This window comes from Crinia signifera, chromosome 5 (genome assembly GCF_055691185.1).
Source record: "Crinia signifera chromosome 5, ASM5569118v1, whole genome shotgun sequence".
NCBI lineage: Eukaryota > Metazoa > Chordata > Amphibia > Anura > Myobatrachidae > Crinia > Crinia signifera.
The window spans coordinates 47193133-47337311 of record NC_139221.1 but is presented as its reverse complement, the minus strand read 5'-3'; the positions used below and the strand labels follow the sequence as shown (position 1 = coordinate 47337311).

General features: G+C 44.6%; 1 protein-coding gene and 1 long non-coding RNA gene across 3 annotated transcripts; one reads left to right on the top strand and one right to left on the bottom strand.

Annotated features, from left to right (window-relative positions):
• Nucleotides 1-24893: 24893 nt before the first annotated feature.
• Nucleotides 24894-39199, bottom strand: LOC146080185 (uncharacterized). The gene is made up of 3 exons (XR_014474833.1): nt 39153-39199; nt 25563-25668; nt 24894-25436 (listed from the first exon to the last, which is right to left on the bottom strand). It is a non-coding gene; the product is annotated as an uncharacterized LOC146080185 (long non-coding RNA).
• CA8 (carbonic anhydrase 8 (inactive)) lies at nt 33035-142037 on the top strand. 2 transcript variants are annotated; one of them, XM_083187148.1, is made up of 9 exons: nt 33035-33432; nt 63144-63335; nt 102017-102141; nt 120538-120633; nt 124115-124177; nt 126535-126583; nt 129914-130026; nt 140075-140227; nt 140925-142037. In XM_083187148.1, exons 1-8 carry the CDS (start codon nt 33357-33359, stop codon nt 140207-140209), a joined length of 849 nt encoding a protein of 282 aa, XP_083043274.1. In that variant the 5' UTR covers nt 33035-33356; the 3' UTR covers nt 140210-140227; nt 140925-142037. The 2 variants fall into 2 exon arrangements, with proteins under 2 accessions (XP_083043274.1, XP_083043273.1); XM_083187147.1 differs by lacking the exon at nt 33035-33432 and adding an exon at nt 56866-56986.
• The last annotated feature ends 2142 nt before the right edge of the window (nt 142038-144179 follow it).

Below are 144179 nucleotides of genomic sequence, written 5' to 3'. Positions count from 1 at the left end.
TTATCCCGCTCTCTAAAGGGTACATTTACTAAGATGGGAAATCTATTGAAGATGGGATGTTGCTATGGGCCAATCAGAATCTACTTATTTATTTAGCACCTAGAAGATAATAGATAGAATCTAATTGGTTGCCCATAGCAACATCCCATCTTCAATAGATCTCCCATCTTAATAAATAAACTCCTAAGAGGCCTGGGTACAAGCAGTGTGCTGAGACATGAGTCCCTGACTGAAGAAGGCCATCCTCATATCTATATAGCGCAGGGATGGGGAACCTTCTGCCCTCCAGCTGTTGTTGAACTACACATCCCAGCATGCCCTGCAACAGTTTTAATATGGGCAAATAGCAAAACTGTAGCAGGGCATGCTGGGATGTGCAGTTCAACAACAGCTGTAGGGCCGAAGGTTCCCCATCCCTGCTATAGAGTAACTGGCCCCACAGCAGTCTACTAACATGATCTGTCTTAGCTGGGCCGCATACCATTTTACTCTTCTATTTAGTACCATGAGACCAATAATACGCATACAAGGAAGAAATGAGTATTTACCTGTCATAGAATTCAGCGGGTGTTATTACAGGTACGGAAGTGCTGCAAAAGCAAAACACCAGATGTGCAGGCCTTTATTCAAATTGAATAAGAAGCCAGCATTATGGACATCCTTATCTGAGATTGGTGGCTGGAAATGCTCTGCAAACAAGTAAATGATTCAACACATTTAGGATTGGATTCAGATAAAGCTAAAGTTGCAATTGTATTTATGACTGCAGCTACTATACTGCACAGCTTTAGCAAGCAGGAGGAGGAGATTGCAGGTGCACACTAAATATAAATGCTAGACCTTTTAATATCTTTGCTATATTGCATTGGAGGTTCTTAGCATAATGATGGCCATTATTATGGGCTTGTCCACCGCGTCCAGGTTACCTCAATAAGACAAGTCCCTAACACTACTCTGAGACAGGTCCAGGGCATCACATTAATGAGTAGTGTTAGGGACTTGTCCTATTGAGGTAACCTGGATGCGGTGGACAAGCCCATAATAATGGCCATCATTATGCTAATAACCACCAATGCAATATAGCAAAGATATTAAAAGGTCTAGCATTTATATTTAGTGTGCACCTGCAAACTCCTCCTCCTCCTGCTTGCTGCACTACAGGTCTCAACAGGTAGCACCTCATATGTCCAGGGTGTGCAGTTTAGGGCCCCTCCCCCTATGTACTATAGGGGGAGGGGCACCCCACCTACCTGTCCCAGATTGATTTTAAATAGGTTGGAGTCCCAACATTCAAGACTGCACACCTCAGCTTGGCACTATGAGGGTAAGTCCTACTATACATATATGCTGAGTGTTAGTCTGTGGGACTGTGTTTGGGGTGCTGGGCTCTTTGGGCTGCTGTTGCTGGGCTGCTCCATGGCATCATATCGTACACTTTCCATCACCCCTTCAGTTTGTTTAATATATATGTAGCACCCTCCACATTTATTATTACCTCTTACCTAGGTAAGTCTTATCACATATAATTTCCCCTATCCCTTTTACTTTCACTTCAATTTCACACTAATGTGATGCCATGGGGTGGCTCTACTGGGCTGGCCTGGAGGGTCCTGTGCCCTGGACCTGTCTCAGAGTAGTGTTAGGGACTTGTCCTATTGAGGTAACCTGGACGCGGTGGACAAGCCCATAATAATGGCCATCATTATGCTAATAACCTCCAATGCAATATAGCAAAGATATTAAAAGGTCTAGCATTTATATTTAGTGTGCACCTGCAAACTCCTCCTCCTCCTGCTTGCTGCACTACAGGTCTCAGCAGGTAGCACCTCATATGTCCAGGGTGTGCAGTTTAGGGCCCCTCCCCCTTATGTACTGCACATCTTTAGTTTAACATTATATCTTTTTAGCAGCAAACATTTAGGCACATTTTGGTTTCTTTTGCTTTTTAAGTGATTGCTTTTCGCAGGCTTGCACGGGGAGAGATTCCACTAAGATTGGACAGCGACTATCTAAATGCAGGGTGATCTCAGGGTGCTGCTAAATCGCAATGCAGCGATCAGGTTTCTGAATAACCCCCCTTGTGTCTTTTCCTACAGTTGTGCCTTTGACTTTATGCTGTTCCATTGAAATGCCCTTCCCTATTGTCATGGGCGGATTGGGAAACTAAAGTGGCCCTGGAATCATTTCCAAAAATTGCACCCCTGACCCTCTAACACACCCATACCAACATGCCATATTCTACACCCCTAAAACACCCACACCACCAGTCTGTCACCCTCTACCCTTTCCTGGCCCCTGTTGGCTTTATTACCAATGTGCACATGTGTGGACATGAGTTCATCCTTTTGGCTCCATCTACTAAATGGGATATTGTTCAAATGGACAGAACAATTTCAGACCGCTGGAGGTAAGATGATATTCCTGGGCACTGAAGATTAATGAGTTGAATCAGTACAGGCAGAGAAGCACTGGATCAGTATGGTTTGCAGCCGGAGGACTGGTCTTCTAATAGCAGAATGATATCACTAGGATAACAAGGACTATCTGATCCCAAGGCCAGCGTTGTCTGGCTTCCAGCTCCCTTAAAGTGGACAGACACAAGTGATTAAAACACCTTTTACTGTAACACATCTCTAAATTACTGCTGCACAACAAAGTATGGAGTTTTATGCACTCTAGTCTCATTCATTTGGCAGCATGTACGGTGTACTGGTTAGCATTACTGCCTCACAGAGCTGAGGTCATGGCTTTGTATATTCTCCCTGTGTTTGCGTGGGTTTCCTCCGGGTACTCCGGTTTCCTGCCACAATCCAAAAATATACCGGTCGGCTAATTGTTTCCCAACAAAATTAACCCTAAAATTAATGTGTGCGCGTGTACTTGTGGTAGGGAATATAGATTGTAAGTTCCACTTGGGAACGGATTGATGTGAATGTTCAAATATTCTGTGAAGCGCTGCAGAATATGTGTGCGCTATATAAGAAACTGTTAATAAATAAATTAACAAATAAATAATTACTATGAATTAGTTCTTAGAAACTGATGCCTTAAATGCTTGGATGATATCTATTATGATTATATAAGTTCACCCCAGTTGCCCAGAGGCAAGATAAATAGTGATGCCCCCCACTCCACACAAACACACCACCTTATATAAATATATGTATGCATGTGTTACCATATATAATTTTGTTTGCATAGAAATTGAATATTATTTTGATACTATAAAGTAATGTAGCTATAAATTGAATATGTATATCATTTAAATGTTTACAGAATGTAGCAATATTTGTATTTAGGTAGTCTGTGCTGTAAGGAGTAAGCAATGTATACACTATGGGCCAGACCCCAGCCATCTGGAGAATGTAGCTGCTAGTACATCATCCAAGTTACTTTGCAGGACAGACAGGACACTATTGTGTATTTTGACAACAAGAGTGTAAAATAGATTGATGCACAGGGAGAGACCAGAACAGGAGATCTCGCAAAGGAGATTACCACTAGAGTCCAGACAAGCAGGAGACCCTGTCACCATTAGCATCCATAAATTCAATAACGTCATGAGAACAGGGAACTTCAATTCATGTATTTGGGATATAAGGAGAGAGATAGAGTAGACATTCACTCTCACACACACAGACACTCACAGACACACGGACAGTCAGCAAGAAACCCATTCAGAGAGTCAGGAGGAGAGATGTGAGAGAGAAGCAAGAGAAAGAATGGAATAAATAAGCAATGGGCAGGAGGTGAGGTGAATCATAGGTAGCTATACCCATGTAACTTGTAAGTATGTCATTTTATGTTAGTTTTGTAGCAATCTAAGTTTGTCAATTGTTTAATGTAATATAAGCAAGGAGGCGTATATATAAATATATATATAATAGCATATACATCAATTACTGTGTTAAATGTATTCTGTATGGTTTGTTTTGCCTATAAATAAAATCCTCCAATTGGAGCTAAAATTACAAGTCTCGAACTCTCATATTTGGGGAATCAAATTATGACAAGTACTCTGCATATTGTATTGTAAGGTCTATTAGAATATAATTGCAGATGTTAAATATATGTGTTATATCAATACAAGATATAATAAATATATTTTATATGATATTTTAATCTCAATAACCATTATTGGGATAAGAGAGATATATGATCCCTAAAATAAAACTCTACAATGGCGACCGCAGCAGGACTTGTACATTTTGGTATCTGATTGTATGATTATAATATTTATAAGGAGTAGCAGATGCGTGAAGCTGGCTACCTAACCTACAGAATCACAGTGAGGATGTATCTAGGAAAACGTAATACTATTGTGTATTTTTATCTTGCATTGTTTGTAGACCTAGAATAACGTATTGGTGAAACAGAACTGATATTCCATTGTTACCATTATCTGGGAGTGCACGCTTAGATATTGATAATATGGCATTATTCAGAAACATTTTTAACTAATACTACATTTACTAGGCTCAGCACAAGGGCTGGTTAGCCTGCTGACACATTGCAAGATCACAGTGGGGTATGTTACTAAATAGGCACTTCATAATTGTAAAGGCCTAGAATAAATAAACAGTGGAAATAAGCATTTCCAAATAAATGATAATTAGTACCAGATATTAGAGTTAACTTTGAGAATCCGGACACTCTCATTGGGAGGATATCTTGTGTACAAAATATAAATAAAGCATTGTAAAATAAGTGCAATGTTGAAAATGCAAAGAGTTGCTGTAACATTTAGGAAAATGCACAGAGCAGCGACTTTAGAAGTTAAGCAGGAATGTATAGAGAAATCAGGTTCACGTCTTAAGAGGGCATGCCTGAAAATGAATGCAAAGGTGCATTCCTTCTTAAAATCCCTAAAGGTTAAGAAGTGTACTCAGAAGAATTCTGAGACAAAAGTAAATTTTCTGGTAGATTGTGAACAAACTGCCCAGATCTCTCATGAAGGGATCACAGAAGCACCCAGCAAAGGTGTTAGGAGCAGGGATGAGACCACAGAGGGGCTCATTCACAAACAGACTACAAAGTCTGAAATGGTCACAGATGCTAATCAGGGCTCTGTAATAGAGAGAGAACGTAATATTACTACAAATAAGGCAGGAGCAATGAGAGATGTCCCCTGCACTGTTTTGATTAAGGGGGGAGATCAGTACAATAAGGAGAGTGATTCTGCAAAATCCACACTCATAGTCCCTATTGTGACAAAAGAAATTGTGTTGCCCTCAGGGAAAAGGGAACTGACAATAACCTTGTATACACACACTCCAATTGTAGGTAAAGTTGTCACAGAATTAAATGAGCAAATGTATTCAGCCACAAATATGTCTGAGCTGAGCAATGGCATGAATTTGAGCATGCATGATCACACAAAAGGTTCCACCATCTCTGTAACCCCCACACAGCAGTTAGAGACATCTAGTGGTGGAGCAAATGTCCACAGTCTCTTAGAGAGACCACATGCAGAGTGTCAATCTGTGAACACCACACAGAAGTACAGGAATGCTAAAAAGCATCACCAGGATGAGAATGTTTATATGTCCTGGAGTCCTAACCATTTTATTTTAGGTTTGGTCAAACATGAAGCTCCGAGTCATACCAAGCATATTTGGCACAGCCTAATCAGTTTTTCCCCCCAAAAAGTATATTTTTCAGAAGCTCCAAGTTTACAGACTGAAGAAACTCGCAGGACCACCAAAAGCAAATCAAGATAGGATGCATCCTGGCAATGACAACAGGGAGTATTGTTCATTTACTTTATAGATTAAATCTAGTTATTGGGTGGTGTAAGGAACTGCCACATGTTTAAATGGATACAAGATCCAGATTAAATGTAACCTGCATCATACCTGCAGCAAAGTTTATGTTGTCAGTGACATATACTATTACATAGAGGAGAGAAATGGTACAAACCAGAAAACATGGCCAGCAATGTTGGACCAGTAGATAGCACAAAAGATATAGCAGCAATGCCACAAAAGTATGGAAATCGCAATAATAGTAATTGTATTTCTTTTTGTTTCAATTTTAGGTTACAAGTTCTGCACAAGCAGCTTCAATACTAATGGATGCAAAATCCCAAACAAAGCTCCAATTTACACCAAAGTTCTACTAACCCTTTTATTGCTGCAATTATGCAAACAGCCAGTCTCCTTCACAGTCAGTATCTGTGGCCTAAGGAGAATCCAAAAACTGTCACATGGACAAAAAAGGACTTTTTTTTTAATTATTTTATTTTTCTTTCTTCAGTCCTTCAGAGAAGGAAAAGGTTTAAATACAGCAACTACTATTTGTTTTCTGGACACATGGACAAAATCCCCTTTTCTCTTCTTCAGGAGAAGTTCATTAACCCCCTCACTACAGCAATCATTGTGTGTTTGTTTGTCAGGACACTGTGACACATGCACATTCCATTTACAGTGTGTATCATTCTCACCACCAAGTATGCAGAATCCTTTTGTACATACATTTTTAATCGCCGATCAATTCACACATATGATCTTCATTCTTATGTCACTGTATATACCTTGTAAATATTTTATTTTTTCTTCATATTCTTCTTATGAGTATATGCTGATTTATATATACGCTTCCTACTTAAAAAGCTTCAAACTAATTTAAATATCAGACAAAGAATGGTATGCCTTACATCAAATTGTAAAAGAGAAACGTTTTGTTAGTTGTTGAGATGGACCAATCTCTTAATACAGACTTAACCAAGTCTAAGAGAATGAATAATAGCATAGATGGAATATTGTAATTATTGTATATGCACATGGCTGCATATCACACAACACTGGATGGAATCAGATATATAGCCAAACCCATTCTTAACAGATATCTAATATTTGTTTGAAGCAAAATCATGGTAATTTATCGTATTGATAGGACGTTGTCATAGAAATATTATTGTTAGTTATAGGATTTAGCTGGTGTATGGTTATTTTAGTTTAAGATAGCATATAGGAAGGTAGGTAAGAGATCAGAGACTGAATGGTAAATTATTATTCAGTGAGGAAATTTAGTATAGACGGAGTGGATCCTTTAGAATCTACCCCAGACATTTACCTGCCAATGCCTGAAGATAAATGTTCTTATCAACAAGTAAAGCAAAAATACTTGGTTAAAGTTTCAACTGCTGTTTTCAACGTCACAAACTGTTTTGTTCAACACAACGAGGTTGGGGTTAAAGAGAGACATGGACACTTATCATGATTGCAGCGCGATAATCTTAAAGGACGCACAAGGACACTTGTCACGATCACAGCGATAATCGTAAAGGACATACAAAGCAAACTCGCTAAGGACTGCATTAATGAGGCTTATCGAAGGCCCCGTGTTTTGCAAAACTGTGGTGAAGAAATTTATCAAGACCACAGCACTCCAAGGGCCACACACATTCCCTCTATACATGTAAAGCAACATGTCAAGCAAGTCAACAGCCTCGAAGAAGAATTCTACTTCTACGTTCACCATACTGCAAATGTAAAGTGTCTCCAAGAACTGCAACCCACACAGGTGACAGCCCTCAGCCAGGAAATCACTGTGAGCAACAGTTCAAGGAAAGTGTCCTCACTCATCGACCAAACAAGATCTACAAGGCAAGCTGTGGCGTGGCATATAACTGTCTGTAGCAATGAAAATATTTTCCTCATGAATACTGAATATAAATAACCTCTGTCCCTGGTCAAATTTAGTTATTATAGGGTAAAATAGGTTAATTAAATGAAGGATATTTCATACCAATGGTTAATTTATGTTTAGGATAGTTTGAAAAAGAAAGTTTGGAAATATATATGAAGCAATTATGGTAATTTACTGTGTGACCAATCAAAATAATTTCTCATGGTCACAAGCGGGGGACTGTTACCATATATAATTTTGTTTGCATAGAAATTGAATATTATTTTGATACTATAAAGTAATGTAGCTATAAATTGAATATGTATATCATTTAAATGTTTACAGAATGTAGCAATATTTGTATTTAGGTAGTCTGTGCTGTAAGGAGTAAGCAATGTATACACTATGGGCCAGACCCCAGCCATCTGGAGAATGTAGCTGCTAGTACATCATCCAAGTTACTTTGCAGGACAGACAGGACACTATTGTGTATTTTGACAACAAGAGTGTAAAATAGATTGATGCACAGGGAGAGACCAGAACAGGAGATCTCGCAAAGGAGATTACCACTAGAGTCCAGACAAGCAGGAGACCCTGTCACCATTAGCATCCATAAATTCAATAACGTCATGAGAACAGGGAACTTCAATTCATGTATTTGGGATATAAGGAGAGAGATAGAGTAGACATTCACTCTCACACACACAGACACTCACAGACACACGGACAGTCAGCAAGAAACCCATTCAGAGAGTCAGGAGGAGAGATGTGAGAGAGAAGCAAGAGAAAGAATGGAATAAATAAGCAATGGGCAGGAGGTGAGGTGAATCATAGGTAGCTATACCCATGTAACTTGTAAGTATGTCATTTTATGTTAGTTTTGTAGCAATCTAAGTTTGTCAATTGTTTAATGTAATATAAGCAAGGAGGCGTATATATAAATATATATATAATAGCATATACATCAATTACTGTGTTAAATGTATTCTGTATGGTTTGTTTTGCCTATAAATAAAATCCTCCAATTGGAGCTAAAATTACAAGTCTCGAACTCTCATATTTGGGGAATCAAATTATGACAAGTACTCTGCATATTGTATTGTAAGGTCTATTAGAATATAATTGCAGATGTTAAATATATGTGTTATATCAATACAAGATATAATAAATATATTTTATATGATATTTTAATCTCAATAACCATTATTGGGATAAGAGAGATATATGATCCCTAAAATAAAACTCTACACATGTGTGTATGTATGTAGGTATGTATGTTATGTATATTATGTTAAAATAAAGAAAGCGTATCATCTATGGTCCTGCTAGGAGGGTGTGTCAGGCACAGAAACGATATTAATGGCTTTCAATTAACTGATTCAAACATGCAGAGGAGAAGAGGTGCACCCTTGGGAGCAGGAGCCCGGCAGCAGATGACACCATTGCCTCCCAGAGTTCCGCCTCTGCATTACACTACCAAGGACTAAACTTCCAGCCTTAACTCATGTCAGAACATTCCATGTCCCTGTAATCAGACCTGCAACATACTTGCCTACCTGACCCTCTCCATGAGGCAGAAAATGCTCTGTTCCTGGACTTCCCTGGTAATGTAGGATGGCCATCACCTGTGGTTTGAAGAAACTCAGGGAGCCCGAGGTGTGCTCCCACCACCAGTGCTGTGCCTAAACACGTGCAAAGGGGGCCGTGCGATCGAATGGGCTTATCTCCCGAAGACGGGCCCCGTTTTTCCCCTAACCCCTCTCAACCATAAGGCCGAAGAGGGGAAAATAGGGAACGGTGGGTCCTCTTTGCCGAAGCTTAGAGAGACCCTCTTTCCTCAACCACCGGAAGGGTTAGGACGGTGGGTCCTCTGCACCCGAAGGTTTGGAGAGACCCTCAGTGGACTTCCCTCCGCATTGCGGCTCGGGGTCGTCCTCGGGGGGACCGCAGCTCTCTCCAAAAGGCGAGAGCTTTGGCACATTGGGGAAATGGAAGGCCCGTAAGGGTCGACCACACTACCCAAAAAAACGTGACAAACTACACAAAAACAGAAAACGTGAAAGTGAAGAACGTGAGAAGGAAAATAAATAAATAATAAAGAAGACCCTAGCCAGAAGGCCGGGGTGGGGGGGTAAAAAATTGTCCTACCCCATCCAAAAGGACAAGGTAAGGATGTGAAGCGCTAACCTAGAGGGAAGTGCGCAGTGCTAGTGCTTACTAGTGCATGGTGATTTTGGGATCACCTGTGCATGTTCGGCACCCCCGAGTTTCCCCGGGGGCACAGTGCAGCCTCGGACTCCAAGCAGCCGACCGATCAGCGTCCGACCAAGTGTTTCTCTGCTCCCATCATAGGGCACTTTCCAGCCCCTGGCATGGGAATGGGTACTCCACTGGGCTTTTTTAAAGACTCCCTTAGGGGCTGCAACCCCCTCGGAAGAGCAATCTACTCAGTCTCAGTGTTTCTCTGATCCCAAGGTTAAGGTACTAAGCTGGGCCTTTCGCGGTCTCCCCATCAGAGGCTACGAACCTCTAGAACAGGAGCCATCTACTCAGTCCCAGCCTTTCTCCGCTCCTTGGGAATGGATACTAGACTGAGCCTTTCGCTGTCTCATCCTTCGGGGGCTACGAACCCCGTCAAGAGAGTCAAACTACTAGGCCCAGTGTCCCCCCCCCTCTCACCAGTGGGTTTACGGAACAGGCAGAGGTGAAGGTACTCAGCCAGACTTTTCACCACTCTCAGGCAAAAAAGAGGGGTCCCACACCCTCCGACCATCAGAGCAGCTACTCAGTCCAGCCTTTCTCTATTCTCTGCCAGAGGCCAGTCCATACCCACTGATAAGAACAGATACTACACTTGATCTTAGCCAAAAGACCTGTGGTGAGCTAGTTAATTGGTAAGAAAGGTGTTTCACCACAGGTGATGGCAATCACACATTACCAGGGAAGTCCAGGAACAGAGCATTTTCTCCCTCATGGAGAGGGTCAGGTAGGCTAGTATGACCTGCATGGATATAAGTAATAATACTGCATGTGATCTTTAAGAAATCAGCCACACCGAGCAGTATTAGAATGGCTCCTTGTCGTGTCTCCTTATCCTTATAGATCCTGCCAACCATTTCATCCCTGGCCAATCATACAAACTTAATTATTCAAAAGTTTCACTTCTGACTTGTGCACTATTCACTGTGAAATCCTGAACCCATGATACTTTACAGAGATAAAGAACAGCTGCATTCCCTCTTAACAAGGTTCTTTGTTCCTCTTGCTATTGCATCCATCCTGTTATTCAGTAAAGGCAGGGTGGGGTGCATATTGTAGCTGACCTAATATTAACCCTAAAGACAGTGTACCTACCAGCGCACATAGATAAACATTGTAACACATATGACAATGACATTCAGTTTTTTGATGGTTGAAAAGAAAAACTTCACAATAAAATGTAATGTTTGATAATCTTATAAAATACATATGGACAGCATAATACAAAACATCTTATTTACAAATGGCAAAAAATCAAAAGAACAAAAGTCCAGAGCGCTTATTTTTTTGTACATATGCATTTACTGTAATTGTGTTCTGGGGTACTGTAAGTTAATATTTTATTGGCACTTTTGCCACCTTCAGTTGTACATACCTCCCAACTGTCCCGCTTTTTGCAGGAACGTCCCGTTTTTTTTGGGACGTTCCCGCATCCCACCCCAGGCCGGCAGTATCCCACAGCAGGGGGGGGGGCGCAGTCGAGAGTCCCCCCCTGTCACCCAGGAATAGACACTGTGGGCATGCCCACAGCATCTATTCCTGCAGCCAGAGGGTTTTAGGGCATAGCCAGCAGCTCACAGAGCTGCTGGGCATGCCCCCACAGCGGTGAAAATGGGGCATGGCCTTACGGCAGTACTGCAAGTACAGGCCACACCCTCTTCCCACTAGGCCATGCCCCCAAAATTTCATAGGCCTTCCAGGCATGAAATGTTGGGAGGTATGGTTGTATAATCATGAAGTATTGCCAGGGAGGACTGCAAACAGAAGGCCAAATTCATGTTTTAGCAAGTGAAATTTTCTAGGCTACGGAATTGTTAATGTTAGCAAGTGACACTGCTGTCCTGAAAGTAAAAGAGATGGCCACTGGAACAATCACAAACACATTCGCAACAGTACATTCATCTGCAGCCTAAGGGCAAGAGAGGAGCATCGACGTAGACTGGCTATAACCGTAGTGACACTGGTGCCATGTCTCTCTACGCACATGACAGCATCTGAAGGCAGATACATGCCCCAAAAATGACCATTACATGTCTGCATTATTATTTTGCCACCACTCTCACTTTCTGTCAATCACTCTACGATGAAATCCTTCGAGTGAACGTGATTGCGGTAGTACCTTGGAACTTGCGCAATGTGTTAGCAGCAAATACGCCGTCTGCAGATATTTGGGTGAACATAAGCAAATGTATGCAAACATAAATAAGGCCCAGACATGGAAATCTGATAAATATAAAGACGGATGTACCCAGGGGTGGATTGGGCCACTGGAAAAGTAGCAAAGTTCTTGGTGTGCTGATCCCAAGCCCCACTCTGCCAGGGAAGCCCACACTGTCTGACACCCCTTGCCGAATCAGACATCCACTGTTAAGCACAAAACAGAGGCTGTCATCTGTTCCCGCTAGTGGACAGCTAGTGGGTGTTATAAGTTGGGCAGGAGCAACCCACCAGAATAAACCTAGTTCTGTCCCCAGAGACATAAACTGCCCATCCTACCCCCTGAATATACATTCCCATACCTCCCAACATGACCCTCTCCAGGAGGGACACCATGCTCTGCTCCTGGACTTTCTACTTAATGCAGGATTACCTTCATCTGTGTTGAACAGGTTAACTGATGAGAAAGGTGCTTCAACACAGGTGAGGGCAATGATGCATTAAGAGGGACGTACAGGAGCAGAGAAATGTGTCCCTCCTGGAGAGGATCATGTTGGGAGGTATACATTCCAGTCCCTCAATCCCAGGAAAATACTGTACACTTCCCACCTTCAGTTTTCACCCTCTGGCACAATAGACCTAAACTACCCCTGGGATCTGGGACATACAATCTCCCACATCACCATTCCAACCCCCTAGCTACAGTTGCTCTCAAGCCTAGGGACATACAGTGCTTTCCCTACCTCCCTTCTCTGCTCATGCATGTATGTATGTATGTATGTATGTATGTATGTTTTATTTTTTTCTGTGGGGTGTTCTACTTTTATTTCCTGTGGGGTCCAATGTGTTTTATTTGTTTTCCTATTTGGGACTATTGTGTTTTTTATTTTTTCAAATTAAAAAAAAATGTGATTTTTTCTCAAGTGGGCCAAAGTGTTTTATTGTTTTCTGTAAGGGTCTTTGTATTGTTTTGGTACTTGTGTATTATCACGACGCCCATCGCATCGCAGACCATAAGGCATGCGATGGTATGCGATGCGATGCGACGAGATTTCCCCCAATGTCATACAATGTTAAAATTGTATAGCATTGTATATGGCATACAATGCCTAATGGGGGCTTACAATGTTTAATGCAACTCCCACTATGAACTTGAACCCGAAGCGTGGCGAGCGGCGGCGGTACGCGTACTCCGACCTTTTCATAGCCCCACTATCCACGTTGGCGTGGAGTCGATTTCATATAGTGTGGCGAGCAAAGTGAGCCACCGAGCCCGAAGCGTGGCGAGCGGACGCGGAATACATGTAAAGCAATACGCGTCCGTTCGCCACGCTTCGGGCTCAGTGGCTCGCTGCGCTCGCCACACTATATAAAATCAACTCCACGCCAACGTGGATAGTGGGGGTATGAAAAGGTCGGAGGACGCGTACCGCTGCCCCTCGCGGGCTCGCTGCGCTCGCCACGCTTCGGGTTGGCGTTCATACTGGGGGTGGCATGGGGGTGCATTTAACATTGCAAGCACCCATTAGGGTGCTTATACAATTTAAAATCTTATAGGGGGCTTATACAATTTTAAATCGCATCGGTGTGCATCCGGTGTATGGCATGTGATGCGATTAAAAGTCGTGCAACTTAATATCGGGGGCGCCGTGATAATACACAAGTACCATTGTTTTATATTCTGTGGGGGATAATGTGTTTGATTTTTCCTGTTGGGGGACAGGGTTTTCTTTTTTTTCTTATTAAGGCTGTCAGGAATCACAGTATTCGCAGTAATCGCACTGTCCATGTGGGTCACTTACCGGCCTGCTGGGTGTGCTCTGCGCCGCAGAGTGGCTGCATGAGTAGTTTGCCAAGATGTCCCTGTGTCTGTTCCTCATGTGGTGGCATATTGCCCGGCATTGTTTACAAACCATACTGGACATGGGTGCCGCCACGACACCTCCGATCAGCTGACCACTGCTCACCTACCCAGTAGTCCCAGGTGTGATCACATGACACAGGTAGGACCAGGTGAACTCTTTTCCTGGTTCTGCTCTAATTGCTGCTGCAGCCAGCAGCCAATCAGCAACCCCTCTGGGCCTCTGTTTCCTCTCCAGTACATGCATCATTATATCAAGCCTCACCAGTTCAGTTATCCATCACAGTGGGGGAGGGGGGGGGGGTATGCCTCAGGGTTGCACAAAGCATGTGTTCTGACTATGGGCCTGATTCAGACCCATTTGCTCTGCTGTGAATTCGCATTATGAGCAATTATCGGACGACTATGCTGTACGCATGTGCAAGGCATCCGTATGAAGACAGCAAGTGAAGACTAGCCTTCGCCGGCTGCTTGCAGGGTGACTGACACCCTGTGGCCATTTGGGGGCGGTAACCAATCATTTTCTGGGCAATTGTGTATTTTGGCGGCGCCCATCGCATCGCATACCATAACGCATGCGATGGTATGCGACGCGATTTCCTTGGATAGTGTGCGTTGGCAGACAATTTTCAAATTGTATGCCATTGTACATGGCATAAAATGCCATACGATGCGATGCAATGCGATTAAACATTGTATAAGCACCCTAATGGGTGCTTACAATGTTAAATGCACCCCCACGCCACCCCCCCACTATAAACGTGAACCCGAAGCGTGGCGAGCGCAGCGAGCCCGCGAGGGGCAGCAGTACGCGTCCACGACCTTTTCATACCCCCACTATCCACGTCGGCGTGGAGTTGAGAATAGAATAGTGTGGCGAGCGCAGCGAGCCACCGAGCCCGAAGCGTGGCGAGCGCAGCGAGCCCCGCGGGTGGACGCGGATACCTGTGAAGCCCGCGAAGGGACGCGTTTACCTGTGAAGTTATCCGCGTCCCCTCGCCACGCTTCGGGCTCGGTGGCTCGCTGCGCTCACCACACTATTCTATTCTCAACTCCACGCCGACGTGAATAGTGGGGGTATGAAAAGGTCGTAGGAGGCGTACCGCCGCCCCTCGTGGGCTCGCTGCGCTCGCCACGCTTCGGGTTCACGTTTATAGTGGGGGGGTGGCGTGGGGGTGCATTTAACATTGTAAGCACCCATTAGGGTGCTCAAAAGCACCGTTTAGGGTGCTTATACGATTTTTCATTGCATAGGGGGTCAAAATCACGTCGCATCGCATGCCATCCGGTACATGGCATGCGATGCGATGCGACGCGTTCATCGTGCGATGTACATCGGGGGCGCCGCTATAATACACAAGTACCATTTTCTGAGAGTGACCCAGAAAACGCAGGCGTTCCCGGGCCGTTGGGAGGGAGGGCCACTGATGTCTCCCCCTATCTGCAGCCTTCACATCGGAAAACCATATGATGGTGAGGGATTCCGAATTGTTTTCCCCTCATGTGCACCGCTGCAAACATATTTGCAGCCATACACATGGGCGGGATTTCACTTGGGTCGGCCTATGTGGGGCGGCCTCAACCTGCTTGCTGGGCTCCGAAAACTCTCATCCCAGTGAGCAGGTCTCGCTGGGCTGAGAGTTGCAGCGCAGCTTCAGAGCTGCAGCACAGCTTCAGATGCACACACCAAGAAGTATATTAGAAATGTGTTGGGTAGTTACAGGGTGTTGGCTAAACAAATGCATTTGTGACATACTGTAATATAGGTGTGTTGCTAAAAGTGGTTGCATACAGAGACGCTGAATTTCTTACATTGGAGGCCATTCTCAGAAGAATGATATGCATTGTTCAATTAAAAATGAACAAATAATTGATATCTGTACAAAATAGTGCTGGTAAAAATTTTTGGGAAAAAAGTTCTAAGAATGTATATAAACTATTTATCATATTAGGAAACACTTGCAGACATCTGTATTCAAGCATTCAACATGACCGCTCTTCTTTCTTTCGTCCTACGGTACAATTGTGTTCAAATTCTTCACAGGGAGACTACAATTATAATTCCTGTTGATCTATTAAAGACCATACAGTAGGTTCATTATTATCAGATTACAGCCTTTGGGTGTTCCTTGGTCATAAAACATCATGGGTAAATATCATTGGTCGCTGTGAGAAATGCACGGAATCTACTACAGGTTAAGTACCCCTTATCCAAAATGCTCGGGACCAGAAGAATTTTGGATAAAGGATTATTCCGTATTTCAGAATATTTTTATAATAAAAAATAAGGTTTGAAAACATGAAACAATGTTAGTGTCCTATCTCAGTGCTGAATTTAAATGCCAAGCAATCATTTTCTTGCAAATATTTAGTGCCATTTACATATCATGTTCTCGGTAGTGCTGTTACAGAAGTCCCAGTGGTGCTTTTAGCGCGAAAAAAAAAATCACTTTCTGGAATGTATGTTTTTTGGAATAATTTGGATAAGGGATACTCAACCAGGGCCGGTGTAAGGCTTCTCAGCACCCTAGGCAAAACTTCAACCCACTGCCGCCCCCCCCCCCATACTGCCACCAATAACCATTTAACAACCCCTTAATACATACTTGCCTAAAATTCTGGAATGGCAGGGAGCCTCCCAAAAATTGAGTGGTCCACCCAGCCCCCCAGGAAGGTGAGCAAGACCCTTGCTTTCCCTAGAGGCCCCCAGCACTCTCCCCTTTGCCACTCATAACAGAGTACAGGAAGGGAGGGCAGCAACGTAAGGAAGTATGCCTCAAGAGAAAGTACGGAGGTGAGGTCTTAAAAGTTCCACAGGTAGCCACCTGCATTAAGTACAACAAGGATCGTCACAGACATCAATGATTTTTGGATAGGCAGACTTGGTGGCGCCCCCTAGAACCTGGCGCCCTAGGCAACTGCCTAAAGCTGCCTAGTGGTAGAGCCGGCCCTGTACACAACCTGTATATAAATACATTTAAATAATGGTTGGCTTCTTTCAAATTTATTTTATCAGCCCCTACCTTAGCCCGGCAAAGTTTCAATGGTGCGACTAATAATGGCTTTTAAAGTTTTAAATATGCACAAGGGATAATTGCTGTGCCTGTATACACTAAAAGTGGGCTTCTCCATCCTTGCATATTCAGAAGCATGGATGTACAACAAGGAGTATTGTAGTGACATTAGCATAAAGTTAATTGTAGATATCTATTATTGCGCTAATATTGGAAACAAAACAATCGTTATGGAGAATAAAACTACTGCACAATAATTATAAGTAAATCATGTTTTAATATATTTCGCAAAATATGAACATCCGGTTGTCAATACACAATAGTGAATACATAAACAATATACGAACAAAGTAATAAAAAAAATATATAGTATATTAGAGTGATAGACTCAAAGGGGGGAATTTACTAAGATGGGAGCAACCAATCAGACACTTTCTATTATCTTATCTAAATAAATAAGTAGATTCTGATTGGTTGCCCATAGCAATATCCTATCTTCAATAGATTTCCCATCTTAGTAATTCCCATCTTTAGAGAGCAGAATAAAGTCAGTTATGGACACTTTCCTCCTTATGGTTTACTGCCACAAAGAAAAGGAAAATGTTCTTGAATGATTGCATAGACCAGATTTCTCAACCTGTGCTATTTCCATCCATGTTTTAAGGATATTCATGCTTGAGCACAGGTGACTTACAGTAATTAGTACTTCAGTCAATTTAATTTAATTACCTGGACTAGTTATCCTTAAATCCTGGATGGTAATGGTGGAGTTTGTGAAACTCCGGTAGAACATTTATATACTGAAAAGGGCTGACCGTGTCTTTTTGTTAATAGCTGCCAATCCACCAAGTTCAGATAATGTTTTACATGTGCAGAATAGGTGTGCAGGGGCCACTGAATGCGACCCTGCATTTTGCGATCTGAAAGTTGTATTAGACAATCCAAAATGTTGGATTTCCCCAATTACCCAACCTCAGCAAAAAGTGGAATAATCAGCATTTATTATTATTATTATTATTATTATTATTACCACCAGTTATTTGATATACTGTAGTGCACACATATTCCACATGGCTTTACAGAGACACTTATTGCACCCCAGCCATCTGTCTACAGCTACCCGCAGTATGGTACATTTAGAGTCACAAGAGACACTGGGTGACATTCTATGGAGTGAGATAAATGCGCATGTTTTTATCTCGCACCACATCGCTGCTATTCGCACTTTTTTATTTCACATTTTTTGGTAATAAATCGCATATTTAATGGGAAGCGATTTGGAGGCTGAAAAGTGCGATGTAGTGCGATTTGCGGCGAAGTGGTGCGAATTTATGTCACAAAAAAGTATGATTTCTTCCGCCGGTGATGTGCGAGTTTTGGACCAACCGGAGTGCGATTTACAAAACTGTCTATGCATGACTAAGAACCTCCTAACCTATTGGCCCACCTCTGTCCCCTCCATTATGCATCACACCCCCTATATAAAGGGGCACTGGCGCCATTTCACTCTTTGATAGGAAGTAAGGAGCATGGAGAGGAGCAGTGGCAGTGTGAGCAGAGGAAGAGGTGTTGGTGGCAGAGTGAGGAGTGGCAGAGTGAGGAGTGGCAGAGTGAGCAGTGACAGAGGGAGCAGTGGCAGAGGGAGAAGTGGCAGAGGGAGAAGTGGCAGAGGGAGCAGTGGCAGCAGCCAGCCAAGTGGGAGAGGCAGCAGAGGACTGCTGAGGTCGTCCTCCATTACAGGGAGTGGCAGCAGTGTGGCAGGCAGCATGGCCACAGCAAGGCCAGCCCCAGACCAGGCCCTGGCGGACCAGCCCCAGCAGGAGGAGGTGGAGGATCCGCTGGCATCCCCATCCTATACCCAGGACCTATTCCATACCCCAGAGCAGCTGCAGGAGGGCCACATGTCAGAGGTGGAGGAAGATGGAGGTGAGGAGGAGGAAGACACTGGCATGGAGGAGGAGGGGTACATGGCTGGAGTAGAAAATGAGGAGGAGGAGGTAGTAGAAGCTGGCCGCACAAAAAGTGGCCGAAAGGTCAGATTCTCCTACGAGGAAAATGCTGCGCTTGTCCGGGCTATCATACCTGTGTTTGACCGGTTACTGGGGAAAACTCACCACAAGAGCACTGCACAGCGGAAAAGGGCTATGTGGAAGGACATCACCCAGGCGGTGAACGCTGTAAGTCACCACAAGCGCCTGGTCAGAAATGTCAAGAAGAGGTTCAATGACATCAAGAGACAGCTGAAAAGTAAAATGGCCATGGAGTTGGAGGAGGCCACCAAGACTGGCGGAGGAAGCCCCACCACTGTCTGCTACACGTCCTATGAGGTCAAGCTCAAAAGAATCATACCCCCTGAGGTCCTGCCTGGCATGCATGTCGCGGATACCGATAGGCCGCCAACGCCATCCAGAGCTGGTAAGTGTGACCACATGCAATCTTAAACATACATGCCAATGTTTTCAAACTGTAATGTTCACTTGTATTGTTATGCTAAGTAAAGTGCTGCTGTGGAACTACATAGCCCAGCAAGGTCAAGTACAAAAAATTGCCTGCTCCTACTTTCAAATTGGTCATAATGCTGGGCCTTGTAGTTCCACAACTGCTGATATTGATCAACACTTTAACATTCTTTCTAGCAGCTTAACATGTATGTGGGCAAAAACACATTGGTGTACTGGTGGTTTAGCTGCCATGCCTACATACCACAGATTATTCACCAGTTGTATGTGTCCAATAGTTTAATAATAATCTAACAAAAAATTCAGGTGAAAAACATATGTCAAATAATGTGGGGACTAAATAATGTAGTCCTTAACCAAAGGAAGTATTGTCATTTCAATGCATTTTTGCCATAAATGCTTATCCATTGCAAGGTACATAATGCCTGCCCATCTTTCCTTGCACAGATTGTCCGTCCCGAAGTGCTCACGCATCAAAGAAAAGAAGGCCCATTGGTGCAGAATCTGTGGAAGCAGGTAAATGAACAAAAAACAGCCCATTACACATACAGTACACACACCCATGTCACATCAACAATATCTCACACTACATTCATCTCCTGCTGCTACATTGCAACGGAAATGAATGTAATCTGACCTAGCCATCTCACTTATTATTAATGTCAATGTTACATGCAGTATCGGGGTACATGTGTAAGTACATAATACCCCTAGGTATGTGCGTTCAGCATCTCAAGCCCTTTCAAAAACAGTACTGAAGAGAGTCTGGCCTATATATGCATCAGTACTTACCTCTTCATCTGTATCCACAGGTACTGTACAACTAGGAACACAACCAACAGATTCCTCTATGATGATGTTAAACGAAATGGACATCATTCTCGAACCCGTGGAGACCTTTGCGGCTGAGTAGGAAATACAGACGTCATCACAGAGTGATCTTCCCCCAAGTGGGGTGACTCCCAACCCACCCCCACCCACAAACACACCCCATACAGCAGCTTCTGCTGCACAAGTAGCTAACTCCTTGGTAAATTTCAAGGAGAAACAAATTGAATTTATGGCCTCCCAAAGCCTGCAAATAGGAAACATCCAGGGGTACATGCGTGACACTTTTCTTCAATTAAGAAAAATTTCAAGGAGTGTACGGTTTGGTGTAGGTACTCATGTGCGCATTGCTAATAGCATTGACACCCGTTTTGCAGATCTTACTTCTGCTGTAAGGGAACAGAATAGAAATATTGGCAGCCTTGCGCAAAGTATAGCTGCACTTAGCCAATCATGCACAGCGCAGACCAATGCCTTAATAGGTATGCAGGCCCAACTTCAGCAGATGGAAGGCAATGTCATAGGTGCAGCAGCATCTACACTGAGTAGTGTATCTAGCACCCCAGTAAGTGGCTCCCCCACTTCCCCACCCCGTCGGAGTATTAGGACCCGGGGTGGCCTGGGTGCAGCTTCAAGAAGTGGTTTAGGGTGGCCTGATGGTGGGAGAAAATAGGTCATATTTTTTATACATTTTTAATTTGCATCTAATATGCAATACATCATGTTACATCCCCCGACAGTACGAATGTTTGAGTGACAAAAATGCAGGTTGTTTATGACATACTATACTGCAGTAAAAATGTCTAAACGCATACCATTTTGTCTGTGTATTATTTTTAAACCAATTGTTGTGTGAAATATGACATAGTGTAATGGTATATGACAATGGGATTGCTGAAAAGTAGTGTTGGGTAACTCCTGGCCCGTCAAAGGTTGTAGAACTACATATTCCAGCAAGCTCTGGCACTCATTGTTTGGACTGTAATGGTTATAGTGTGTCAGGGCATGCTGGCACGTGTAGTTCCACAACACCAAGTGAGCCATGTTTTAGAGCAAACTTAATTCATACATGTTTCAAATGTACTTACAAGGTTGATTACAGCAAGGGATAGGTCAGCACCACCAGCTGCATCCATTGGGCTCTGTGTATTAGGCTAAATGTGGGTGGAAACAGATGGTATTGCTAAATAATTTGTTTATGAGTACACTTACAGCAAAGGTACATGTTGGAATACAGGGCACATGTGCTCACCAGAAAAGTAACGGCTGATGATTTGTGAACGCACCAGATTCCCCCTCTGCGTACCCCTCACTACCCGAGGTGTGGTAGGTTGGGCTTCCTGCATGACTACTGCATGTTCCTCCTCCACATAGGCAGGTTGGGACAGGGCTATGTTGTGTAACATGCAGCAAGCCTGGACGATCATCACTACTTTTGCAGGGTGGTAAAGCAGCGTACCCGATGACCGGTCCAAACACCGGAATCTACTTTTCAATATGCCAAATGTGCGCTCCACCACATTGCGGGTTGCAATATGGGCTTCATTATATCGGTGCTGTGCAGGGCCCTCTGGGGAGCGCAAAGGTGTCATGAGCCAGGAAACACACCCATATCCTGAGTCACCTAAAACACAGATAGGAAGTGATTGCCTTATATGGTAAGGTATGTGCATTGTGCAAACAGGAGACACTGGGAGAACAGCAATATGCTTGTGAAACTGGAAACACACACAGTTGAGCAGGTACAAATAAGGACAGACAGGGTAATATGTAAAAATGTACTTACCAAGTAGCCAGCCCTCTGGCATTTGTTGTTGGGTAAATCGGTTCCAGAGGCCGGAGTGTCTCAGAATATAGGCGTCATGGCAGTTCCCAGGAAAGCCTGCGACAACACTTAGGATTTTGAGATGAGCATCACAAACCACCTGCACGTTCAGGGAGTGCCGCCCACGCCTATTGACATAGACGTGGCCCCGCATGTGCGGTGCCCTAATCCTAATGTGTGTAGTCTATAGCTCTCAGCACATGAGGGAATGCTGAGAGTCTATAGAAAGCCACCTTGTGGTCCTGCCACTCCAACTCAGAACTGGGGAATCTGATGTATGTCCGCCACAACTTCTTTAAAGCAAGTAACAATTGAGTAAAATGCTTATAGAAAGTGGGCTGTGATACCCCCAAGGACCATGAGGTCACAGACTGAGTGGAGCCTGTGGCCAAATAGTAGAGGGTACACATTAATTTCTGCAGCCCAGACACTGCATAGTTGCCTCCCCCGAAAGGGTCCAAATCATCTCTCACCTGCTCATATAAGTCCAACAGGTTATTGCGGTTCAGCCTAAACATCCCCACAACCTGTTGATCCGAGAGGGAGTCCAGGTACAGCCGAGCACGATATATACGTGGGGTACGCAGTAGTCGGGGGGCTACCTGGATCTGGTGTGTAGCTTCCTCCCTCCTGCACAGCTCCTCCAAATGGGCCACATCACAAATAAGCAACTCCAAACCACTCTGCAAAATCTCCATGTCTCAAACCCTCACAGGTGTCCTTAATGATGTTGGGGTTTATGTAGGGGTGTTTCTGAGTGAAATTGAGGGCACCTGTGCGGAAATTAACCATGTGTGCACTTGACCAAAGTGAGTTCTGGGCAGAATCGCCCAACAGAACCTGGTCTGAAAAAAGTGTGATTATTAGACACCTTAAAAGTGCGATTTGCGAAAACGCATCCCAATAAATAAGCGATTTGTATTATTTTGTGTACGACAACATCTGGATGCGATAAAAATGCGATTTTTTCACACACTTTTGGTCCGCATGAGTTATCGCACATAATATGCGATATCCGTACCTTAACGCATCCTAATAAATATGCGATTTCAAGGAAAAATGCGATGTCGCCATTTTTTTCACTAATATTCGCAAAAAAACCACAAATCTCATCCCATAGAATGTCACCCACTGTATAATAGAGACAACAAATTGAAAGTTGTTGTTGTGGAGCTGCTACCACCAAGAAGTCCAGAGAGTACACCAGATGCGCGATGCTTTCTATCTGAAATAAAAAAAGTGGTATTACTATAATAATATTTTAGCAATTTCACCAGTGTTCTTTTTTGTCAGCAAAAATGTGGACTGATAGTTTTCATTGACGAAAGTTTTTTTTATGACTACAATTCACACTCGCCGGCATGGAGCAGGGGGCATCCCCATGAAAACACTGGGAACGCAGGTGGGCCGAAGCCTGCTTGGGGCGGGAGCTGATGTCACATGATGTCAGCATGATGTCAGCACCCGTCCCGTCTTCAGCAGTCTGTGGAGGAAATAAAAGTCAGTTTAGACTGACTTTTATTTCAAAAGGAAGGAGAAATCATCCGATGGTCGGCGAACACCGAATGATTCCTCCTGCTGGCGGCTGCATGCGAGGGGATGGGTTGGTGAACGCATACCTTCGCATGGCAGTGAAGGGATTCGGGCAGCAGGGGGGGGGGGGTGTTCGGCGGAACGGCGTTAAGATGCTCTTTAGGCATCGAATGTACACTGGCTAGCGATCCAAGCAGAATCAGGCCCTTAGTATGTAACATTCTCAATATGTAACATTCCCATGATATATGGGAACACTATGGTAAGTTATACTCGGTATGTAACATCAGGGCTGCCACCAGTAATTTTGGGGCCCAGGACTCATTTCCACCCCTCTCCTCACTTGACTTACCATAACCTGGCTCCTGCTCCCCCATCTCCTCTTCCGCTGAGCTGCAGCCCAGGGTACTGAAGCGCAGGCTTCTTCAATCCAGGATGTCAGCGGCCAATTAAAATGCAGCACCGGTTAGTGAGCCAATCAGAGCTTGTGCACTGGCAGCCGCTCTGATTGGCTGCGGTACGTGAGCTCTGATTGGCTCAAAAGACAATGGAGCATTTTAATTGGCCACCGGCGTCCTGGGTTGAAGAAGCCTGAGCTCCGGGACCTGCTTTGTTCACCGCACTGAGCGCAGCAGAAGCAGTCAGGGGGGTTGCGGTGGGCAAAATTTGCTGCCCGGACCCTTCCAGAGGCCGAGGCCCGGGACAGCTGTACCCACAGCACCCCCCTATTGGCGGCCTTGTGTAACATTCTTAGCCTACTGAGCCTAGATTATTAATAATATATGGGAGCACTACAGTAAATCAGACGCAGTATGTAACATGCTCAGACTACTGAGCTTACATTACTAATGATATATGGGAGCACTATGGTGAGTCAGACTCAGGGCCTAATTCAGGTTGGCTCGCTAAAGCAAAATCACCATATGCACTGCAGGTGGGGCAGATGTAACATGTGCAGAGAGAGTTAGATTTGGGTGTTATTTTGTTTCTGTGCAGGGTAAGTACTGTCTGATTTATTTTTAATATCAGTTTAAAGTACACAATCCACCCAAACCTAACTCTCTCTGCAGGGTGCCCTGGTAATAGAAGGAAAAGAAAAAAACGAAATTATTCAATACATTTTTTGCTTTGGTATTTACAAGGGAAGAATCTTCAGAGGATCTCCCACAGATTAAATGCTCACATACTGTACTTTCTAAATGAAAAGAGGTGTGTACACACAATAGTACCTCCAATTTATATGATGCCACACAGTAGCACAATCGTACTCTCATTACACCACATGTAGTGCCACTGATTCATATCACACCACATAGTAGAGCCCCTTATTCACATTATGATGCACAGTAATTCCCTTTATTCATGCCATGCAGTATTGTCCCTTATTCACATTACATCACTCAGTAGTACCCCTTATTCATGTTATGTTACATAGTAGTACTCTTTATTTATGTTATGCCACACAGTAGTGTCCCTTATAGACAATGCCCACAGTAGTGCCCCTCATACACAATTCCCACAAAAGTAATGTCCCTATACACGTAATGCCCACAGTAGTGCCCTTTATGCATATCTCTGCCTCTGTCACACCAGCAGTTCACCATTCACATCTCTCCTGCAGCTCCATGCCCTGTGTTCCCCCAACACTTTCCCAGCTTCTCCGTTTCCCTAGAGCCCCCTCACATCTGGTCTTCAGCATGCACAAAGACCGCTCCTCTTAGTCGCTCTTCATCAATTGCAGCAGCTGTGATGGCATAACAATACATACACAGTGCCGGAAAAGGAAGCCGATGTGGATGGCAATGTACAGAGATGAGAATGGCGAAGATATGGCATGCTTCCTTGCTGCATTTGCTGGGTATTTACATCACCTAGAAAGAAATGGTACAGGAACAAAGCATCAGATTTAGAGAGAGCATTGTATCTTTAAATATGTGCTATTTATTAAACTGTTTTGCTAAGCAATCAGTTCACAAGTACAGCTCAGCAGATTATACCTATAATGTTGGGTGTGGAGGAAATATTTCCTGTGCCCTCTGCAACTCAGCTCGTCAGAGATGCCACTTAATGGGATAGGAGTGGAGGTTACAGTATTAGCAGAACCTACAGAACAAGAACAGACAACGATTACCTGAAGAAATATAGGTTGGCATAAGTTGTGCCAGACTGGGCACAGGGCTGGCAACAGAGATATTAGGGCCCCATACATTGATATCTCTGAGGGCCCCCTCAAACACTATCACCCCCCTTTGCTGGGACATAAACTGGAAGCGCATGCTTATTACTGGAGTGGTGCGCTCTATCACATTGATGTACTTCCTCACCCCACGGTCTGCGCTTTAGCACACTGACGCACTCCCTCACCCTGCACTATCAATTGAAATGCTCCCTCAAAACGCGGTCTGCGCTTTAGCATACTGACATACTACCTTGCCCGTGTTCTATCACGCTAACGCACTCCCTAACCCCGTGATCAGCGCCTTAGCATACTAACGCACTCTATCACCCCGCGCTCTGCGCTTTAGCAAACCGGTGCACTCCCTCACCCTGCATCCTGCGTTCTATCACTCTGACACGCTCCCTTACCCTGCAGCCTGTGCTCTATCTATTGAGGTGCTCCCTCAACCCACGGCCTGTGCTCTAACACACTGATGCACTCCCTCACCCCATGGCCTGAACTCTATCACATTGACACGCTCCCTCACCCCGCAGCCTGCACTCTATCACACTGATGCGCTCCCTCATCACGTGGCTCTTGCTCTCATACTTACGCAGTCCCTCATGCCCCGGCCTGTGCTCTATCACATACTTACGCAGTCCCTCATGCCCCATCCTGTGCTCTATCATGTACTTACGCAGTCCCTCATGTCACACATGGTAGTGTGGCTATCTAAGCAGCTGATTAAGCTGCCGCCAGATGGCAGCAGGCTGCAAGTCTGAGACGCTGCAGGGATCTAAGCTGTTGGACTGCTGAGCAGGAGGGGGAGCAGGGGGGAAGTGGATGGCTCTGGGGCCCCTCAAATCGTCAGGGCCCAGGACAGCTGTCACCTTTTGACCCCCCATGTCACCGGGCATGACTGGGCATAGGACAAGGTAATGCCATTTTGGAGACATTTATGAAAACTGTTAATGAATATTAATATATATATATATATATATATATAAAAAATTGCCTTCTGTAATGATGAGATGTTCCTTTTGCTAAGCTTTTCTTTGCAACCTTTTCTTTTTTCTTCTATATACTGTACTGTATTTGTTTACCAAGTATTGTACATGATGTGAAACTATGTTATATCTACAGGGAATCCGGTCAACGCTGAATGGGTCAACCATTAATGGTTGACAGGCCATAGGTGGACATATGAAAATGGTCAACGTACCTTAGGTTGACATGGTCAAACAGTCGACACGAACACTTTTTAAAAAAGGTGTTTTTTTTTTTATACTTTACCATCCAAGTGGACATAGAGTTAGATTATAATAGTATGCCGAGGTTAGCGAGCCATACGAGGGGATGCGTAACACTTATACAGTGTCCATGATGACCTATGTCACCATAGAAACCCCCAAAACATGTCCCCGGCTGAGGCATGACAACGCTGGCTGTTAGAGCCTAGGGATGGTTTCACAATATGGGGGAACCCTGGTCTTTTGTCACCCCATATTTTTGGGACCGGGACCTGTCCAAGAGCCCAGTTCTGGTTTCTTAAATACGGGGGGACCCCCTCACTTTTTGGTTATGCTTGGGGTGGTGATGGTGGGGATTTTTTTTTTTGGTACTGTTTAGGGTGTGATTAAAAAAATTGCACCCTATTACGTGTGAGATTTTGATGTTTTCTGTGAGAAAATAGGTCTATGTGAAAACATCTGGATGCGATTTTTTTGGTCACAGAAATCGCACATGTAATAGCATCCAAATCACATGCTACTACAGTACATCTTCAAAGCTCCTCCTTCATCTTCAGACTGCCTCTTCTCCCTTGTGCAGGCTAACATTAGCCAATGAAAGGGGGTGGGGCAATGATGCGGCGGCCATGGTTGGTTCGTCTTTGTTTTTAACAAATGTTGACGCCTTATATTGCCCCCTTGCACTGGCCAATATCAGCCTGTGCAAGAGCCAGAGAGCCAGCCCAACGGCAGAGGAAGAGCATTGAAGAGCTACTGAAAATAGAAGATGCCATGGAAGTCCTAAATGGGCAGCGACCATGCAAAAGTGGTTAAAGGCCACTGCCCACCTTCCCCCTCTCGCAGTGGAAATGAGTGATACAGATCCCTTACATTAAAGGCACTGCTGGCTCATCACTACATGCCAGTGCAGGCGGTGTGACATCATTAGTAGAAAAAAAGATAAAAAATGTACAAATACATATAAAAAATAAATTCCATAAATGACTTAAACAGAACGATATAATATAAGAATGGAGATACCTTTACATAATAGCGAATATAATAAGGTAAACAGCAGGATGCACCGTGGCACAGAAAGTGACCAAATCTTCCAAAAACTACTTCATACAGATGGAGCCTGCTCCATCCTTGCAGGGGCTGGCGATTCTATAGCCAGCCCCCGCCAGCTCTCTCCAAGGGCGCGCGCGCCCCGTGGCTACGGAGCGGGATCCGGCGCCCGTCGCCTCCCCCGGTGCCCCTCGCCACCACTCCTATCCCTGCCCGTCTCCCTGAAGAGGATACGGGCAGGATGCCGCCATGGCGCCGCCCTGAAATGGGGACGCATGTGCGTGTGAGACGCATGCGCGTCCCAGTCAGATGGAGCGCCTCTGCGCCGGCGATCCCAGGCAAAGGATCAGAGGCGCTCCATCTGTATGCACTAGGCCCCGGAATGTCATAGATTCCAGGGCTTGTATGTGGTGGAAAATTTCAGTAGAAGTCCATGGACTTCCCTTTGCTATTCCCCATTGCGAAATCCCTCCCAGCAAACCCGTGTGGCCAGAGCTTTTTGGGAGGCCGGTAGAAAATGCTGTGTGAATTACACACAATCACAGAAGTCAGGCAGCACTCTCTACCTCCCAGACTGCAGCCAGACAGTTAATGGCTGTCAACTTTTGGTTGGTAGATGAATGAAGCTATCCACCAATCATAGTGCAGACAGCCATTTAGTGTCTTGAAGCATTTATAGAGAGAGTGCAGGACCACAGTTTGCCAAAGTAGCATATAGGTACGTGTACCTGGTTGGGGTACTTGAAAGTAATATTGATATTTTCGTCTCTCTTCTGCACGGATCACCAGCTCCCATTCACTGTTACAGGACTTTCATCGGGCTGCTCCCATCCTATGGAATGCCCTTCCACGCACAGTAAGACTCTCCACTAGCCTCCAAACATTCAAGCGTTCCCTGAAAACTCCCCTCTTCAGGCAAGCCTATCATATTTAAGTTCTACACGCATAACCCTCTGAGGCACTTATGTATTATATAGCTTTTCTTCTGGACTTGGTGGGACTGCTATGCTATTACTGATGCCCGTCCTTGTGTTTCCCTCATATGTCCCTATACATTGTAAGCTTTCAGCAGGGCCCTCTTACCCCCAAGTCTGTCTGTTGTTACCGTTTGTTTTATCACTGTCTACTATTGTAAAGTGCAACGGAATCTGCTGCGCTATATAAGAGACTGTAAATAAATAAATAAATAAAGGTGGAAGAAATATCCCTTTGCCGTGGAGATGAACCATGTCACTTCCCTTCCGGTTCCGTCTGCAGCATCATCAGTGTCTCCTTGGGCTTTTGCATGACTAACAATCCTCTGGAAGCTAAAAAATGTACCCGAAGGCAAAAAGGGGGCGCCAGTGGAGTGGGGTGCTGCAACAGCTGATATAATGAAGATCCATTGGGTATTACATTAATATAAATGAATTTTATTAAATGAATAAAATATGCATTAAATCAATGAAAAGTATATTGTTAAAAATGATGCCTAAATTGCATAAAGATGCTATTAGCAAGAATAAAGGTTATAAATAAACTCCAATACATTTGGTTATTGAAGGACTAAGGAATAAAAAATGGTATACTTAGGCAGTCCCGCTTGTTCCTATTGTGCTCCTTTGATGGTAAAATAGTTGTATTCCAATTTGTGCATCCATAGAGGTGTTATACTGGATAATATACCTGGCTGGGTCGAAGCCTATGATGTTGAAAAACGGCTCTCCTGTATGAGGGGTCCCAAAATTGAGCAGGTGGTGGTATCCCAAATGGTGTTAATCCAGACCAAGCATGGAGAGACGAAAGTTAAAGTGTAGCTGGTCCAAGACTGGGTTATAAGCAATGAGTCCCAAAGTCCAACAAGTTAGGAGTGTGTACTGGCGCGTTTCATTGTCTACTGACAACTTTTTCAAAGGTGTAACACTCTGTGTGAAGTCAGGGTTTAAATACCATGTAACTGGAAATGCATCATACATCGTTCATTCAATTTACCCAATTGATCGCAGTAATTAGGAGAAAGAACAATATCTAAAAGTATATACAGTCATCAGAAAGAATCACTATAGGAGGCAGATCTAGAACATATGTTTGTTATCAGATTCGATAAAGAATTAAAGTCAAAAACATAAATTAAAAAAAAATTATTTTAATAAATGTATTTAAAAATTAATTTATACTAATGCACTATATTACCCAATTGATCTTCATTATATCTAGTGCTCCACCATTTCTTTCCTTTTTTTGCCGAATCCACTGGGAGTTCATCTACCCCATGCTGAAAGGGGTGGTGGAAGTAGCGGCATTAATCCTACAGGTGTTAGCGGGAACTGCAGAGACACTCAATAGAAGCCACTCACACAGCACCTGGTTTTCGTTTTCCATTCTTGGTAAAACCTTTTCGCACAGTACACAGGCAGCGGGCAGACAGAGTGGGACCTGATTCATGACCGCAAACTACTCCTCCGCATGTGTATATTAGCTACCAATAGCCCCTAACTACTTAAGAGGCCATATTAATAAGCCTCCTCTGTTTCCTCTATATGAGGGAAACCTTTGTGGGATGCACCCTATACATATTTGTATATTCCCAATGATAACGCAGTTCTCTTCTATTTATGCCCTTTATAACCAGGTACTATTATTATAGGTACTGGCGCTACTTTTTCCCCCCTCTTGTTCAAACATTACCCATTTGTAATTATCTGTTAACGATTTTCGCATAGCGCTGTATTGACAGCGCTATGCGTTCCACATGCGTTCCATTCGCAAATCCGGAAGTTCATACCCGGAAGTATGATGATGCTGCGCTGAAGCATATCGATATATGCTTTCATTGTTAGCGCAACCCCTCTCCACACATGTGTCCTCTATAACTACATTATCCTACAATCATCTGTGACTCTCTTTCGCATAGCGCTGTATTAACAGCGCTATGCGTTTCACATGCGTGTCACTCACCAACCGGAAGTGCATACCCGGAAGTGACATGACGCTATGCTCTGGTACTATGTCTTCTTGAATGTTTTTAATGTTTTCTGTCTGAGATAACACTCGTTTTCCACTTTATATATAAAGGGCTTATGAAGTTATGTCTCCTGCTCATTATGAGGTGTTATTTTATATGTTTTTATGTTATACAGAGCTAATTACTCTGCGCACAGGTGCATACAATCCACCTGAGTACTACTGGTATATATACCCCTTCCCTTGCCTGTCTCAAACCACCTTGAAAAAGCTGCTGTCTGCAGCGAAACGCGTTGGCCCAGGCTGCAATTTGGCCCCTTGAATACGCTGCTCCTTACCACCACCATCCACCATCCACCACCAACTGGAAATCCTAAAGCTGCGAAACATCATCGGCATACCTGACCTGGAGTGAGGCACTCTCCTTCTGAAGGCAAGCCGCCTATCTAATACCCACCCAGTGTCACCCAGCGGACGTCTCGACCTAACTTTCCAATTGGGAGGCTCGCTACCCCCACACTACATCTGGATAAAGTTTTACAGAGCACCGCTGTGGCCAAGCACTACAGGATCGAACCAGCATTTGGTTCCCATCGAACTGTGGACTTACAAAAAGGTGATATCAACCATTCAGTGGATGCAGCTTATTCCATTTCTTCCCCCCCCCTTCCCCTTTTCATTTTATTGTGAATTTATATTGTATTTTATACATGCTATCGTAGTATTAAAATATACTCTGTTTTAAATATCCTCATTCTGTCATCAATGAGCGCAGTCTACCTTCCTTTTTTCTACTCCTCCGCTACTCCTTAATATAAGGACACACATACAGCTGACTTCACTCCACTCCTAAGTACTGTGGATATTTCAAATTGAGAGGAGGGGGTACTCATAAATGAAAAGTCTAATCAAGGGGTTCGGGATAGAAAAAAGGATGGGAACTGCTGATATAAAGGAACACAAATATAAAGATATTAAATATATGACATTATTGTGGACCTGTTGAGACCTCTCATGTCAGTAGTTCCATCGGGTCTCACACTGTAATATTGTAGGCCAGGGTATCTATTTCTTGCTGGTTGAGGTAAATGGTCAGTCATTCTATATATCATATACTGGATACATTTACACACACTCTTTGGTAGACAACATGCATACTGTTACACATCAAATGATGGCAAATTTTATATTTCTGACCCCGAATTATATATCTGCAGATAATGCGAGAACATTTAAAAAACCTGCACAAGTTCAGTGAAACCTACAGTATGTGTTTTCCTGTTTGTATCTTATTAGGGTGGTGGGTTTTCGGGTTCAATAGGATAGCCACTGCTGGTAATTGAATAACCCCCCGTACATCTGTTAGTATTATCTGTCTACGCCAATAGTTCCCTTTCATTCTTACTCTAGAATACCAAGTAATCAATTTAGTAGATAAATATACATTATTTTTTTTATCAGATTCATATGGAAGATAAAATATTATACCTACAGAATTTACCCAAGATAAGGTTTGAACTCCATCTGAAAATGACAAAACCAGGGGTTGTGGCGATAGGCCACACCTGCTATGCCAGAGGCCATGCCTATCGCCCATATAGCCCCGCCCCTTCTTAGGTTGGCCACGCCTTCTGCGCGGCAGGTCCCAAATCTATATACACAGAAGTTGGGAGGTATATGAATTAGTGGAAGCCTCAGAGCTGCTCACATTTGCACAGACAGTAAAGTCCTTTCAATGGTTCTGGAATTGCGTATGGATTTGTGAGTGGATACCGATTAGCGATCCGTTTGCATTTCTCCCGCAATTTGTCGTCCACTGCAAATTCTCACATTAGGGATACATGCTGAATTAGCCCCAATGCACAGACAACAGAGGGGGTCAATAATGACCACTTGCCCTTTCAAAAAACACATGCACCTCATATTTATTTCCTGCCAGCAATCTTCAGTATGTATGTGGTCCTTGAGTTGAACAACACAGCTACAGTATGCAAACTTCGTGATGAAGAAAGTCACAGTGCTTCACTGCCAGCCAGGCTCTGCTGCGGTCTAGTACAGCTGCAGTCAGCGTCTCCTGTGCCACTGACAAGTTACAGAGCAGCACAGGTCTTCCAGCAAACTCCAGTACTGGCACCACCCACCTCCAGTACAGCTCCAGGCTATTCCCTACTTCTGCCCAGTGGAAGCGGATCCCTGCTACACACAGCACATCAATGCTGGGATCAGACCTCCTTCTGCTTCTGCTGCACTGCACAGTCCCAGGGAGCGGAGTGACAGCTCGGTGGGGAGGAGAGGACTGGAGGTCATGTAACTGACTGCAGCATGTGTTCTCATTACTCACAGTGTTGTCACTGCTAAGGACCGTCCTGAGGAGCCAGCTGGAGAGGACTCGGATGGCTGACCGGCACTACATAGACAGCACTCAGCTGCCAGGAGATACTGAGACGCAGGAGTGGGGCTATGTGGAAGGTCAGTTCTCCGCCTCTATCCCAAACTTCTGCTGCATAGAAGTGGCTCAGCTCTGATGTATATACTGTAATATAGGCATTATACCGGAGTCTTCATGTGTGAGAGATCTCCGAGCGTGTTCTAAAGTCTACAATAACACACGTGCTTCTGAGCAATCATCACACTAGTAATTACAGAAATAAATACATAATAATAATAATAATAATAATAATAATAATAATAATAATAATAATAATAATAACAGTATAATCATTATAATAATCATGTGGGTTTGGGATATGGGAAATGTAACAAATTGCCTGCTGAAATTCTAATGCGTCTAACTGGCATTTACATTTGTATATTAAGAGACATTAAATAAGTACTGTGCCTTGTTAGCTGGTAGCGGAGGAGTTAAGAAACCTGTTGTACCACTTTCACATTGGTGACGCTAGACGGGAAACTTATTTTTAAAAAAGATAAAAAAAAAATATCATGAATACAATATAATGGCTGCAGAGAAAATACTACTACTACTAATAATAATAATAATAATAATAATAATAATAACAAGCATCCACAGCTTTAGGTTCTATTTCACTGGTTCCCACACTGTGCCAAACAAGTAGCTCATAAATGTCCTGATTTAGGTGGGACAGTTTTGTCCTGTGTAATGGACAGTTAGGAGCATTGGTTACAGCTCTGAAAATCATAGGAAGAGGGCACTAAGGAGGTTATTCTGATCGTAGCGGCCAAACGTGCGTACGTTCGCTATTAACGTACGCTATCCGTACGCGGCCGTTGGGGTTAAGTCCACCCACAACTCAGCCGCATACGTACGGCCAGAAACAACGTCAAAGGGGAGTGGCGTACAATTGAGCGTACGCCAACGTACACGGACGGGCCAGCCCTTACACTCCGACAACTGGCGTACAATTGAGCGTACACCACCGTTTACGGACGTCTCTCGTCCGTCTTCCCACCGACTTCTTGCGGCTATCTGAGCGTACGCCAGCTTGCACGGACGGGTCCCTATTGTTTTCAATAGAAAACTCAGCTTATGTCACCGCTCGTGAGAGTGAGCGTACGTCCGTGTACGCTGACATACCCTTCACATATATGGACCTGCAAATCTTGCCTTTCAACTATAATTATGAAAATTAATTAATTGAATTAATTAATGTGCAAAATAGTGGGCATGGGCTTAAAACATTGCTGAAACATCCTTTGTAGGTGTTAGATGTGGTTTATGTTATTGTATCATAAATACAAAACCTATGTTTGTATTAGAGTGAACACGTTGACACATGTCGACTTGTGTAGATTGAGTGTGCTACTGTGTAAAGTCTATGAAAGCACGTAGTGAATGTGTATAACTGTTTAACAAATACCTACCTTAGCATATATAAACAGGTCTTAAAAAGATTCTTAGCTTAAATTAAACAAACCTTTAAATGTAGAGAAGTATAGAAAGATAAGCTTCCAATGTGTTTGAGTGCTGTGTGTGGCTTGCAGGTAGTGAAATCATGGTTTTGACTTAATAGACTGCAGCATTGGTTATTACATTCAGGTGTATGTGTTTGAGTAGTAATCAGCGTAAATTAGCAAACCCAGGCGCACGCTGGCATGCGGTATCTGTAGGGGTGGTCTGAGATGGCGGTTGGCGGCCGCCTGTTTTGTGTCCGAAATGAACGGTGCTTTAGGCGATCGTGCGGTAGTAGCACCGCTCATTTTTGGTGCACACCCCCGTGTACGCCCATGTTTACGCCCATTTTCCCTCATTATTTCGGCCGCTCCCCTCAACACGCCCCTATGCCGCCCCCAATGCCCGTACACTCGCGTACAGGTTTTTTCGCACGTAGAGACCCGTCCGTAAGCGTTGTGGAATGTTCGCGCCTGCGCATTAGCGAATGTACGCATGCGCAGATCATAAAAACCCCCGGAACGTACGCGTACGGCCCGGCCGCACCAACCAGAATAAGGCCCTAAGTACTTTGGAAGCACAGTAACATCCCTGGCTGATATCTGGCCAAGCCCCAAGATCTATTACTACTGTATACTCATTCTTGGGCAGTATGCTGAAAATAAAAGACATACTGGAAAAATAAAAATAAAATATTCTTTTTATAGTGCCACTGATATGCAAGGTGCTGCACAGAGAATATGTCATTAATGCCACTAGTACTGTATGCATGGTGCTGCACAGATAATATGTCATTAGTGCCACTAATATGTGTGGTGCTGCACAGATAATATGTCATTAGTGCCACTAATATGTGTGGTGCTGCACAGAGAATATGTCATTGGTGCTACTAATATGTGTGGTGCTGCACAGAGAATATGTCATTGGTGCCACTAATATGTGTGGTGCTGCACAGAGAATATGTCATTAGTGCCACTAATATGTGTGGTGCTGCACAGAAAATATGTCATTGGTGCCACTAATATGTGTGGTGCTGCACAGAGAATATGTCATTGGTGCCACTAATATATGTGGTGCTGCACAGAGAATATGTCATTAGTGCCACTAATATGTGTGGTGCTGCACAGATAATATGTCATTGGTGCCACTAATATATGTGGTGCTGCACAGAAAATATGTCATTGGTGCCACTAATATGTATGGTGCTGCACAGAGAATTTGAAATTAGTGCCACTAATATGCATGGTGCTGCACAGACAATATGTCAGTAGTGCCACTAATATGCATGGTGCTGCACAGAAAATATGTCATTAGTGCCACCGATATTCATTTTGCTGCACAGAGAATATGTCATTAGTGCCACAGATATGCATGGTGCTGCACAGAGAATATGTAATTCGTGCCACTAATATGAATGGTGCTGCACAGAGAATATGTAATTCGTGCCACTAATATGAATGGTGCTGCACAGAGAATATGTCATTAGTGCCACTAATATGCATGGTGTTGCACAGAGAATATGTCATTAGTATCACTAATATGTGTGGTGCTGTCCAGATAATATGTCAGTGCCAATAAAATGCATGGTGCTGCACAGAGAATATGTCATTAGTGCCACTAATATGTGTGGTGCTGCACAGAAGAATACATCATTAGTATCACTAATATGCATGGTGCTGTACATATAATGTCCTCCTTAATATCTCTAATACAGTATGTGTGGTGCTGTACAGAGAATATGTCATTAGTGCCACTGATATGTGTGGTGCTGCACAGAGAATATGTCATTAGTGCCACTAATATGCATGGTGCTGTACAGAGAATATGTCATTAGTGTCACTGATATGTGTGGTGCTGCACAGAGCATGTCATTACTGTCCCTAATATGTGTGGTGCTAAACAGAGAATATGTAATTAGTGCCACTAATATTCATGGTGCTGCACAGAGAATATGTCATTAGTGCCACTAATATGCATGGTGCTGTACAGAGAATATGTCATTTATTTCCGTCCCTGCCCCAATGGAGATTACAGTTTTAAGTCTCACATACAAACTAGTGTTGATTTTGTCACAATCCAAATAAGCTGTCATTATCTCTTTGAAATGCCCGAGTAAAACAGAACACCCAGATAAACGTTACACAAGCACTGGAGAATATACAGACTCCACACAGATTGTTCATGATGTTCATGATCAGCATTTCAATCCAGGATCTCAAAGCTGTAAAGCAGTAATGCTAATCTCTATCTGATACCTATATATGTACACAGCATACAGTACTCTCAGTGTCAGTGATTGCAGCAGTCTCCTCTGCTTGTGGGGGAAGGAAGTAATTGCACTGATCGTACCCTGCCTGAATGTGCCCCTGGTTGAGGGACACACAGTGCCTGCATGTGCTGGTCACCACTTACTATGTACTTTAGTCATTTTTGTTTAAGGGGTTTGGTCACATCACCGTGATTAGGTCAATTCATTCCCCAATATAGACCAATCCATAGCCTGACCACACATTGTAGTGCTAATGAGCAAGTACTGTAGATTCTGTGCATCTTATTGATTAACAATACAAGTTAAGCATTGTATATGAAATTCTTTTAATTAATGTTGGCTTTTTTTCAACAGTCTTCTTACATCACAACTTTCCCGGGACGGGATATGGTCATTTGGTCTACAGCATGTTGGTCAACAAGCATTGGCTCGACACCATTAGGTCGACATGGGGATAGGTCAACATCGCTCTAGGTCAACATGGGTCAAGTTCGACAAGGGATTAGGTCATTAGGTCGACACAAGCATTAGGTCAACAGTGTCTAGGTCGACAGTCGAAAGGTCGACAAGGGTTTTTTCACAGTTTTTTGACCCGACATGTGCCGACAGACGGTATTTCATGCCCTACATCCACTAGGCCGTGGTAGGATAATAAAATAGTATGCCAAGCTTAGCGAAGCACCGTGCCCGAAGCATTGCGAGTGGAGCGAGCAAAGTGAGGGGATGCGGTGCACTGGAAAATGTGTCCATGTCGACTGTGTCGATATTCGTGTTAAAAAACAGTGAAAAACCCCATGTCGACCTTTTGACTGTCGATCTAGACAATGTCAACCTAATGCTTGGGTTAACCTATTGATCTGTCGACCTAAACCCATGTCAACCTAGACCCATGTCGACCTTGTCCCATATCGACCTAGAACCATGTTGACCTTTCCACATGTCAACCTAATGGTGTCGACCCAATGCTTGTCGACCAACATGCTGGAGATCAAACGATCCCAACCCCCTGGGACCATGCATCGATTCGGATGTCATCACAGCTCAGGTCAGATTTGGCCAGTTTTACCCCATCCGTCGGCCGGATCCTTCACAATCGGGTGAAAACAGGCCAGATCGGACCTGTGTATGGGCACATTTACAGTGTACATGCACTGCACTGTCTGAGCATTGCTTAATTGTAAGCTTAGCACACTATCCTTTTAAGCCCCGTACACACGGGGGAGATATATTGCTCAGCAATATATTGCTAGCAATTTATTGCTGAGCAATATATTGCCCAGTGTCTCCTTTTCATCAGCGACCAGAGATGGTCACCACGTCACACCTCTTTCCGGACGCCGGGGCAGACTGATGCGCGCAAAGGAGGACTGAGGACGTAGACAGTGACCACTGCCTGACTCTCCTCATGTTGAGTAGTGCGCGCTGCATTGCTGCTCATCCACTGCCCCTGATAATAGGCCGACACATTTGACCAGGTGAGAGAGACACACTGGGAATGCACACTATGGGCCAAATGTAATAGGGTGAGAGTTTCAGAAAGTGAGAGATTTTGGGAGAGTTTTCCCATGTTTTTTAAAGCAGCAATCAATTACACTGCAAAACCAGGTTGATTTTGCCATGTAATTGATTGCTGCTTTAAAAAAAACATGGGAAAACTCTCCCAAAATCTCTCACTTTCTGAAACTCTCACCCTATTACATTTGGCCCCATGTTTAAGGAGGAGGTAGAGAGGAATGTTGCTTCTACTTATAAAGTAATAGATTCAATAAAATGTTGAATTCAAATAATTAATAATATATGATTTCCTTCTTTCAAATCAAGGGGTAATGTTGGAGTATCTAAATAAATTTTGGGGGTAAAAGGTAAAAAAGTTCCCTGACCCAAGAAGTAGTGTATTAAAATATGTTCATTTCTGCCATGTCAAGAGTACAATTCATGTAAGTTCTTTCTGTATACAAAAATACCTGTCCAGCACTAACTAAACACAGGATATTCCTAACTATCTCTAAACAAAACACCAAGTTTTCCAGTCACTACTGGATGGCTCACTTGCATCAGAAAGCTTGTTCCTCTCACAGAGATTCTGCAGCCTCCCCAGGCAGTCTGCACACACTGATCAGTCCAGCAGCTCTACATGGGCCTTGCACAGCTGTAAGTGCTGATTAGCCCTCTGTGAAGCCAAACACCTGAGCTGGGACTTTACTCAGCATTAACAAAAAAAGAAACACTCTCATGGAAGTTTTCCTGTTTCTAAAAGGTGTCAGACAAGAACCTGGGACAAATGTACCTGCCCTAAACACCATTCCAGTGTTCTTGTCACTATATATATATATATATATATATATATATATATATATATATATATATATATATATATATATATATATAGGGACAAGGAGATCCGGCACTCCAATAATGATGATGGCCCCGGTGCCTTCCGAAGGAAGGAGATACAGCGTAGGAGATGGTGCTGGCGGCACTCGGTGGGGACTTGGTACGAAAGAGTCAAAGAGCTGACACCACACACAGCTTAAGTGCTTACTAGTTTCGGATTTAATAATCCTTCGTCAGAGTACAAAGAAATGACATGAATGACTTACCTATATAAGTTTCCCACCCCCGTGCACTGAAGGACGACAGGTACTCCATAGTCAGGCGCCGTCGGCCGGTGATGACGTCATCATGACGCTCACCTACACGGGGTAGACGCGTCGCCATGGTAACCTGTTAAAACATGTACAGATAGTGAAAAACCCAAATGAAATACAACATGATGAGGCGCATGTATAATGTAAAAAGTGCTCCATGGATAAAGGGAGGGGGGAAAGAACACAGAAAGGGTACATGGCACAACTGAAATTGAGCATAACTGCAATATACATGAAAAACAATGATAAGCGAATGGAAAGCCTATAGGGAACAACGGCAGCGTATAATCGCAAGGTGCAGGAATGTACACAGACAAGGAAGCGGGATGTAGACGGAAAGGGGTACAGTCAAAAAACCACAGCAAAATGTCCAAAAGGACATACATATGTAAATGTCAATTAATAATAGCAGTAGGCTAGATAATATGACAGACAGGGAGTCAGGGTAATGACAGATAAGGAAGCGGGTAATACAATATATCAAATGCATGACCAACGGTGTTAGCAGTCGACATGGAATAACAGTCGACCTATGCGTCAATAGAAAAGTCCAGAAAAGCGTCTGAAACGCTGTAAGACAGGAGGCTTCCGTAAAGTTGCAGTTAATGAGTCTCGGTATTGGCAAGTCCAAGGGACCAGGGAATTAGAGGAAACAGGTAAGGGAAAGATATTCATTGAGCCCGGCCGGGGCTATTGTATTGAGCCTGAAAATCCATGCCGCTTCTCGCTGGAGAAGCGCTTTCCCGCGATCCCCACCCCTAGGAGATGGAGCGACCTGGTCAACCATCCAGTAACGTAACGATGGCAAGGGATGCCTTGAGTCCTTGAAGTGTCGTGCCACTGGTTGATCCGACACGGCTCCTTCCAGGGCTAATTTAATAGATGAACGATGTGCTGCCATCCGCTCCTTGAAGGTGCGGGTGGTCTTTCCGACGTAGATCAGGCCGCACGGACAGCGGATTGCATAAACAACGTACCTGCTCGTGCAGGTGAGTACGTGATGTACTTTGATGGAACAGCCGGAATGAGGGTGTTTGAACGAAGGGCCAGTTTCCAGAAATTTACATGTTATGCATCCAGTGCATTTGTAATTGCCTGGTTTGCGTGTAAGAAAGTGGGGATTGGTCGAGGGGCTCATCAGTACGACATCATTTTTAACGAGCATGTCTCTGAGGTTACGACCTCTCTTGTAACAGGGTAATATGCTGGAATTTTTTAAGGATGGAAGATGCGGGTCCATGGTGATGATCGGCCAGAACTGTTTGGCAGTATCCACTAGTTCCTTCGTGGCCGTGGAGAAAGTGTTAATGAAAGGCAGTCTACCCTGTGGCAGTTTCTCTTTAGGTCTGACAGTCAGAGTGTCCACCCTTGGGATTGATAGAGCTTTCTTTTTAGCTTGGATTAATTGTGCCCAATTATAACCACGATCCGCAAACTTGAGGATCATTAAGTCCATTTGGATAAGCGCTTCTGCGTCCGAGCTGCAGATGCGTCTTACCCGGAGTAGTTGGGAATATGGTAAGCCTTTTTTCAATGACGAAGGGTGATGGCTGGCTGCGGCCAGAAGTGTGTTACGGTCTGTGGGCTTGTGGTATAGATTAGTAGCTAGACCAGCATCCGTGATTGTGACAACAACATCAAGATAATTGATGGAGGTGGTACTGCTGCAAGAGGTAAATTTGATGTTGGGATCAAGCTCGTTCAGGTGGTTGATGGTAGATGCTAATAGATGAGCTGGACCCGTCCAAATTAGGAAGACGTCATCTATGTAGCGGAGGTAGATGGCCAGATGTTCCGCGATGGGGGGCTGTGATAGGATCAGATTTCTTTCAATTTCAAACATAAACGCGTTAGCGTATGTCGGCGCCACACAACTTCCCATAGCGCAGCCTTTGAGCTGCAGGAAGAATTCCCCGTTGAATAGAAAATAATTTCGCGTGAGGGTCAGCTCCAAAAGTTGTAAGTAGAAGTTGACATCTGGGCCCATGTATTTATCACTGTTGCAGATTAATTTGCGTGTGGCTGCCAACCCTCGATCATGGGGAATGTTGGTGTATAAGCTCACCACGTCGAGGGTACAGAGGCTGCTGTTCGGAGGTAAAGGAGGTAGCGCCTGAAGCTGCAGGATGAAACTGGTTGTGTCCTTTAGGTATGCTGCCTGTTCTTGTACCACTGGTTGCAAGAAGGCATCCAAATATTGGGAAATGGAATGGTATAACGATCCCCGGGCCGAGATGATCGGTCTGCCTGGCGGGGAAATCGCATTTTTATGAAGTTTGGGTAACGTGTACAGCAGCGGGATGACAGGTGTTGCTACTTGTAAGGCATCTTTGCAACGTTGCGGTATAACATTGTTGGAAACTGCGTCTGCAAGGATTCCATCAAGTTCTTTCTTGAACAGTGGAGTGGGGTCTCTGTCCAATTTACGGTAAACGCTGGCATCAGCCAATTGTGTATATATGTCCTGTTTGTAAAAGTCCAGATCAAGGACAACCACCGCTCCACCTTTGTCCGCCGGACGTATTATTATATCATTGTATGTGGTCAGTGCTTTTAAAGCATTCCGTTCAATTTTAGAGAGGTTTGTATGTCCCGTAGCCATGGTGGGGGGATTGGTGCATGCCTTTATGTCAAGTAAATTGCTGTAGCTTTTGATCGCATGATTACTAGAAGGTGGATCAAAGACAGACGCTGTCCGAAGTCCTGCTGGTAACATGGGAGAGATAGAGATGGAATCACCAAAGTGTTCCTTTAGACGGAGAGAGCGCCCAAATTTATACATTTCCACTTTGCTGCCAAACCGATTGTGTTGGTTAGTGGGAACGAAGGACAGTCCACGATTGAGAACTGCTATTTCAGCTTCGGACAGTTCTCTTTTGGACAGATTGAATACTAGGTTCTGGGATTTTGTTTCCCTCTTCCGTATCCTTTGCCACTGTAAACCCCGTCTGGTACGACGCTTGCTGCACCTGTGCGGGTCCTGGTGGCTGCCCCTAAAGGGGGTCTCTGTGAACTAGAGGTGGATGTGGAGGGGTGTGTGGCCCGGTCGGAGTCACTCGCTGATGATGTACCCGAATGCTCAGGATCGGCTCCACGGCGTCTCCACGGTCTGCCCCTCGGTCTGTCCCTGGAGGAGCGTGAGCTGTTGGATGGGTTATTCACCCACTCGTAGACGCGGTTTTCAGCGTAATCGTTATTAACAATGGCTACTTTATCTCTTTTGAATTTCACCAGATCTGCTTGATATTTAGCGATTTGAGATTGTAATTTTGCGTTCCAATCCTCAGTAGTGCTACTGGCAATGGTTGTGAGGTGTGTAGCCTCAAAGGCCGCGATTTTCTCTTTGGTGACTTTTAGCTCTCTCGCTGATTCCTCGATAACGAGGAGCATAAGGTCGAAGGAGGCCTTGTTGAGAATAGCAGCCCACTTTCTGCAGAAGTCGATGTTGTGTCTGCCTATGGTGGGTATATTCTTTATGCGGAATCCCCGAGGGATTTTCCTGTCACGATAATAGTCGGAAAGTGAGATGCCATGAAGTAGAAAGTCAATTTCCCGTTTTTTCAATTTCTGTAGTTGTGAGATCAACCTTTCTGGAGCTTCCACACCACCAGTGGAGGCTAGGTTTTGGGGGAACAGGATATTATCTGCCTCCGATTCGGAAAAGGAATGCAGGTGTCCTGGATCTAGGGTAACCCTAGAGAAGCCGCTGGCATCATGAGATTCCATTCACCCAGAAATTGGTGCAGTGCAGATAGAAGTGCAAACGTGAGGTGGTAACTCCGAATGAAATAGATGGGTGCCTTGAAAAGTTTCTTGTGTCCAAGGGCTGGTACACAGGAATATGTAGGGACAAGGAGATCCGGCACTCCAATAATGATGATGGCCCCGGTGCCTTCCGAAGGAAGGAGATACAGCGTAGGAGATGGTGCTGGCGGCACTCGGTGGGGACTTGGTACGAAAGAGTCAAAGAGCTGACACCACACACAGCTTAAGTGCTTACTAGTTTCGGATTTAATAATCCTTCGTCAGAGTACAAAGAAATGACATGAATGACTTACCTATATAAGTTTCCCACCCCCGTGCACTGAAGGACGACAGGTACTCCATAGTCAGGCGCCGTCGGCCGGTGATGACGTCATCATGACGCTCACCTACACGGGGTAGACGCGTCGCCATGGTAACCTGTTAAAACATGTACAGATAGTGAAAAACCCAAATGAAATACAACATGATGAGGCGCATGTATAATGTAAAAAGTGCTCCATGGATAAAGGGAGGGGGGAAAGAACACAGAAAGGGTACATGGCACAACTGAAATTGAGCATAACTGCAATATACATGAAAAACAATGATAAGCGAATGGAAAGCCTATAGGGAACAACGGCAGCGTATAATCGCAAGGTGCAGGAATGTACACAGACAAGGAAGCGGGATGTAGACGGAAAGGGGTACAGTCAAAAAACCACAGCAAAATGTCCAAAAGGACATACATATGTAAATGTCAATTAATAATAGCAGTAGGCTAGATAATATGACAGACAGGGAGTCAGGGTAATGACAGATAAGGAAGCGGGTAATACAATATATCAAATGCATGACCAACGGTGTTAGCAGTCGACATGGAATAACAGTCGACCTATGCGTCAATAGAAAAGTCCAGAAAAGCGTCTGAAACGCTGTAAGACAGGAGGCTTCCGTAAAGTTGCAGTTAATGAGTCTCGGTATTGGCAAGTCCAAGGGACCAGGGAATTAGAGGAAACAGGTAAGGGAAAGATATTCATTGAGCCCGGCCGGGGCTATTGTATTGAGCCTGAAAATCCATGCCGCTTCTCGCTGGAGAAGCGCTTTCCCGCGATCCCCACCCCTAGGAGATGGAGCGACCTGGTCAACCATCCAGTAACGTAACGATGGCAAGGGATGCCTTGAGTCCTTGAAGTGTCGTGCCACTGGTTGATCCGACACGGCTCCTTCCAGGGCTAATTTAATAGATGAACGATGTGCTGCCATCCGCTCCTTGAAGGTGCGGGTGGTCTTTCCGACGTAGATCAGGCCGCACGGACAGCGGATTGCATAAACAACGTACCTGCTCGTGCAGGTGAGTACGTGATGTACTTTGATGGAACAGCCGGAATGAGGGTGTTTGAACGAAGGGCCAGTTTCCAGAAATTTACATGTTATGCATCCAGTGCATTTGTAATTGCCTGGTTTGCGTGTAAGAAAGTGGGGATTGGTCGAGGGGCTCATCAGTACGACATCATTTTTAACGAGCATGTCTCTGAGGTTACGACCTCTCTTGTAACAGGGTAATATGCTGGAATTTTTTAAGGATGGAAGATGCGGGTCCATGGTGATGATCGGCCAGAACTGTTTGGCAGTATCCACTAGTTCCTTCGTGGCCGTGGAGAAAGTGTTAATGAAAGGCAGTCTACCCTGTGGCAGTTTCTCTTTAGGTCTGACAGTCAGAGTGTCCACCCTTGGGATTGATAGAGCTTTCTTTTTAGCTTGGATTAATTGTGCCCAATTATAACCACGATCCGCAAACTTGAGGATCATTAAGTCCATTTGGATAAGCGCTTCTGCGTCCGAGCTGCAGATGCGTCTTACCCGGAGTAGTTGGGAATATGGTAAGCCTTTTTTCAATGACGAAGGGTGATGGCTGGCTGCGGCCAGAAGTGTGTTACGGTCTGTGGGCTTGTGGTATAGATTAGTAGCTAGACCAGCATCCGTGATTGTGACAACAACATCAAGATAATTGATGGAGGTGGTACTGCTGCAAGAGGTAAATTTGATGTTAGGATCAAGCTCGTTCAGGTGGTTGATGGTAGATGCTAATAGATGAGCTGGACCCGTCCAAATTAGGAAGACGTCATCTATGTAGCGGAGGTAGATGGCCAGATGTTCCGCGATGGGGGGCTGTGATAGGATCAGATTTCTTTCAATTTCAAACATAAACGCGTTAGCGTATGTCGGCGCCACACAACTTCCCATAGCGCAGCCTTTGAGCTGCAGGAAGAATTCCCCGTTGAATAGAAAATAATTTCGCGTGAGGGTCAGCTCCAAAAGTTGTAAGTAGAAGTTGACATCTGGGCCCATGTATTTATCACTGTTGCAGATTAATTTGCGTGTGGCTGCCAACCCTCGATCATGGGGAATGTTGGTGTATAAGCTCACCACGTCGAGGGTACAGAGGCTGCTGTTCGGAGGTAAAGGAGGTAGCGCCTGAAGCTGCAGGATGAAACTGGTTGTGTCCTTTAGGTATGCTGCCTGTTCTTGTACCACTGGTTGCAAGAAGGCATCCAAATATTGGGAAATGGAATGGTATAACGATCCCCGGGCCGAGATGATCGGTCTGCCTGGCGGGGAAATCGCATTTTTATGAAGTTTGGGTAACGTGTACAGCAGCGGGATGACAGGTGTTGCTACTTGTAAGGCATCTTTGCAACGTTGCGGTATAACATTGTTGGAAACTGCGTCTGCAAGGATTCCATCAAGTTCTTTCTTGAACAGTGGAGTGGGGTCTCTGTCCAATTTACGGTAAACGCTGGCATCAGCCAATTGTGTATATATGTCCTGTTTGTAAAAGTCCAGATCAAGGACAACCACCGCTCCACCTTTGTCCGCCGGACGTATTATTATATCATTGTATGTGGTCAGTGCTTTTAAAGCATTCCGTTCAATTTTAGAGAGGTTTGTATGTCCCGTAGCCATGGTGGGGGGATTGGTGCATGCCTTTATGTCAAGTAAATTGCTGTAGCTTTTGATCGCATGATTACTAGAAGGTGGATCAAAGACAGACGCTGTCCGAAGTCCTGCTGGTAACATGGGAGAGATAGAGATGGAATCACCAAAGTGTTCCTTTAGACGGAGACCTCCTTTACCTCCGAACAGCAGCCTCTGTACCCTCGACGTGGTGAGCTTATACACCAACATTCCCCATGATCGAGGGTTGGCAGCCACACGCAAATTAATCTGCAACAGTGATAAATACATGGGCCCAGATGTCAACTTCTACTTACAACTTTTGGAGCTGACCCTCACGCGAAATTATTTTCTATTCAACGGGGAATTCTTCCTGCAGCTCAAAGGCTGCGCTATGGGAAGTTGTGTGGCGCCGACATACGCTAACGCGTTTATGTTTGAAATTGAAAGAAATCTGATCCTATCACAGCCCCCCATCGCGGAACATCTGGCCATCTACCTCCGCTACATAGATGACGTCTTCCTAATTTGGACGGGTCCAGCTCATCTATTAGCATCTACCATCAACCACCTGAACGAGCTTGATCCCAACATCAAATTTACCTCTTGCAGCAGTACCACCTCCATCAATTATCTTGATGTTGTTGTCACAATCACGGATGCTGGTCTAGCTACTAATCTATACCACAAGCCCACAGACCGTAACACACTTCTGGCCGCAGCCAGCCATCACCCTTCGTCATTGAAAAAAGGCTTACCATATTCCCAACTACTCCGGGTAAGACGCATCTGCAGCTCGGACGCAGAAGCGCTTATCCAAATGGACTTAATGATCCTCAAGTTTGCGGATCGTGGTTATAATTGGGCACAATTAATCCAAGCTAAAAAGAAAGCTCTATCAATCCCAAGGGTGGACACTCTGACTGTCAGACCTAAAGAGAAACTGCCACAGGGTAGACTGCCTTTCATTAACACTTTCTCCACGGCCACGAAGGAACTAGTGGATACTGCCAAACAGTTCTGGCCGATCATCACCATGGACCCGCATCTTCCATCCTTAAAAAATTCCAGCATATTACCCTGTTACAAGAGAGGTCGTAACCTCAGAGACATGCTCGTTAAAAATGATGTCGTACTGATGAGCCCCTCGACCAATCCCCACTTTCTTACACGCAAACCAGGCAATTACAAATGCACTGGATGCATAACATGTAAATTTCTGGAAACTGGCCCTTCGTTCAAACACCCTCATTCCGGCTGTTCCATCAAAGTACATCACGTACTCACCTGCACGAGCAGGTACGTTGTTTATGCAATCCGCTGTCCGTGCGGCCTGATCTACGTCGGAAAGACCACCCGCACCTTCAAGGAGCGGATGGCAGCACATCGTTCATCTATTAAATTAGCCCTGGAAGGAGCCGTGTCGGATCAACCAGTGGCACGACACTTCAAGGACTCAAGGCATCCCTTGCCATCGTTACGTTACTGGATGGTTGACCAGGTCGCTCCATCTCCTAGGGGTGGGGATCGCGGGAAAGCGCTTCTCCAGCGAGAAGCGGCATGGATTTTCAGGCTCAATACAATAGCCCCGGCCGGGCTCAATGAATATCTTTCCCTTACCTGTTTCCTCTAATTCCCTGGTCCCTTGGACTTGCCAATACCGAGACTCATTAACTGCAACTTTACGGAAGCCTCCTGTCTTACAGCGTTTCAGACGCTTTTCTGGACTTTTCTATTGACGCATAGGTCGACTGTTATTCCATGTCGACTGCTAACACCGTTGGTCATGCATTTGATATATTGTATTACCCGCTTCCTTATCTGTCATTACCCTGACTCCCTGTCTGTCATATTATCTAGCCTACTGCTATTATTAATTGACATTTACATATGTATGTCCTTTTGGACATTTTGCTGTGGTTTTTTGACTGTACCCCTTTCCGTCTACATCCCGCTTCCTTGTCTGTGTACATTCCTGCACCTTGCGATTATACGCTGCCGTTGTTCCCTATAGGCTTTCCATTCGCTTATCATTGTTTTTCATGTATATTGCAGTTATGCTCAATTTCAGTTGTGCCATGTACCCTTTCTGTGTTCTTTCCCCCCTCCCTTTATCCATGGAGCACTTTTTACATTATACATGCGCCTCATCATGTTGTATTTCATTTGGGTTTTTCACTATCTGTACATGTTTTAACAGGTTACCATGGCGACGCGTCTACCCCGTGTAGGTGAGCGTCATGATGACGTCATCACCGGCCGACGGCGCCTGACTATGGAGTACCTGTCGTCCTTCAGTGCACGGGGGTGGGAAACTTATATAGGTAAGTCATTCATGTCATTTCTTTGTACTCTGACGAAGGATTATTAAATCCGAAACTAGTAAGCACTTAAGCTGTGTGTGGTGTCAGCTCTTTGACTCTTTCGTACCAAGTCCCCACCGAGTGCCGCCAGCACCATCTCCTACGCTGTATCTCCTTCCTTCGGAAGGCACCGGGGCCATCATCATTATTGGAGTGCCGGATCTCCTTGTCCCTACATATTCCTGTGTACCAGCCCTTGGACACAAGAAACTTTTCAAGGCACCCATCTATTTCATTCGGAGTTACCACCTCACGTTTGCACTTCTATCTGCACTGCACCAATTTCTGGGTGAATGGAATCTCATGATGCCAGCGGCTTCTCTAGGGTTACCCTAGATCCAGGACACCTGCATTCCTTTTCCGAATCGGAGGCAGATAATATCCTGTTCACCCAAAACCTAGCCTCCACTGGTGGTGTGGAAGCTCCAGAAAGGTTGATCTCACAACTACAGAAATTGAAAAAACGGGAAATTGACTTTCTACTTCATGGCATCTCACTTTCCGACTATTATCGTGACAGGAAAATCCCTCGGGGATTCCGCATAAAGAATATACCCACCATAGGCAGACACAACATCGACTTCTGCAGAAAGTGGGCTGCTATTCTCAACAAGGCCTCCTTCGACCTTATGCTCCTCGTTATCGAGGAATCAGCGAGAGAGCTAAAAGTCACCAAAGAGAAAATCGCGGCCTTTGAGGCTACACACCTCACAACCATTGCCAGTAGCACTACTGAGGATTGGAACGCAAAATTACAATCTCAAATCGCTAAATATCAAGCAGATCTGGTGAAATTCAAAAGAGATAAAGTAGCCATTGTTAATAACGATTACGCTGAAAACCGCGTCTACGAGTGGGTGAATAACCCATCCAACAGCTCACGCTCCTCCAGGGACAGACCGAGGGGCAGACCGTGGAGACGCCGTGGAGCCGATCCTGAGCATTCGGGTACATCATCAGCGAGTGACTCCGACCGGGCCACACACCCCTCCACATCCACCTCTAGTTCACAGAGACCCCCTTTAGGGGCAGCCACCAGGACCCGCACAGGTGCAGCAAGCGTCGTACCAGACGGGGTTTACAGTGGCAAAGGATACGGAAGAGGGAAACAAAATCCCAGAACCTAGTATTCAATCTGTCCAAAAGAGAACTGTCCGAAGCTGAAATAGCAGTTCTCAATCGTGGACTGTCCTTCGTTCCCACTAACCAACACAATCGGTTTGGCAGCAAAGTGGAAATGTATAAATTTGGGCGCTCTCTCCGTCTAAAGGAACACTTTGGTGATTCCATCTCTATCTCTCCCATGTTACCAGCAGGACTTCGGACAGCGTCTGTCTTTGATCCACCTTCTAGTAATCATGCGATCAAAAGCTACAGCAATTTACTTGACATAAAGGCATGCACCAATCCCCCCACCATGGCTACGGGACATACAAACCTCTCTAAAATTGAACGGAATGCTTTAAAAGCACTGACCACATACAATGATATAATAATACGTCCGGCGGACAAAGGTGGAGCGGTGGTTGTCCTTGATCTGGACTTTTACAAACAGGACATATATACACAATTGGCTGATGCCAGCGTTTACCGTAAATTGGACAGAGACCCCACTCCACTGTTCAAGAAAGAACTTGATGGAATCCTTGCAGACGCAGTTTCCAACAATGTTATACCGCAACGTTGCAAAGATGCCTTACAAGTAGCAACACCTGTCATCCCGCTGCTGTACACGTTACCCAAACTTCATAAAAATGCGATTTCCCCGCCAGGCAGACCGATCATCTCGGCCCGGGGATCGTTATACCATTCCATTTCCCAATATTTGGATGCCTTCTTGCAACCAGTGGTACAAGAACAGGCAGCATACCTAAAGGACACAACCAGTTTCATCCTGCAGCTTCAGGCGCTACCTCCTTTACCTCCGAACAGCAGCCTCTGTACCCTCGACGTGGTGAGCTTATACACCAACATTCCCCATGATCGAGGGTTGACAGCCACACGCAAATTAATCTGCAACAGTGATAAATACATGGGCCCAGATGTCAACTTCTACTTACAACTTTTGGAGCTGACCCTCACGCGAAATTATTTTCTATTCAACGGGGAATTCTTCCTGCAGCTCAAAGGCTGCGCTATGGGAAGTTGTGTGGCGCCGACATACGCTAACGCGTTTATGTTTGAAATTGAAAGAAATCTGATCCTATCACAGCCCCCCATCGCGGAACATCTGGCCATCTACCTCCGCTACATAGATGACGTCTTCCTAATTTGGACGGGTCCAGCTCATCTATTAGCATCTACCATCAACCACCTGAACGAGCTTGATCCCAACATCAAATTTACCTCTTGCAGCAGTACCACCTCCATCAATTATCTTGATGTTGTTGTCACAATCACGGATGCTGGTCTAGCTACTAATCTATACCACAAGCCCACAGACCGTAACACACTTCTGGCCGCAGCCAGCCATCACCCTTCGTCATTGAAAAAAGGCTTACCATATTCCCAACTACTCCGGGTAAGACGCATCTGCAGCTCGGACGCAGAAGCGCTTATCCAAATGGACTTAATGATCCTCAAGTTTGCGGATCGTGGTTATAATTGGGCACAATTAATCCAAGCTAAAAAGAAAGCTCTATCAATCCCAAGGGTGGACACTCTGACTGTCAGACCTAAAGAGAAACTGCCACAGGGTAGACTGCCTTTCATTAACACTTTCTCCACGGCCACGAAGGAACTAGTGGATACTGCCAAACAGTTCTGGCCGATCATCACCATGGACCCGCATCTTCCATCCTTAAAAAATTCCAGCATATTACCCTGTTACAAGAGAGGTCGTAACCTCAGAGACATGCTCGTTAAAAATGATGTCGTACTGATGAGCCCCTCGACCAATCCCCACTTTCTTACACGCAAACCAGGCAATTACAAATGCACTGGATGCATAACATGTAAATTTCTGGAAACTGGCCCTTCGTTCAAACACCCTCATTCCGGCTGTTCCATCAAAGTACATCACGTACTCACCTGCACGAGCAGGTACGTTGTTTATGCAATCCGCTGTCCGTGCGGCCTGATCTACGTCGGAAAGACCACCCGCACCTTCAAGGAGCGGATGGCAGCACATCGTTCATCTATTAAATTAGCCCTGGAAGGAGCCGTGTCGGATCAACCAGTGGCACGACACTTCAAGGACTCAAGGCATCCCTTGCCATCGTTACGTTACTGGATGGTTGACCAGGTCGCTCCATCTCCTAGGGGTGGGGATCGCGGGAAAGCGCTTCTCCAGCGAGAAGCGGCATGGATTTTCAGGCTCAATACAATAGCCCCGGCCGGGCTCAATGAATATCTTTCCCTTACCTGTTTCCTCTAATTCCCTGGTCCCTTGGACTTGCCAATACCGAGACTCATTAACTGCAACTTTACGGAAGCCTCCTGTCTTACAGCGTTTCAGACGCTTTTCTGGACTTTTCTATTGACGCATAGGTCGACTGTTATTCCATGTCGACTGCTAACACCGTTGGTCATGCATTTGATATATTGTATTACCCGCTTCCTTATCTGTCATTACCCTGACTCCCTGTCTGTCATATTATCTAGCCTACTGCTATTATTAATTGACATTTACATATGTATGTCCTTTTGGACATTTTGCTGTGGTTTTTTGACTGTACCCCTTTCCGTCTACATCCCGCTTCCTTGTCTGTGTACATTCCTGCACCTTGCGATTATACGCTGCCGTTGTTCCCTATAGGCTTTCCATTCGCTTATCATTGTTTTTCATGTATATTGCAGTTATGCTCAATTTCAGTTGTGCCATGTACCCTTTCTGTGTTCTTTCCCCCCTCCCTTTATCCATGGAGCACTTTTTACATTATACATGCGCCTCATCATGTTGTATTTCATTTGGGTTTTTCACTATCTGTACATGTTTTAACAGGTTACCATGGCGACGCGTCTACCCCGTGTAGGTGAGCGTCATGATGACGTCATCACCGGCCGACGGCGCCTGACTATGGAGTACCTGTCGTCCTTCAGTGCACGGGGGTGGGAAACTTATATAGGTAAGTCATTCATGTCATTTCTTTGTACTCTGACGAAGGATTATTAAATCCGAAACTAGTAAGCACTTAAGCTGTGTGTGGTGTCAGCTCTTTGACTCTTTCGTACCAAGTCCCCACCGAGTGCCGCCAGCACCATCTCCTACGCTGTATCTCCTTCCTTCGGAAGGCACCGGGGCCATCATCATTATTGGAGTGCCGGATCTCCTTGTCCCTACATATTCCTGTGTACCAGCCCTTGGACACAAGAAACTTTTCAAGGCACCCATCTATTTCATTCGGAGTTACCACCTCACGTTTGCACTTCTATCTGCACTGCACCAACTTCTGGGTGAATGGAATCTCATGATGCCAGCGGCTTCTCTAGGGTTACCCTAGATCCAGGACACCTGCATTCCTTTTCCGAATCGGAGGCAGATAATATCCTGTTCACCCAAAACCTAGCCTCCACTGGTGGTGTGGAAGCTCCAGAAAGGTTGATCTCACAACTACAGAAATTGAAAAAACGGGAAATTGACTTTCTACTTCATGGCATCTCACTTTCCGACTATTATCGTGACAGGAAAATCCCTCGGGGATTCCGCATAAAGAATATACCCACCATAGGCAGACACAACATCGACTTCTGCAGAAAGTGGGCTGCTATTCTCAACAAGGCCTCCTTCGACCTTATGCTCCTCGTTATCGAGGAATCAGCGAGAGAGCTAAAAGTCACCAAAGAGAAAATCGCGGCCTTTGAGGCTACACACCTCACAACCATTGCCAGTAGCACTACTGAGGATTGGAACGCAAAATTACAATCTCAAATCGCTAAATATCAAGCAGATCTGGTGAAATTCAAAAGAGATAAAGTAGCCATTGTTAATAACGATTACGCTGAAAACCGCGTCTACGAGTGGGTGAATAACCCATCCAACAGCTCACGCTCCTCCAGGGACAGACCGAGGGGCAGACCGTGGAGACGCCGTGGAGCCGATCCTGAGCATTCGGGTACATCATCAGCGAGTGACTCCGACCGGGCCACACACCCCTCCACATCCACCTCTAGTTCACAGAGACCCCCTTTAGGGGCAGCCACCAGGACCCGCACAGGTGCAGCAAGCGTCGTACCAGACGGGGTTTACAGTGGCAAAGGATACGGAAGAGGGAAACAAAATCCCAGAACCTAGTATTCAATCTGTCCAAAAGAGAACTGTCCGAAGCTGAAATAGCAGTTCTCAATCGTGGACTGTCCTTCGTTCCCACTAACCAACACAATCGGTTTGGCAGCAAAGTGGAAATGTATAAATTTGGGCGCTCTCTCCGTCTAAAGGAACACTTTGGTGATTCCATCTCTATCTCTCCCATGTTACCAGCAGGACTTCGGACAGCGTCTGTCTTTGATCCACCTTCTAGTAATCATGCGATCAAAAGCTACAGCAATTTACTTGACATAAAGGCATGCACCAATCCCCCCACCATGGCTACGGGACATACAAACCTCTCTAAAATTGAACGGAATGCTTTAAAAGCACTGACCACATACAATGATATAATAATACGTCCGGCGGACAAAGGTGGAGCGGTGGTTGTCCTTGATCTGGACTTTTACAAACAGGACATATATACACAATTGGCTGATGCCAGCGTTTACCGTAAATTGGACAGAGACCCCACTCCACTGTTCAAGAAAGAACTTGATGGAATCCTTGCAGACGCAGTTTCCAACAATGTTATACCGCAACGTTGCAAAGATGCCTTACAAGTAGCAACACCTGTCATCCCGCTGCTGTACACGTTACCCAAACTTCATAAAAATGCGATTTCCCCGCCAGGCAGACCGATCATCTCGGCCCGGGGATCGTTATACCATTCCATTTCCCAATATTTGGATGCCTTCTTGCAACCAGTGGTACAAGAACAGGCAGCATACCTAAAGGACACAACCAGTTTCATCCTGCAGCTTCAGGCGCTACCTCCTTTACCTCCGAACAGCAGCCTCTGTACCCTCGACGTGGTGAGCTTATACACCAACATTCCCCATGATCGAGGGTTGGCAGCCACACGCAAATTAATCTGCAACAGTGATAAATACATGGGCCCAGATGTCAACTTCTACTTACAACTTTTGGAGCTGACCCTCACGCGAAATTATTTTCTATTCAACGGGGAATTCTTCCTGCAGCTCAAAGGCTGCGCTATGGGAAGTTGTGTGGCGCCGACATACGCTAACGCGTTTATGTTTGAAATTGAAAGAAATCTGATCCTATCACAGCCCCCCATCGCGGAACATCTGGCCATCTACCTCCGCTACATAGATGACGTCTTCCTAATTTGGACGGGTCCAGCTCATCTATTAGCATCTACCATCAACCACCTGAACGAGCTTGATCCCAACATCAAATTTACCTCTTGCAGCAGTACCACCTCCATCAATTATCTTGATGTTGTTGTCACAATCACGGATGCTGGTCTAGCTACTAATCTATACCACAAGCCCACAGACCGTAACACACTTCTGGCCGCAGCCAGCCATCACCCTTCGTCATTGAAAAAAGGCTTACCATATTCCCAACTACTCCGGGTAAGACGCATCTGCAGCTCGGACGCAGAAGCGCTTATCCAAATGGACTTAATGATCCTCAAGTTTGCGGATCGTGGTTATAATTGGGCACAATTAATCCAAGCTAAAAAGAAAGCTCTATCAATCCCAAGGGTGGACACTCTGACTGTCAGACCTAAAGAGAAACTGCCACAGGGTAGACTGCCTTTCATTAACACTTTCTCCACGGCCACGAAGGAACTAGTGGATACTGCCAAACAGTTCTGGCCGATCATCACCATGGACCCGCATCTTCCATCCTTAAAAAATTCCAGCATATTACCCTGTTACAAGAGAGGTCGTAACCTCAGAGACATGCTCGTTAAAAATGATGTCGTACTGATGAGCCCCTCGACCAATCCCCACTTTCTTACACGCAAACCAGGCAATTACAAATGCACTGGATGCATAACATGTAAATTTCTGGAAACTGGCCCTTCGTTCAAACACCCTCATTCCGGCTGTTCCATCAAAGTACATCACGTACTCACCTGCACGAGCAGGTACGTTGTTTATGCAATCCGCTGTCCGTGCGGCCTGATCTACGTCGGAAAGACCACCCGCACCTTCAAGGAGCGGATGGCAGCACATCGTTCATCTATTAAATTAGCCCTGGAAGGAGCCGTGTCGGATCAACCAGTGGCACGACACTTCAAGGACTCAAGGCATCCCTTGCCATCGTTACGTTACTGGATGGTTGACCAGGTCGCTCCATCTCCTAGGGGTGGGGATCGCGGGAAAGCGCTTCTCCAGCGAGAAGCGGCATGGATTTTCAGGCTCAATACAATAGCCCCGGCCGGGCTCAATGAATATCTTTCCCTTACCTGTTTCCTCTAATTCCCTGGTCCCTTGGACTTGCCAATACCGAGACTCATTAACTGCAACTTTACGGAAGCCTCCTGTCTTACAGCGTTTCAGACGCTTTTCTGGACTTTTCTATTGACGCATAGGTCGACTGTTATTCCATGTCGACTGCTAACACCGTTGGTCATGCATTTGATATATTGTATTACCCGCTTCCTTATCTGTCATTACCCTGACTCCCTGTCTGTCATATTATCTAGCCTACTGCTATTATTAATTGACATTTACATATGTATGTCCTTTTGGACATTTTGCTGTGGTTTTTTGACTGTACCCCTTTCCGTCTACATCCCGCTTCCTTGTCTGTGTACATTCCTGCACCTTGCGATTATACGCTGCCGTTGTTCCCTATAGGCTTTCCATTCGCTTATCATTGTTTTTCATGTATATTGCAGTTATGCTCAATTTCAGTTGTGCCATGTACCCTTTCTGTGTTCTTTCCCCCCTCCCTTTATCCATGGAGCACTTTTTACATTATACATGCGCCTCATCATGTTGTATTTCATTTGGGTTTTTCACTATCTGTACATGTTTTAACAGGTTACCATGGCGACGCGTCTACCCCGTGTAGGTGAGCGTCATGATGACGTCATCACCGGCCGACGGCGCCTGACTATGGAGTACCTGTCGTCCTTCAGTGCACGGGGGTGGGAAACTTATATAGGTAAGTCATTCATGTCATTTCTTTGTACTCTGACGAAGGATTATTAAATCCGAAACTAGTAAGCACTTAAGCTGTGTGTGGTGTCAGCTCTTTGACTCTTTCGTACCAAGTCCCCACCGAGTGCCGCCAGCACCATCTCCTACGCTGTATATATATATATATATATATATATATATACAGGCCCAACTCCGATTTTCCAGCACCTGATGGTCTGGAACCTCCTTTAATCTAGACACATCAGGTGCCGGGGGCAGTTAGGATTTGGGAAGGTTTAGAGGGCAGCGGGAGGGAGGAAGTCGCGCTGCGGGTATTGAAAGCGTGATGCTGACACTGGGAGTCCTGCTGCCGTGTGTGGCAGGGGGAGAGAAGCGGCGCTGCTGGCTGACAGAGGGAGTCACGAGGGGAGACGGACTGCAGGAGAGAGCCGGATGGTAAAACGGGTGCGGGGGTGCGTGGGGGAGTTGGGATTTGAGGGGGGACATCAGGTGCAGGGTGCAGACTCGGCACAGGTACAGCACAGATAATCCGTCAAAACCGGTAATCCGGCACATTGCTGGAACCGATGGTGCCGGATTATCGGTGCTCTACCTGTATATGTGTGTATATATATATATATATATATATATATAGATATATATTTATATATACTTGTCTAAATACTGTATTATTCAGTTTCCATAATGTATATTAGTTTAATGCAGCTGAAAAGATAACAATACATAGATTTATTAGTACAATTATAGAAATATAATTAGAACCAGATAATTTGGGGATATCTTCACTAAAAAGTCCATATTAATGAACACTTACAGTATATCACATCGGGTTGTCACACATATGACCACAGTCTAAATCACATACATTTTGGGGTGTATAATATGAAGGCACTTTTTTGCAGATTGTGGGCGGTATTCAGTACCACTGCTATTTCAGAAATGCCAACAAAACAGATCCGACTCTAAAACAATTGGGATCTGTTTTGTCGGAAAACAGCCGCAGATTGCTGAATTCACGCCCGTTTTTCAACGATCGGCAGCCGTTTTCGCTGATCCTCGGGACGTTCCAAGGTCGGAATCTCAGACTGAATCCCCTCCTGTATGACTTAATGCTCATAAACAGGTGCACGCTACAGAGACACTTCCATTTAAATTTTGTTTTATGTGTGTATCTATAGATTTCAAGTGTTTGTTGACACTGGCGCTGGTTAGGATTCTTAGTTACTACCAAGGGAGAGCTGGACACCTGCTGTAGCTGTAGCGCTCCATGTTACTAGATCTTTTTAATTGTGTGCCATTTGGCATTAGTAAATATAATTGGGTCTGTTATATTTACTATAAGCTACATGCATGAAAGTGGAATTACTGTATGAAAACACGGATTATTAAACAGTGAAAGAAACAACCTTCTGACAGCTTTGCCCTGTTCGTACAGTACATGACCTCCTGGAAGTATTGTCCTCACTTCACTGCGTTATATTTTGTGAATCTTACTGAAGCCTTTATGTGGTTTGGCAGGACTACACTCTCCTTGTATGCAACAATACTGTCCGGTAAATCCAGCTATATGCTCAAAGTGAAGTTGGGCTGTGTTCAAGTTGCCTGTAATTAGTATATTATTTGATGAATCACCGCGTCCGGCACCCATATTCAAGAACTCTTTCCAGTATTATGATACAGGTTGAGTATCCCGTATCCAAAATGCTCGGGACCAGGAGAATTTTGGATAACGGATTATTCCGTATTTCGGAATATTTTAATATTTCAATGATGTATTTTGAAGTATCTTGCATTTATGCTGTATAAACACATAATATACACACAAATATATTTTATTACCACATAAAATACACACAAACATATTTTAATTGTTCAAAAAACAAGGTTTCAAAACGTGAAACAAAATGTGTGTACTATCTCAGCACTGAATTTGAATGCCAAGCAATCATTGTCTTGCACATATATAGTGCCAGTTACATATCATGTCCCCAGTGATGCTGTTACATATGTCCCCAGTGAGTTTTTAGCAAAAAAAAAATTTTTTTTCACTTTCTGGAATGTCCGTATTTCGGAATAATTCGGATAACGGATATTCGGATACGGGATACTCGACCTGTAGCAGGATGCATTCTCTTTACAGATGTTATTTTCCAGTAAATGTATGTTATTATTGTATAAATTCTGTAAAGCATTCAATGTGGATTCTGACTGTTGTAACATTTCCGACAGTCAGAATATCGGCCAATCTGACGTCCGTTTGACAGGTGGAATATAATCATTTGAATGTCGGAAACATTTCGACAGTCGGAATACAGGTGGATTGAGGAATACATGTGGATTTTGTCTACCACGACGCAGATTTGACAATGTTTTTGACAATGCAGAATCGACTATGTAAATAGTTGAATCTGCACGGGCTTCAATGTGGTTGGAAATGGCCGCATTGAATAGACGTGTGCCATATTTCACACTGTTAGAAATATCAGCACACATTTAATACCCACTTCGGTGGTATGCTCGGAAATCTTCCGTGCTGAGCTGCAGGAATGGACTCTCGTGGAAAATTTCTGGCATGCCACTGATGAGCAGGTGAGTGCCAGTGGTGTTTCTAGCGGTGCACCACCATTTGGCAGCTCCATCGCTCCCCCCTCATTGCTTCAACCTCCACCCATCGCTCACCCCAGTGCTCGCATCACCCCCTTTCTATGCCACGGTCCCTACCGCCGTTCCTCCGCGTCACCGCTCCGGGAAGTTCAGAATCACTAAGGAGTACTCAGGTGTTAGAGTGTCCGAACTCATGAATGCCCGATCACCAGAGTGCACGATCACTCGAGTTCTCCCGAGTCACACCCGAGTGGCTTCAAACTTCACTGAGTGGCTGTAAACAGCCAAAGCCAGAAGTAGCAGCCCCAGGGGAGGAGGGGCGGCTGCAGAATGCAGTGGCTGACCCTTCTGGTGTGAGTATTTCTGGGGCCCCAGGAAAACCCACCACTCAAGGGGTTAATATATATTCTTGAAGTTTTTGGTGGTTGAAGTTGTCACATTGAACATCATAAAAATTTTATTAACCTCAATTATTTTGTGGCACCCTGGAGTTTTAAAATTGTTTTCATTGCACCCCTAGGCCAAAAGTTTCTTTAGAAAAAAATATAATAAGTAATGTAAATTTTGTTAGGGTCACTAACGTGGTGAGGGACAGGATTCACTTCTAATTGTCCACATAATGTATGATTGGAAGCCGCAAGCACTGCCTATTACATTAACAATTTGAATTGTTCCTGGAACACGAACCTGAGGCACCCCTGCAAGTGTCCTGAGGCACCCCAGGGTACCATGCCACGCAGTTTGAGATCCGCTGTCCTTGAGCACTGTTTGAAAGATCAAACATCTACAAAATAAACATTTCTCATTATAAATAATTATCCCTCCATGTTGGTTTGTATCTACCCAAGTTTGTTTAATCGCTGTTGTTTCCAATTGTAAAGCGCAATGGAATATGCTGCGCTATATAAGAAACTGTAAATAAATAAATATATTGCTCATTTAACTTTAATTTACTCCACTGGATCTGTATCTTGCTATAGGGATATTTCTTGATTTATATATTAATATAATTGTAGTACACATCTTTAGAACTTAGACAATACCAATTGTTTTTTCAAAAATTTCCAAATACTGAACATGTTAAATATTTCACCACTAGGTGATTCATCGCGCCCTACGGGCGCTCTTCACACCATCGTAAGGGGCTGCGCCCCCTTAATTTGTGAACGTTTGTATATGAGAAATATGGTTAGAATTGTATGAAAGATGCCCTGTATTGCAACTTAGGTGTCCGCGAATCGCGGGAGGGGGGGTCGCGGAGGGTGCCGCGAATTGCAGGAGGGGGGGTCGCGGGGGTGCCGCGAATTGCAGGAGGGGGGGTTGTGGGGGGGTGGATGCTGCGAATCGTGGGAGGGGAGGGATTGCAGAGAATCGCGGGAGGGGGGTCGCGGGGTGGGTTGCCGCAAATCGCGCGAGGGGGGTTACGGGGGCGGGGGTTGCGGCGAATCATGGTAGGGGGGGTCGCGGGGGGTGTGCCGTGAATCACGGGAGGGGGGGTGACGGGGTGGGGTGCCAAGAATCGCAGGGGGGGGGGTGTGTGTGTGCCGTGAATCGCGGGAGTGGGGGTTGCGGGGGGGGTGGGGGGGTGGGGGGGGGTGTGACGCGAATCGCCACAAGAAAAAATCAACACAGAAAGGTCAACACATGTAAATGTTGACATAAGTGTGGCACTTCATTGGTGTCCATGTCGACACATGAGAATGAATATGAAAACATTCAAAAAATGAAAAAAAAAAACTTCAAAAACTCATGTCAACCTTTTTCATTGTCGACCATAGCCATGTCAGTGTTTTCCATGTGCAATTTAATTCTGGAGCTGCCGCGAATCGCGGGGGGGTGCCGCGAATTGCGGGAGGGGGGGTCGCGGGGGGTGGGTGCCGCGAATCGCGGGAGGGGGGGTTACGGGGCGGGGGTTGCGGCGAATCATGGGAGGGGGGTCGCGGGGTGTGCCGTGAATCACGGGAGGGGGGGTCACGGGGTGGGGTGTCGAGAATCGCGGGGGAGGTGTGTGTGTGTGTGCCGTGAATCGCGGGAGTGGGGGTTGTGGGTGTGGTGTGACGCAAATCGCCACAAGAAAAAATCAACACAGAAAGGTCAACACATGTAAATGTTGACATAAGTGTGGCACTTCATTGGTGTCCATGTCGACACATGAGAATGAATATGAAAATATTCAAAAAATGAAAAAAAAAACTTCAAAAACTCACGTCAACCTTTTTCATTGTCGACCATAGCCATGTCAGTGTTTTCCATGTGCAATTTAATTCTGGAGCTGCCGCGAATCACGGGGGGGTGCCGCGAATTGCGGGAGGGGGGGGGGGTCGTGGGGGTGGGTGCCGCGAATCGCGGGAGGGCGGGGTTCACAGGGGTTCCGGTGGGGGGTTGCCGCGAATTGCGGGAGGTGGGGGGTCACGGGGGGTGCCGCGAATCGCGGGAGGGGGGGTTGCGGGGGGGTGTGACGCGAATCGCCACTTGAAAAAATCAACACAGAAAGGTCAACACATGTAAATGTTGACATAAGTGTGCCATTTCATTGGTGTCCATGTCGACACATGACAATGAATATGAAAAAATTAAAAAAATTAAAAATAAATCTTCAAAAACTCATGTCAACCTTTTTCATTGTCGACCATAGCCATGTCAGTGTTTTGCATGTGCCATTTAATCCTGGGGCTGCTGCGAATTGCAGGGGGGGGGGTGCCGCGAATCGCAGGAGGGGGGTCGCAGGGGGGGGGTGCCGCCAATCGTGCAAGGGGGGTTGCGGGGGGGTTCTTTTTGCCGCGAATCGCGGGAGGGAGGTCGTGGGGGGGTGTTTTTTCCGCGAATCGGGGGGGGGGAGGGGTCACGGGGGAGGGTTTGCCGCGATTCGCGGGAGGGGGGGTCGCGGGGTGGTGGTTATGCCGCGAATTGCGGGAGGGGTCGTGGGGGGGTTCTTTTTGCAGCGAATCGCGGGAGGGGGGGTCGCGGGGGTGTTTTTGCTGCGAAACGCGGTAGGGGGGTCGCGGGGGAGCGGGTGTTTTTGCCGCGAATCGCGGGAGGGGGGGGGCGCGCGGGGGGAGGTTTTGCCGCAAATCGCGGGAGGGGGGCGCTCACCTGGTGGCTGTGGAGTAGCAGTGCTGGGCAACATGGGAAGGCAGTGGGTGTCTGGCACTGTCTGTGGGCTCACTGGGCTGGTTCTCTGTCACATACCTCCCAACATGACCCTCTCCAGGAGGGACACAATGCTCTGTTTCTAGACTTCCCCTTAATGTATGATTGCCATCACCTGTTTTAAACAGGTTAATTTCTCAGAAAGGTGTTCAGCACAGATGAAGGCAATCACACATTAAGAGGAAAGTCCAGGAACAGAGCGTTATAGACACAGACACCCACTTTGAGTGACAGATGTAGCCAAATATATAGGAGATTGACCTTTTCTTTATTTCTCTGTCTAATCCTCCTTTCACCATACACATTATATTTTATAGTTTCTGCTCTGGAATTATTAGATATACACAGTATTTTGAATAGTAAGCACTGAATTGGCAATAACTGATCTTATTTTTTTTTTTAAATAGGTGTTGAGTGGGGTTTACTATACCCAGAGGCTAATGGGCAATACCAATCTCCAATCAACATAAATTCAAGGGAAGCCCTATATGATCCTTCATTGCTGGAAGTTCAGCTGTGCCCGAACTATGTTGTCTGTCGGGATTGTGATGTAGTTAATGATGGTCATGTAGTTCAATTGCTCCTAAAGTCAAAATCAGGTATGTTTTGGCAATATTTTGGGGAAATCTGTGGTATCTGGTTATGGAATAATGAAGGTGGCTTTGGTGAAAATGTTGGATCGTGTATCTGATTTCTAAAATCAATGACTACTATAAACTCGGCCTAGTGCTTTTCTTTCTAGTGCTTTCACTAGTACATGTAGCCAAGAAGGAAAATGCTAATGTAGAATACAAAGTCATATTTAATAAATCAAGATATGAAATAGTTCATCTAAAGACTTTTTGTAGCACTCAATGGATTCAGATGTGTCCTTACTAAGCCTATGTCTTACATTCAGGTATTGGATAATATGGTCTTCAAAATGTGGAGAGTGATAAACAACCAGCCAATCAGCTCCTAACTATCATGTTACAGGCTGGATTTGAAAAATGACAGGAGCTGATTGGCTGGTTGTTTACCATTCTCAGCTTTACTAGTTTTTGAAGCTTGGCGCATCTGGACCATTGGCAGGTAATAGGCTGATCGCTCCCAGCAACCCCAGTAGCGTGTGCATCACTAGACACATTTGTAGATACTTTAGAACTCTGGGTGATTCACCTGGAAGTCCTGTCATCTCAAAAGACAGCTCTTACTGCAAGCTGTCCTTTGGGATTTTCTTTAAGCATATGGTGTTATTAAATTATGTTATACCTGTAAAATATGTTTGTCTATATGAAATACACAAGAAAATAGCACTATCAATTGAGCTAAATTTGCACAAAATTAGTAAAAAAGTAACATAAAGTAATTTTTGTAAAAAGTATCAATTCAGACCAAGCAACACTGCTATTTATCTAGAAGAGTAACTGCGACTAAATGTGGAAAAATAATTTCATTCATATACAGATGTGTCCTCATACATTATTGCAAACAGGACCTACAATTCCTTATCCTTATCAATTCCTTATCCTTATCAATTCCTTATCATGAGGACAAATCAGTAGATTCATTTGGTATGGAACACTTGTATATATGTGTGATAAATATATATATATATATATATAGTATATATATATATATATCACATGATGCAAGAGGCCTGGCCCTATGGAGAACTACAGAAGCCCACATACAGTAATGCCAGTAGGGTTGTGCATCTTTTGCAACTAGTATACAGTAGTACATGTGTGAATGCATACCATAGTTGCCTACCCTCCTGCATTCTGCAGGAGACTCCCTGAAATAGCAGTAATCTCCCTCTCTCCCTCATGTCACCTAGCCCACATTACACTGTTACATTTTAAAGGAGAAAAAGGAATGCGAGATAGATACATTTACATTGAATCATCAGCACCATTTCCCAGCACTTTACCAATATAGTATCTCTTACTAACTGCTTTGGGGCTCATCTACATTTGGATATAAGTCATTTTAAAAGATTCCTCTCAGATGTAGCAGTGCACACCCACGCTTCTAGGTGCCATGTTCACAATATTTTTTCACAATCTCTCCATGGCCTTTATTCAGATCTGATCGCAGTACAAATTTGTTTGAAAAATGGGCAAATCCATGAGCACTGCAGGTGGGGCAGATATAACATGTGCAGAGAGAGTTAGATTTTTGTTTCTGTGCAGGGTAAATACTGGCTGCATTATTTTTTACACTGCAATTTAGATTTCAGTTTCAACAAACCTCATCCAAATTTAACTCTCTCTGCACATGTTACATCTGCCCCACCTGCAGTGCACATGGTTTTGCCCATTTTCTAAACAAATTTGTACTGCAATCAGATCTGAATAAGGGCCATATATGGAAGTAGCCACGCCCTTTAAGTGGAGCATGACACTCCCCCTCAATGGGGCGCTGTGCAAAATTCTATTTCCAACTATAATCTCCTGAAACTAGTTTTCAAAAGTAGATAAGTATGATGCATACTGATGATGATGATGATGATGATGGTAATTATAAAGATTTTTCATGAAACAGGCACACAGGCTACCAACGTGCAGAACTATGCATCTGTATTGGGCCTACACACGGGGAGATTTGCTGAGCATTTTGAGCGATGCTAGAACGCTCATCAAGATTGCTCAGCACACAGTGATACTTTAGCGATGTGTGCTGAGCAATCTGTCAGGGCTAGTGTTCTCTGGTGAGCATGCTGGATATTAATTAAGTGCGCGGGCCGTGTATCATTATCGCTATGGCCCCTACACACGGAAAGATTTAGGGGCATTTTCTAAGTGATCTAGGGGGGAATATACGAAGCAACTGTGGTACCATTCTACTAATCATATATGTACTAACATATACAATTAGTATCGCTAGAGCTGGCATAACCCCCTGTGGTGAAGCCCTGGTGGTGGGGCTTTAATGCATATGAAAATGCGGTAAGACCCAATAACGGGTTTTGTACATCCCACCCCTAGTGAGATTGCTTACAAAATGCCCTGCAATCTCCCTGTGTGTGCTTATTGGCTAATCTTTTTATTTCCTGTTTATTTTCTTCAGTTATTTACGCAACTTTTTCTTCTAAATCTGTATCAGCCCCATAGGGCCAAATGTACAATAGTTCCCTTACTGAACATTGCCGCTTTATATTTAACTGCGAACTCAGCAAAATCTCCTTAGTCTCAGAATTCCCCACCTTATTACATTTGGCCCTTAGGGTATGCATTGTACAAGTAGCTCTGTCATTGGTAATTAAACTGTTACCCAAAATTATTCAAATGATGATTATACAGGGCGTATGATTAAGATCTGTCCCTCAAACAGCAACATCTCCTAAAGTAAAGATTCCAGTGTGATGGTTTGATGCATCAATGTAATAAATGGGGGCAAAACTAAGAAAATGCTGTTTTAGATGCATGCGCATGGCAATGGGATCTCTAATCACTGCAAGAGTCGCACACGGAGATTGTCCTCGGCAAGGGTGAGGGTGACACTATTGGTTATATTTTCAGAAATAACTCAGCCCCCTAAATTAACAATATACTGTATATAATAGTAAACATTATTATAGCGTAAACCACATAGGTTTCTATTAAGTAATGTATGCCCAATTCATTGTCTACATCAGCCACAATACCTTTTCATTGATAAGAAACAGTGAGAATACACTGAGAAGGGACCTGTGGGGGTTATACAGACCTGATTGCAAAGCACATTTTTTAGCAACTGGACAAAACCATGCAGGTGGGGCAGATGTAACTTGTGCAGAAAGAGCTTAGGGGTATACACATGGGCAGGCTGCTGGCTATTTTTAGTAAGTGATTTTGGCTATGTGTTATGGCCATGGGCCAAATACCCAAAGACGTGCGGCTAAGTCAAAATTGCTTTGCCTGCAATGTCTATTCTGCCGGGCGATATCGGTGCCGCACATTGCTATCGCCTACAGTGTCTGCACTGTCTATTCTGCCGGGCGATATCGATGCCGCACATCGCTATCACCTACAGTGTCTGCACTGTCTATTCTGCCGGGCGATATCGATGCCGCACATCGCTATCGCCTACAGTGTACACACGGTGCATTTTTTGTCTAACATTCTAGGCGATTTTTACTATTTAGTCCATATATCCCTGCCCAAATCGATTAGATTTGAATGGTGTGTACTTTAACTGATATCTAAAATGCAGTGTAAAAATAAAGCAGCCAGTATTTAACCTGCACAGAAAGAAAATGATTTACCCAAATCTAACTGCACATGGTACATCTGCCCCACCTGCAGTGCTACATAGTTTTGTCTGTTTGCTAAACCAAATGTGCTTTGTGATCAGGTCTGAATAACCCCCAGTGATCGTCCAATCTGCCAGCACACATAGGGGCCTACTCAGACTTGATTTTAAGATCTCGTAGAATATGATCAGGTCACGAGAAGAAAACGCTGTCATCCAGATTTTTTGTTCCCAGACTTTACTTTTTGGATCCGTTCCATAGATCTGGAACACGTGAAATCATTCTCTAGCTGTCTGCTTCACCTTCTTTTATCAAGCAAAAGCATGGAAATAAATTGTTAAACGGCAGCGAAGTCTGGCTGCATCATCTTCATCAGCTGGATGAATAGAATACTTAGTATTCGTATCAGCAAACCACCGGCACTAAACTCTCCTTTCTTGTGTTACTGAGAAGAGAGTTGTGTGCCAACTGAAACGTAGAAATGTTCTCTCTGTGGTTACAAAGCTTTAGAAACGTACTGGAAAATGTTTGGAGAGATCAATGGTGGATTAAAATAAAGATTGCTGGGGCTACCCAGGGCCTTTAATTACCCCAGATAACTGTGCTACAAGTGCGATCATGTCACACCATTTCCACTGCTCTTAATCTGGTTCCACTTCTCTTTGACGAGTTTAAATAACATTACCATGTATTGTGATTGTTTTAAAATTGGGTTTAAAGTATGTAGATGCCTACACATATTATACTTACTGTCCTTACACTTAGGAGTACATTTACTAAAGCATCTAAAAAGGAAAATAGCTGATGTTGCCCATAGCAACCAATCAGATTATTTTGTTTTTCTATTGCATCCTATAAATGATAAAAATAATCTGATTGGTTGCTGTGGACAACATTATTTCTTTTCATTTTTAGGATCATGTACCTGTAAATGAGGAAGAGATGTGGTGGTTAAATACAGTACGGCTGACAGGCAGTGGTTTCCAAAGGCAGGGTTGCCTACCGGACCCTCTCCATGCGGGAGAAAATGCTCTGTTCCTGGACTTCCCTGATAATGTATGATTGCCATCACCTGTGGTGAAACATCTTTCTTATCAATTACCTAGCTCCCCACAGGTGATGGCAATCATACATTACCAGGGAAGTCCAGGAACAGAACATTTTCTCCCTGAAGGAGAAGGTCAGGTAGGTATAGAGTGACCAACCGTCCCGTTTTGCCCGGGACTGTCCTGATTTTGACCTCCAAAATCCCGCGTCCCGGCCAAACCCATCCCGGGACGCGGAAAGTCCCGTTTTAACTAAATAAAATTGTTGGTGTTGTTGGTGATGTGACGGGCAGCTCACTGCTCTCTATCCGGCCGCACAGCATTAGACTTGGAGTGTGGGAGGGGAAGCTGATACGCGGTGTGCGCCGCCGCCTCCCCATTATTGTTTAGTTCGGCCGGCGCGTGACCGCATCCCCTCCAACTCTCCCAGTAATGCTGTGCAGCCAGCCAGGGCGGGTGCGGCCGGTCACCGTCAGGCAGCATTGCTGGGAGCGCGGCGCCGCGTTAATGACCTGCTGCTGCCTTTGCTGGTGAGCCCCTGGTGTGACTGAAGGCGGTGACCCGACGGCTGCTGGAGGCTGGAGCCTGCGAGTCGACTCTGCGACTCTGTCTGCTGAGACTGTCAGTCTGCTCTGCGTCTGCTGCGACGGACGGTGTGCTGCTGAGTGTGCCACCCTGCACCTGCCTGTGTGCGCTGCTTTGTATATGCAGCCGGGTGACTCTGAGAGTCACCCGGGGGGGGGGGGGTTGTCCCCCCTGTCCCGGGTTGGCCCTTTGGAAAGTTGGTCACCCTAGGTAGGTAACCCTTTCCAAAGGTGGTCTCCAGGACAGCTTAACAGTTCAGGCTTTCAGGATATGCATGACTGAGAACACATGGTTAAATCAAATTGAAATTGATGTACTAATTAAATCACATGTGCCCCACCTTGGTTATCATTAAAACCTGGGCTTTTAGAGTTCCTTAAGGACAGAGTTTAGAAACTTCTGCAATAGTAGTTTGTTAATGTTAATGTTTTGGGGCAGGGCCGCCATCGGGGGACAATTGTCCCGGGCCCATATGCTCTCATGGAGGGTAGGGCCCAAGGCCTCTATACCTGAAACACTATAAACTATGTTTTTCTTAAGGTAGTCACTTAACATTTGCTACAGCCTTTCTGCTTGAGCATGCACACACTTGCAACAATGGGGGGAGGGGGGCCTGGGACCCTGCCTATTTTGTCAGTCCTGGACCCACAATTTCTTATGGCAGCCCAGTTTGTGGCACATTTATAATCAGAAGCTGGCATATATCATACTTCCAGACTTGGTTGAGGGTAGTCCGGTCAGCATATAGGTGGCAAGTTGGCCGTAAAGGTGGGCTGTGCAGGGAAAACAGGCATTTAATGAGGGCAGGTCTACAATGACAATATTCAGCATGAATTAAGTCATTGGGAACCTCAGACCACCCACTTATGCTCTATAAGTAGGCTGCTGCAGGGGGTACAAATAGTTGTCGGAGGATACGAGCAGCTGGATGGGGGTGCAAGAGAACTGACTACCTATTTCCGGGACCAACAACTGATTTTCAGTATTCTACCAGCCATTCTGGGGGCAAGTATGCTAAATATATACCAGTTTGGAGGCATCGTAAAAAGGGAAATTCAATTAGATGCAAAGGGGACAAATCAGCCGCCCCCACAGCGCTTCAATGCCAGCAATAGCCGTCTGATTTGCCCCTTTGACCCAGCCACTTGAATGCAGGATTTACATTCAAGTTCTTTTTAGTGAAGCCCCCACCGCTGTAATGTACGGCAGTGTCAGGCAGATTTCTCACTGCAACTAATAGAATTGCTCCCACAGTAACTGTAGTTAATGATCAATTTCTGGTACAAGATAAGTTCTGATGTTAATAATGTTTATGCCAGTGTTAGTAAAAACACAAGGTTTAGAGCTGCTAAGACATGATGGGATCAGTAGTGCCCCAGGATGTCCACATGGGCCGATATGGCGGCCGCGGATATCAATTTGAAATCAGTGGCAGCCGGGATCCAGTGTGTGTGGGGGGGTTCCGACATCAGCTGGCAGAGAGTTAGGGATGGCGCAGTGGGGGTCATGCTGCATTGAGCAGCACGACCCTACTGTAGTTCCTATTTAAGACATGGCCCATACACCACAGGCCACTATCTGCCCCTCCTGCAAGCCCCTCCCCCCCGATCGCCCCGGACAGTCGCGCTGTGGGGAATCCCAGCACCAAGGTAAGCTGCTGTGCTGCCCCTGTGCACCCCCCAGCCCCTGTTTGCGTGGTGCAGGGATGCGCACACAGGCATCCATTCACCTCCTCCCTGCCTCCGCTGCTATCTGCACAGTACAGCAGACAGCAGCAGAGGCTGTGTGTGCCCCGCCACCCAACCTGCGGATGCTGCGGTCTGGAGGTTGGGCTTCCCCCATTGATGTAAATGAAAGCCGGGTTGGATGACCGGCGTACCCATTTACACTGCCCTCTACCCAGGTCCTAGCCATGTTCAACCCAGGTCAGGAGTAAAGGGACACGGATTGACCCATTTACACCGCGCTGACCCGGGTCTGAACCACCACTGACCTGGGTTTTTGAGGCAGTGTAAAAGGGGTATAAGACGGGAGTTCTAATTCAGATGGAATGTCGCTATGGGCAACCAATCAGATACTATCTATTATCTTCTAGAATGTGCTAAATAAATATGAAGCCGATTCTGATTAGTTGCCCATAGCAGCATCCCATGTGAAACAGAACTCCCATCTTAAGGTGCCCATACACTAGTAAGATTTATCTGCAGATCTGGCTGGTTGGAACAAAAACATGGTTATGGGTGAGTGACAGTTTGGCAGTTTTCCAGCATTTCCAAGCAAATGGTCAACTGTCATTTGCTTTCACCCATAACCATGTTTTTTTACCAACCATACAGATCTGCAGATAAATCTGCGTGTGTATGGCCACCTTAAGTAGTTTTTTCCCTTTAACACTATCCACCCCTTACCAGTATTTCAAAAGCAGCTGTGAATTGTTAAATTCGATTTCTGATACCAAGTGACCACATCTTTACTGCATACTTTCTTACATGACCCTCTCCATGCTGAAAACAATGCTCTGTTCCTGGGCTTCCCTGGTAATGTATGATTGCCATCACCTGTGGGGAGCTGGGTAATTAATAAGAAAGGTGTTTTACCACAGGTGATGGCAATCATACATTACCAGGGAAGTCCAGGAACAGAGCATTGTCTCCCTCATGGAGAGGGTCAGCCTGCTTAGCCCTGCTTTACTGTGACTCTGTATATATAAAATCTGGACGCAGTGCATCTCAGAAATGTACACATATGATATACATCACTCCACTGCTCCCTATATTGCCGCTGTTTCTGAATCACCCCCATTATATCAAAGGAATCATTCAAGATATAGTAAGATTGTTTTCTTTCGTCCTTTGCAAGCTGCCAGGCTTCCAATGGTTTCCATGGAGAGTAAAAATACAGATAATTCATCCAACAGCTGATATGATTTTAATTGTTTCCACAATGAAACAGATAACAAATATAGTGAAGATTGTGTAGAATAAACCAATCTAAAAACAATGTGTACAGTCTGTTACACATCACATCAGTCACTTTTAGTAGATAACATTGACATGAGACTATAACAGATGGTCAGAGGAGTGAATAAACCTGATTATACAATTGTGACCCATGACCCCTGCCGTCTTTGCTTATATGACCCCCCCTCCCCCAACATCATCACCTGTTCTCATGCCCAGGGGTATTATATAAGTACCCCTCCAACCCAATTTATATAGTAGCTATATCCATACAAATATGTAACAGTAACAATGAAAATACACTGCTGTTTAGGAAATACATAACATTATTCAAATATAGTATGCAGTAGTTATTTACAGTGACTAGTCAGACAGTTAGTAGGTCGACATTAAAAATGACACATGCATTGGTTATACAGTGACAAAAGTTTTGACACAATTAAAATGTTCTCATGGAAAATATCCAGATTTTTATTCCAATCAGCCATATTGGAAAGATAATCTTCTAGTCATAGCTGCCTACCCTCCTGCATTCTGAAATAACAGCAATATCCCTCTCTCCCTCATTAGTCTACCAATCTCCCTCATTTCCCCTAGCCCACATTACACTATTAAATTTTTTGGTAAAAAAGGAATTGAAGACAGATACATTTACATTGAATCATCAGCACCATTTCCCAGCACTTTACCAAGTATAGCAGCTCGTAAGGTGCCCATACACGTACCAATTACATGGTACGTTTTGTGCTAACATAGATACAATCAAAAATGTGCAGCACATACTTTTTGTACTGTGCAATGAGATGCTGCGGGAGCACGCATCTCATAGCACACATTGCACCGGGAAAATCGGTGCGTGTATGGGCACCTTTACTAACTTCTTAGTGACTCATCTACATTTGCATATAAGTCATTTTAAAAGATTCCCCTCAGATGTAGCAGTACACACCCACGCTTCTAGGTGCCACGTTCACAATCTCTTCTCACAATCTTTCCATATATGGAACTAGACACACCCTTTGTGTGGAACATGACACGCCCCCTCAATGGGGTGATGTGCAAAATTCTACTACCAACTATAATCTCCCTGAATCTAGTTTTCAAAAGTAGGCAAGTATGCTTCTAGTGTGTATGGGCCTTGAGAGCTTCCCAATGAAATCAGTAATGCCCCTCAGATGTTGAAAGGGAGGGCGGTTTAACCCCCAGCACACCAAAGGGCATTAGTAATAACATTTTAAAAACATACGTAATAGAAGGTCAATGTCTAACTAATGTTGTCGACCTATTGACTGTCTGACTACACATTGTCTGTCAGCCTTCTGGAACCCGCAAATGTGAGCCCTGAAACTGTGATCCTATAAATCAGGGGTGGGGAACCTTTTTTTGTGCCAAGGGCCATTTGTATGGGGAAAAAATCCTTTGGGGGCCATGTGTAAAAATTTCTTGTACAAATTGTTCTGCTGCAGCCGTCCCACACTCTGGCGGCTGCCACTGAACAGGACTGACAGTCTCCGGCTGCTGTTGATTAAGAGCTAAGATGTACTTGACTCCCGGCAAAGCCGCCAGGTGGGCCACCCCTGCTATAAATGATGGTCGCTGCGACCCTTTAACCCCTTCACGACATTTGACGTATATATACGTCATGGTCGGGAAGTACTTCCCGACACATGACGTATATATACGTCATGACTTCTAACTGTCACTGCGTCTAGAGACGCAGTGACAGTTAGGTGATGTCTGCTGTCCCTGACAGCAGACATCCCCCCTCGCCGCCCAGGGGGGGCAGGGGTGCCCCCCCCGGTCGGCGATCGCTGTGATTGGCTGTTCAAATCTGAACAGCCATTCACAGCGTTTCCTGTGTTACCGGCGGCTAAGCCGCTCGGTAACACAGGGATCGGTGGTGATCGGTGCTGTCAAGTACAGCACCGATCACCTCCGATGTGCAGCCCCCCCTCCAACCCGCCGGGCACTCACCCGGCAGCAACAGCAGCTCCCCCGGCTCCCCCGGAGCGTCTGAAGCGCACGCAGCGCTGACCTCCCCCCTCCCCCCCGCAGCAGCAGCAGCAGCATCAAGCTGCAGAAAAAGTACAAAAAATAAATATATGCACTGAAAAACTATATATATATATATATATATATATATATATATATATATACACACACACACACACACACATATATATATATGTGTGTGTATATATATGTATATATATATATATATATATATATATACACACATATATATATATGTGTGTGTGTGTGTGTGTGTATATACCGCACCGATTACCACCGATCGCCAGCCCCCCCCCCCCCTCCCACCCGGCAGCCCCCCTCCCTCCCACCCACCCGGCTGCCGCAGCACCAGCACCCCTCCCACCCCCCCGCCAGCCGCAGCGCCAGCCCCCCTCCCAAAGCTGGTGACTAAAATGGGGTCACTTGTGGGGGGGTTCCACTGTATTGGTGCTTCGGGGGTCTTGCTAATGCGACATAGCACCCACCATTCATTCCACCACCAAAAATCACTCCTTCCCTTCTGAGTCCTGCCATGCACCCAACTGGTATTTTTTGGTCACACGTGAGGCATTGCCGTACTCGGGAGAAATTGGGGCACAGATTTTGGGGTGCTTTGTCTCCTTCATTCCTTGTGAAAATAAAAAATTTTGAGCCAGAACTGCATTTTTCTGTAAAAAATTACATTTTTTTACACAAAAATGCAGATCTGGCTCAAAATTTTTCATTTTCACAAGGAATGAAGGAGACAAAGCACCCCAAAATCTGTGCCCCAATTTCTCCCGAGTACGGCAATGCCTCATGTGTGACCAAAAAATACCAGTTGGGTGCATGGCAGGACTCAGAAGGGAAGGAGTGATTTTTGGATTTTGCAGCACAGATTCTGGTTGAATGACCCCCGAAACACCCATACAGTGGAACCCCCCCACAAGTGACCCCATTTTGCAAACTACACCCTTCAGGGAATTCATCAAGGGGTATAGTGTACATTTCAAACCCCCCGGGGTTTCACCAATTTTGATACAACTGAGCTGTGAAAATGAAAAAATTTTTTTTTTTCATTTTCACTGCCCAGTTGTACCACAATTGGTGAAACCCCTGGGGGTTTGAAATTTACACTATACCCCTAGATGAATTCCCTGAAGGGTGTAGTTTGCAAAATGGGGTCACTTGTGGGGGGGTACCTAACTTTTAGCATCTTATGGTGCCTAGAAACCTACATTGTGCCTAAAAAATAATCTCATAAAAAGGAGGCTCCAAAATCAAGTAGGTGCTCCTTCTATTATGAAGCCTGTGGTTTGGTCACCGTGCACACTAGGGCCACATATAGGATATTTATGAAAACCAAAGAATTGGGGGAATCAATTTTTAGTCACATTTCTCTAGTAAAATCTACTGTGTTCCTTAGAAAAATGTATTAAAATTGCAAATCTGCAAAAAAAATGAAATTTTGAAATTTCACCTACACTTTCTTTTAATTCCTGTGAAACACCTAAAGGGTTAACAAACTTCCAAAATGCTGTTTTGAATACTGTGAGGGGTGCAGTTTTTGAAATGGCATCATTTATGGGGGTGTCTCACATACAAGTCCCTCAAAGTCACATCATAACTGACCTGGTCCCTAAAAAAATCAGAGTTTGAAATTTTCTTGAAAATTTGAGAATTTGCTATTCATATTGTAAGCCTCCTAGTGTCCAAAAAAATGAAAATGAGGTTGAAATAATGATGGCAACATAAAGTAGACATATGGTCTATGTTAGTTATTCACTATTTTGAGTGGTAAGATTATTTGTCTCACAAGCAGAAAATTTAACATTTTGCAAATCGCAAAATTTTCCATTTTTTTACGACATTTTGGTATTTTTCACAAAAAAACACAGACTGTATCGACGAAAATTTACCACTAACTTGAAGTACAATGTGTCACGAGAAAACAATCTCAAAATCACTGGGATAAGTAAAAGCAAAAAAAAGTTATCCCCACTTAAGTGAGACATGCCAGATTTGAAAAAAAGGGCTCTGTCAGGAAGGCAAAAACTGGCTCTGTCATGAAGGGGTTAAAATTGGCAGCCCATCGCCTACCTTTGAAGCTAGGCTGCGCAGACAGGGGCCTGCTGTAAACATGCGAGCATTTTTCTGTTCTGCGAAGCACTTGCATTTTAGTGGAAGGGTAGGTCCTGGCATGCGGGGTGGCCTTGCCATGTGCTGGGCAGACACCCCCCCCCCCCTCTGCATGCTCCTATAACATTACAACTCATGCTGAATCAGGCCCATTGTTCAGTACTGACTTAGTGATTTCTATGTCAATAAACTCCAATATCAGGAATATTCACTAACAAACAAACAAAATATGTGTTGTAAAGACTACAGTTGTGAAAAAATGCAGAGCATAGAACTTTGTCTATATCTCAGTGCCCTATTGTTGTGGGAAGACAATAGGCTGTTTGTCTTCGGTTTCCTCATGTCATGTGACTTCTTTGACCAACGTGATAACAGCTTTTGTATGAAATGTAAATGATCTAATTTAACTGTTGTACCTGCTGGAATCTCCTTGCTGCCCTTCTGTGATCTCAATGAGAGCCGAAGAACCAGAAAGCCCTGAAATGTTATAATACAGTATATCAGGGACGTGCAGTCAGGGGAGGCAGTGAAAATAATAAAAAGAAGATATTTATATACAGGTTGAGTATCCCGTATCCAAAATGCTCGGGACCAGGAGAATTTTGGATAACGGATTATTCCGTATTTCGGAATATTTTAATATTTCAATTAAGTATTTTGAAGTATCTTGCATGTATGCTGTATAAACACATAAAATACACACAAATATATTTTATTACCACATAAAATACACACAAATATATTTTATTTGTTCAAAAAACAAGGTTTCAAAACATGAAACAAAATTTGTGTACTATCTCAGATATTGAATTTGACTGCCAAGCAATCATTGTCTTGCACATATATAGTGCCAGTTACATATCATGTCACCAGTAGTGCTGTTACAAATGTCCCCAGTGAGTTTTTAGCAAAAAAAATATTTTTAATTCACTTTCTGGAATGTATGGTTTTCGGAATAATTCGGATAACGGATACTCGGATACGGGATACTCAACCTGTATCTTCTTTTATTATTTTCATAATTTCTACCTCTCCCGCTGCCTCAAATCCTCTTACAATGCTGCATGTGAGGGTGGGAGGCAGCGGGAGAGGAACCTCCTGCTGTTAACATTAAAACTATGGGCAGCAGGGGGCGGGTAGGGGAGGGCAGGGGGCAGGGTGCAGCAATGGGCTGTAAAAGCTCATTGAAAATGAATGGGGAAGAGGCACTTATACTGATGCCGCAATGACGGGGCACCAGTATGAATACACGCCCCCAGATGTGATTGGGCCAGCGGATCCACTGCTGGATCCGCTGTCCAATCACACAATTGCAGGGCCCACCTGGTGAAGATGCAGCAGCGTGGCCAGCGGGGAGTCCGGCGCAGCTGGGAGAAAGCCACCGCCGAGGAGAGGACTGACCACCGCCGAGGAGAGGTGAGTTCAGGGGGGGGGGGGGGGGGGAAGTAGGCTGCCGCATGTACCCCCTGCTGCTTGTGCCCGCCCGCGGCAGTGCAGGGAAGTGAGTGCCTCCCCAGGCAATGTCCTCACCGCACGTCACTGCAGTATATTACAGTCTCTGAGCCATTGGCTTCACCTACATTGTAAAGCCATTATGACACCAACATGTACAAGTTTACGTATTATACTAATTAAAGATAGGTACAGTACCTTATTTAGAGTATAGTAAATCCTAGCAGAGCTTGGGGCTGATTCAGTGGTGGGCACAGCTGCTGAGATAATGCCACGCGAGGTGCCTTGTGTTTATAGACACCTCATGTAGCCGAGGCCTCATGCTGCAGTTTAGGGTACACTGCATCTGCTTCTGCACTTGCACAGATAAATAGCTATCAGCGGTGTATGTAATCCAGCAGGTTTCCATAATGATGTAGCCCTGCTCATTCATGCTGTGTTGCGTATGCAATGTGACATGATGTATTGCTCACCGGGCTGCAGCTGGAGATTACCGTGGTAAGTACTATGGACAAACGCAGCCACTGTAACCCAGGGTTGCTGACTCTCCCGGAAAGGCAGTGAGACTCCTTGGCGCCGTCAAGGTGATGACGCTGCCAGAGCAACTTAGTAGGAGAGAACAGCGTGTCTTACGGGGTGGGGTAAGTGCATTTACTCACTGGCGCTCTGTTCACTTGCCCTCTGCCTGCTCTACCAGTGGCCGGCACTGTCCCATGAGAACTCCTTCCTTGCCCGGCCTCTCTCCCACCTGATTCCCCTCTGCCTGCTCTCCTCCCAGCACTAGCCTGTCCTCACTACTCATTCCTTGCCCTCCCCCTGGTCTCCCAGCACTGTCCCCACGACTACTCCTTCTTTGTCCAACCTCTCTCCCCTGACTCCCCTCTGCCTGCTCTCCCAGCACTGCCCCCACTACTTCTTCCCTGCCCTCTCCACTGACTCTCCTCTGCCTGGTCTCCCAGCAGTGTCCCCACTACACTACTTATTCCTTGCCCTCCCCCTGACTCTCCCTCTGCCTGTTCTCCCAGCACTACCCCCACTACTCCTTCCCTGCCCTCTCCCCTGACTCTCCTCTGCCTGGTCTCCCAGCAGTGTCCCCACTACACTACTTATTCCTTGCCCTCCCCCTGACTCCCCCTCTGCCTGTTCTCCCAGCACTGCCCCCACTACTCCTTCCCTGCCCTCTCCCCTGACTCTCCTCTGCCTGGTCTCCCAGCAGTGTCCCCACTAGACTACTTATTCCTTGTCCTCCCCCTGACTCCCCCTCTGCCTGTTTTCCCGGCACTGCCCCTTTACTCCTTCCCTGCTCTCTCCCCTGACTCCCCCTCTGCCTGTTTTCCCGGCACTGCCCCTCTACTCCTTCCCTGCTCTCTCCCCTGACTCCCCCTCTGCCTGTTTTCCCGGCACTGCCCCTCTACTCCTTCCCTGCTCTCTCCCATGACTCCCCTCTGCCTGGTCTCCCAATACTGTCCCCGCTACCAATCTGGCAGCATGCTTAGCAAAATACTGTAGGGGCCCCCTGGTGATGTAAGGCCCGCCCCCTGGTGACATATCCCCCCCTCATCAGCTTTTTTATTTCTCCCTGAAATCACTGCATTGCCCTGTGCTGGGCAGCCCCCTGCATGCTAGTGAAAGCAGCTGTAGTTTTGCGATTTCTCACAGGACAAACTTGTCTCTCAGATGGGCAAACCCCTTTCAGATCGCAAAAGCAGGGTCGGACCCGGGTTTTGAACACGGATCAGACCCGGGTCAGAGACGTTTATAACGCATTATTGACTCGGGTTATTCCCGGGTTATTGCAGGATTGGTACATTTTTACTCAACCCGGGTCACCCATGTTAAAACCAGATGCCGCTAATATTTTACTGATATTGCTATTAATTATCGCATCCCCGACGGTGCCCATGATTTGCCTACAGATTTCCTCCTCGCCGTTGATCTGCAGCAAATCTATGACTTCACTCCAGTTTGACATGGCTGTACAGTCAGGGCCAGCGCCACCACTAGGCATTTGCCTAGGGCGCCAGCCAATGGAGGGCGGTACTGAGCTGCAGCTACCCATCGTGCGAGCAGCAGCAGCAAAGCTCCGTAGGAGAGAAGGAAGAAAGCAGCTGCCAAGTACGGTACCAGCAGGGAGCTGGTGAGTGAGCCGTACCCCTGCCCGCCCATGGATTAGAAGCACCCGCTGCCCCCCCCCATGGAGTGAGACGCTGCAGCCATCGCTGCACATCAAACCCACCCCCCCCCCGTGCAGCATTGAGCGCTTGGGTTGCTCTGGCCCTGTGTACAGTGCAGTGTAGTAGGTAGAAAGCACAGTGCAGTACAGTACAGTTCTTGCTGTTGCTTGTCCTCACTGTGCAGTGCAGAAAAGTATTGTGTGCTCTGCAGGGCTCAGCTAGACACTGACATCTTTTCATCAGCTAGTACAGTAGATCTCACTAACTGCTTTGGGGCTCATCTACATTTGGATGTACATCATTTTATGACTTGCCTCTCAGATGTAGCAGTACATGTCTGCGCTTCTCGGTGTCACCTTCCCAGAATTTTTTTTTCTCCAAAAGTAAGCAAGTATGGCTATATTGCACAGGCACCACATTTATCATCATATAGGAGGTTATTCTGGTTGGTGCGTACATTTCCGAATTATTTCGGAGCGGTCTGCACGCCACGCTGTGCGGACATCGTACGAAGAAACGCCCACCGGTCCTCCGCATTCGGACGGACTCACACTTTAAGAAGAGGGCGTGTTTACGGATGACATCCAAACCATGCGTGTGCGGTGTACACATACATATTCTGCACGGTCTTACAGCGTCTGCACGGTCTTACCGCGTCAGAACGGACGGGGACGTGCCCGTACGCATCGATGCAGTGTATTTCCGCAAAACTCACCACTATCATCGGAACTCATACATCACACACATGACACACTTATGCAATTATGTTAATTTTTATTTATTTTTCTACATTCCTGGTATTGTACCTTTAATTTGTTGCATGTGTCAAAAAACATGCTTTTTCAATTTTGTGTTTGACCTTAGTCTAATAAATTTATATTTTGATCCCCAAATGTGTGGTTTTATTGGTAAATGTACAAGTGACATGTATATTTATATTAGTGATAGGAAGTTCTGTCCATTGCTTGCAGTGTAAATGTGTGTCAAAAATGCAGCATATATTTGTGTGTTTAGTAATGGTCCATTTAAGCTGCAATGGTTCCAATTGAAGCAATGACAAGAGTGTAATTAATGAGTAATGAGTAGAGGAGTGGATTGTATTGTGTTCAGCTGACATTGGTTCCGGTGCGCCCGTACTAATTGGGCGTTCCGAATGCCTAGCGCATGACCGAGTGGTGTCCTCAAAGCAATACTTGCTTATGAAGAGCAATGTTTCCTGCCTTTTTGTTCGTGTGCATTCAGTGTGCTGTCCGAATGTACGCGTACCAGAATTAGTGCACTCCCTCGTGTACGCCCATGTTTACGCCCAGTTTAGCCCACTTTGAAACTACGCCCCTGTGTACTTCCGAATGACGCCCATAATACGGCCATATTTCCCAAGTGAATGCGGGGCACATTTCTGTACGGTATTGGTGAGAAACAGTACGGAGACCTTGCGTGGCACATGCGCATAGCGTTGCCCACGCATGCGCATACGGCTAAAAAACGCCATCCGAAAGAGTTCGGGAAAGTACGCATCGACCAGAATAAGGCCCATAGTTATTAATGTTATCTAGAAATATGTTTTGCAACAAGCATTTAGCACATATATATCCATAGAACTAGACAAATTTTAACCCCAAATCATCTATTTCAGACCATGGATAAATTGGTAATGGAAAACTTCTCTGCAAACAGTGTTTCTTGCCGTGCTGAGTTTTGCAATTCTTTGTTGTTTGCCCAAAATAATATTGTGGCAGTTAATAGGGATCACAGGTGCATAAGAAAGGAACAATTCACTTCCTTAGAACATCATTAACACAAAGACAATTAGCTAAAATGTCATAATGTTCTATAAATCTGCTACCATTGAAGAGCTGAGTTCCCATAGCAAATAATGGGAGTGGATTAGTTTAAAGGAGAATTATTTTATAAGGATCTTAATAGCAAAATCTTTTTCTAATTGACAGAACCATGATGCACTGCTGGTGGGGCAAATGTAACACATTCAATTTGGGTAAGATGTGTTCATACTGAAATCTAAATTGCAGTGTAATGGGGCGTACACTTGGTTCGATTTGGACACGTTTTCAATTTGATTTTGATTCTAAAAGCAAAATCAAATCGAAATCGAACAGTGTTAACTGTCTTCGATCTAGATTCGATCCCGATGCCAAGCCCCGTGGCAACGTGATCAAAAGCAGAAATAGACTTGCCTGGCAAGTCTTTTACTGCTTTGATCTGGAAGATCAAAGGCAAAGTAATGCTGCTCTCTTCAGCATCCCCCCCGCGCTGTCCTCGCGCTGTCCTTCCCTCCCTCCCTCCTTCCTCTTCGATGCAGGGTCTCGGCTGCCGTCGATATCGAATCGGTATTAATGGCTGCCGCATCGAACCATCTGTACGCCCCTTTAGAATAACGCAGCCAGTACTGTGCCACCCAGCAGTCATATGTACCCCCTTGTCTCTCCTGCCTTGTATACTGCATAGTAACCTACGTTGCAATGGCAATGGCTGTTGCAATGATCAGTGGTGCCGCTGATGGCTGCCTAGGTGCTGTGCAGCTCAGCGAATATACAGTATGCTTCCTGTATCTATAACTGTACTGTCTCTGCTTATTTGTTACCTACTTGGCTGTTGCAATGACCAAGTGGCGCTGCGGATGGCTGTCTAGGCATTGTGCAGCTCAGCAAATACAAGTCCATCACCTTCCCCAGGGTACATGTAGCGTATACCTGTATGTGTTATGTATATCTGTACTGTCACTGTTTAACTGTTACCTAGCTGGCTGTTGCACAGCAATCCAAATCACATTCCTAGTATACGCAAGTACACCTGGCCAAGAAAGCTGATTCTGATCTCCAACATTATGATAACACAAATGTAAAGTGACAATTGGTTTATTAGATGGGATCTCTCTCACATTTTCTTTGTACAAATAGAAAGATAACAAAAATCAGGGCTAAATGGACTTCAATGTCCAAAATCACTAGGCCCACTATGGATAATGATTCAATATCTCACTAACATACATAATGTAACTTTCATTGTTGCCACTAGCAATCCTATAGGGGCTTAACTTTTAAGGGAAAAAATGCAATATTAACTTGACTTCTTACCTTAATCACTTAACACTACAGTTACTTGCAGTAAATGTTGCATAACTAAAATGTTTAAAGGTACTATGCCCTTGTGGCTACTGCCCATTGTAACTAGAATATTTTTAACCTAATATAAATACTCATGTCGACCTTTTGACTGTTGATCTCCCCATTGTCGACCCAATGCATGTTGACCCATACCCGCCAGATCAAGGTCCACATGGGCCTGGAACTGAAATTTATGAAGGGCCTATTTTGTATCTCGGCAGGAGCAGTAACAAGTGCCAAGGTGGTGTGACTAGTAGTGTGGTGGTGTGGTCAGTGGGGTGTGGTCAACATAGAGGGTGTGGTTATATCTATGGGGGTCATAGTTAGTGCCTACCTTCAATCACCTTATAGTGGAGCTATAACAAGAAAAAGAACATCGCAGTGACTGCCATATGATACAGAGAACATCAAAGAGACCGCCATATGATACAGAGAACATCACAGTGACCGCCATATGATACAGAGAACATCACAGTGACCGCCATGTGATACAGAGAGCATCACAGTGACTGCCATATGATACAGGGAACATCACAGTGACTGCCATATGATACAGAGAACATCGCAGTGACTGCCATATGATACAGAGAACATCACAGTGACTGCCATATGATACAGAGAACATCACAGTGACCGCCATGTGATACAGAGAGCATCACAGTGACTGCCATATGATACAGGGAACATCACAGTGACTGCCATATGATACAGAGAACATCACAGTGCCTGCCATATGATACAGAGAACATCGCAGTGACTGCCATATGATACAGAGAACATCACAGTGACCGCCATGTGATACAGAGAACATCACAGTGACTGCCATATGATACAGGGAACATCACAGTGACTGCCATATGATACAGAGAACATCACAGTGCCTGCCATATGATACAGGGAACATCACAGTGACCGCCATGTGATACAGAGAACATCACAGTGACTGCCATTTTATACAGAGAACACCACAGTGACTGCCATATGATACAGAGAACATTACAGTGACTGCCATGTGATACAGAGAACATCACAGTGACTACCATATGATACAGAGAGCATCACAGTGACTGCCATATGATACAGAGAGCATCACAGTGACTGCCATATGATACAGAGAGCATCACAGTGAATGCCATATGATACAGGGAACATCAAAGAGACCGCCATATGATACAGAGAGCATCACAGTGACTGCCATGTGAAACAGAGAACATTATAGTGACTGCCATATGATACAGAGAGCATCACAGTGACTGCCATATGATACAGGGAACATCAAAGAGACCGCCATATGATACAGAGAACATCACAGTGACTGCCATATGATACAGGGAACATCACAGCGACTGCCATGTGATACAGAGAACATCACAGTGACTGCCATATGATACAGAGAGCATCACAGTGACTGCCATATGATAGAGAGAACACCACAGTGACCGCCATATGATACAGAGAACATCACAGTGACCGTCATATGATACAGAGAACATCACAGTGACCACCATATGATACAGAGAACATCACAGTGACCGCCATATGATACAGAGAACATCACAGTGACTGCCATATGATACAGGAAACATCACAGTAACTGCCATAAAATACAGAGAACATCACAGTGACTGCCATATGATACAGGGAACATCACAGTGACTGCCATATGATACAGAGAACATCACATTGAACGCCATATGATACAAGGAACATCACAGTGACCGCCATATGATACAGGGAACATCACAGTGACCGCCATATGAGAGAGGGAACATCACAGTGACCGCCATATGAAACAGAGAACATCACAGTGACTGACATATGATACAGGGAACATCACAGTGACTTCCATATGATACAGGGAACAGCACAGTGACTGCCATGTGATACAGAGAACATCACATTGAACGCCATATGATACAAGGAACATCACAGTGACCGCCATATGATACAGGGAACATCACAGTGACCGCCATATGAGAGAGGGAACATCACAGTGACCGCCATATGAAACAGAGAACATCACAGTGACTGACATATGATACAGGGAACATCACAGTGACTTCCATATGATACAGGGAACATCACAGTGACTGCCATATGATACAGGGAACATCACAGTGACTGCCATATGATACAGAGAACATCACAGTGACTGCCATATGATGCAGGGAACATCACAGTGACTGACATATGATACAGGGAACATCACAATGACTGCCATATGATAGAGAGAACATCACAGTGACTGCCATATGATACAGGGAACATCACAGTGACTGCCATATGATACAGGGAACATCACAGTGACTGCCAAATGATACAGGGAACATCACAGTGACTGCCATATGATACAGGGAACATCACAGTGACTGCCATGTAAAACAGACAGCTGTATCAACATGCACAGATTGTGGAAAGGGAAGCAACAATTGGGGAAAGCAGCAGATGTGAAAATATTTTAAATGATGGGGCAAAACAGCAGGTTGGGATGGGACAGCAGACACAGAGGCATATCAGCACAGAGAGCAAAGGGTAACAAAGATGGGGGCAAAATTAGGCAGACAGGGAAATAGGGACTCCTGGTACATACTTATTGAAACAGATACTTACCAACACAGACACCGCTTATGCACATAGACACTTTTTACCGACACAGACACCCTCTTACTGACAAAAACTTACTGGCACAGACACACTGTCACAAACACTTCTTGACAAAGACACCTCTTACTAACACAGACACACTTGCCTACATACAGTAGACACCTCTTACAGACAGATACCACTTACTGTCACAGACCTCACTTTTAAACACTGGTTTCTGACCCAGTTACCCTAATCTACGCTTACTTACACAAGCACCCTTTTCTGAAAAAGACACCACCGTACTAACAGAAAGACTTTTACTGACGGGACACCCATTGCTAGCAGATACTATTTACTGACACAGACACACTTACTGATACCCTTATTGACACAAACACAGTGACAGGCACACCTTACTGACAATCATTTTGACAGACATTATTTACAAATACCCCTTACTGACACAGATACATCTTACTAACAAAGATACCCCATACAGACACCATTTACTGACACAAACACCACTGACAGATACTATTTACTGACACACACATACACAACACAGATAAACTTACTGACACAGACACCACTTATTGACAGATATGCGCACAACACAGATACATTTACTGACACAGACAAACACATGACACATATACCCCTTTCACACCGCACAAATAACCTGGGTCGATTCCGGGTTGTTGCTGGTCAGCGTGCGATGTGAAAGGGCCAAAGGGAAAATCCTGGTTAAAAGCAGTGTTATTCCTGGGTCAGACCCGGGTTGCTGGGCAGTGTGAATGGGTAACCCAGGTCAAGCGATCCAGGTGCTGCCTCCTACCCCACTCTCATCTGATGCGCCGCTGCTCCGCCCCCTGGATGACGTGAGTGACCCAGCAATAAGCAGGGTTGCCGTGGGGGAAATAAACCGCAAATTCCTGGGTCACTCCCGGGACGGACCTGTGTCCAAATCCTGGGATCGACCCGGCATTTACGATGTGAAAGGTGTAATAATTACTGACGCAGACACCACTTAGTGACACAAATAAGGGATACATATGGATGACTGGCAGTGGGGATGTCGGTTGTCAAAATACTGACGCTGGCATCCGAATGGAGGTAATCCCGACAGGAGTCAGGTAAGTATACTTACCTCCCCCCTGTCCCCCCAAGCCTATCCCTGACATTCCCGGCTAGTGCCTAGCCCTAACCCCCATAGCCAGCTGCCTAAACGTAACCACTACCCCCAACACTAAGTCTCTGCCTAGTGCCTAAAAATAACCCACTTCTTCCCCGGCATAAAGCTATCGCTGCCCACATACTTGCATTGAAGATGCCGGTAGTCAGAATCCTGGTGCTGGGATCCAGGTGGTAGCAGATTTGTAGCTGTACACTTCCGTTCACACAGCGATCACATTCATTCGCAAGCCGAAATTTCACTCTAGTGGGGTGGCACCTTAACGGAACTCTGGCCATTGTGAATTCAGGGCTGTGTGATTACAGATATAGCCTCTGTCATTCAGCTGGGGGATGGTGATAGATCCGCCAGCCTCCACCAGCCCCCGCTATCCGCCGGTAGGGGGCACGTATGCACAAGATGCTCGCGAACCCCGTTCCGATGGAGCTCTTTGCCGCATCCCCGTCGCTCCTCGTTGCCTCCCCACACCGCCCCCTACCCCTGCCCATCTACCTGAAGCAGAGACGGGCAGGGATTCCGCCGCCCACCGCCAATCAACGGGGATGCGCGCGCGTGTGAGATGCTCGCGCATCCCAGTCAGATGGAACGCCTCTCCGTCAGCTCTCGCCAGCGGATTGGATCTGGCGAGGGCTGAGGATGTATGAGAAGCGCATCTGTAGCTCTGAATCTACCCCAGTGGCTGAATGGGGCATTTTAAAATGTCGGTACTTGTTTCCTAGCACGGCGCCTGCGATTTTGATTGTATCCATCTGGTCCCAAAAAATTGCGTCAATCGCATCGCATGCAACCAAATCGCATGCGATGCGATCGACGCAATCGATGCGATTTTTATATCGGAACCAAAGTAAAATGGTCCCTGAGACCCGATTTTACATTGGGCCCAATGTTAAATGCCCCCCAGACCACAATTTTCATTGTATACCCACCCTGATGGGTCAAATGCCCCCCCATTGTTAACGCCACCCCACGATGAACGCCAACCCAAAGCGTGGCGAGCGCAGCGAGCCCGCGAGGGGCGGTGGTACGCGTCCTCCTACCTTTTTATACCCCCACTATCCACTTCGGCGTGGAGTTGATTTTATATAGTGCGGCAAGCGCAGCGAGCCAAGGAGCCCGAAGCGTGGCGAGGGGACGCGCATTAATTCACAGGTATTACACGTCCCCTCGCCACGCTTCGGGATCGGTGGCTCGCTGTGCTCGCCACACAATATAAAATCAACTCCACACCGACGTGGATAATGGGGGTATGAAAAGGTCGGAGGACGCGTACTGCTGCCGCTCGCCACGCTTCGGGTTGGCGTTCATCATGGGGTGGCGTTAACAATGGGGGGGGGGCATTTCACATGTAAAATACCCATAAGGGTGGGTATACAATCAAAAATCGGGTCCATTGGTCCATTTAACATTGTTCCCTATGTAATATCGCGTCCATCTCAACGGTCACATCGCATGCCTTAACTTAACTGGACGCGATTTTTTAATTGTCGGGGAAAAGACTAAAAATAGCCCTGAAATCGCGTCGGTCGCGTCACAAAATAAATGTTGGTACTTGTTTCCTAGCACGGCGCCCGTCGCAGGTGATCGCATACCTTAACTTAAGTTATGCGATCACCTGCGACGGGCGCTGTGCTAGGAAACAAGTACCAACATTTATTTTGTGACCTTTACCATAAAATACTATATTTATAATAAAATATTGACCCCACCACAAAATAAATCAGTTTATTCCCATGATGTTGGAAAAGTTATTCAAGCTTGTAAATATGTGTGTGTGTATGTTTGAGTGTGTGTGTAAAAAAAAACCCCTGTATTGCGATTACCATAAATATTAACCAAGTAATGAGCACAATGACGACTTTTATGACTCAGTTGTTCCATGGTTCTGGAATGCTTTATAATACTGTCCTGCATAAAGCCGGCTTTGTGTGTCTTTTTTTCTTTTCTTTTCACAAGAAATTTCTTATTTCGTCTTCTTTCAAATACATTTTTTGTTTGGATCCATCCATTAAAATAAAATCTTAATATATTCTGCTTGCCTTTCATGAAATCTAATTTGCTCTAAGATTACATTCCTGTTTTTAGTGCAGAGCTTGCACAGAAGACCTGAGAAATTATATGTCTGAGACTGCAATCTTGACACATCAGCTCTGTGAGAAAATCAAATGCATCAGATACATTTCCCAAAGCAGCTCTGTGTACTGCGAAAATAATAGGATTCCATGACACACAAACCTTTGTTATACATTGGTATGAAAGTGAAGGTTTATTAGTGTTGGTCCCTGTGTCCTTGTACGCACTTTACTATAGAAAACTAAACTGTTACATTTTACTACTGTGTATTTTACCATTAGCCTAAATTTCGTGCTGCGTATTCTCTTTTTTTTTTAACAGTTGAACAGTTCAGATGAGCACAAATGTAGGCTCACGGAAGCTTGGGTGGTTATTAAAGAAATAAAAGAACTACCTGCGCTCGGTTTTACACTACATGGTACCAGCTGAGTGGCAATTTTAATGCCATAGATAAGTACAAAACAGACATTTGGCTCTAACATTAATATACTACAAATCTGTGTGTATGCAGCAAATAAAACATGTTTTTGTCATGGTTTGATCAATGGATGTTCCAGCGGCGTAAGTTCGTCAAAGTTGCCCGGAGGCAAGATCTATATTGGTCCCCCCCCCCCAACCTTATATAATATGTGTCTTCTGAAAGACACATATATAGAGAGAGAGAGAACAAATATATATTTCAGGGGAGGAGAGGTGCCCCCTTGAGAGCAGGAGCCCGGCGGCAGATGACACCATTGCCTCCCAAACTTCTGCCCCTGGGATGTTCCCTTCTCTATCTGCGAGGTGAGAACACCTACTGTAATGTAATGGTGTGCTGGGCATATATGCTAGTGTAGAGACCTGCAGAAAATGAGGGTCTGTTGATGGAGGACTGTAAGCTTAAATGTTTGGCTAAGAATATGACAAAATCTCCTCTGTTTTATTTGCTGTATTATTGTTATCTCTGAAAGCAAATGTCTTTCTGTTATTAAAGAATGACCTTGTGAATGTGACCTTTAGGATAAGCGCTCACGAGCAGGGCCCTCTCCCCTTTTTTTTTACCTGAACCCATGCTTGCTGACTTTCTGGCTGGGCAGCCAGCTCAGTGAGGCAGGGGGGCGGGACCATCGCTGGGAGCGAAAAGGGGTGGTGAGGGGGCAGAGCCACGGATGGGCTAACCTGTTTTGAGGCTTTGTTTTATAGATTGTGTCATTTTAGACCCCCAGAGACGGAGGGTTTCCCCCCTTTCTGGGGGGCCAGGAGGGGGACCCAATTTCCGAGACCCTCCCGGCCATTCCGGGAGGGTAGGCAACCCTGCCCGAACCATCTCCAAACTTCTTTCTATGGCATCTTATCCCGCTGTTTTATGCCACCCAAATGCTTATTTTAGTTTTTTTCTGCTGATGTAGAAATGTTTATATACGCTGTACTTGTCCTATACTGTCCTGAACTGTTAAGCCTCATACACACGGGCCGATTCTAGCCTATATCACTAGGGATATGGTCGCTAAGTGCCCATATCCCCGTGCGTACGGGGCGCCTGTCACCGGGAGCGTGCTCCAGTGATCAGCTGTTTCCTCCCGGCAGAGAGTCTCCTGGTCTCTCTGGTCGCTGGTGAAAACGGGACACTGAGCAATATATTGCTGCGTGTGTACAGAGCCACTGTTTTCTTGTTTTGTTTACTTACTGTATGAACTCTGTGACTGGGTGCTAACTATCCCTTGTTGTGCTATATAAATATATGATAATAATAATTATAATAATAATAATGGTAATATAATGTATGCTGTGATCCGTTATGTTTTATGGCATATCATAGTGACATGGAGCATTAGCTTGATTCTACCCTGGTTGCTATCTCTGTGCAGTTGAATAAAGGGTACTTGTTTCCTAGAACGGCCACAATCGTGAGTGATCGTGGCTCTTAATTAAGGGACACGATCCTCACGATGTGGCCGATTTTTTACAATTTTTTCCATTTGATTGACAGAAATCGGGTCAATCGGTCGGTCGCGACCAATTAAAATCGGCCGCGATGCGACCGACCGATTGACCCGATTTTTCCATAGACTTCAATGTTAAAAAATCTTTTAACATTGAAATCGGTCGGTCTTGTGCCATTATAATGGCACAAGATGAGATGGACTTGATTAAGTCCATCTCACATAGGGAAAAATGATAAAAAAGGTGAAATGGGCCAATATGACCCATTTCACATTTTTTATGTGCCCGCCATGACCCCACGATAGACGTGAACCCGAAGCGTGGCGAGCGCAGCGAGCCCGCGAGGGGCGGCGGTGCGCGTCCTCCGACCTTTTCATTTCCCTACTATCCACTAGGGCGTGGAGTGAGAATATAATAGTGTGGCGAGCGCAGCGAGCCACCGAGCCCGAAGCGTGGCGAGCGCAGCGAGCCCCGCGAGGGGACGCGTATACCTGTGAAGTTAGACGCGTCCCCTCGCGGGGCTCGCTGCGCTCGCCACGCTTCGGGCTCGGTGGCTCGCTGCGCTCGCCACACTATTATATTCTCACTCCACGCCCTAGTGGATAGTAGGGGAATGAAAAGGTCGGAGGACGCGCACCGCCGCCCCTCGCGGGCTCGCTGCGCTCGCCACGCTTCGGGTTCACGTCTATCGTGGGGTCTAGCACACTTATTAACATTTGGGGGGGCAATTTAAACAAATCTGGTGTAAAAAAAAAAAAAATCGGGTGAAAAATCGGCAGATCGGATCGGTCGCATCGTATGCGACCAAATCGCATGCGATGCGACCGATCCGATTTTTTATCTTACGACCACAACGATCTAAATCGTTGTGGCCGTTCTAGGAAACAAGTACCGAATAAAGTATATTTATTAAACTTCACCCTCCTTACCCCAAACCCTACATTGACAAACTGACAATTCTATCGATGGCGAGAGAGATTCAGTCCCCATTGCCAGCAGCAGTACTTCTAGCTTCATCAAAGCCTTTCAGGTATCACTGGGTCCCCACATAGCTAGTGGCAAGTGCTCAATGAGTGTAGTAATAACGTCCCCGCCAGATGAAACTGTAATGCACATGTGCAGGCTGGCAGCTGTGCATGTGCATTACAGAGGAATTGTCCCCAGCAGTGGTAACCTGTCAGTAACAGAATGGAGGATGCTGAGGAGAAATACATTGCTGGACCCTGCTGGAGAGATCAATAGTGTTAAATATGAATGGTACAGTATATTCCTTATTGTCTTACTATTGCTGCAATCCTAAACTTTTGAGAAGTAAGAGATCTATGAAAACTATGTACATAAAATATTTTACTATTGCCCTAATAACACACTTGCCTACTTTTGAAAACTAGTTTCAGGGAGATTATAGTTGGCAGCAGAATTTTGCACAGCACATTGAGGGGGCGTGTCTTGCTCCACTTAAAGGGCGTGTCTAGTTCCAAATATAGGGAGATTGTGAAAAGAGATTGTGAAAAGAGAAAGTAAACGTGGCACCTAGAAGCGTGGGTGTGTACTGCTACATCTGAGAGGAATCTTTTAAAATGACATATCCTAATGTAGATGAGCCCCAAATCAGTTAGTAAGAGCTACTATACTTGGTAAAGTGCTGGGAAATGGTGCTGATGATTCAATGTAACTGTATCTGTCTCTCATTAATTTTTCTCCAAAAAAATGTAACAGTAATGTGGGCTAGGTGAAATGAGGGAGATTGGTAGACTAATGAGGGAGAGAGGGAGATTGCTGCTATTTCAGGGAGTCTCCTGCAGAATGCAGGAGGGTAGGCAACTATGCCTACTAATATGTGCTTGATACATCTGGCCCTTAATGTTAACCAACAACTATCTTGCACTTCCTTTCACCATTATAATGTAATTTTCCTTATTGCCAAAGGGAATAAGATATTTATAGACCATTAATGTAACATCGTTGTAGCATTCCTTATTGCCAACTGGTACGATTGTAATAAATCGTGAATTAATAATATAAATTTGATAATGTTTATTAATATGATTGATCATTTCAAGGACGGGTGCGTGAGGATGAGAGGGGGTTGGTGTGTGGCCGGTTCTGGAAGACGTGCACAGCTTTCCGGTGGCGCCACCCTCCAAAAAATAATATGCACACACCGCACAGCAGACAGCACTCGCAAACTTAATACAGCAGACGCAATGTTTCATTTTAATTCAAACCATCATCAGGATCAATATAATACAAAAACAGCTTACCATTATACACAATGAAAAGACACCAAGACATAGCCACGTGGATGTGCATCTTGTCTCAAACTGACATTATCAAATGCTGATGATGTGACGTCAGTATACCAATCAGTGAGACATGGAAAACGACACAAAAATTTTCAAACACAAATTAGTGTCATTACAAGATAACCAAGAGAGAATTAAATGGATAGAATTAGCCAATGTCAGCCTCTTATATGTATTTATAAGAACCAATTAAATGACAAATACTCAAAAGGCCATTTGGAGAAACAATGTTAAGCTTATAAATGTAGTCTCTCTCTCTCTCTGCAAATCGTTCTTACTCTGTCACCTCCTCTTTTATTTTAAGGAACATGATCGATAATTTTATACATTAATGTCGCCAGTCCATGATAAAATTCTTTGGCGACTGGCTGGTCAATTGTTTTTTTCCTCCAAAGATTGTCTTATAGCACTACAGTGTAAATTCATTCACGCAGTCATTAGGCTGTGCAATGGGGTCATTTTTTCACTCTTTCATGTTTAGTGTGCAGAGGGAATTATTTATAAAAAACGGTACTTGTTTCCTAGCACGGCGCCAGCGATAAAAATTGTATCCATCGGGACCCAAAAAATCGGGTTGATCGCATCGCATGTAACCAAATCGTATGCGATGCAATCAACGCGATCGATGCTATTTTTTACATTGTAATCAATGTAAAATGGTCCCTGAGACCCGATTTTACATTGGCCCCAATGTTAAATGCCCCCCAGACCCCAATTTCTATTGTTTCCCAACCCTGATCAGTCAAATGCCCCCCCATTGTTAACGCCACCCCACGATGAACGCCATGAACGGGGCGGCGGTACGCGTCCTCCGACCTTTTCATACCCCCACTATCCACGTCGGCGTGGAGTTGATTTTTATATAGTGTGGCGAGCGCAGCGAGCCACCGAGCCCAAAGCGTGGGGAGCACAGCGCATTACTTCACAGATATTACGCGTCCCCTCGCAGGGCGTGCTGCGTTCGCCACGCTTCGGGCTCGGTGGCTCACTGCGCTCGCCACAATAAAATCAACTCCACGCCGACGTGGATAGTGGAGGTATGAAAAGGTCGGAGGACGCGTACCGCCGCCCCTCGCGGGCTTGCTGCGCTCGCCACACTTTGGGTTGGCGTTCATCGTGTGGTGGCGTTAACAATGGGGGGGCATTTGTCATGTAAAATACCCATAAGGGTGGGTATACAATGAAAAATCGGGTACATTGCCCCATTTAACATAGTTCCCTATGTGAAATCGCGTCCATCACATTGGTCATTAACTTAAGGCATGCGATGGACGCGATTTTTTCATTGTGGGGGAAAAGGCTAAAAATAGCCCTAAAATCGCGTAGGTCGCCTCCATCGCATACCTTAAGTTAAGGTATGCGATCACCTACGACGGGCGCCGTGCTAGGAAACAAGTACCAAAAAAACTAAAATGATAGCAAACATATACTCTTCTACACCAGTATATAGATGACATAGTCCACATATGAACAGCATCAAATTATGAATTTGTCACTATGATGCAGGATATAAATACTCTTAATCAAAATTTACTTATCAAATAGAGAGGTCTGAAATACAATCTTTGGACGTTCAATTTCCAAGGAGGGCTCTACATTATGAACATTGCTGTACCAAAAGCCAACTTTATTAACAGCTTCTAGTCATCATCCAGACTCCTGTAACTGGGACTACCGTTTTCACAGTATCGATGGGTGAGACGAGTGTGTTATAATGAATTGGATGAGCAGAAATATCTTGATCTAATGATAGCAATATTTTTAGAAAGGATACTCCAGTAGTCAACTGTGGATTGCACGACGGAAGTCAATATCTAAACATGAGCTACAGTATATAACCATACTAACAGTACTACTAAACCACTAAACCAAAGCAGAACTCAGTTGTTTGGGTTAATAATTATTCAACCACCAGTCATGCCATGGTCAACAGGTAAAAAGCATTAGCTAATAATACAAAGTGATACTGATCATTCAGATTTGCCAAATAAATTGTTTTTGCCATTCTATAAGAGGGGTAAAAATATCTGTGATTAAGTGGTACATGCATATATCACAGAACAGAGTAAGGTTGATGCTGGCCACTTCTTTATTAGGAAGTTGGGGGTCAATATGCAGATGTCTAGGATTCACCAACTGTTCTTATATGGAGGTGGGAGATTTGTTTGCACACCCAACCTCACTCTGGATCTAGGATCAAGATCAAATACAGATGGAGCCTTCTTCAACTAGCCTTCTCTAGTGAGCCGTGGCTCACCAAGGCTTAATATCATCTATTGTTCTCAGCCGCAATACAATATATAAAATACAACAGGGGATTAGCAGGGAATTAATTCCCTTACTCAGATCGCTTTGCTCGGACACGTGCATGGGCCGAAGTGAATGTATCAAACCCTACCTAGTGAGTGGATCTCCCGAGCCACCCATTCACACGCCGAATTCGGCAACTCAGCATGCGAACAGACGTTTTATGTGGACATCCATTCACATGCCTGTGGGAACCTCCCTCATCATTCGATGGTCGCCGACCATCGAATAATGTGTAAAGTGCTCGCCCATACACGAGTGGTCTAGATCACTCGTACATATAAGCAAAGAAAAGGGATATGGGCAGGCAGCTGACATCCGGATAAGTCAGCCCTCTCCACCCCCCTGCACACACGTCATGATTGCATTTCCATATTCACGCCCTGCGTTTTCATGGGAATGCCCATGAAATGCAGGGTGTGCGCATATGGTAATGACCCTGATCAGGCCACAACGCCCCTCTCCAGCCACTGCTCGGAAGGCCAGGAGCGAGCACTAGGCGACTGGACTGCTCGCTCCCTACGTACAGACATGCGCAGAAATGGTTCTGCGCATGCCTATACGCACAACATCGGTACACTGGCCGAATTTGCGTCTGAGCAAAGCGATCTGAATAAGGCCGACAGCCTTGGCTCACTTAATCCTATTAAAGGTATAGATGAGCATGGGTCTATCTGCACATGGTAACATGTAGTACTATATTTGTCATGTATTATATTCGCTGTCCCTGTGGTCTATACTACATAGGTAAAAACGCTAAAGAGCAAATTACTTTATACCGTAGTGCTGTCAGACAAGCATTGGAGGAAAAACCAATTGACCGGCCAGTCACCAAACATTTAAACCAATTTAATCAGGAACTGGTGACATTAAGGTATAAAGTCATCGATCATGTTCCTGAAAATAAAAGAGGAGGTGACAGGGCAGGAGCGCTTTTGCAGAGACACCAAACGGATTTATAAGCTCAATACTGTTTCTCCGATTGGCCTTAATGAGTATTTATCGTTGAATTGTTTCTTATAAATACATATAATAGGCTCACATTCGCTATTTCTATCCATTTAATTCTCTCTTGGTTATCTTGGAATTATACTAATTTGTGTTTGAATATTTTTGTGTAGTTTTCCATGGTAACAATATGTCTCAATGATTGGTATACGGAGGTCACATCAGCAGCGCAGTCAGCGTTTGACGGAGCTGTGCTCACCTGTAGTGCTGGCGCACGAGTGTCTCACACGCACGTGCACGTGCGCTTCATTTGCAGAGAGCCACGTTAACGAGTGTGGCTCCATCTGTATGTCATGGTTTCTTTACAGTGTGTATAAAAGGTAAGCTGTTTTTTGTATTATATTGTTCCCGATGATGGTTTGAATTCTATACGTAGAAGTTCTTCTTGCATTTGCTTTATTAAGTCTGTGAGCTGTGAGTACCACCAGCTGTGCAGTGTGTATGTATATATATATATATATATATATTTGTAAGGTACTCTTTACTTAGATGGGCGCCAGCGATTGAAATCGCGGGCGTCGGGGGTAAAAATCGCGGTCATCGCGGTAATCCCGGGCATCGCGGGTAAATCGGGATGGCCGCGATGCCCGCGATGACCGCGATTTTCCCATAGGGAACAATGTTAAAAAGGCTGATTGACCGCGATTTTACTGTTAAATGCCTCAATGGACCCAATTTGGCCATAGGAATCAATGTTAAATGGGCCACAGAGGCCAAATAGGCACAATTAACCCTTAAATGTCCCCCCCAATTTTTAACGCCACCCCACGATCCACGCCAACCCGAAGCGTGGCGAGCGCAGCGAGCCCGCGAGGGGCGGCGGTACGCGTCCTCCGACCTTTTCATGCCCTACTATCCACTAGGGCGTGGAGTGATAATAGAATAGTATGGCGAGCGCAGCGAGCCACCGAGCCCGAAGCGTGGCGAGCGCAGCGAGCCCCGCGAGGGGACGCGGATACCTTCACAGGTAGACGCGTCCCCTCGCGGGCTTCACAGGTGTCCGCGTCGCCACGGACACCTGTGAAGCCCGCGAGGGGACGCGTATAACTGTGAAGGTATCCGCGTCCCCTCGCGGGGCTCGCTGCGCTCGCCATGCTATTCTATTCTCACTCCACGCCCTAGTGGATAGTAGGGCATGAAAAGGTCGGAGGACGCGTACCGCCGCCCCTCGCGGGCTCGCTGCGCTCGCCACGCTTCGGGTTGGCGTGGATCGTGGGGTGGCGTTAAAAATTTGGGGGGACATTTAAGGGTTAATGGGCTCTGTGGCCCATTTAACATTGATTCCTATGGCCAAATCGGGTCCATTGAGGCATTTAACAGTAAAATCGTGTCCATCGGGTCTTTTAACATTGATTCCTATGGGAAATCGGGAGCATCGCGTCGCGGGCATCGCGGGTGCATTTATGGTCGGCCGCAACGCGACCGACACGATTTCCATGTTTAACATGGGTTTCAATGGGAAATCGCGGGCATCGCGTCGGTCGCGTCGCGGCCATACATAAATGTACCCGCGATGCCCGCGACGGGCGCCTATCTAAGTAAAGAGTACCGTTTGTAATTACTGATTGTGTAATGGTTAGCATTACTGCCTCACAGCGCTGAGTGAGGTCATGGGTTTGATTCCCACCATGGCTCTAACTGTGCAGAGTTTGTATATTCTCCACGTACTTGGTGGGTTTCCTCCGAGTACTCCGGTTTCCTCCCACAATCCAAAAATATACTGGTAGGCTAATTGGCTCACAACAAATTAACCCTAGAATGTCTGTGTGTGCGTGTACATGTGGCAAGGAATATAGATTGTAAGCTCCACTGGGGCAGGGACTGATTTGAATGTTCAAATATTCTCTGTACAGCGCTGCTATGTCTGCGCTATATAAGAAACTGTTAATAAATACATTTTCAAAACTGTCCGTATAAAAATGAATAACTAGCAGCTTTTTGTCGAATGTACAATTATAGGGCTGCATGCTAAAGCTGTGCACGGGGAATTATGATACGAAGAGTAATTTTAAAACAAATATGTCACCATAAGTAATGGTTTCCTGGTTCTTGTCCGTGTCCCAACATGCTTTACTTTTTTTTAGTAATTAACTTATTTAATCGGTTTCCTCCCACTCATTTGCTAGCAGCTTCCTCCTTACACCAATAGTATTCTATGCAAATGAGAGAGGAGATAGATTTGGCAAGCATGTTACTAATTTAAAAATACGTCTCTACCACTACTGTAGCTCCGTAGGGAGGAAGGAGAAAGTAATTACAGAAATTATTCTCCATGCCAGCTAGACCGGCATATCCAAACCTTATCTTGCAGCACCCAGAATACATACTGTATCGTATGCACTTAACTTTGAAGCGGAAGTATATATTCGTTGGAAAATTTTGGCTGTAGCTTTTAGTATTTAGTTTTATGTAGGATTTGCTTACTTTTATTGCTGCTTTGAAATGTGAAAGCCTAAGTAAGTTTTTTTTGTTTTTGCTTTTTACTTTGTCAGTTATGGATATTCCCATTTGTGTCTTAACTATGCTAACGATGTGTAATGTTGGCATGATAACTGCATGTTACATACTTCGCAAAAAAAGAGCAGATGCTTAGGAAAATTTACCAATTCAATTGTTAAAACAATTAACTGCAAGGAAATGTAAGCATTTTTCATGTAATGAGAGACAGGTCTGGTTGCGTGAGACTGTCCTAGATAAACTGCTGATTTAGGATTATTTTTTTATTGTGTAAATAAATATCTCACATCTAAAACAATTATGCATAGCCAGATGAATTTTACTTGGCTACCCTGGAAATACTAACCTAAATTGGGAAAAACTATTGTAATATTATTATTATTATTATTAATAACTTTAAAAATTGAAATAATGATTTTTTATAAAAAAAAAAAAAAGGTACTTGTTTCCTAGCACGGCCACAATCGCGGGCATCGGGTGTCATTTTTAGTGGTATACGACGCGACCGACGCGATGCCCCTGATTTTCCCATTGAAATGCAATGAAAAAAGTCAAAATCGCGTAAGTCGCGTCGTATGCGGCTAAAAAAGGCTTAAATGGTCCAGACGCGATGCCCACGATTTCCCCATAGGAAACAATGTTAAATGGCTCAATGTACCCGCGATGCCCCCGATTTCTCATAGGGAACAATGTTAAATACCTCAATTTCACCAAATCATCATAGGGAACAATGGTAAATGGGCCAGAAAGCCCCAAAAACACCCCAGAACAGTGAAATGTCCCCCCAAAAGTAGTTTACGCCACCCCACGATCAACGCGAACCCGAAGCGTGGCGAGCGCAGCGAGCCCGCGAGGGGCGGCGGTACGCGTCCTCCGACCTTTTCATACCCCCACTATCCACGTCGGTGTGGAGTTGAGAATAGAATAGTGTGGCGAGCGCAGCGAGCCACCGAGCCCGAAGCGTGGCGAGCGCACGCGGATACCTTCACAGGTAAACGCGTCCCTTCGCGGGCTTCACAGGTATCCTCGTCCCCTCGCGGGGCTCGCTGCGCTCGCCACGCTTCGGGCTCGGTGGCTCGCTGCGCTCGCCACACTATTCTATTCTCAACTCCACGCCGATATGGATAGTGGGGGTATGAAAAGGTCGGAGGACGCGTACCGCCGCCCCTCGCGGGCTCGCTGCGCTCGCCACGCTTCGGGTTCGCGTTGATCGTGGGGTGGCATAAAATACTTTTGGGGGGACATTTCACTGTTCAGGGGTGTTTTGGGGGGTTTATGGCCCATTTAACATTGTTCCCTATGATGATTTGGGTAAATTGACCCATTTAACATTGTTTCCTATGGGAAATCGGGGGCATCGCAGCTAAATTGAGGCATTTAACATTGTTCCCTATGGGGAAATCGCGGGCATCGCGTCGCGGCCATTGCACCCGATTTTTTAGTGCATGCGATGGCCGCGATGCCCCCGATTTTTCCTCACGATGCCCACGATCATGATCGTTGTGGCCGTGCTAGGAAACAAGTACCAAAAAAATACAACCTTTATTTTAATGTTTTTCTTTTGCTATTGCTATATGCGTTTTGGCACAATGCTTGTTAAATTAATCTCCCAAGATGCACTTTTGCTTCCAACCATTTTTATCCTTTGACAAATCTGCATTTTTCTGTTAATATGGGGCGGGTTCAGTATTTAAGATGATAAACTCTTGTGAACAGAACCTCATAGCCTAATCTCATGTTATACTTTATTGTAACCCGTTTGTGTCGGTTTAATCATCAACTACATCAGCACACCGGAACGCCGAGGGATCCTCAGCTCAATTTTGAAGGCGGCCCTGTTCCAATGCTTCTAAAGAGACACCTCTGCAGCAATTCTTAATTTTCTGCTCAATAATAGTACCCTAGACAGTTTTTTTAATCATAGTAGTGCCTTAGGTTGTGTACACATGGTGCGATTTGGGCTATCTATTTTAACTATATAGTCAAAATTGATAGCAAGTTAGTGCAAAACGCACTGTATTTTTGCCGTACCTCATCGCGATTCGATCTCGATGCACAGCCCAGCGGCATCTTTTACTGAAAGTACAAATAGGCGGTGCAGCACAGTCTATTTCTACTAACTCAGAACGAGGGCCATGCTGTTCCATCCATGACCCCCCCCCCCCCCCCCCCTGCACCTCCCCCCTTCACCTTCCCTCTCTACCAGCCGATGCCGGCATCCCAGTGGCTGCCGAATTGGAATCAATATCATGTCATATTATGTCACACTGTATGACATGGTATTCACAATTCACATGATGACATACAGTGTCCGCAGTTCACTTTATGCCACATTACATGGCCCCTGTTCATTTTATGCCACACTATATATCTGCAAATATATGCTACCTAGCGAGCAGGTCTGAATCGGGCTCAAAGTGCACTTTAGTTCATATTATACAACATTACAACGCACAGGACATATTTTTCCACATTTAAGCACCATCTTACCATTGTAAAATCAGCTACAGATCTTTCACTGAAAATTGAATGTCGTCCATACAGGCTGGGCAACAGGTAGGACCCTTTTTTGTTACCGGCAAAATTGGGAAATTGTGCAACTATATAACATGGGTCTGGGGCCCCATAAACCTCTGGATCCCATAGCAATGGAACTACTTGCACCCATTATGGCTATGCCCATGACCTAAACAGAATTGTTGAATCTACAGATGCGTCTACTGACAGTTAGCCTCCCTACACGTTAAATCGTCCTTCCAGTTATTTCATGCCATGGCATGACTTGGTAATGCTGAGCATCTATTAGTGCAGATTTCCCTTACATTGTGTCTTATTTGTAAAACTATGCATACACAAGCAGCTCTTTCTGATTAAAAAGATATGCAGCATGCCTATATTCTGTGTGTTGCTTGTCTGTATCTGCATACACTATAAAATAGCATTTCATATGCAGGTTTAGCAGCAGAATATAGTAATGTTGCATATCATTTTAATCAGTATAAGCAGCTTGTGCACTCTATTTACATTACTGCAAGAAATCACTTTCTAACAAATTGCACAGAAAGAAGCTGAGCACTACCGGGTCACACTGCACTCTCGTGTTATGTATAATGCGATTTGGAGGTTAGGTTGGAGGTATAATGCGATTTGGGGTGCAATACCCCACTAGATGAATAGAAAGCATAAGGCTAATAAGCAATATATATGGTGCTTTGACTGGCTTCCCAAGGGGAAGGTGGCCTTTACCTGTTTGCTAGACTGCAAACATACGCAGTCTAGAGAACAGGTCTGAACCAGGCCCTATTTCTTATGCATTCAGCAAGGTGGCATCAGCACAAGCAAAAGAGCCATTCAACTTTGCAGAAGAAAAACCATCTGCTGCTCCTGCGCTAAAGGTGGCCATACACTGTACAGCCAACCGATACCCCGCAATCTTCCTGGGCAGCAGGGACGCATTGCGATCCATCACAAGCGACCCTGCTTCCCATCCTGCCCGCCGCCGAGAGGGAGGTCCCAGGTCGGGTGGTCGGACAGTCAGCATGTCCGACCACTGACCTGAGGGAACATCAATCTGACCCGATTTGGGCTGATATGACGGCCCGAATTCTCGGAATCGTCCGAAATCGGCCCATCATATGGGGGCCTTTAGTTTTGTTACTCCGCGAATATATTATCTGCATGCTGTTTTGTGGCATTGAGTATTGTCTCGATTTGTTTTTATTATGTATCATTTTTATTTTAGTTTTATCTGGTGGTCCTCTTCCTCGAAGCCATGAATATGAATTGCATGAAGCAAGGTTTCACTGGGGCAAAGAGAATCAGCGCGGATCTGAGCACACAGTCAACTTCAAGGCTTTCCCAATGGAGGTGAGTTTATTATTACAGGTACATCTGCTAGATTTTCTATTTGCTGTGCAATATTTTATACAATTTATCAAAACCGCCAAGTTTAAAGTTGAACTTATAATAGAGTTTAATATTCTGCTCAATAAAATGACAATTTCAGTATTTGCTGTATGTTGACTTCTATGTGATGAGGTGAAGGGTAGGTATATTACATGGACAGGTTCCCTGTCCGCGTCTCACACACAAGGAGGTTTATGTACTTGTTAGGATCACCACGAGGTGGCACTGTTGCTCATGCCCAGCAGTCCTTAAAGCCTCCTGCAAGCTAAGGCTTCACCTATAACAGCCACTTTGCCCCAGCAAATTAGGTTCACCAGGTACGTTGGACATGGCTGCTACAGGAGGCTGGGCAAGGCGAATACAGGACTGGAGTCAGACTGGGACATGGGAGGAAGGACCAAACATGTAAGACAAACAATAACTCTACCATGTGCAACTGGGGGCACGCACCCTGCATCTGCTCATGCGCAGAAATGTGTCTGCATCCTGTCACTTCACAGCTACTGTAGAGAGAGGACTGGCCCGGTGCCAAGGCGTGGCAGGGACAGGCAGGCGGGCAGGAATTTCAAAAGTTAGCAGCCTCTGATTGGCCGAGAGAGCCATCTGTCAGAGTTTTCCCATTGATTTCAATGGAACTTTTGAAATCCCCTACCTGCCCCACCACTCTTCTGCTCTTTGGTGCTGGGCCACCCTCCCCATCCCTTGCACTGAGGACTGTGCTGCCGGCACCCCCACGCTGCCAACACTGCCAGCACCTGCACTTTAAGGAGACTGCTGGCCAATCCCGGGATCGGAATCGGTGAGATCCCTGGATTTGGCCCTAAAATTGCTGGGATTTGATTCTGGGATTAGCTAGGTATGCGCATATCTAATGCCAGGCGGCTGTTCCCGAGCCCTGCATGCGGTCTGGAGCAGGTATGGGCAGTGCGGCCTGTGCATCGTGAACTCTGACCATCACGCTGAGCAGCCCATACCCGCTTCAGTCCCGGCCACACTGTCCTCTCTGCAGCTTCTGCCGTCCTCCCTACGGATCTGTTGCTGCTGCCGCCACCCGTACGCTTGCTCCCAGAGGCACCGCTGCTGTCTGCCCTGCTCCAGGCAAGGTTTTTTTGTAATTTGGGATATCAATCCCGGGAACAGAGCCGGCCCTAGCCTAAATGACGCCCTAGGCAAGATTTTGGCTGGTGCCCCTAGCACCGCCACTAGTTCTGCCTCTGACCCTGCTCCCCTTTCCCAGCACCATCAACCCTCATCATAGCAGTCATCCTTTTGGTGCTCCAACTGGCTATATCTTAAATAGAAACAGTGCACACATTCGGTGCGCAGCCCAAACAGGAGTGTGTTCTTGCTGGGAAGGGGACTGGCCACACAATAGTACCCCCAATTCAAATTATGCCACACAGTAGTGCCACTTTCTTCACATTATATCATGCAATGGTGTCGCTTATTCACGTTACATCACACAGTAGTACCACTTTACCTTATATACATTACTCCTCACATTATTCACATTATACCCTTAGAAAAAAATCCTGAGAAAATATTGTATTTTAAGCACCTCCATGGCGACACTTCAACCAAGCACAAAGCAGTGTGTGCTGGGCAGAGGAGAAGAGCTGCAGCTGCTGCTGTCACTTAAGGGGAGGGGGCCCGAGGCCCCCACTAGGCCCTTCCATCAGACTTTGGTCTGGGTAATTTGTACCCCATACCCCTTTCTCTCAGCACTCCTGATAATACCACACAGTAATGCCCCTTACACATGACACACATTATTAATGTCCTTATAACCATAATGCCCCTTACACATTATGCCAACCTTTATTAATGCCCTTTATATACATGACACATATAATGCCCCTTACACATATGTTGCACATTATTAATGCCCTTATACACATGACACACATAATGCCCATTACACATATGTTGCACATTATTAATTCCCTTATACACATGACACACATAATGCCTGTTACGCATATGTCGCACATTATTAATGCATTTATACATGACACACATATGCCGAACACTATTGCACAACCAACCCACCCGCAGACAGCACTCGCACAGCCGCTAACACTGTGACCTCTGCCTCTGCTTGGATACAGATGTTTCCTCATACATCTTGACTCAATAAGCCATGCAGCTCCTGGCCAGCTCTGCTAACGTTGGGTGCCTTTTTTGCTGAAAATTTGTCTTATTTGCATTGTTATGACCAGCACACACAAGGAGCTTCTGATGATTAAAATTATATGTGGCATGAATATATTCTGTGTGCGACTGTGGCTGTACCTGCATACAGAATGCTATGTTACAGTGATTTCCATGAATACACTATTTCATATGCAGATACAGCCTCAATCACACACAGAATATAGGCATGCTGCATATCATTTCAATCAGCAGAAGCTGCTGATGCCCCTAGGCATTCCAAATGCCCTAGGCAATTGCCTAGTTTGCCTATGCCTAAGGCCGGCTCTGCCCGGGAATCCCGGAATTGAGCATTTTTCATTACCAGGATTGAAAAAATGCCCAGGGATTGGCATCCCTACTGCCAACACAGCCACCCCCCGCACTGAGGATACTACTGCTACTACTCCTGCACTGCCGACACAGCTGCTACCCCACAATGCACACACCACCGGCACTCCTGCACTGCCGACACCACCCTGCTCTGAGGACACCAGCAGCGAGCCTGAACTACGGACACCCCCTGTCACAGTAAGTGTATTATTGTTGATCCATCCAATACTGTATCCTACATACTTAATCCCACACTGTATCCAACCTGTTCCATATACAGTACTGTACAACCAGCACTATATCCGAAACGCACTGTATCCATCCCGCATTGTATCCTACCCATACTTTATCCAGCCTGCATTGTATCTTACACTATATGCAACCCACACTATATCCAACTCACACTGGGCCAGATGTGTCAGGCTTCAAAAAGAGATAAAGTGTGACAAATAACCTGCCAATCAGCTCCTACCTGTCATTTTCCAAACCCAGCCTGTAACATGGCAGTTAGGGGCTGATTGGCTGGCTGTTTATCACTCTCTATTGTTTAACTTTTTGAAGCTTTATACATCTGCCCCATTATGTCCAACCCCCATTATATCCAACCCTCACTGTATCCCGCTATACGGGCCAGATTCGGACCAGAAGATTAGCAGCCCAGCGATCATTTTGCGTCTGCGTTCCACCAGAGTGAAATCCCACCCATGTGTAAGGCTGAGAATGGCATCGCAGCCTTGTGAACATCTGCACATACATTTGCCACTCACCATGGAATGATTGAAGCTGTGTGTGGGTGCAGTGGCTGAGTAGCCGGGGACTTGCTTGGTGGCTTTGTAGAAACTGGAAGGTCAGGGATGGAGCTGACCTCAGGAGGTTCTCCCTAGAAATGCGTGCATTTTCCCTTGACACTCCCAGGAAATGGCCGGCTGCCACCCCCAAATGCCATCACTCAATAATCGCTCAGGCTGCAAATTTCGCAACTATATCTAATCTGCACTTTATCCCGCATTTTATCCACTCCACACTGATAGACGATTATCGATAGACTGAGCATGCGTACGAGTCGCAGTCCTGCGATAAAAGCTTGCTACTTTTGTAAATCGCTGCCCATTCGCAAGGAGATTAACTGGATGCCTGCATTTGTGGGTGGTAACTGGCTGTTTTATGGGAGTGTCAGAAAAACCCAGGTGTGCCTAGAGAAAAGGCAGGTGTGTCTAGTCGTTTGAAGGGAGGTTATGTAGTTAGCTCCGGCCTAGATCAGGCAAATTTTATTGCAGACGCTGAGAAAGTCCAGGACTACGCACAGGCTGCACATAGTGGTGAAATCATTTGATGGTAAGGGCCAGATGCATCAAGCTTCAAAAAGTGATAAAATGGAGAGTGATAAACAGCTAGACAATCAGCTCCTAACTATTATTTTTCAAACCCAGTCTGTGGCATGGCAGTTAGGAGCTGATTGGCTGGTTGTTTATCACGTTCCATTTTATCACTTTTGAAGCTTGGTACATCGGGCCCTGAGTGAGCTGCGATTGGATATGCAGCTCTTCGCGACAGTTTCGCTGCCCATTCGCAGGCAGAGCGGGATTACACTCTGTTGTGGTGGCGGCTAACTATTTGCAGTGTGATCACACATTGCTGCTAAACCACTTCTGTGTGATCAGATGTGAATCAGGTCCATGGAACGCTTCTATCTAATCTATGTTGGTGACATTGAAGGGAAATTGGCCTTTATTGCAGCCGGAGAATAGTTCTGTTGCTCTTGGTGATGGTGCAGCTGTACCCAAACCTTTAGCGCAGTGCCGTGTATTTAGGGCCCTGTTATGTGAGCTATGCAGGTGTATCATTTCCTCACTTCTCATATGAAGCAAGTGGTTCCTCACAGTGTTATATCATGGAAGAAGATCCCATATACCCCATATACCCCCATACACCCCGTATATACTCTAATATACCCCCATATACCGCCATACACCCCCATATACAGATGCTGCGGAACCCTTATGGCGCCGTATAAATAAACAATAATAATATACCGCCATACACCCCCAGATCTAAGCACCGGCCACATTGTCACCTCTTCCCCATACCTGGTGGTGTATCTGGCTGTGAGACCGTGGCCAGTTATACACATTATTCTCCACTTGCTGATAGACCAGTGATGCTGTACATACACCGATGTGTACCACTGGCTGCTGGGTATCCCGCCCTGTCCAACAGATTTCTATTGGATCATTGGATAGGATTGTATCCCCATTGGACAAATACAGGGACTAATTCAGACCTGATCGCGGGACAAATTTGTTCTCAAAATGGGCAAAACAATGTGCACTGCAGGTGGGGCAGATGTAATATGTGCAGATAGAGTTAGATTTGTGCCTCTCTCCCCAGCTCAGGACATAGTACTGAGCAGCGTGTGCTGAGCTGGGGAGAGAGGCTGTTGCAGTGACAGTTGGTTTTCCTTCTCCGTGCAATGTAGGAGGGGGGAGCAGGACTCAGGCCCCTTCCTACAGACCCGGGACCCAGTAAAAAGTACCCGCTACCACCCCCCTCTCTGCGCCTCTCCTGACACTGAGAAACACTGCTGTACAGCAAAAGGTAATGACGGGTCTGTGTGATATGTTACTGAGGAACACCGTAGTAGTGGCCGGGGAGATGTGTATCACACACGCACGCACTCACGGACTGTTATTATACAGGGTTTTATTGTACATTGGTTATCTATAGATAGATAGATAGATAGATAGATAGATAGATAGATAGATAGATCTATCTATAACTATGTACAATATTTACAATATTTACAAATTTACATATATACAAATATACACAAAGGTATATACTGTCCATTTCACCACCGACCAGCAGCAGTACGGATATATATATACAGTCTGATTAGCCAGGATAGCATAAGCATCAACATTATGTTGTTAAAGGGGTCAAATCCCTCCACTTCTGTGTGCCCGGTGCCAGGCGCCACTTTGACGCTCCCTTGGCCAACACTTTCTCCTCCGGTGTCAACACATTCCACATCGGGCGCCTCCAGCTCCTCTTCCTCATAAATGGAGGACAGTCTAGGTGTAAACCTGGGGAGCTTGCGCTTTCTGCTCTTCCTGGTGGTAAACCTACGGAGCTTGAGCAATCTGCTCCTTCTGCGGCTAAATGCCGGTCCAGTGGAAATGATCTTCCATCTCTGATCTTCAAATGGGAAATCGCCGTCTCTGACACAGACATCAGCATTCTGGGATCTCACAGGTGCAGCGCACTGCACATCAGCATCGTCATCACAGCACTTGCTAAGACAACAGCCCATCTTCACGGGGAACTTCTTCCTTCATCCAGTTTCCGTGAAGATATGAGCCCAAAGCCAAACAGCTCAGACCATGTGATCAGTAGTGCATTGTGACATCATTGCTCTGTGACATCATCACTCTGTGAAGCCTCAGAGCTACATTTGCACAGATGGCAAAATCCTTTCAGTGTATTATGAATTGTGTATAAATCTGCGATAGTTTAGCAAATTCATTCGCAGGCTTGCATGGGGTGGGTGTTCTCTTTCTGTCTGGGCGGCAGCTATCTACACGCAGTCATTTGCAACTTCTCAGATTAGTGATCCATGCTGAGTTAGGCCCATAATTTGCGGGTCACAGCAATGACCCACAAATTATGCCCCACACAGTAATGTCCTGTACATTATACCCACACTGTTTTTCCCTGCACATTGCACCCCACACAGTATTGCCCCTCACAATAATACCCCACACAGTAGTGCCCCACATAGTAATTCCCTGCACATTCTGCCCACACAGTATTACCCCGCACATTAAGCCCCCCACAGTAATGCCCTCACAATTATGCCCCACACTCACCTCACACTCGCCAAGGTGTTCGCAGAGGGCTGGGTAGGGAGCGGGCAGGGGGCTGTCGCATGGGAATACCAATCGTTTCCTGGGTGCGCCCACAAAAATAGTTGGTGCACCCAGAAAAACTCTGGGTGCCCCGATACAAACACAGGTGCATTGAAGCCTGCTCACAGCGTGCGGTTGACGTTACATGACATCAGCGTCCGCCCCGAATTCATCCATGTTCATTGTAAATAAAAGTCAGTCTACAATTTTATTTACAAACGGTTAAAAAAATAATCCGATTGTCGTCGAACATTAAATGTACACATCCGTTCACATACAGCAATGAAAATATGTACAGGGGGGCGTTTCCTTGTCCGGCGGGTGGCGTTTTACCTGCTCGCTAGACATCGATTATAAGCTGCTTAGTTAGTGGGTCTGAATCAGGCCCTTTGTGTGCTGCTGCAGTGGGTGCGACCTGTGTGCAGCTGCAGTGGAATGTGTACAAGTGGCACTTTGTGGTGGAATGTGAATTGGTACTAATATGTGGCCACGCCCCTTCCCATAAAACCACACCCCTAAAGTTTGCACACGCAATGTACCCATTTACTTCTACATCACAGCTCTCTCTCAAGGAGTGAGCACAGTGTAGTGACCAGATTTCGCATATAAGAAATTTACAAATTTGGGGACCATATCAGGGTTAGGTGGAGATGTATCAAACCTTTAAGAGATAAAGGGGTTGATCCTAATAAATGTGATGATTGCCTGATGGTGCGAATCATCACGGCAGCAGCCGCCATAGGGCAGCGATCAACTCGCAAAGGGTGCTAGATTGGGTGCCCTTGCTGGCATTTAAATTCCGCAGCAACTGCACTTCACACCCTTTGCAATTAATAGGAATAAGAGATGAGCGGGTCCGGATCTACGGGATCCGACAGATCCGAATATCGTGATTCGAGTCGGTATCCGAGCCGGCTCGTGAGTTCCCGCCTAAATTCCGGACCGAAAACGAGGCAAAATGTCATCATCGCGCTGTCAGATTCTCACGGGATCTGGATTCTATATAAGACACGCGCGCGCCCCGCCATCTTTACTCCAGCATAGGAGAGGGAAGAGGGTGGTTGTGCTCTGTGCTGTGTGCTGTGCTATAATAATAATATATTATTTTGCTGCTGCTCACTCGATTAGGGTCTGCAGGGGCTGCTGTACACAAGTCCAGTGTACAGGGGTCGCAGTGGCTAGTGTACAAGGGGCTGTACAGGGGCTGTGTTCAGTGTGACAGGGCTTGTGTCCAGTGTGACAGGGCCTGTGTACAGTGTGACAGGGTCTGTGTCCAGTGTACAGGGTTTGTGTCCAGTGTACAGGGGTTGTGTCCAGTGTACAGGGGCTGTGTCCAGTGTACAGGGGTTGTGTCCAGTGTACAGGGGCTGTGTACAGGGGCTGTGTACAGGAGCTGTGTCCAGTGTCCAGGGGCAGTGTACAGGGGCTGTGTACAGGGGTTGTGTCCAGTGTGACAGGACCTGTGTCCAGTAAGACAGGGGCTGTGTCCAGTGTATAGGAGCTGTGTCCAGAGGCTGTGTCCATTGTCCAGGGGCTGTGTCCAGGGGCAGTGTCCAGTGTCCAAGGGGCTGTGTCCAGTGTGACAGGCTGTGTCCAGTGTAAAGTAAGGAAAATAAATAAAAGTAATAAATAAAATAAAAACACATTTTTGGAGGATGATGGAGGAGGAAATAGTGGGAGATCAGCAACCTGATAGAAGTGCTGAAGCTGCTACCACCAGTCATGACAAGGCCAATACCTCTTTGTATTTTTTGCTCTTTGGAGCATATCAATTCCGATTATTTATATGACCAAAGAACAATAAGTGAAAAGCGTAGGTTACGTACTTTTTCCGTAACTTGCGTACCTTTTATTCCTAGCTACATGCGAACAAAGCGTAGCGTACCTTTACCTTGTATTGTACACGGATGAATCAATGCAGTAATAGGAGATCCCTTCGCCGTACTTAGTCACTAATCTGTGAATACACTTTAAGGACAAGGTCCGTAATACACCTTATCGCTAGATGCGAATAATTAGACGAGACCACGATATAACAAATGAGGAGATAGATTATCCGTAAATAGTGTATTTAGTCCCTAGCGGACAAAAGGGTATTACAGAAAGAAGAAAATACAGGGTAACACGTGATACAATTATCTAACAATAATAAGTACTTTAAAACACTTACAAAGGAACAGAAACAGATACAATTATAATCAGCCACATTACATAAAACGGGAATACAAATGTTACCGTTAAGGAATAGCGCAGCGCAGTCCGGTCGGAGCTCGCTATATTCAAGTAAAACTATAGCCCGGGTTGGTGAGGGGATATCAGCAGTGCCAAAGTGACCGAGGCAGCCCAGGGTTAGCTATCTTATAGGGTCAGTAGGGGGAGGTCAAAGGCCATTCCTATTGGTCAGGGGTTCGAATGTCCAGTCCTCAGTGATTGGGATAAAGTATTACACCTGGTTTGGATTGGTGCAGGGGGAGGGTACTTTGGTGTCCTTTGTCTGTTGGCATCGTCGTCGGGGGTCGTAAAAAGCAACAAGAACCGGTTTTAACTGGATTCCTTTGTCTCATACAGTATTAAGAGAAATAGTCCTTGAAATATGGATTTTGTCCGTAATTATCGGACCATATGAGTTGCGAAAACTTCGCAACGACCGGAGTACTGCGCATAAGAAACGGAACGTAACGGTACCAAACATTATACTGACAAGAGTGTAATGCTGATTAAACTATGTGTAGTGCTCTAAACCTTTAATTAACTATATTTTATTTGGTGTAAGTATGGTATTATGAATTTATGTGTAATAGTAGGGCTGCGCTTCTGGTCCACTTTGTCACACAGACTAGGGTATTATTACTTTATTTGCGCAACTCTGCGAACCAAAATGGCGGCCATACTGTCCTAAAATGGCGTGTGTGTAACTCGACTTTAACAAGCATTTCTCTTTTTTTGGGATAGTTTATTAAACTGCCACCCTGTCTGCCCCTGCAGTACCGCTCTGCTTCCAAGATGTGCCAGGTTGGAAGTGTAAGGTCCACATGTATGTGATGCCGACTGCTGTCGCTTAGCTTAGTCATCCAGCTACCTCGGTATACCCTTTTGGCCCAACTACAGTAAATGAAAACAATTTTGTAAGCTGTGAAGTGATCAAAATTTACTAGAAATGAGTGGAAACTAATGTTATTAAGGTTAATAATACTTTAGGGGCAAAAACAGGCCCAAATTCTGTTATTTTAGCCATTTTTAGCATTTTTTCATAAAAATCCAAAACCCACAAGGGTGGTTTTGCCAAAACCAATCCAGATCCAAAACACGAAGGGAGATCCAGATCCAAAACCAAAACCCGAAAAAGTGGCCGCCGCACATCTCTAATAGGAATGTCCCCAAAGTGTAGTAGTTTCCCCTGGTAACCAATCAGCTTCGACTAATGGTCGACAGTGACTATGTTGACGCCTTGAAATGGATGACATACCCAAGGTCGACATTAATAAAAGGTCGACACAGGCTTACGGTGGACATAGACATGGCCAACATAAACACGGTCGACATGAGTTTTTCACTTTTTGAGTGTCTATGTCGACATGGACAACGTATAAGTGTGCTGCGGCCCCTTGCTGCGCTCGCCATGGTTTGGGCAAAGTGCCTTGCTGCGCTCGGCACATTATTATTTCCCCTGCCTCTCCCTGTCACCCACTGCTGTGTTGTATATTGGGATCTTGGGTTTGGGTGACGGAGGGAGGCACAAATTTTATTTTTGCACCTGGGCTCACCACCCATGAATTCCGCCATGATGCGAATCATGTTATTGTGCAGTCTGGGCTGAGGACCTGATGACATGAATCATTGGGGCAGATGTATTAAGCCTGGAGAAGAGATAAAGTGGAGATAAAGTGATAGGAGATAAAGCACCAGCCAATCATTTCCCAATGTCATTTTCAAATACAGTTCATTGGCTGGTGCTTTATCTCCTTTCACCTTATCTCCAATTTATCTTGTTTATCTCATCTTCAGGCTTAATACATCTGACCCCCCTGTCCCATACTTATCCATTGGGTCTCCCATTTTGTGGATTGGTGGTCAAAACATAGGCATACATATGTTTTTTATGAACTACTTATGTTTCCTTTCCTGTTATGTATTTATCACTATGTGCTGAGATTAATAGGATTAGTGGAAATAGGATTTTATGTGATAATCTCATACAGACGATATACACTGTATGTGTATATCACATACAGTGTACGTTGGTGCTGTCCAGAATACAGTGGCTAAGTGGCACCGCATGATTGTTCAATATATAATCCTTTTGTTCCGGGAGTAGTATATAGAATACAAAGCCATATTATATTACATCATTTAGCATGGATTTCATTTGGTCACAAGCGTAATATTTATACACAATGCTTGTAGAGCAAACACTGGAAGGGAAATCTTGATCCAGGTGGGATTATGTGTGTTTTACCTGGCAGAACATAAAGCAAGAAATCAATGCAGAGGAAGTGTCTGATGTCATTTGCCAGGATGCGACACTCATATCATGGTATGCTGGATGCACTCGGAAAGACAGGACGACGCAACTCTGTGACTGTCCTCATAATCCCAGGAATATGATGTCTCTCTGTTTACCAACTAGATTATCACCCCCTCAATAAATGTGACCTTTACAGGAATCAGAAATATATCCTGTACTGTCCTGTGTACCGGTTCCTGCAGTGGAGTTTGTGGAATCACAGTAAACTAGGGCCCCATTCAGACCTATTTGCTAGGCTGCATATACTCGCTGTTACAGTGCTGCCACGCCAAATGCATCCCCTCGCTAGCATGCATAGGGATGTGTATGAGAACACATTCCCTCGCATGCGGCTGAAGGGGAGAAAAATAAAATGATGGTCGCCGACCCACTCAGACATCTGCCCACCTGCGTTCCCTTGCTCGCCCCATTCCCTCCCTACCCTTACGAATACCTAATCCCTTACGAATACCTAAGCGAGTGTGATACTAGCTAGAGGTGTGCCCACTGGGGGACTGCACATGGGCAGATACGCGCATGCGCAGAACCCCACCATCAGAAATAGGCCCAAATTTGGCCCCGTCCGATGGGGCCTGAATCCGACCCTATATGTAAATTCACTGTGTATTAATTTTTGCCTTATATTTACAATAGGGTGGCCAATCCCGGGATCGCCAGTATCCTGGGATTTGGCCCTAAAATTGCCGGATTTAAATCCTGGGACTGGAGTTTTCAATCCCGGGATTTCGGGATAAGACTGTGCATGCGCAGTCTAATGCCGGGCAGCATCTGAGCACTCGCTCAGACGCTGACCTCCTGATTTTTTTAATCAGGGAGGCCAATCCCGTGATTGAGCATTTTTTAATCCCGAATCTCAGGATTGAAAAAAATTTCCCCGGGATCGGCATCCCAAGTTTGCAAATTGTAATTCTCTATCATCAACTTCTAGAAACCTGGCTTCTAAATTCTCCATGTGATTTGAAGACTGCAAGTTGGACCAGATGTTAATGTGAGAGAACATCTTGCATCTGATGCGGATGTTATGTGATAAAATTGGCCCAATCAGCAATGTGAGGCGATTGCCCTCCGGAGCCTTATTAGGGAAACTGTGCTGGGGTGCCATTTCATCTCAGGGCAGTCCAATTTCTTCAGAAAACCCACCATATACAGTATACAGTACATGTAGAGAGCTCTCACCAGACTTGCTTGTAGTACTGGAATGTGTGTGCGTGGTGCGCAACCAAACAGCAGCTGACACGGGGTTGTCAGACCCCAATGGGTAGAGAAAAATTCAGAAGAAAAGAGTGTCAGCGCTGGCTATGCCAATGATTGGATCAGACGGTTCTCAAAAGTATAACAAATTTAATACACATAAAAATACAATAATATGAAAATAACAAATAAAATAGGATTAAAAGGTGTGAATCAATAGACTGGTTGTCCAATTCTTATCTTTAAAAAGTATATCACCGGGATATTTGGATTAGGTGGCACTTAATAACTGACATCAATGTTACCATCCTGGGTGGTCTGGTGTATGGATGTGTCCAGACAGGTGACTTGAAATGTCCTTAGTTGTCCTATATTTTCAAGGACTCACGGTTCCCACTTTTGTAGATTACCTCTTGTTAGTGCTGGAATAATTAGGGATCAGGCTGTTATCCCAATTTCGATTGTCCAGTTGAATATCGAGGGGCATCTGTGGGTAGGTCGGACAGGTCACAAAATCAGCAAGGATGGTGTCAGTAGGCTAGGTTTACTGCAGCTCAACGCGTTTCCCCGGAAGGTTTGTGCATCTGGCTACTTCAGGAGGAAGTGTCCAAGTGAGACCTCAAGGCTCATATATATACCAGAGGACTTGATTGTCTAATTGATTCACCTGCGTATAGTTTGCACACCAAAAAATAATAAAATACTAAATAGAAAAATAGAACCGTCTGAGAAAAGTACACAATTAGTAGCTAATATATATATATAAGGCAACTTCTGATAGAATGTATTGTTTTTTACTTTCATTATAGCAACATTTGGCAATTTCTAAATACAATGTGTCATTAGCGTGCAGTCAGCGTGTCACGTGACCCGGAAGTAATTTACATAAAGTCTACATTGCGGGATTAAGAAGCTCCATATTTAGGGAGCGTGTTGCTGAGTGTCAAGGCAGCCTCGGACACCCTAGAGCGCCACGTCGCCGTGCCCCGATTGCCGAGCCCCGATTGCCGGTATCGGGACACGATCGGCATGACACCCGCCCGTGTCCGTGGTCGCGTCCATGGCGCTGCTAGGCAACAGACCCGGTCACGTGCACCTCACGTGACTCGGGCCGTCATTGGCGGCGCAGGATGACGTCCCCCTTTCAGTCCGGTCACTGGGCATGGAAGGGGCGTATACGCCCTGTTCACATGACTAGCAGTGATCCTGCCCAGCACCGGGATTGTCGAGGAAGCGTCCCTACGTCGCTCAGCAACGTCCGGACCATGATCCAGTGGATCAAACAAGGCACCCGTATTTAAGTACATTGAGGAATAGAATAATCAAAGTCCTTTTTAGTCCATCAGGATGTAACGAGTTGCATCTTAAGGTCCAAAATATCTCCCTTTTACATAATACCACCTCGTGGTGTATAGGGTATGTGTTCCAGACCTACTATAGTTAGACAGGTGGGATCAGATTGATGATGTGTCTTGTAGTGCCGAGTGACACTATGTTTTATAAAACCTTTTCTGATATTTCTGTGATGTTCCATAAATCTTGTTCTGAGGGATCTAGTTGTTCGGCCCACATATGGTAGGTTGCAACTGCACCGTAAAAGATAGATTATGTACATGGAATCACAATTGATGAAGGTTTTACAGACATGGGGTTGTTCTGAAGGTGCTATCGTATATAGGGATTTGGATTTAGGAATATGTTTGCACAAGGTACATTTATTTTTGCCACACTTAAAGAAACCTTTCGGTTTATTGGGCAGCCATGTTAAATGGTTGTCCATTGTTGTAATGGTTTTCTCGTCTGTTATATTCTTTTTTGGATTCTTTTTTAGAAAACTAGGGGCAAGAATGGTTTTTAGAGTTTTGTTCTTTTTGTATATAACTACGGGTTTTTTTGGGATGATATCAGACAGTATTTTATCTTGATGTAGAACCCTATAGTTCCGCATTATTATTATTATTATTATTATTATTATTATTATTATATTTACTTATAAAAGCCAGATCTTTCTTGTTTACTTTAGGTTCAGATGTTAAGATTTTAGGTTTCAATAAGTTTTCCCTGTCTGTCCTGAGTGTCAATGTAAAGGGTGTGGTATGGGACTCCGACAGTCGGGATCCCGACAGTCATTATCCCGACGTTGGGATCCCGACTGCCCGGAGTCAGACAGCATGGCGAGTGCAAAAAAGCCCCTTGCAGGCTCGCTGCGCTCGCCACGCTGCGGGCACGGTGGCTCGCTACACGAGCCACCTATTCTATTCTCCCTCTATGGGGGTCGTGGACCCCCACGAGGGAAAATAGCGGGTGGCCGTCGGTCACCCGGCTGCCGGCGTTTTGACAGTCGAGATGCCGACGTCGGGTAAATGACTGTCGGGATCCCGACTGTCGGGAACCCATCCGGCACCCCAATGTAAAGGCCTCATTTAGCAGTTTTTCAGGGTAATCTCTTTCTTTGAAAGAATCCGACATGATAGATGCTTGTTCCTTTAATTGTTCAATGTCGTAAAAATTGGCCTTTTGGAATATTGGTCTTCCAGGGCATATGATGTGCACTTTTAAAGTGAACATAGGAATTTGTGTTCACTGGTTTCACATAATTTGATGTTATAATTCTATAAGTTCGAGAGTCAGGTCCAAAAAATTAACAGATAGAGGACTATAAGTATGTGTAAAGGTTAGATTGTATATATTTTGATTGAGTGACTGTACAAATTGTGTGGCAGAAAGTGAATCCCCATCCCAAATTATAATAAGATCATCTATGTAACGGCCATAGAAGACCAGGTTCGACGCCCAGCCGCTCACCCACACAAGGGTCTCCTCCAACTCCCCCATGTATAGGTTCACATAGCTGGGTGCAAACCTGGTCCCCATGGCCGTCCCCATAGTCTGCAAATAAATAAATATTTTCTTCTTGCTTGTAGTACTGCCTTTTAATAATTACCTACCAACCAGGGTAAAGTGCATAGTACAGGCTTCATTTTGATCTCTCATAGACCTTTGTCAAGACCATATAGTTTGTTTGGTTAAACAAACAAGAATATATATACAGTAATATGTTGACAAAAGGGATTGGACACTGACAGCATATAGATCAACAAGATTTTGACAGTACTTTGTATATCCACTATGTGTACTGATTACTGCAGACACAAGTTACTGGATAACATCAGGCGGTATGATTTGACATTCCACAGTAAATACAGTGACCACTTGTGACAGTGAAGATGGTTGAGTCTGCCTAGAACGCACTTGTCACTCCAATTTGTCCCAGAGGTTCTCAATGGAGTTACGAGCTGGACTCGGAGTTGGGCAGTCAAACTGGGTTATCAAATTTTCTGAGTTCCAGTCCAGTGGAAACATGACAGCTGGCATTGTTGTCCTAATAAAAGAAGAGTGTATATCAAGCTCTGCACTGGTGTGCCAAGTAGCTGCTATTACAAAATACTGGGGGTAGTAGCTCCCCTAGACAAAGACATTGAAAAAACAGTGGTGGATAACAGCAGCGCTAAACATCGGTATTAAAATTTTAACACATTTAATGAATAATAAATGCAATGAAAAACAATAATAAAATGTTAAAAAGTGAATTGAGGACTGATGATTTCAAAAATATCACGTATAATACATATGTTATACCCACTGGTTCCACATTAGATGCTGTAATGGAGTTCATACAGATGCATCCGCTCTCATTAGAGCGGCTCCTGGTGATAGTATCGCCATGCGCCGTACCCTGCCACTTCGCCAGAGTGTGACGAATGGGGCACGCGCATTAGACGCTCGCGCGCCCCATTCTGTCGGAAGCCCTATAGCCGGCTGCCGTCTCCCCCGCTCAGTGCCGCTCCCTGAATGTCTCCCTGCAGTGGAGATGGGCCGTGTGAGCCGCTCGCGTGTCCCGCCTGCCGTCCACACCCCCGCCAGCCTCCTCCAGTGCCTACCAACACTATGGATATGGCGGGCTGGCTGAAGCTGGCTCCATCTGTATGCAGGAGCCCATTCCTATATTACCCAATAAATAATGGAATGTTATTTATAAGTATCCAGGTACCTCAGAACCTTTTTAACCGCATGGGGGATGGCACACTCCAATCCTCTGGAGATGTTCACGGAAAAGAATGCTGACCAGGTAAGTTTGCAAGAGGAATGGAAAGTCCTGGCAGAGTGTTTGGCAAACACTCCCACTTGATGGAAGGCAGGGCTGGTTCGGCTCCAAATGGTCGCGATGGTATTACAACATAAGTGGGTCCAGAGGGGTGTAAACTGACGCGTTTCACTGCAGTCCAAGCTTTTTTGAAGAAGCTGCAGTTAAGCAGTAAGTCAGCATTCTTTTTTGTGATTAGATGTTTATGAGCTGCTGTGTATGGGCCTCCCTATGAAACCAACACATTATTGGCCACCAGGGACAGCTCAGCTTCTTTATGTGGGCTAGCACAGGGGCAGGGTGCAGCACACGCACACACACACACACACACACACACACACACACACACACACACATATACATACATACATTCCTGCTCAGCACGAAAGAGCTCCAGTTCACAGCAGCAGGAGATCCAGAACCCCCCACTCTGTAATCCAGACCTGGTATCCGTCATTTTCACAGGCTTTTAACTAGCAAATTAATAAAATTCAAAGGTGATTTAGTGTGGTATTCGCTATGGGATTTCGACTGTCAGAACACCTGACAGTCGTAATCCCGGGCCGTTTTCATTTGATTTGAGAGGCAAATTCAATGTTCTGGGTATCGAGTTTCAGAAAGTCTGTGGATTGTCGAAAACAGATCCGAACTTTCGGGAAATATCGGCACATATTGAATACCCCCATTAATCGTCATTACATACCTCTGAGATGATAAACATTTAGGACAAAACAAACACCAGTTTCAATGTATCGGACCAGCAGTGTTCTTGATATATACAAGATATCAAATACTGTATTTATATCATTCTGTACAGATCAATGTAGGAGATATTCTAGGAGAATTGATTTCAGTTGAATGCCAAATTAATTTCTGACGCATTTATGTCATATATAAATAATAGATTATTAATTTGTGATATAAAACAGCTGATTTCTCTTCTCTAGGCTCAGGATTTATTTATTTATTCATTTATTCATTTTTGCATGTTTGTGCCATTTGGAACATTAGCCACTACCAAAAAGCAAAAGGTCAAATAGGATTATAGGGTGAAATTGAATAGGATGAGAGATTCAGAAAGTGAGAGATTTGGTAAGAAATCTCCAGGTTTTTTAAAGCGTCAATCATTTACACTGCAGAACCAGTTTGATTTTCAAGTGTAAATGATTGCCGCTTTTAAATCAAACTGGTGATTTCTTACCAAATCTCTCACCTTCTGAATCTCTCATCCTATTAAATTTCACCCATAGTCTTTTGATAAGCGCCAAGGAATCTCTGGTAAAGTGGTTCTTCATGCACAATAAGGTATTTTTTAATCTATCATCTGTTGGCGGAGTCACAGGTGGTATAATATGCTAATGCTGCTTTAAGCCTTCCCCTTGTGCACTAGTGATTGCTACAGTGTGCAAGCCCTAAGAGGTACATTATTTTGTACCAATACGCCCAGGCTCATGCATGTGCCACATTGGTTCCTAGAAAAATGTGCGCATTCACAGTAGTGAAAACCAGCATTGTGTTCACTTTACGTCCACCTCTGCTCAGACCGATGACTATAAAACTTCCTGAAAATCCATAATCCATCAAGCTGAATAAGCTGAAGATTCCCAGTCGCAGACGCCTTCTCTCCCAGGGTTAGCTTTCCTGGGCTCAAGACGAGATACGTTCAGCCACCCGTATCCCGGGGCATGATAGCCTTGCAGCTGTGAGCAGTAGGGTTTGGCTGCAGTGATGAGATTCTCCATATCCTGCACTGTATCTCTCTCTTGTGGCTCAGGATTCCTCCCAGGGGATTCAGAAATACACTGGCAAGAGTTCAGTCCATTTTACACATCTGCCATCTCCAAATATCCAGAGTTGTATTTTAAATTTACATTTCTTCAGCTTCATTTGCTTCCTGTCCACAGAAACAATGATGCTTTAGTATAGAACGTGTTTACATAAGAAGTGTGACTGAGACTGGTTTTAGAATCCCCATGGTTACAGCCCTGTGTACACTTAATCTATGTGTTATCAGATGACAGGATTCATATGTGCTGGTGGTCACCTGTTTTTCTATTTACATTTTTTAGCTCCACCTAATCCATTGGAATACTACATTATACAGGAATATTGAGGAAGCTGTGGGACAAGTACATGGGATTGCTATAATTGCTTTATTTGTGCAGGTAAATCACTTCTTTCCATCTAACTAAACTGATTATTTTGTGTATTTGCTTTAACCACATTTTCCGGGCTCAGTTGCACTGCCGCAGCGGGCTGTCCTGGAAAATTTCCAGGCATACCAGTGGTGCCTGCAGCTGTGCACCACTGCCGCATCACTTGTCCGGGCACCCCCCCCCCCTATGACCGCTCTGCTCTCCCCTCCCATCACTCCCCCTGACCTCTCCGCTCCAGTGTACATTGTACGACGAAGCTCCCCTGCCCCCGCCACCATTAGTTAGTGGGGATGTTCGTCGCGGCTCAGGGGGGACTTGGGATTTCGGGCGCCTGAGACCTTCCGCGCCGCCCTGCCACCTGTTATGATCATCGCCTGGGGCAGCAGCAGGGCCCAGGAATTCCGGCGGACGATCGCCAGAGCAGAGATGAGGGGGAGAGATGGGGGGGGGGGGGGGTGGCATGGCCCACAGCTCTGTGGTGGGTTTTGATGGGGCAGGACAAACCTGCCCTGGTAGGTTTTTCCTGCCTCAGCAAAACCCACCACTCAAGAGGTTAATAAATGAAATACATAAAAAAATTGCACTGTTCCAGTTCTTCAGGCTGATCCTCTTGGATATGATTTAGGCTGGGTACATCCATAGCAGGTGGAAACCACCCGTTGCGTACTGGTCAACTAAGGAGTGAGCTTAAGCTATAGAATTTATTGGGAGTTGGCTGTGGGAGGTCAACACTCACTGTACGGCATATTTATCACATTCTACATATTTAATGCAGATGTGATAATTATCTTACAACTAAACTTGCAGTGGAAAAATTATATATTAATATCTTCACCCAAATCTTCACTCAAGTTTATCATAAAACTCTCGCTGGGAGACAAGTTTCGATGACAGCCATCTCGTTCAAGAGCTGGAAGCTTCCTGCTTCATGTTCACACTGTGTACTACACACACGTGGCCCACAGCCGATCCATGCATCATGGAAAGGGATCCAAAATAATATATGGACAATAGCCCATAGACAACTATAGGCTAACACCATCTGTTGAACCTCTGGTGTTGTGGCCACATCTCTGACCTCTCGCAAAGTGGGAGGTATTCTTCTATTGAAGAATTTGCACAACAGTAGCCCATTGGCTGCTATAAGCTAATACCATCTGTACTCTAGAACCTGGTAAATCCAGCTGCCCCATATAAGATATTGGGGAACTGAATAAGTCTTTGGGGTTAGCCCACTAATATTATTTAATAACTGGGCCCCTATGTTTACTGTGAGTATGTTGAAACCAACCTAGTTTTAAATGTTTTAAAGAGTGTTCTGCTGTAGGAGGGCCGCTGTGCCATCACCAGCCAATGGCATATCTAGGCATGGGTATCACGTGCCTAGTGGGTAATCCAGCACAGAGCTGCTGGGCTTCTTCCTTTGCCTGTGTAGATGCTGAACACACGGCATCCATTCACCACTGCGAGCGTGCACGCCTGCGCACATACACTGACAGTATGAAGATGGCAATAGTGATACCTAAGTGCTGCTGAGCAGAGATGTTCCTTGAGGGACTGTGCAGTGAAGTAAGACTGCTGTCTGTTTATACAGCCTTGGTGGGGTTGTGGAAGCCTGTAGGACTGTAGGAGCAAAAGAGCCCAGTGAGCCACAAGGCCAATGTCCAAGAGGCAGAGGCGCATGCAGTGTCAATGTTGCCCACAGTGGAGTGATTGTTTTTGTCACTGCACATGAACCAAAGCCAAGTGTAACTTTGTGGTGGATAGCGCATGCACTAAGAAATGATTTGCAAAGTGAGCGGTCTGGGCGGTCCCTATTCAGCCAATAAGAATTTGTACATATAGGAGAGGCTTTGGTTCCTTGGTTTAGATGCTCAGGGCCCGATGTACTAAAGCTTAAAAAGTGATAATATGGAAAGTGGTAAAGTACTAGCTAATCCTCTCCTAATCATCATGTTACAGACTGGGTTTGAGTTGGTTGATGGTTTATCAGCCTCCCCTTTTCAAGGCTTAGTACATTCTGCCCTCAGTCTGAGACAGCATAGGTCTTTTCAGCAATCCCTCGGTGCATTTGATGCTCTTGCTTTTGTTTATACTGTAAGTGGTAGGTGTGGGACGCCGGAAGTGGACGTCCCGGTGCAGAAGGCAGAGGCTGAGCCATTAGCATAGTTTCACAAGCAAAAGCGTAGCTGTAAATGAAACTGCTTACACCTCAGAATCAGGCACTGTAGGCCCGTTACCACACAATTCCACCTCTTTTATGGGTAGATGCAAGCAAAATGTGTACAACTATGCATCACATGTATGTGCAGGTACAGTGCAATAGCTTGCCAGATACAGGGCCTAATTCATCATGGATTGCTAATGAGAGAAAACGCAGTACACTGCGAGAAGAAAGCCACTGCCCTGACAGAAAGAATAGACACTCCTTGTAAAATTGGGCATACATCACAAATAGCGATCCATTCTCAGATCCAGTAGCAAAAATAGACCCATAGAACATTTTTTTCCATCTGTGCCAGTCTGCAGCTGCCACTAATCTGCTCAAGAACCAGGCTGGAAGCGGTCATTATTGACGTCAGAGACCCTCCCCAAAAACACCATTGGTGAAATGTAATAGGGTGAGAGAATCAGAAAGTGAGAGATTTGGTAGGAAATCTCCAGTTTTATTACAATACTGTGGGCGGTATTCAATGAGGCTGATTTGCCAGGTTTTTATGGCTATTTTGTGCTGTAAGGCAAATTTTTGACTAAAACAGTGAATCACCCTATTCAATGACCAGATGGCAAATACATTTCAAGGTTTTTTTCGCCATGATTCACCGAGTAGCAATCGCTATCTTTTTATGGTGAAGTGGAATGTGAACTTTTAAAATAAAGTGTTTTGTTTTTTACAGTTGGTGTAAAAAAATCAGGAATTTTATTCTGAGGAGGGGCATGTTATTTTTATTCATGTGCTGTAAGCACATGAATATATATTTAATTTAAAAAATATATATATTTTTTTTTACACAGACCAGCCAGCAGGTGGCCGGAGCCGAGCCGCTCATTAGTTATTCATATATTCACTTCACCCGATCATTACCTATGCATGATCGGGTGTAGTGAATATACCCGGTCCCCTGCTGGCACCCCCGGGGGGCAGCCTGTGCTGCCTGGCACCCGGGAGCCCACCTCCCCCCACAAACGTTCTGGGGCAGGCAGGGAGACTTCCATCTCCCTGCCTGCTGCCGTCGTCAGGCTCCCTGCGGCATTCGCCGCAGGAGTTAAAATTCGCCGGTCAGGGGCAGAGAGCCCCTGACTCGTTGAATACTGGAGGCTTGTGAGGCTCCGGAACGCGGCGAGCAGTGGCGTATGTGCAGCGAATCCTAAACAGGATTTGCTGCACATCGCCAAAATGCTCATTGAATACCGCCCAGTGTCTTCTATTGCAGCTATTTCAGTCATTGCTTCTCTTATGTCTTGTAATGTTTATTTGGCTGTATTTTAGATAGGCAAAGAACACACAGCCCTAAAAGCCGTAACAGACATTCTTGAGGATATCCAGTATAAAGTAAGTCTTTTGTTTCACCGGTGCCACAAGTGCATAGCGGCAGTGACCAATTACAGGGAGACATACTGTAGTACAGCAATATGCATACTAGAATTACACTACAGTATGTAAGAACAACACACTTCGGTACTTATGTATTTGAAGGGCGCCCACTAAGCAAATAGCTTAGTGGGCGATTCTGCGTAAGTAAATGTGATCTTCCTATGTCATTTATTCACTGCTCTCTGGGCTTGGGCTGTGGGATGAGATCACTTTGCATCACGTGCGATCACACCGCACATAAAATCGCATGCGATTTTATAGGGTGCAATGCCATTTAATTTAGTATACACTTGTATGACATACAATGGGATTTAGGTACCCCCCCACTATCCACGCCACCCCGAAGCGTGGCGGAACGCGTTCTCCCTACCTTTTCATACCCCCATTATCCACGTCGGCATAGAGTGGATTTTAAATAGTGTAGCAAGCGCAGCAAGCCCCATGATGGGACGCGGATTACGTTACATGGATTCCGCGTCCCCCCGCCATGCTTCTGTCTCGGTGCGCTGCGCTCGCCACACTATATAAAATCAACTCCACGCCTGACGTGCATAGTGGGGGTATGAAAAGGTCGGGAGGACGCGTTCCGCCGACGCTCGCCACGCTTCGGGGTGACGTAGATAGTGGGGGGGTGCCTAAATCTCATTGTATGTCATACAAGTGTATAGTACATTAAATGGCATCGCACCCTATAAATCGCATGCGATCGCATGCAATTTTAAGTGCAGTGCGGTGCGATCCGATGCAATGCGATCTCATTGCACCGCCCAAGGACAGAGAGCAGTGAATAAATTACATAGGAAAATTGCATGCGATGTGATTTCCCTACAGTGCCGTACGTATGCTAATTGGGCGCCCTGCTAATACATAAGTACCCACACTTCGTATGCTTCTGACTAAGGACCTTATTCTGGTTCACATGCAGTGCTGCTCAGAGCTTTTGTCCGTTCTCTTGTTGCATGTGGCGCATCCCCTGGGCATTTCCCTGTCAGCGTGTGGCGGTAACCCCAACAAGCCAGTCGCATGTGTTTGTAGGCATCCCCCAGTGTTTGTATAGGGAGGAGATAAGGTAGGCCAGAACCTGCATTATGAGGAAGTGTATGACAACACCTCGGTGGGGTGGCACATAGTGAAGCAGGTTACAGGGCTTAAGGAAGTGTGCCTATGGGGAACCTGAATGCAGGTATAACTTAATTTGTAATGCTAGGTGTCACTACAGTGTGTGGAGCACGGCAAAATGGAGTTGTTCCATACTTCCCTTCTTAGCAAATGCTCATTATGCTCATTGACTATGGGGTTTAGGTCAATAGTAATGTTATTAATGTTAAAAAAACCTTGGGGGGAAAATGCTGGCCATCTACTGAAAAGTGCATAACAATTTGTCCAGCGGTTTGCGAGATTACCTCGTTCAGACAGACAGATGTGACTTTGCTTTATACCATGTAAGGATTCTCTGCTTTATTTTGATCATTGAGGTAGGGATGTATTAAGCTGAAAATGCAGTAAAACCCCCGTTTTACGGCATTTTCATATGTACTAAAACCCGGTCACACCGTTACCGTCGGGCAGGGTGGCGATACCCTATAGAAGCCTATGGGCTTTTTTTTGCCGCCCCCGCCGCCTCGCCAACCCCCCTCTCCCCCTCCCCCTGGCTTACCTTCTTGCTGCAGGTCCTCCTGGACCCCGGAATGTAAACCCCTACTCCCCCATAGCAAGGCAGTTGGACGTCCTTCCGGCTGCAGGGGGAGGAGGAGGCGCCGGGTACACGCTGTCCTGGTGTGAGGGGAGCAGCAGGCGGCTGGGAGGTGACGGAGACGCCCCGTACATCACAGTACAGGTATCACGGGGGCCTCCATCACCGATGCCAGCCGCATATGTTAGTACATATGCGCTTGCATCGCGGTGGCCAGACGGCGAAAGGCGGCGATGTATATTAATACATCCCATCCTTAGTCTGTATATGCATTTTTACAATAAATATCGATATACAGATTTTCTTTGTATTGTACAGATTCACAGAAAGCAATATAAATAATATTTATTCCTGAAGTATGACTGTTGTTAGAAAACGATTTGCTTACAGGAAAACATAACACACATTTTATAAAATGTTAAAAAAATCAGCCATTTCCACATCTTGTATCCTTGTACTAAGACAAACACAGATGAATAATATGTCCTTGCTGTCAGGCACACCAAATAGATAAGAGTATAGATAGTACAGTTACCAAAATTGTGTGGAAATGTATCCTTCATTTCAAGGACTACAGACCGCTTTCTCTGATTGGTGCATCTTTTATTAAATTTTTTTACAGGGAAAATCTAAAACTGTTCCATGTTTCAATCCCAACACATTATTACCAGGTAAGCCACATTTATTAGTTGCATTTCATATGAAAGTAACTGAACAGCTTTCAGTGTTCGAATTGCAGTACCGTGAGGGGACGCGGATTACTTTACATGTTTTCTGCGTCCGCTCGCCACGCTTTGGGCTTGGTGGCTCACTACGCTCGCCACACTTTATAAAGTCAACTCCTCGCCGATGTGGATAGTGGGGGTATGAACAGGTCAGGAGGACACGTAACTCGTCCCCTCGTGGGTCTCGCTGCGCTTGCCACGCTTCCGACTGGCGAGGATGGTGAGGATGTTTAAAGAAAACATTCACACCTGCCATATCATACATCTGAAACAGTAATGACGACATGTGTTAACTGGTTACTGGATTTTAGTGAATAATAAAGAAGAAAAAAACACTGAACAATATTCAATAATATCAAATAACATGTCAAAGAAAATATTAAAACAGTCATTCTTCACTTTCTGCATTCAATGCAGCTGAAGTTGAGGCAGCTGTGTCTGTTTTTGTGTCGGCTGGTTTGTTGGCCATTGGGAGCAGAGTTAGGGCATGTAAAATTAGCAGTAAAGCGTTCTCTGTGCAAGAGTTTTGTGCCAAATAAACTCCTGCAGGTACGAGTCAAGATATTGGCGCGCAGTGCCCCTCTGTCTCTTGTTCCTCCACTTGCAAGATCCCCAGAGCCTTTTGATGTTTTGGGTATGGACCCCAGTGTCTGGGTCCACGAAATAGTACCGGTGGTTAACACAAGCATGATGGTACCCCGCCTGCTCAAGCTGTTGAGTGTTGTATATGCGCCAACAGTCAGAGTCTATATTGTTACCTGGTTCAATATGCGTGTTGATGGAGGACATCAGGGTGCTGGCAACATGAATGGTCACAGGTGTTACGAAACATTCACCTGTGTCTCGGGATATGCCTCCAAACAGCCACTGCTGAGACATGACGCGTCCAACATGATTTTTTCGCTGGACAAAGAGACTTTCGTCCACCTCCACAATTTTTCCCGGACCGCCAATCCGGTGTTGGGGCTGTGACACCAAATTCAGGTGGCGGGGGGGGGGGGGGGATTGGGGCTGGCAGGCAGGGGTACTCGCCCACGGGAATGCCCAGCGTTTCATGGGTGTTCCCATGGTAATCACCCAGAGATGTGGGTGCCGAGGGCGGGCAGATGACATCACCAGATGTAAGCTGCCCACACATTTCCACGAGAACGCACACGCATATAAAAGAGACCTGAGAGTCACTTTATATATGCGTGTGCGCTCCACATGTGGGAGGTTCCCACTGGCATGCAAATGGATGTATATGTAAAACATGCATTTGCATGCCATGCGAACGTACGCCCCATGCGAATGGTGGGCCGGCGTACCACCATTCGCAGGGTGGGTTCTGGTTGACTCGCAAGGATGTGAATTTAGCATCCAAACGAATTAACCAGAATAACCCACTTTGTATGCTGACAAAAATCATCCACAAGTCCAGTGGTATCAAAAGTGCAGCATGTAGCCACCCTTGAGATCTTTATGTTCTCAATCTTGTGTATGATAAATAGTTTCACATCAGTTGATACAATTAAACTGTGAGCCTGCTCCATTACTTGTAGTGAATGCCACCAGCCTGCTTTACTCCCCCTATCTGTCTTCCTTTTTTCTGCTCTGCCTAATGGTCCCATCAGTGATGTGGGGTGAGGTGAGGCAGAGAGGGTAGAGCCTCATCTGTCATACTCCAGTATACTGCAGAGTTTTAACAATAGACATAGAGTTACAGTAGACTATAATAGTGTGCCGAGCATAGCAAGGGGACGCAGTACACTTATACGGTATCCATTTTCAGTCGCATCTTCTGCACCATGCATACGGTAGGTGTATGCACCAATACTAGTGATACCAGCTGTTCCTGTGGCAGAAGGGTTTGGAGGGTTGTGATCGCATTAATAAATATGTCTAATGGTGCCCATATACTAGGGTGATGGAATCCTTCCATTTCGACCACATCTGTACGATAAAACGAAGGATTGTATACATTTTAAATAGGTCACCTGACACGATGGCCGGGCCCGCAGGTCGAATGTTGTGTCGATAGATATTATGTGCTGCACATAATATTTCTCGAATGAGCGATCGCATGTGGATTTTAACCACATGCGATCGGCAGGCAGTGGGGGGCAGGAGAGTGGGCGTTGGGTCCGGGGAGCAGGTGGTGGTGGGCGGCAGTATAGTGCAGCGCTGTGCAGGAGAGCTGGTAGACGGCGGGGGTCAGTGGCGGTGGCAGAATTTGAAAAATCTATTTAAAACACTGGACTCTGATTGGCCAATCAGTGGCCAGGTGAATCAGAGGGCTGCCCAGTGTTTTAAATAGTTTTTACAAATTCTGCCACCGCTGCTGACCCCCGCCACCTGCCAGCCCTCCTGCACAGCGATGCACTACACCGACGCCTGACACTATCCCTCTTCTAGCACCCAATGTGGCATCGCAGATGGCATGTGACATCGGGTGCTGGAAAAAAGTAGTCAGGCACCATAAGATGTGATCGGATGCAATAGGACATTGTATTGCGTTGTCGCATCGCATCCGATAGCCTATGTCTATGGGCCAGTGGCGTAAGTTCGTCCCAGTTGCCTGGAGGCAAGTTAAATATTGGTGCCCTCCGAGTCCAAATAGCTCAATCAGTAAGGTGTCTGCCTCCAGTAAAAAAAGTCATGGGTTCTATAACAATGTGTGACACTTGCAAACATGATGTTAGGAGGGGGAGTCAGCCACAGAAGCAATATTGATGGCATTTTATTAACTGATTTAAACTCGCAGGGGAGGAAAGGTGCCCCCTTGGGAGCAGGAGCCCGGCGGCAGATGACTCCATTGCCTCCCAGAGTTACGCCTCTGCTATGGGCACCATTAGAGTTTGGCCAGATAGTCCCAAAGGATTTGCAATCAATGCAGGCAACTCAGAATCAGGTGCTAAGGCTATTGCCAAATTGTGCTCCTCTGATCAGCCTATTCTGCCTAAAAATTCTACTAGAATGCAATTCCCTTCAAATTCACTCCTCTCTACCTTATACATTTTATAGATCTCTCAGATTTATAACAGCCCTCACCTTATCCAGCAACAAAGCTCTACAAAGCATGCATTGTTCTTCAGATATGTAGTACTAGACCGTGATGTCCCTGCAATGTTTGGGGTTTAATTTAAAATGTTGCAATTTTGACTACGGATTGTTCATATCTTTGTACTTTTACAAGCTAAACAAGTATGTTTTGTGATAGAGAAATTATACTTATTTTTAGATTCATTTCAGTGTAAAATGATCTTATTTTTTTTTTTTCATTTATACCCAAACCAGATCCCCTACTGCGTGACTACTGGGTATATGAAGGCTCGCTGACAATGCCGCCTTGCAGTGAAGGCGTTACATGGATATTATTCCGATATCCTTTGACAGTGTCCCAAACTCAGGCAAGTGCTCATTGTGAATAGTCGTAATATATGGGAATAATGACACACAATCTAAAAATAAAATTAACCTTTTATGCATTTACTTTAAGTTTTACTCTAATTTTTTGTATCTTAAGCTGTTTATGTTTTTATTTTGTGTGCTTAATGTATACTTTTCAGGGTTATTTCATAAATCATCTTCCAGTTTTTACATCTACTGTATATACAGTTTACAGAAAACACTAGTCTGTCCCACACCTCGGTAATGCCACCGTTGGCCACTGGAGGGCACCTGAAAGAGTTCTGCTCTGCACACACACCTACACACACAAAGTAGGTCATTTTGGTTGACTTGCAAAGCAATTTTGCTGCTTTGCAAGCCAACTAGACGCTGCCCACATGAACGTCTGCCCCCCCCCCCCCGCTTTCATGCCGATTTTCACCAACCATCGAATGATTTGTTCATGCCACGCAAATACAAGTCATTGGAGACTGACTTACATTTTCGGCCATTCCACCGAAGACAGGGCGGGCGGCTGATGTCAGCTGCTTGCCCCTGGCACACCTCCTCCTGCCGATTTCCCATGGGGACGCCCATGAAACGCTGGGCATTCCCATGGGCGCGACCCATGCCCGCCACCCCACGCCGGCACTGCTCCATGCAAATGGGCCGGCAACTATGCAAGTTTGTTCGTCAACAGAGCCTGCACATGCTCATAAATGGTAATGTGCATGCGCAGAAACAAAACCACGGGAGAGCGAATGAATCAGAATGACCCCCCAAAGGGAGGAATGTAATGCCGCCCAAATTTGTCTAAAATATTGACAAAGGTCAAGGAGTCCTCCTGGATGACCGAGTTGCCTTCCTGCATCCTGCAGATTTCCCTAGCAAGTCAGCAAGGCAAAGATAATGGCTCCCTCACCCCACAATGCTGATTATCCAGTCGGGAGTGGATCTGCAATAACTCAAACTGCGTACTACTCTATAGGTGCGTACACATGGGGGCGATTTTGTGTAATATCGCGGGAAATATGGTCGCTAAGCGACCATATTGCCCGCGATGGGAGTGTGCACCGGCGATATATCTCCGGGTGCGCGCTCCCGTTTTTACCCCTGTAGTGATCGCTGGTCGCAGGAACATGCTCCTGCGACCAGCTGATTACCACTGCCGGGCTCCCCCGGCAGTTTTTTTTTTCATCAGCAACCATCTCTGGTCGCTGATGAAAAGGAGAAACTGAGCAATATATCTCCCCCATGTGTACGGGGCTAAAGTCCCCTTTCACTGGCCACTTGGACCTTGGAAAATGAAGACATCTTGTAACATTTATAACAAGTACTTAAAAAGCAAAGAGAACACAGCTAAATATAAAAGCTCATTTGTAATTTTGTCTTAATAAGGTGTAGTTTTATAGTTCAGCAGTGGTTGGAACAGAGAGGGCCATAGGGATACAACTGCAGGAACATTTTTAATTGTCGCTGTGGCTCAATAGGTGTAGTGTAAGGTTTTTAGAAACATAAAGCATCACAAATTTCTAATACCGCTTTCAGATCGCAATGCGGGGTCAGACCAGGAATCTTGATCTTGGGTCCGTCCCGGGTCTGGCACTTTCACACTAAATCCGGTTGGCCATTATACAGAGGCAACCCGGGTTTAACCCTTCTTATAACCAGGGTTGAATTCCCAGGTTGGTCAACCCCAGTTATTAGGTGAGGTGCTTTCACACTGCACCTTGACCCGGGTAGACCTGGAAATTATCTGGGTTATTTTTGTGAACTGAAAGGGGTATAAGATATTTTAAGTATCTAAAGAAAAATAATAAAGCCCTTTAACCCTTTGCAGTCGAAATTTTAAAATGTTTCAGTTAATTGTAATTTTTTTATATATAGAAAAATGGTCTACATTGAATGTTGAACAATGTTAATGTTCTTATTTTAAGGTGGCTCTCCATTGGATCTGCTATTAGCGCTAGGGCTGTTGAGCCTGACTAGTCGTTGGACCTGAGAGGCTTAAAATGACGGCTTCTGCAATGTACTTTCACTTTGCGCTGTGACAATTTTTACTATCTCCTTGAGCTGTGATAGCTTTTGGCCCACAAATTCTCCACCCAACCCCTAGTCCCTATCTGCTTCTACCTCCCTCTCTCCATATCCAGCAAGTTTGAAACAGATCAGTATCTCTGCAAAAATTGCTTTCACTTTTTGTTAGTTTAGCACACCTAGGATTATTTTGGTACATTGAGTGGCCTCTAGTGATCAGTGGTGGTACTTCACGCATAGAGGTGAGAAGTAGTTAGCCTTTCATATATAAAGGTATATACATACTATATAAACATTTATTAAAATGTCAAAAACTGATCCAAATATTATATTGTGACAGACGTGCTACGATCCCTGATGTTGAGACAGGCGCGGATAAATTTTATAAAAAATGGGAATACTTCATCAACACCCTTGATGCTCAGTCCCAAACTAATATCCTGAGACTGTTTGAAAATACCTCTTGGAACCTGCTGCGACAGGTGGCAGCTGGTAATTAAATCATATAACTGACCAATCAAGCCACACGATACCGACATTGGTCTCAGTCTTATTTGACTTCTTGTTCCTATTGTTTACCATTTAGTTCTACTCTGTGCCCTGCATGTTCATTCCCCCCTCCCCTCTCTTTCCTCCCCCCTCGTCCCTTTGTCTCCCCTGTGTGTAGTCTATAGTTGTTTTTTTTTTACTTAATATTCACTTTAGTAATTAATATAGCTATGTCTTTCATATTTTTCTGATTTTCGACATCGATATTTCAAATCGGTGGTTCCAAGAAAGACTGTTTGATTTCTTTTATATATATTGTATTATTGTAATATTGTTGTAATTTGACCAAGACTTTATTGTCATTTGATATTTTCCTTAAATTTTTTTTGTCTTGGAATTATTCTGAAAACCCAATAAAATGTCTTTACAAAAAAAAAAATATATATATATTAAAATGTACTTTGATACACAAATGGGCAAGATGCCGTGAGAAATGTGTGGGTTACAGTCCCAGTGTTAGTTTAAATGGTAAATTATTTTACCAACACCCTTAACTTGTGCTACACAAATATTAGATACCTAAGTAAAGTAAATTCTGTTATACGGGTCCCCATGGAATTTTTATAATGTAATATGTTATTCATTTAAATTCTGAAATATGGAATAAAAATTCCAAAATAATCACCTTCACCAGAAATAAACAAGGTACTTAAGAACCATAGAGGTACAGCATGTCACATACTTATGAGAAACAATGATTTCATTGAAGGTTTTTCTGGACCAGGTTCAAGACCAATGAATTCAAAATGTAAACCAGCAGAAGGAAGTTCACAGCGTTGTTCCTCATTAGCAAGTCTTATAGACAATGACCCCCATTGAGCCCAATGTATAGTAAAAAAAAGGAAGACTGTTGTGTGTATGTCCTTTATACTGCTAGATCACTGATTAGTAATGATGAAACCCAATACACGGGTTCTGCACTTCATGGCAGGTAAATATCCATAAGCGATTTAGCTCATTGCTTCCCTTCGGGACTTTGCTTCTTGTTGCCGCAGGGAACTTATTTTGTCTAAAAAGCAGTAATATCAGGAAAATTGAGAAATTCTGCCTACACAAGGCACTATTTGCTTGCACCCCAGTTCTGCTCCATGGAGCTGTTTTCCTGTAGTGTGGAGGAGGGTGTCCAGTTTTAGCAGGGGACTAGTCTAGAACCACTATCACTGAGAACTTCAAAGTTTGGTGGATCATTTGGTAATATAGCTTTACCCTTATCCTGTCACCATGCAGCTATTTTCTGGGCAGAATCAATGAGACTTTACCTTATAATTTCACTAATACCAGTCTCGTCATTGGTGTAGCTTGTACTGAAATGAAAAGTCTTAGACAAAGGCAGAAGGTGGACCACAGCAGGTGGTTTTGCCGGAATAATGTTGAATATAACATGGATAGTATGTTGAAGAATTTTTCTCAACATGCGGTATGTATGTATCTTTCAGACAGATATTATGGAACTCAATAGATCTCCCATCTCAGTAAATTTACCCCTATGGGAGCTTCCATCTGTTAAACTTAACTCAGAATTATGGAAATATACAGTAAATATATAGCTAAAATATTATTTGTAAACAATGAGTTTCTTTGCTGAAAATTGAGACGCTATTTAAGATACTTGGAAAATACCATGATCAGGGAGCATATAATGGCCCTCGTTCTGATTAAGGAACTCACCCATGCGTTTGCGTGGGGAGTTCGATGGTGAAGATATGCACATAAGCGAATATGCGCATGTGCAGGTCTTCACTGTAGGCGCCCTTGGAGACTTGCATAGAGTGACTTAGATTAGCGAGCGGTACAGAAATCATTCGATGGTTGGTGACTGTCAAATGATTTAGGCATCCACGAAATACAAACAATACAAAATATCCATTTGCAGCGCTGCGGGGAAAATCGGCAAGTAGTGGGGGCGGGCGTTCCTACGGGGGGCGTTACAAGGCTTGCAAAGCAGCAGACTAATTCAGACCCTCTGCTGGTCTCCAACAGCTCCCCCAGTCTGCCCCCACTCCCTGCTTGTCTCCCTGAAGCGGGAAGAGCAGGGAAGCCGCTCCCTGTTGCTTCCTTGCTGACTTGGTCGCACGAGGTCAGGACATCTGGCTGACAGGTGCTCCATCTGTATAATCTTTAAGGATTTATTATTTTATTTGCTTTAAATTCACTGTATACATTTGTTTTAAAAAAAACAATCTAATTTATTTTTTAAATGGTCGCTGTGGTTTTTAAAATGAAGAAATAAAGGTGAATACTTTCAGAGTTAACTGAGTTATGACGCTAGAAGCTACACAGAATGTTGTTGTATTTGTATGTGATGTGATAAATGCTGGTTGCATACTGTAATTGGTAAAGTTGTTTTTCCATTATAAATTGGACCTGGAGCAAACTGTCTGTGGACATAACTTATTCCCTTAGATCACAAGGAACTGTTACTCTGTTTGATGCTAAAATGTCAAAAACTAGCAAAACTGCAGAAAAATCACATTTCTGCAGTCTTCAAAGGAATAAGTACTTATTATAAATGCAGACAAAAACAACCCATGGTAAGGGAATATTGTCTCTATAATATTATTTTTGACAACAGCAATGTTTCACGTTGATCATTCATTTGTTTAGTGAATAAAAAGCATGAAAGGGAAATTTCTTTAGAAATGATTATGTTAATTCCATATTAATTCCATATTTATTTTCTAAAATACTTTGTGCCATGTACTTAGGATCCAGCAGTATTTCTGTACAGCTGTAGCTGGCTGCAGCTTGCAGCATTGACTTGCTCTAGTCAAATGCTGGGTACACACCAAGACGACAAGGGTCTGATCCCATCAATCTACATCTAATTCCGACCGATTGGATGTAGATTGTGTGGTGATTGGGCCTCTTTTCTGTCATGGTTTGGACCAATACCGATCCAATGCGCGGTACCGCGGGTCGTTCCTTATTCAGATCCTACCTGCAGCAGGTAGGATCTTAATAATGACCATACTCCCGGGTGCGGGTCGCTATTGGATCGGACCCGCTCACGGTGCACATCGTGAGCAGGTCGTGCCCCCCGCATCATCGTGAGCAGGTCGGAAGAAACTCTGACGAAACTCTTGGGCATTGACGGAGAATTGAAATCACAATTGTGGTAATCATTATCTTCCTTATTCACAGTATGATCCTCTTCATCCTCAATCAATAACTATAACAGTCAAATCACTCGTCATTATGTCCTCTTCATCCACATTGACCATCGCACCGAATAACACACCACCAATAAATGTACTGCTCCCCATCACCGTTTATTAAATTAAGTGGCAAATTTACAAAAACTTCTGAAAATTAAAAGAGGTGATATTGCCCATTCCCCCATCGGAAATAGCGGTGGCACATTGAATACCCCCTTAAACTTCAAATCCAGAACCAACGTCTAAAATGTGGGGTTCATGTCTACGTTTTTACTAACTAACCAAGCACACATTGGGGTTTATTCTAGTTCATTCTTTCTGACAAAATCCTTCTTAGATGGACAAAACCATGTGCACTGCAGGGGGGCAGATGTAACATGTGCAGATAGAATTAGATTTGGGTGAGTTATTTTGTTTCTGTGCAGGGAAAATACTGACTGCTTTATTTTACACTGCAATATAGATCTCACTTTGAAGAAAAACCCCACCCAAATCTAATTCTCTCTGCACAAGTTACATCTGCCCTACCCGCAGTGCACATGGTTTTGTCCATCTAAGAAGGATTTTGTCAGAAAGAATGAACTAGAATAACCCCCATTATTCCATTGCTATTTGCACTAGCTATAATGCGACCAGCTGAAGCAATCAGAACTGCTTTCAGAGATAACATAGAAACTTCTCTCTTTGACATTTATTTTTCTCTATTTTTTATCCAGAAGCCTGCATTTATCTGACTGATCCGTGCAGGCTAAAGCCAAATACGCCAGGAAAATTAGGTGTATTTTCCTGGCGTATTTGGCCAGCAATTAGTGGCCGTATCCTGCTAATTACTGGCCATATTTTCAATACGGCAGCTTCGAAAATTAGGAATCACCATTCTTTTGAATGTTGATTCCTATTCGTAATGTTTCGATGGCGTATGCATTCGTATTTGTAAATACGAATACAAATGTGCCATGAATATGAATAATTCACTCATTATTAGCCACAATAGGACACTACAAATACTTGCAATTTATGTAATGTTTATGTAATATTTACTTGACTAAGATGTCTTCCTTAAGACACTTCGATTTTGACAGGCTTTCGATTCAATTTTGTTTATAGAAGCAAAATCAAATGGCTTTTACTACGCTTTCGATTTGCATTCGATTCAGTGCACTTTCCCGTTTTCTCTATATCGAAAAGAAAAATAGACTGTGCAGGCAAGTAAATATGGAATTCGATCCAGTAAATTGAATGTGTACTCGGTGGGCGAGATTTAATAAGATGAGATATTCAGAAAGTGAGAGATTTGGTGAGAATTCTCCAGTTTTTTTAAAGCGGCAATAATTTACACCTCAAAATCAAGCTGGTTTTGCAGTGTAAATGATTGCTGCTTTAAAAAAAACTGGAGGTTTCTCACCAAATCTCTCTCTTTCTGAATCTCTCATCCTATTAAATCTCACCCTGTGTCTTGAATGCAAATCAAATTCGATATAGATTTTGATATCGATCGCAAAATTCCCAAAATCGAAAGGGAGTGTAATAGGGAAATCGAAAGTAAATCGATGCGTGTGTACACACCTTGTGAATGATTTCCAAAAGTAACAGAAATTACTTTTAGCAACATAAACTAATATATCAATATGTCTGATACAAAGCCCTATTCTATACATTAGATATTGCCAAACTGGCTTCAGTTTTCGATTGGAAGGGTGTGGTATAATCCCGACTGTCGGTAAGTCGTCCGGCACTCGATTGGAAAGCCCCTACATTTTCCCCTTTCACTTGTTCTATTGTTCTCCAACATGGTCAACTAGCCATTGTGCCATTTTAAACAAATCATCTGTCAATACTTTGACCAGCCAAGGTGCTATAAAATTTTCCTGAAACCTCTTTTACAGTATATGCACAAGATAATATGAGGAAACATCAGACCTCTGTCTTTTTTTTTATAAAACTACCCAAACTTCCAGGCTATGAAGAAGTCTGCATTCACATGTATCCTTTGGCTTTCTTAGTGCACAGCAAATTCTAGTCTACAAAAACACTATGGGTGCAAGTTCTGTAGGTAGGAATATTCTGGCAACCAACCTAGCTGATTTTGCTTTACTCATAAAGGTGCGAAGGAAAATCACCAAAGTTGGGGTACAGTTATATGCACATTTCTATATCGCAAACAAACACTATGCAACATTGATTTAATGACTTTCATTTTTACAGTTGGGGCTTTTGAAATAGTGAATACCTGGCGTTTGTTGAATTTAAACACAATTAAGACATTTTGCATCTAAATTCAAAAGAATCATTTTTAATCTTGAAGTAATTTTTGAATGCAATACACTAAGGTAATTTAGCTGTGGACAATGTAGAAGACACAAGTTTAAAACGGTAGAGAAAAAGGCAATTTTCTGTACTTTAGCTATGCAGTATAATGGAATACTTCTTAGTCTGTAAGCATACTGTGATATATATAGGGGCATCACACCTATCTACATGTATAGAGGCAGTACAGATGGGGGAAAGGGTAGGATGCTGTAGCTAAAATATAAGTCAATTATTTATGTATACATTTTCATACTCTTTATAGTGTTTCTAAAGACGGAAGCAGCTTTGTTATTGCTGCAAGACAATAAATTGGCTGAAAAAAATATATATAACAAAACCATTCCAACACTTCTAGAAGTAACCTTTGTTCACCTATGTATTGCTTTCTTAAGTCCTTTGGTCTGGGAGAGACTTTTTGGTGCATGCAGGCATTCATAATTATGGAGCCAAACGTAACTAAAGGTGCATACACACAATGGATTCGGCAAAAGATCTGGGCATTCCCGACCGATTGAAACGACCAATTGCTCAAATCATTCCGTGTATATGAACGATATTGATGCCGATGTGCATACCCGCCAGTAGAGGTCTATGGTCTTTCCTGCATGCAGAAAGATCATAGACCAATCTTTAGCAATGTGTACCAATCGTTTCATGTGTATGCATGATGAACGATTTGGTAAAGCTGATTGACTGGCTCCCACCATCGTTAAAGATCAATCATTCATGTGTAATCGTTCACTATTTGCCACTAAATAGTTTGTCCAGGAGTTCTGAGGAAATTGTTAATGAGATTGGATCGCTTGATAAATCTTTCCGTGTGTATGCACCTTAAGAACAAATGGATTTTTCCCTCTACAGTATTTTATTTAGTTGCAGTTTTCCATAGTCTAAGGTAATTTAATGGGGAATCCATGATTTAATGCCTTAACGTACTCTTCCATTTAGAACACACATATTTATAGTACAGGTACACCACCGATTATCTGGCATCTCTTTTGTTCTGGACACATCAGGTGCCAGGGGGGGAAGTTAGGCTGCAGGGGAAGTTAGGCAGCAGAAGTGCCAGGGGGGAAGAGAGGCTGCAGGAGGGCTCAATTAAACTGCGGATGGGCTCAGTTAATCTGTGGGGTGGAGTTAGGCTATTGGGGAGTAGTCAGGCTGCGGGATGTTTAGGTGCAGTGGAGGGGGGGGGGTCGTTGGGCTCCAGGACAGCTCAGGTAGACTCCCTATTGTTTAGGGTGTGGGAGGGTGTCAGGCTGCGGAAGATTACGGTTTAGGTAGTGGGAATGAGAGGGAAAGCTGATGGAATGTGCCACTGATAATCCAGCACAGTGCTGGAACCAAGGATTCTGGGATAATGACGTACCTGTATACTATTAGTGCAAATTGCAAAACAAATATATCGCATAATATGCACAGGTGTAGGCATTTTAAGACACCTATGGCTTTACATATTGCTAGTTTTTCATGGAGATCTTCAGATATATTTTTGTGTTAAATTGTGTCCAGGCGATGGAACTAAACATAGATAATCTTTAAATTGTATCCTTACAGGTTGCAAGTTAATGAAGACTGACTTCTTACAGACATTGTGGGGTAACTTTACTAAGATGGGATTTCTATTGAGATTCTGGGTGAGATTTAATAGGATGAGAGATTCAGAAAGTGAGAGATTTGGGAAGAAATCTCCAGTTTTTTAAAGCGGCAATCATTTACACTGCAAAACCAGTTTCATTTTGCAGTGTAAATGATTGCCGCTTTAAAAAAAAACCTGGAGATTTCTTCACAAATCTCTCACTTTTTGAATCTCTCATCCTATTAAATTTCACCCTCTACTTCTTATTTATTTAGCACCTTCTAGAAGATAATAGATAGACTCTGATTGGTTGCTATGGGCAACATCCCATCTTCAATAGAACTCCCATTTTGATAAATTTACCCATGTTTTCTAATTTTGTTTCAAATTATACCTGGAGTTAAACTGAATTTTTTTCTTTTTTTTTTCTTTTTAAAGATTGAAGAATTCAGACGATTGAGGATGCATATAAAGGGAGCAGATCTTGAGGATGAAAGTGATGGAATACTGGCAGATAATTTTAGACCAACCCAACCTCTGAGCGACAGGATTATTCGAGCTGCCTTCCAATAATCAAAGGGAACATTATATGTGAGTACAGTAGGTATGGTGAAAAAGGTCTAAGGTTATAAATCTATTAAACTATGATAAATTTGTAAAGAAAAAAATCCCTAGAATATGTTATATTTTATCACTGATTTTCAAATAAAGTTATGATATTAGATTTGTTTTAACCTTATGGGAGGTATTCAATCTGCAGCGATATTTCTTGACAGGGGAAATATCGGCACTCACCTATTCAATTCTTCTGTTAACCACATTGAAGGCTGTTAGATTCAAGATCTGTTTTGTTGGAAACGGCCATGGATTGTCGAATTTGCGGCCCTTTTTCAACAATTTGCTGCCGTTTTCAGCAATCCATGGACTTTCCAACACTCAACAGTTGAAAAATGTAATTCTGACTGCCGAGGCACTGTCGGATAAGAAGAAAGTGTCCCGGGATTGTAACTGTTGGGACGTTTCGACAATCGGAATCCCAGATTGAATTCTTATGAGTGGCTAAGAAAAATTACTATATGACTGTAAAATGTCACTGTCTATGGTCATACAACTTCACAGTCTCTCATTTTATGACCATGGAAACACTCAACAATACACTGTTGTCTTCACAAAGTTAATTAGTATAGTATTTTCACAAAGACTCGTTAAACTTGTAAGAATTTTAAGCATTCTTTAACTAAAACTAGAGGCCAAATGTTTTATTATCTTTGTTTTGTTTCCTTGATAGGAAACCTGAGTGTGAGACTCGTCATGGCTGGAACCGCATTAACTGAAGTCTTTGTTGGATGTTTCTTCCACATACTGTAGAGCACACATACAAATATTAATTGGAAAGAAAAATCTGTTAAGCGGAAGAAAACCATTCTTGGTTACTGAACGTAATACCTGCATATGTCTAGTACTCTGTTTCACTGAATCATTGCACTGAGGCATTAGATCTTTCAAGACTGTTTTCCCTCTAGTGTTTGGTAGGAGAAGAAACATTATTTTTTGTTAATTGCATGTTAATGTGTAATATGTAAATATTTTCAGGTGCCAATGATACTAGAAAACTGATCTTACTTGACAATGGGTTTCCTACCGTTCAACAAGTATCAATGGGATCTGTATGTAGGGCCACAGAACACTAGAAACAAACGCATTGCATTATCCTATAAGCATACTGTACTGCATACTTCAGAAGCCAACCATATCAGTAAAAAAAAATTCTAGGCACATCCTTAGAAACCTCAGTTTTACTGACAACCCCTTCCAAAAGCTAAATTCATTGTAAAAATGGAAGAAAAAAAGTGGTGTTTTCCCTATTAGTAGACTGCTGTCACAGATGTGTCCTCATACACCTAGGGGGAAATTCACACCTATTCAATCCGGCCGCGGATCAGCAATAAAAGGCAGTGATTTCGTCAATTTAGCATCCATTTTCGCCTATGGAGATTCAAGTCGAATCTTCATTGACAAAAGCGGATGCAAAATTTTTGAATTTGTATCCGTTTTCGCCAATCAGCAGCATTTTTTACCAATCCATGGGCTATCCAACCGTTGGAAATTTGGCATAGATTTAATAGATCTAATGTAAATTCAACCTATTACTGGTGAAAAGTGATGATATTTACGACTTTTGGAAATATCGGTACTGATTGAATACCCCACTAGTCTCAATACACCATGAGATTCTTGGATTCTTGGTGAGAGCAAGTTGCCCCTGCAGTGTAGTATAGCAGCTTTTTCTTTAAATTTGCATCTTATTCGCAGTGGGCTGTGGCTTTAACCACATTTAATTACTTTCAAATGTGTACAAAATTGCAGATGGTTGGAATGAATAAAGGTCGCTTGCTCTTCACACTTTGCGCACAGACTCAATCACACACAGATGTTGTATATCATTTGCAGTGCAGTCCTGAGAAGTGAAGTTGTCACATGACATGGTAACTATGATGCATATTTGAGTTTACAGGACCTCTAGCGCCCCAAGAAGGGCTGTTTGGCGTGACTCCAGCAATATAGCATGAGCCCACCTGTACTTGCATTTATTTATTATACAGAAGATTACTTATGAATGTAAAAAGAATAATATTAATATTTCTCATCCATATATATGAAAAGTGTGGCTTTTAAGAGGTCGCATAATTTTGTTCTTCCTTAACTTCCTCATGTGTAACTTGCTTAACTTTCTTCCTTTTCCCACTCTATAAGATTTTAAAATTTAGAAATGTTCCTTACCTATTTGCCAATTAGCATTGGAAAAGACACTCACAAAGAAACTGTCAACAATATTAACCCTTTGAGTACCACCATATCTGTGAGAAATGTGCAAAATATCCGTGAAAATTACCAGCGTCGCTCACATTTGTTATATAAATTCAATTACATTTTTTTTGCATAAAAATAGATAATATTTCCTATACTAGCTGAGGGCGGTATTCAATGCTACAGTAAGGGGGTTCTCTACAGCGAGGATGGCTTATTTTTAGGCGAGGCAAAGCCACCCTCGCAGTCGAACAATCATAGGTCGGCAAGGATTCCCTTGAATGACGAGATTTGCTGCAAATGCAGCGAGTTCACTGCATTTTGTGGTGAGCCCCACCGTTTTAATGGCCACATTCGCCGTTTCCACATCGCCGAAAGGAACCAGCTAGGTGGAAATGGCAAGTGAATGGGAGGGAGTTGAATACTGATGACGAGCTATCAGCACGGCTCGTCGTCATACCGTCATAGCTCACCGCCAGGGTCATTGAATACTAGTGATACGGTAGTTACCATCTGACAAAAATAGACCCGTAGTTCATGTTTTGTAGGCAATTTAAATATAACTTTGAATGCTGTGAAGTATTACATATTCTCTGTAGACTGCAGTGTAATATGCTTGTTGCTATGTAAACTAACTACAACAATAGTACAAATGTGAATGAAGTGAAATTATAGTGTTCATATTTTCAAGATGCTGACATATAAAAAGGCTAATTATATATATATATATATATATATATATATATATATATGTGTGTGTGATAATGAGATCTGATACAGCTCAAACATATTATACTGCTATTTTTGAGCTGCTGTGACATCACTTGCCCTACCACTATGTTTGATTCCACCACAGTGCACTTTTCTAAGGTTGTCAGCAATAATACTCTGCTTGTAGGTTTATGGGGTGATCTACCAATTGTTGAGTCTCACAGAAACTTAGGGTGAAATTTAATAGGATGACAAATTCAGAAAGTGAGAGATTTGGTAAGAAATCTCCTGTATTTTTAAAGCAGCAATCATTTACACTGCAAAACCAGTTTGATTGTAAAGTGTAAATGATTGCCGCTTTAAAAAAAACTGGAGATTTCTTACCAAATCTCTCACTTTCTGAATATCTCATCATATTAAATTTCACCCTTATTTTGTTTTAGAGGTAAAATGGATTTTTGCAGTTAACCAAACCTATTACCTAAATGCAAATCTACATTTAGATTTTTAATTTGAAAAAAAAAAATGTAAATAATTTGTCATACATCTTACATTCAAAAAAATCATTGCTTTCTACAATGGAGAAAAAACGATAAATGGTGATTTGCAAAATAATAAAGGAAATCTACAAAGTAATCTTATTGGTTTCAAGACAAATTTTTTGAAAACCAGTCAGATGTGTCAGATTTACCATTCTTTTTAATGAATTATACATTTAAATTATTACAAAGGCCTATAAAAGTCAATATGAATGATGATGTGCCACTGTTAGGTAAGTAAAGTATAAAAATAAAATATATTTTTAAGCCCCACCAAATCCTGGCAATCGCTGACAGCTTGAACATGCTGAGACTTGTGGTTTTAATATAATACCAACCTCGGCATATATTAAAATATAGTGTGTATATGAATGTTAAATCTTTAATTTCACTGATTTTCCACTTCAGTGAACTTAATATTTTCTAGTCAATACATAGTGCTTAAAAAGTATAAGTTCATAGTGTACCTTAGTAAGAAACCAATG

Bases quoted from the DNA above. Each gene is read 5' to 3' on its own strand.
- CA8 (XM_083187147.1), top strand. From the start codon at position 56,869: ATGGCGACGCGTCTACCCCGTGTAGGTGAGCGTCATGATGACGTCATC. The intron at 63,336-102,016 runs GTATGTTTTGGC...TTTTTATTTTAG, and splicing joins GCTCCTAAAGTCAAAATCAG to TTTTATCTGGTGGTCCTCTT. The intron at 130,027-140,074 runs GCAAGTGCTCAT...TTCTTTTTAAAG, and splicing joins TGACAGTGTCCCAAACTCAG to ATTGAAGAATTCAGACGATT.